This window comes from Thalassophryne amazonica, chromosome 6 (assembly GCF_902500255.1).
Source record: "Thalassophryne amazonica chromosome 6, fThaAma1.1, whole genome shotgun sequence".
Classification (NCBI taxonomy): domain Eukaryota; kingdom Metazoa; phylum Chordata; class Actinopteri; order Batrachoidiformes; family Batrachoididae; genus Thalassophryne; species Thalassophryne amazonica.
The window spans coordinates 59402794-59546366 of NC_047108.1; the positions used below are offsets into that span (position 1 = coordinate 59402794).

The following is a 143573-nucleotide window of genomic DNA, read 5'->3' on the forward strand; positions in this document are numbered from 1 at the left end:
AGGAGGGGGGGGCGGCGCATGTGGGACCATGCTGGCCCATGGCTTATTTGGTATGTTGTCTGGGCGGATCAAAGCGTTGCATCCAGCATTTTTCACCTTTTTACTTATTCCTGACCTGACCTTGTGTAAAAACACACTTGTGGTCTGCAGAGGTCAATATGAAAAAATAAAGTACTTATAATAGTTAGATAGTACACTAAGCATGTTGCCTCTGGAGATCCACAGGTTCTAGACTGGGTAGTGTTTAAAAATAGGTAGCTGACATTTTTCAAGAGTGATGATACATTGTGCAAAGTTTCTATAATGAGCTGAAATGGTGTGTGAGCCCAGAATATTTTTAGTATCTTAGACCTCAACAGTTTTTAGAAGAACTCAACCATTTTATTTCCTGTTAATTACATAATTTGTTTAATGTTAACTTACTGTTGTAATGTATTTATAAATTGTTTAGGTTCTTGTTATCATATACACACAGTTGTTATCAGTGGCAGTGAAATGAAGTTTATAGGATTTACAGAAAGTGCAATAATTCTTTAAGCAAAATTAGACGCTTCCTATAGCTTCCAATGAGAGTCTGGATTCTGGTTGAAGGTATTTTGGACCATTTGTCTTTACACATCTCCTGTTCAGTCAGGTTTGTAGGTCTCTAAGCATGGACAGCCCGCATAAAATCACACCACAGGTTTACATTAACGTTTAGATCTGGAAACTGAGATGGCCATTCCAGAACATTGTACTTGTTCCTCTAGATGAATGCCTTGGTAGATTTTGAGCAGTGTTTAGGGTTGTTGTTGAAAGATCTAACTTCGACGCAATGTCGACTTTGTCACTGATTCATGAACATTGTTCTCAAGAATCTGCTAATATTGACTGGGATCCATGTGATCCTCAACTTTACCAAGATTCCCAGTACCTGCACTGGGCACACAGCCCCACAGCATGATGGAACCACTTCAAAATTTTACTGTAGGTAGCAAGAGTTTTTCTTGGAATGCTGTGTTCTTTTTCAGCCATGCATACTGCCCCTTTTTATGTCCAAATGACTGTTTTAGTTTCATCAGTCCACAGCACCTTATTCCAAAATGAAGCTGGTTTGTCCAAATGTGCTTTAGCATACCTCAAGTGACTCTGTGGCGTGTATGCAGAAAAGGCCTGCTCTGCATTACTCTCTCTCTCTCATCCTTGTGCAAACTGAGCTGTATAGTTGAATGATGCACAGAGACACTATCTGCAGCAAGATCATGTTGTAGGTCTTTGGAGCAGATCTGTGGGTTGACTATGAGTGTTCTCACCATCCTTCGCTTCGGCTTATCTGAGGTATTTATTGGCCTGCCACTTGAGTCCTTAACTCGGGTCTTCCATTTCCTCACTATGTTCCTCACAGTGGAAATTGACAGCTGAAATCTCTGAGATAGCTTTTTGTATCTTTCTCCTAAAAAATGATGTTGAACAATCTTTTTCAGGTCATTCGAGAGTTGCTTAGAGGCTCCCATGTTGCCACTCAGAAGAGATGCAAATGCCCACCTTAAGTACTCTTTCTTGTGATTGGATTCACCTGTGTAAGAAGGTCAAGGGTCAGTGAGCTTACCAAACAATAAAATGACACGGGTGCCCAAATTTATGCACCTGCCTAATTTTGCTTAAATAATTATTGCACACTTTCTGTAAATACGAGAAACTCCATTTTACTTCTCAAATATCAGTGTGTTCGTCTGCAATATGATATATTTAACTGAAATTTCTGATCCAGACAACCAATGATTTATAACGGAAAATCATGAAACTTATCAGGGGTGCGCAAACATTTGCATACAACTGTATATCTTTTCCAAAAATATTAGTCCTGTCAACTTTACATTTTCACAGCATTCATCCTTGACCCAAAATACATAAGCATACCAAACAGCAAATGTCAGCTCTCCTCACTTTCTTTGATTGAAGCCATACACACGCACACACTCATACATGCACACAGAGGTAGCTTGGCTATTATAATATAGAAGTATGCATTTACCACACTGCATGACCCTGATGGTATTTCTCCTGTTGGAACTTTTGAGCTGTATTCTGTGCTGAGGCTGAGGGATCTCACCATGAATCCTGTCCTACCTTTGCTGTTAAACGTGCTTCATGTAGTCTGAGCATCTCTTGAAAATGTGCCAGATTTTGTTTGGAACATCTTTGTGTCACAGTGTACCCTGTTAGCAAACACAGTACTAATCAGTAGTTGGACGTACCTACCAGGGCCCTGCACCCAGGGTGCTGGATGACCCCCTGCCTGTGACGTAAATGCTTGCGTGGTCATCTCAAAAGTTGCACTTCTTTGTGCTTTGATTTCTTGTTTTCTGTTTCTTTAGCTTTGTAAAACTTGATAAAATCCTTGTAACTGGATGAATGGCCTAAGCAGTGGGTCACTCCTCAGAGTCTGGTCTGCTTGAGGTTTCATCTTCAATAACATCAGAGGGAGTTTTTTCTTACCACTGTCCCCTGTGTGCTTGCTCTAGGAGTTGGTAAGGTTAGACCTTGAGGCCGCTTTGTTGTGATTTGGTGCAATATAAATGTAATAAATTGAAAATGACATTGGAATTTCCTGATTTGATGTTGCGACATGCAGATAATCTCACTTGCCTGCCACATTCTCACAGTATTGATCAAACATTACGGTAATCCCACAATTGTTATATTGATGCTGCCACATAACTTAGTCCATAAAGAAATGCCTGCTGTTCAGACCTCAAAACGTATTGGTGCTTGCGAGCTTATGGCTTTTTTTCTGTTGGGCGGAGGGGGGGAGGACCTTTTGTGTAACTTGTGTATATGCGTGCATGCATGCAAGACTGAAGAACCTTTGCGTTTCATGTTTTCCTAAGTGGTTAGCATATTTCTATACAGTATGGTGAATGACAGCATATTGCACATATTGTGCATAGGAGAGGTTATGCTGTTTAGACGGATATAAATGAATCATGCTCAGAAAAACACATTGATCTGTGGTATGTCCCAGATAATGAATTGTATTGTGCACAAACAAAAATGATTTGAACGCCCTCTATAGTGGGGGAGAGCTGGAAGCTGATGGAGGATCATCAATTTCCCTGGTGGAAGTCACTGAGGTAGTCGAACAACTCCGCAGTGGCACAGCCCCGGGGGTTGATGTGATTTCTCTGAGCCCACAAGTGACTTCCACTCCTGTCTCCAGGCCGAAATGCCGGACTTTAGTGATAGGGGATTCTATCACCCGCAAAGTCAGGTTACAGACACCGGCTGACGTTAAATGTAGTCCTGGGGCCAGAGCTCCCAACATTGCCTCCCATCTTAGGGTGCTGACGCTGCAGAAGGGAAGACAGACTAAGGAACATGACATGAGATTTACTCACATAGTTATTCACGTCGGCACCAATGATGTCAGGATGAAGCACTCGGAGGTCACAAAAATGGACATAGAGAGGACTTGTGACCTTGCCAGAAAGATGTGTCGGCATCAATTAATAGTCTCTGGACCCCTCCCCTCCTGGGGTATTGATGAGGTTTTTAGCAGGCTGACATTGTTAAATAGTTGGCTGGTGCAATTTTGTAGATGGCAAGGCTTTAGTTTTATTGATAACTGGCCTTCGTTCTGGTGCCACCATGGCTTGCTGATGCTGGACGGCCTTCACCCTACTGGAGAAGGCGCCGCCATCTTGTCTGTGAACATGGATAGAGCTCTACAGGGAGGGTAACATTAGGAATTTACAGCAGGCCACGGAGCAGGTGATTAGAGACCCTGCAGGGCTTATGACAAATGTGGATGTGGAATCCATTCACTTAGCAGAGAAATTAGTGCAGAAAATCCACTATGGTGATAGTGCAGTTTAACTGCCAAGGAGGGAAATTCAACAAGTTGAGACTGTGGCCTGCTTCCGTAGACATGTCCATAAAAATCATAGAGGGTTATGCTTTGCAAACTTAATGCCCATTACTACACTGGATGATGTTGAAATTGAGGATGGCCCAGTGGTTGTTCCAGCAATATCAAAGATTTTGTGTCTGCTACCTACAATGCGCGTGGAATGTCTCAAATCTAAACCTACTTCTAGGCATCTTATATATGCTACTCTGGAACCACCCCTAAACCCAAACAGTTCAACTGTCAACCCCACTGAGGTCCTTAGTCTGGGTCTCATTAACATAAGATCACTATCCTCAAAATCATTGTTGATACCTACAGCTGTCCTCCGCTTAAATGAGGCCTGCCCACCAGCATGTACATTTAGTCACGCCCCTCATGATGCGAAGCAAGTTGGGGGTGTTGCAGCTTATTAGCTGTTGGGGGTCATAAATATAACTAGTTTGAGCATCTCATTCTCTGCTCTGCTCAGAATATTATGCACTGCCAAGGTCAGAAGAATAAAAATCAGCTGTATTACTTTGTCACTGTATATAGGCCTCCTGGCCCATATTCTGAATTGTTAGATGAATTTGGTCCATTCATCTCTAACTTGTCAACTAGTGCAGATAACATTCTGATCATTGGTGACTTTAACATTCATATAAATAAGCCTTCTGATCCCCTCTGCAAATCATTGATGGAAATTGTGTATGCATTAGGATTTCGGCAATGCATTCGGGACTCGATGCACATTAGTGGAAATACCCTGGATTTGGTTCTTGCACATGGTATTGCTGTCACGAATATTGACATCATGACTCTTACATCAGTGGTCTCTGATCACTCATTACGTTTACAGTTTCGCTGCCGTGTTTAGTGGAACAGCAACCTTATATATCACTATGGCGATGCATCAACTCCTCAACTAAGACTGAACTCAAAGCTAGACTGCCTGATGTCTTAGCTTCACATTTGGCAAATACCCAATCAGTAGACGGACTTGTGGATAGTTTAAACTCTGTGCTCAAAACTACACTCAGTATGATTGCGCCACCTGTGTTAAAACCGCGCTCCCCCAAAACACAGTCACCTTGGTTCAATGATTACCTGCATGACCTCAAGCATAAGGCTAGAGGTGTAGAATGGAAATGGCGTAGTTCAAAATTAGAAGTATTCCACCTTGTGTGGCATGATGCTATCTTAGACTATAAGCATACATTACTGGCTACAAAGCGGACCTATTACTCTGATTTGATCAACAAAAACAAGCATAACTCAAAGTTCTTGTTTGACACGGTGGCAACACTTATTCATGGACAACCACCTGTAGGTCGCTCTCCTTTTACAACACAAGATTTCCTGGATTAGTTTGAGAAGAAAATAAGACATTAGGTTAAACATATCCCAGCATGCCTTAACCCAGCCACTACACCCTGCTATTGAGGTGGGTGCCATTACTGAAGTATTACCTAGATTTACAGAATTTGAGAGTACCTCTCTAGGCATGCTGACGAAACTCGTAACGTCAACAAAAAGCACAACCTGTTTATTTGATCCTATACCAACAAAACTGTTTAAGGACCTGTGGCCTACTCTTGGGCCGACTGTGCTGGAAATGATTAATCATTCTTTAACTTCTGGATCTGTTCCTAAATGTTTCAAAACTGCAGTGATTAAACTATTACTTAAGAAACCTAATCTTGACCCTAGTGTATTGAAAAACTATAGGCCAATATCAAATCTATCATTTTGCTCTAAATTTCTGGAAAAAGTGGTGTCACGACAGCTTGTGGACTATCTTACTGAGAATAATCTCTTTGAGCCACTGCAGTCTGCTTTTAGGAAATATCATTCCATAGAGACGGCTCTCACTAAAGTGGTGAATGATCTTCTGCTTGCAGTGGATTTGGACACCACTACGGTACTGGTGCTGTTAGATCTCAGTGCTGCATTTGATACCGTGGATCATATTCTACTTGATAGGCTGGAAAATCACTTTGGGATTACTGGGAGTGCCCTTGCATGGTTGACGTCCTACTTGACCAGTCGTTCTGTGTTTTGTACAGTAACACTACTTCTAACCTTAGTGACATGAAATTTGGGGTTTCACAGGGGTCCATCTTAGGCCCCCTACATTTCTGCCTTTATATAGCACCCCTTGGGCACATATTGCGGCATTTTGGGATTACCTTTCACTGCTATGCTGATGATACTCAGTTATGACCTGACATTGTGACCTTGACCTTTGACCATGAACCTCAGAAATTAATGGAATCATCCATCTGTGTGTGACAACCCATTTACTAACTAATCTATCAAGTATTGATACTTACGTACTTGTCTTTTGTAGATAATCTCAAATATATCTCAAAGCAGGTAGAAAAAAATGTAAGACAAAAATATGCTGAATAAGTTCAAGGTGCTGTAACATTAGCATTTATTTGGCTTGTTGGATATGAATTCTCAATATCTAAAATACGTGCACAGCAATTAAACAGAATATGAATATGGAGTTATTTAACAATTGTTTTGCAACTAGATTTAATTGTATCACACCACACTATGCAGAGTATGCTATGAGTGAGTACATTACATGTTTGATTTGAATGTTTATGGAGCCGTAAATCTCTTAGACCCGTAGGTGCAACTGGAAAAGTGTGTGTGTGTGTGTGTGTGTGTGGGGGGGGGGGGGGGGGGGGGGGGGTGTTCATTTATATGAAAGGCTAAACATTTATATAAATGACTGTTTACCCCCACCATGCTGGCACACACCTGCTATCATCGCCGCCACCACCACCAATCTCCTCCTGCTCCTGTACCACCTCCATGGCAGTGGGAGCCTCACTGTCACTTTCACTGTCTGACTCTGACACCACCCGCTGGTGCTGAGAGGGATCCACAGGCGCCCCTGCCACACCAGCCCCTGCAGGAAACATCTCTGAATTTTTTCTGCTCTTAGCAGCATCAATTGTGAGAGCTTTTTTCCCTTTTCCCTGTTTTTCTACCACACCGTTCCATTTTTTTTTCTCCATTTTGTGACTAGCTTTGTTTTTCGTGTTCTGTTGTGTTGTCCCCCCCCCATCACGATTGCTCATTGTTAAAGATGATTGCATGAGAGGGGTCTACAACATGCATGGGTGGGACTCCAGGGCCACAATTGGGCCAGGTTCTTTTGACAGACAAGCCACTGGGCCTATGCTGTGTCTGCAGGCTGCAGCTGAGCTCTGTGGGCTGATTCATGTCTCTCTTCCTGGACCGGGAGAGTTATCATGGCAAAGCGCAGCAAAAAAAACCCAAACAAACAAATAAATAAATAAACAGAAAACAGACACTCCAATAGCCCATTATTGATCGGCCCACCAGGAAAAATCCCCGTACTCCCAATGGCCAGTCCACCCTTCTTTGACAACTGTGTGCGCTGGTGTCAGTTAGCAGGCTGATATGTTTTTCTTTGAAGTGTGTATTAAGGCATTTCATAACATCCTTCTGCACATAACAAGATGACAAATTAATCATAATCATAAAGAGGAAAAGTCCAACACTTCCTCACGTATCGTAATATGATCATCTCCCTGACAATTGCTGCTTCCCCAAATATGCATCAGCTGTCTGTATGAGTGTATACTTACTTGTGGGAGCATCGCACGTCTCCCACGTTGTTCCACTCATGACTCACATGACTGTCCTGTGACACTGACAGCTGTCAGCGTTTATAATCTCTTAAATACTTGTCATTTCCCATTAGCTTCTAGCACTGAAAAAAAAGAAGTGGATGGTTTTACTTTTAGTTTGGTGGTGGTGGGGGGGGTGCTTAACTAGACACATTTATATTACAGAAGCTAAACAAAGTTGCTTTATATAATGATTTGATCTGCATGTTGATTTGACACAGGTTTTAGGCCAGATACACTTCCTGACACAACTTCAATTACATGGAGAAATGTGGCAGGTGTGGGGTTTGAACCGGGAACCTTCCGCACTGAAACCAAACACACTAATCACAGCATCCTTGAAATGGTGATACAAGCACCAAAGTCGGCACAAATACTCCTTAGACATTACTCTGTTTTGAACAAACAGAGTAGCCACTTGAATTTTCAATAGGTGGCCAGGTAGGGGTCAGTTGAAGAATTACACAGGGGTCAAAACTTAAAAATGTTCCAATCATATTGAAAACTGTACCACATTATTTGTCTGAACATAAATATTCAAAAAAGGTATAGTTTGGACTATTTATGACTGAATGTTAAGGAGTTATGGGGTAAAAACAGCAAGAATGGTGATATAGGTCAGTTTCAGTTTATACAGGGGTCACAAGTTAAAGTTGCTCCAAATATTGTAAAATGTGATGCAAATTATTGGTTGAGTTAATAGGGGTTTTAAAAGGAATAGTTTGCACCATGTGTTATGCTTAGTTGTCACGTTACAGGGTAACATATGCCATAGAATCCAATGGACGTCAACCTTGCTTGACCTTTACCTTGCAGACAAAGCAATCAGCACACTCAAAAAGATTCCATTGATTAATTCTGTTAGTTTAACCAATAATTTGCACCACTTTTTACCAAAATTACAGCAACTTTAACTTCTGACCCCTGTACAAACTGAAATTAACCCTTGTCACCATTCTGTTTTTACCCCATAACTCCATAATATTCAGTCACAGACAGTCCAAACTATACCTTTCTGGAATCTTTGTGATCAGACACATAATGTGATATAGCTTTCAATATGATTGGAATATTTTTAAATTTTGACCCCTGTGCAATTCTTCAATTGACCCCTACCTGGCTCCCTATTGAAAATTCAAGTGGCTACTCGGTTTGGTCCAAATAGTAATGTCTAAGGAGCATTTGTGCTGAATTTGCTGCTTGTATCACTATGTGAATGATTGTTTCAGTAAGCTGCTGCACTATCACTTCCTAATTCATATAAATGGGATGGACGAAATGTGATGTACACCTGTTAGTATTCAGCCAGTGTTCAAAGTGTGCAGCCAACATGCTGATCTGGAATCAGTTTGGTAGGATTTAGGTTTGCATGATTTTTTTTTTCCCAGTAAAATTTTTATTTTTGATCTTATTCAGGTCATTTGCTTGCAGCAGACAGTAACAAATAAGTACGATAGATTGGCGTCCTGTCCAGAGGGTACCCCGCCTCCCAGCTCCCCCGATACCTTTAATCGGTATGTGCGGGTATTGAAGATGAATGAATGAACCCTACAAAAGTAGTGTTCATTCCACGGAAACACCATACACCTGGCAACTCTGGTCTCACCTGCAAAGACAAAGCTGTTAAAAAATGCAGCACGGTGGAGTTTGGTGACCTCTATCGGTTGCTGTGAAAATTACAGGACGCGCATCAGGACTGGTAACGGCGTGTAGTTTAATTTGTAAAGTAAAACTGCTACACACAATTGTTTTCATCGTTTTACTGAATTCCCGACAATGCCTAGCAATTCCTTTATTGTTATTTGGCTTGGGCAGTAACGGTATTGTTGTGTAATGTTGACTAGCCGCTAGTTAGCCAGTAGTTTGTAGCACAGAGGCTATGTAATGTCTTGTCCGGGAAGGTTAACTAGCATCCAGCGGCTGTCGGTACCATTCCTTCGACCACTGGCATCTTCTCCCCACAGCCATCTGATGGAAGGGTGAGAGGAAAGATGCTGACATTCCTCCACATCCTTTTAATAGGTAAGCTAAAGCTGCTAATGCGATTAGCGAGCTAGCTCGGTGCTAATTAGTTCATTGGTTAGCTGAACCGCTAGTTAGCGTCATTATAGTCATCCTTCGTGAAATAAATCATCTAGACTTGAGACTTGGTGTCTGTCTACCAAAGCTCGTTTTTTAATGAGTTTGAATCTGTTATTTCCGTTTGTAGCTGTTTTTTATTCTACAGGCTTGATTTTTGGTCTGTGGGATGGAGCTGCTGCTTCTGGTAAGTCTGTGTTTTATTCTGGAAAACTTTGTGTATTAGGTCAACAGTCATTCATTCACCTGTTGGCTGTATGCGTTGTGTCTGTTCCGCAGATGGCCTCAGGGTCAGACTAGTGGATGGTGAGAACAATTGTTCTGGCAGAGTTGAAGTCCTCCGCCATAACCAGTGGGGATCGGTTTGCGACCATGGCTGGGACTTCCGAGAGGCTTATGTGGTGTGTCTGGAATTGGGCTGTGGCTTAGCTGAATCTGCCCTTCATGGTGCGGTGTTTGGTGCAGGCAAGGGAAAGATCTGGTTGCGGCATGTCCAGTGCTCAGGGCATGAGTCCAGTCTGATGCGCTGTGCTAATGTCCTCTATAGTGACCTCCACTGCACCCATCAGAATGATGCAGGCGTGAAATGCTCAGGTGAGTCTGTTCTGCTGAGATGCTTCATCAAACAAGGAGACATGCTGTATGTCTGAGCTGCAGGAACAAATAAGGGTCAAGATGTAGACAAGATACCTTAATTTACAATAGTTGAGATGTTTAATCGTACAATTGAGTTATTTTCATTGAATCATCATCATTTTGATGTGCTGTGTTTTGAAACTAGTTGGAGATGCTGATCTAAAATTTTAGATGAGTCCATGAGGCCATTAGCTGAACCTTTTCAGAAAAGTCATGAAGGGAAATCTGGGAGTCCCTGGTTGATTTTTCATATAGAGTGACAGGTCTGGGGTAGAGTTGTGAAAAAAAATTGATAATAAAATTTGTATTAGATTCTCATTTGCAGGGCAGCACAGTGGCTTAGTGGATGGCACTGTTGCCTCACAGCAAGAAGGTCATGGGATCGCTTCCCATCTGGGGCCTTTCTGTGTGGAGTTTGCATGTTCTCCCCGTGTTTGTGTGGGTTTCCTCCTGGTGCTTCGGCTTTCTCCCACATCCAAAGACATGCATATTAGGTGAATTGGTATCTTTAAATTGATTGTAGGTGCACAGGCAAGTGAGAATGTTTGTTTATATGTGGCCTTGCAGTAGCTGGTGTCCTATCCAGGGTGTACCCTGCCTCACACCATGTGACTGCTGGCATAGGCTCCAGCCCCCCTGTATCCCTTAATTGGCATTAGCAGGTATGGAAAATGGATGGTTGGATTCTAATCTGCAACAGTATATCAATACCAACAGTGCCGTCTTCACCTCCTCCTTATGTGTGACGAGATTGCACTGTTTTGTTCATCGTTTGGTGTTGAAGTCTCGACTCCAGGATCTTACAATGTCATACACATGCTGTGTTCAAGACTAATCAGAAATCCCAAATTGTAAACTTCCAAAAACTGTGTTCACTTGATGAACGCTGAAAGCAATCTGGATGTACACAGTAGCATAATTGGGTTTTGCCATTTTTTGCAAGGAACATTAAGAACTTAAGTTGTTTTAGGGGATTATTTGTTCTTTTGCAGTATCTCAGACATCCTAAAAATAGCATTTTTTTTTTTTTGCACTGTGTATGTAAAATATACTACAAAATGTCAAAATCCTAGCCTGAGGTTATGCGCTGGTGCAACTACAACCCCTGGCAAAAATTATGGAATCACCGGCCTTGGAGGATGTTCATTCAGTTGTTTAATTTTGTAGAAAAAAAGCAGATCACAGACATGACACAAAACTAAAGTAATTTCAAATGGCAACTTTCTGGCTTTAAGAAACACTATAAGAAATCAGGAAAAAAAATTGTGGCAGTCAGTAACGGTTACTTTTTTAGACCAAGCAGAGGGAAAAAAAATATGGAATCACTCAATTCTGAGGAAAAAATTATGGAATCATGAAAAACAAAAGAACGCTCCAACACATCACTAGTATTTTGTTGCACCACCTCTGGCTTTTATAACAGCTTGCAGTCTCTGAGGCATGGACTTAATGAGTGACAAACAGTACTTTTCATCAATCTGGCTCCAACTTTCTCTGATTGCTGTTGCCAGATCAGCTTTGCAGGTTGGAGCCTGGTCATGGACCATTTTCTTCAACTTCCACCAAAGATTTTCAATTGGATTGAGATCCGGAGTATTTGCAGGCCATGACATTGACCCTATGTGTCTTTTTGCAAGGAATGTTTTCACAGTTTTTGCTCTATGGCAAGATGCATTATCGTCTTGAAAAATGATTTCATCATCCCCAAACATCCTTTCAATTGATGGGATAAGAAAAGTGTCCAAAATATCAACGTAAACTTGTGCATTTATTGATGATGTAATGACAGCCATCTCCCCAGTGCTTTTACCTGACATGCATCCCCATATCATCAATGACTGTGGAATTTTACATGTTCTCTTCAGGCAGTCATCTTTATAAATCTCATTGGAAAGGCACCAAACAAAAGTTCCAGCATCATCACCTTGCCCAATGCAGATTCAACATTCATCACTGAATATGACTTTCATTCAGTCATCAACAGTCCACGATTGCTTTTCCTTAGCCCATTGTAACCTTGTTTTTTTCTGTTTAGGTGTTAATGATGGCTTTCGTTTAGCTTTTCTGTATGTAACTGTATGTACAGTTCGGTCACAGACGTTGACTCCAGTTTCCTCTCATTTGTTCCTCATTTGTTTTGTTGTGCATTTTCGATTTTTGAGACATATTGCTTTAAGTTTTCTGTCTTGACGCTTTGATGTCTTCCTTGGTCTACCAGTATGTTTGCCTTTAACAACCTTCCCATGTTTGTATTTGGTCCAGAATTTAGACACAGCTGACTTTGAACAACCAACATCTTTTGCAACATTGCGTGATGATTTACCCTCTTTTAAGAGTTTGATAATCCTCTCCTTTGTTTCAATTGACATCTCTCGTGTTGGAGCCATGATTCATGTCAGTCCACTTGGTGCAACAGCTCTCCAAGGTGTGATCACTCCTTTTTAGATGCAGACTAACGAGCAGATCTGATTTGATGCAGGTGTTAGTTTTTGGGATGAAAATTTACAGGGTGATTCCATAATTTATTCCTCAGAATTGAGTGAGTCCATATTTTTTTTTCCCTCTGCTTGGTCTAAAAAATTAACCGTTACTGACTGCCACAATTTTTTTCCTGATTTCTTATAGTGTATCTTAAAGCCAGAAAGTTGCCATTTGAAATGACTTTAGTTTTGTGTCATGTCTGTGGTCTGCTTTTTTTCTACAAAATTAAACAACTGAATGAACATCCTCCGAGGCCGGTGATTCCATAATTATTGCCAGGGGTTGTACTACACTATGGAACAACTCTGGGTTTTGGATGTCATCCACCCAGATAGGCAACAGGTCCATCCTCACAAATAAAAAAAAATAGCTCTCTCAAGCAAATGATATGTGGACATCTGCTTGGCCTTTTCCATTTGCTGCGGTCTTCAACACTGGGGATCCCTTCTGAGAACACCTGTGTGTTTGATCCCGTCCACATGGCGATAATTGCTTATGTGGCAAAGAGTACCTTACAGTACCCCAGGATGTTATGAAGAAACGGCATACCAAAGACATCCAGATGCTTTCTTTGGTCTCTGCTTAATATCAAAGTCTCAGTACAATTTAACATGCTGTTGGAGATGTGACATTACTGTGTGTACTGTATGGCTGTGTCTAGGTACAGTATATCAAACAGTATTTTATGAATACTTGTCATGTATATTATATATCAAAAAAAGCATATGCAATTAACATTACAGCAGCATGTTGTTAACAGTGTTTTGGTTTGTTTCATGGCTGGCTGTGCTTGATGGCAGTTAAGTTGGTAAATTTGCTGCATGCATGCATGCACAAGTATTAAAAAAAAGATGTAATTCACAGGTATCCACCCAAAGCAACTGCAAAGAATGATTTCTTTCTCTTCATCCATCTCACCTTGAACAAACCATGGTGCTAGTGAGTGAACACTCCCAGTTGAAGAGGCAGTGCCAGCTGTGCTTCATAGCTGTGTGTTCATTACAGAACTGGACACACCTTTTTAAAAGACCTCATAAGTTAACAAAAAAAATGATCACAGTGAATATTTGGATGCATAATTGGAACTATATAGAATAATGTGACAGTTAAACTGGGGAAATGTTTTCCTTTCATGGGGGTGCCATGTGGAAGAGGCAGTGTTAATTCTCGGGATTCCAGTCAAGCAGGAAGGGTTGATTTGGCTTTATTTTGGCGTAGTTGTTCCAATTGTCATGTTCAGTCAGCAATTTTGATGTGTGTGTCAATATGAGGTGTAACCTGCCTTTTAAAATGTTATATCAGAAATTAATGAAACTTAAATGATCAGAAGTTATGAGTCATTAAAATGAGTTAGGCTGTCTGCGATTTTATGCAGACTGATTGTCAATCTTATGCCTCCAGAGCCTAAGTACTGCATGTTTTTTCTGTTTCTGTCACTGTCCACAGTTAAGCAAAGTCATCTGTGTTCAAACAGTCAAGAAGTGACTGAACAACAGACCTGATGTAGCTAATTAACGTGTGTGTGTGTGTGTGTGTGTGTGTGTGTGTGTGTAAATCAAGGAATGATGGAAAATGGACAGTGTATGGGGTCCTCAGCAGCATGATTAAGAACTTTTAAGGCCTGCCTGTTAGGAAAAAAGTGTTTATTTTCTGCAACATTGCAAGTTCTTTCGGGTTCTCCCTTTTTCGTCTGGGGTCGCCACAGCAGATCGTTATGGTTTTATGCCGGATATCCTTCCTGACTCAACTCCACATTATATGGAGAATGGGCAGGGGTGACCTCGAACCAGAAACCCTTTGTCCAGAAAACAAGTGTAACAAGAGATTGACCACCATCACTTGTTTCCTTTCTGCATGGTGACTTAGTTTTTGAGAAATGTCTACTTGACACATATTTACCATAGTGTTTGTATTTCTTAATGATTGATGTAATTAAAGTCCAAGACATATTCAGTGACTTGGAAATATAAATGTAGCCTTCTCCTTACTTGTCTCAAGAAAACTGGCTCTAAAAGTGATGTAATGTTGATGATGATGTTAGCAAAAAAAATTTCCGTCTGGATTAATAAAATAGATTTTTGTCTTTCTCACTCAGCTTGCGAAGCTGAGTGAGAAATCAAAATGTCTGCGATTGTCCTTGATCAAGGCTTTAAATGACTTTCTGCACTCAACCATCAGAAACGTATCTGTATGTGAGTAAAATACTGACCCTAGTTTGGAGACATTCACTTATCTCAGCAGTGACATTCAGATCTCTGGGTAGGTTCTCTGCCTTTGAGATCGGACGATTATTATTATTTGTGTGACCAATTAACATACACAGTATGTGGCAGTACATAACAACTAAAGCACAGAGTACATCACTTAATCATGATCACAATAAAAACAAGAAAGAAATATGTTCGAGAAGGAGCAGGAAGAAGCAGAAATGCTTATTGAATCCTACATTTTCTTGTGTTTTAAATTCTCGGAAGGACAGATGCCTGGGAAGAGCTTACGGAGTTTGAGAAGTGTTTGGCGATGTAGATATCTGCGCAAGAGAATGAATATTCAAGTCGTTATGATTCTGGAGTTTCCAGTCTTACTGTATGGTTATGAGTTGGACACTAAACAATGACAAAGCAGTGCCAAAGGAGCTTGTGAAGAGAATCCTTGGGTATTGCTGTAATGACTTTGTCAGTGAACAGTTACGGAGAGAGACTCAGATGAGGAGTATCACGTACATTGTGAGAGAACGTTAGCTGTGACATTTTGACCATGTGATGCTATTCCCACGGAGTGATCCAGCACATAGGCTCATGTGGCTGGAGATGACGAAGGAGATGCCCACATTTCACCTGCCGCGCACGTGTGTATCAGATCATGTTTGCGTTGTCTTGATAATTGTTTTTTTTTTGCCTCTCCCCCCTTTCCAGGTACCCTTTTAATGCCCACCCTCTCCCTGCTGTCACCTCACACTGTGTTCTCTCCTGGTGAGGCTGTTCGCTTTGGCTGCAGCGTTCTGCTGGGTCATCACATCAGTGAATTCCACCTCTACAAGCACGGAGTGTCCACACCCCTTGTGACCCAGAGGATGGATCAGAGCCAGACCCAAGTGGTGCTGACGCTGTCCGACATCGAGACTTTCCACCAAGGCAGCTACAGTTGTCGGTACAGGGTCAAGGGCAGCTCACCTTCTCAGGTGCTCAGCTCACCACCCAGCAATTCTGTCAACATCACTGTGGGTGAGTGACAGCTTCATAACATTTCTGATCTCAGAAACGGTGGCGTTTTTGCTATCTTTTCCTGTCTGTGGTGGTATGCTTTTGATTGACTGGTAAATTTTTAAATAGGTTTTCAGCACCAGTTTGAGAGGGTTCATTGCAATTTGGATGCCATCACTTATCCTTAATTTTCCTAATTCATTTGTATATTTTGAATATTAGGACAAACTGTGGGCATCACTGTGGAATGTGGCAACTTACGTGTGCAAGGTTTATTCACCATGTCTGCGTGGGTACACGCACAATCAAAACATTCACGTTACATTCATCTCCTGTCAAGAGTTTGTGCCAGTGTTGGGGCTGTAGTCACTGTAAGAAAACGTGCACTGTGAAATTCAGAATGCATCAAAGTGCAAGAGTAAAGCAGGTGCTAAGCTCAAATTGGGATCTGGCCATGGAGTGGATATATAATTTTCTTCAATACATTTCCTTCTACTTGATCCTTGAGCTTCTTCTTTTGACGCTGTTCATGCTGTAGAAAAATTCTTGTTTGTTTTGGCAAGAAAACATCAGCGCCTGTAAATGACAGAAAATGGCTTGAATGGGAGAAAGACTCACAGTTGCAGAAGATACTAAAAGTCCCTGCACACGTTATGGTTCCTTTCAGAGTGCATGCTGCAATGCCCTTCTAGTGGGACTCCCAGCATGCACAGTAAAAACCTTACAGATGATCCAGAACACTGCACCTCATCTGGTATTCAATCAACCCAAAAGGTCATATTACCCCCCTGTGCTCATTAACCTCCACTGGCTCCCTGTAGCATTTCAAATCAAATTCAGATCACTAATACTTGCTTAAATAGTGACCAGTGGGTCATCATACAAGACCTCAATCATATGGGTTTACAGTATACTCTGTCTCACCTGCAAAGTTGTTCACGAGAATGCTATCTTGACTTTGTCATCCGTACACACAGTGATCTCAGTCCGTCCTCCATCATAATTTCATGATGATAGAACAAGTTACCAGTTGCCATCACAGTAGGGACATCTTCAAGAGGTTCTTGAAGACCCATCTCTTCCAAGAGCACCTCCTCTCCTAACCTGCTAACACCCTAACATACCCAACTCTCTTACTTCACTGCCCACTTCTGCACTTATCTTGCTCTTTGATTAGATGCAGCATTTAGCACTTCCTCTGTCTTTCTTGGTTGTTGTGTTCCACACTTGTTAGGTTGCATTTGATATATGCTTCTGCTAAAGCTAGTATCTCACTGTGTTGCAACTGTTGGTGATAAATTACGAACAGCATTCGCAAGGGATTTTCCAAAATATCTCTAATGTTCTCGTGGGTTCTCAATTTTCGCACGTGAGTCGCATGACCTTGCTGTTGTGTCATTGGAGTTTTTAATTTTCAGAAAATTTGCTCTACAAATTTTCTGTCAGTAGTCAGAGTCGTCACAGGTGTCTCAAACACTCTCGAACCCTTCTCAATTTTTAGTTTCTGTGAGTTAGAGAAGTGCGCGAAATGTGAGACATTATGAGGAGTTGGTGACCTATGAAACTAAATTGTGACTGACTGGAGACAAAAATGATAATCTGCCATCTGCCAGACAGGCGGGAACTGTCCCAGGACAGTTGCCGCCTGGTCAGTGTGATTCCAAGTGAAAATTGACACTAATTTACGTATTTTCTCTAAAATTTGTTTCGCCAGCAGTCACAGCCCAGTGAGATACTAACTTAAAAGAGTAAGTGTAAATTGTTCTGAGATGTTCTTCATCGTGCTCCATCAGCTCCAGGGCTTAGTGTCAAACTGTTGCACAGCTAGTTGTGGTTCGTGAGTGTTTTGAATGCAATGACTTTCTTCACCTTATGGTTTATCTGGTAAACATTTCCTGTTGTGTTATTACCACTCTTGGCAAATGAAGATTCTGGAGGTACATAAGAAAAAAGCTGTTTTATTGAATTAAAAAGAAAATTTACTTTTTTAAATTTAATGTTCAGAAGTCCCACTAAGCTGTCTCTATTCCTGTCTTGACTGATCACAGTGGAACTCTTGACTCCCCAACACTGGTACAACACATCCACTGAGGCCCCGGCAGGTTCCGTCATCAGAGGCCACAGTTTTAACATCACTTGCTCGACCTCGCAGCAGTATCCTGGAGCCTCCTTCCAGCTACGCCTGATCCGCTCTAACGGCACAGTGCGCCAGTCTTTGCCTGCTGTGACCCCAACCGTCACATTTGTTTTCCCCAGTGCCCAGAGCTCCAACGAGGGATATTACTACTGTTTGTATCGGGTCCACCTGGGTGGACGCACGTTTGTCTCCAGAGAGAGCCAGCCCCTGCCGCTATCCATCAGAGGTAAAAGATGAGTAATGTGTCATTGGCATGTGCCAACAGCTGGACTCACTATGTACCCAGTGGCAATGGTGGGCACAGGTAACTGAAAAGTTAGCTTCAATAATCGCTAATCTGTGATTCAGCGAATCACAAATTGGGGGGGGGGGGGGGGGACTCATTTTCCAGAATGCCTTTTGGCACGCGTCGATTAATGCTCAAACCTCCAGAATTAGTGCATTACTTTAAAAGATATGTGCGGTATTTTCACTTGGTAAAAATGACAGAGTTGCCGTTAATGTTGATAAACTGTCCTGAATTCATTTTGTTTATAAATGAAACATTGCATTTGATGGCTTCTGCCACGTCTGTGTTGTTCTATTTCATTCCTCCTGACCGCCAGAGGGCGCTGCTTTAGCACCTGGATAACTACGTGTGCGCAGCACAGAGGTCGAGAATATATACCAACAAAGTCACGCCATTGAATGTGACCTGGGTGACGTCACTGGTTGTCTTTATATACCAGACGCACCCAGCGCTCGCTTCTTTTCTACATTCTCGCATTCTTAGAGGTTGAGAACGCATTTAGCTGCGATTGCCGCTCTCGCTTGTAGCCTCGCAACCCACCTTCGGTTGGAGCTACGTGCACTGCACATGTCCTCCAGAGGCTGCAAGACACGGCTTCACCGTTTTTTGTATTCTTTGACGCCTGTCATGAGTACACCTTCCTAAACGCCGGGTGCGCGCCTTTGCCGCTGCCCTGTTGGGTATTTTCCTCTGTGCACATTAGCTGTGTTGTTTCAATGAAAGCTGGCTATTTGTTTAGTTGTGTCACTAACACCGTTAACTACGTGGTAGTGTGTGTATCAGAACCAGTATAGTGTACTGTGTTGGGCTTGCCGTGAGTGTTTTCCACTCCTTGAAGTACTTCGTCTGCACTGCCGCCATTTGCTAAGTTTAACAGCTCTGCTAGCAGCTAGTGTTGTCGTCGTTGTTCTAAGTGACTTAGCACTTGGGCTGTGAGTTTTTTTCGGCTGTGTGCATCGTGTTATTACTGTGACTGTGAGTGTTTCACGCTCCGGGCCTTGTATTAGCTTTTACACTGTGAGTGTTTCACACTCTGTGCCTCGTGCCGAGTCTGCAGCTGGAGTGCTTCACGCTCCGTGCCTCGTGTCAAGTCGACGGCTGTGAGTGCTTCACGCTCCGTGCCTCGTGTTACTATTTACACTGCGTGTGATTCACGCTTTGTCTTTCCATTTGTAGCCATCAGGTCTTGCGTTAGCCATCTGCACGCAGTCCACAATGTTGACAGGGCCTTTGTTGCATGGCTGTAGTACCTGTTTGGCTTCCTTGAGCCCAGATGATGGACATATGTTTTGCCCCTCGTGTCTTGGAATCGGACACCTGAGGGAAGCCCTGACTGGCGATGCCTGCCTTAATTGTGCCAGCATGCCACTGGCAGAGAGATCTGCTAGACTTGCGGCATTGGAAAGTGGAATATCTAGTGCGACTTTGGCGTCCAGCCCCAGGAAGGAACCAAAGCGCCATAAACGCCCACATGCAGGAGCCCCTTCTGCTAAGAAGGTTACTCATGACCATGCTTTGGCTGAAAAGGTCGAAACGTTGACTTCTGAGTTTGCTCAGATTAAGTCCTTGCTTCTGAATCTACAGCCTAGGGATGCAGTGACAGTTCCTGTTGTTCCTAATGAGGCTGATCAGACCAATGTAGTTACTCAGCAGGAGGAAGATGTCGTGTCTATTGCTGCAACTGATTCCTTGTACACTGTGTGGAGGATGAGGATGAGAGGGGTCTTTCTCCAAGCCATTCATTAGTGGGCTCTCATACCTCTGAGGCAGAGTCCATGCTGCAAACCGGACCTGGACTATCCTTTGTCAAGCAAGCTGTTCAGTTGGCTTTATCCAGGCTTGGGGTCGACAATCCCCCTGCAGAAACCACCGCTTCAAGTGCCTTTTTCAAAGTCACTCAGAAGCCTGAGTTCAACGTTCCAGTTTCACAACCATATATCGAGGAGCTCCACCGATGCTGGGCGGACCCCAAATCATTGACCCATCTATCACAGGACTGCAAAGCCCTTAGCTCTATGTGTGATTCAGCGCAGTATGGTCTGAACCGTATGCCCGCCGTTGACAGCATTATTGCGAACCTGGTTGTGGCTCCAGCTGATGCTGCTCGGCCGGATGCCCACTGCCCACGTCCTCAGTATAGGGTCACTGATGACCTCCTCACCAAAAGCTATGACATAGCTGCTCGCATCGGTCGCCTAGGCAACTCACTGTCCCATTTAGCCCTTGCCCTCTCAAAGTCTTTGAGGGAGGCAGAGGTTGATGATGCTACGCAAAGTCTTAGTGATGCCTCACTCCAAACCTTTGCTTATATGTCCAGAGAGCTTGACAGACTGTCAACCCTTACCATCACTAGACGTCAAGTGTGGCTTGCGCAGTCCCCCCTGTCCGAATCCTGCAGAGGCACACTCCGTTCGCTGCCGGTTCTTCTAGGCCAAGTATTTGGACCTACAGCCCAACAAACTTTGGAGCTTGCTGTTGAGGCTAGTAAATCTCGGCAACAGTTTGTTGACCTACACCAGTCTTCCAGACCTCAGCCAGTCAGATGTGCTACAGCTTTTCACTCTGCATCCAGGCTTCCGCCGACTCCCAGAGCTGCATGTGCTTTTGCAGTTGAGGGCCAGCTCTCCCAGCAGCCTGTCTTTCGTGAGCCTACGGGCAGACCCCCGAGAACTGAACGGTTTCACAGAGCTTCCAGTAATTGCGCCCAGAGGTCCTCAGGGATGCGAGGCAGAGGTGGTCGGGTCTGACTGCCAATGTTTGGCCCCAGCCGTTTTTCACGAAATCAACTCAGCCACTGGGAGGCTCAAGTTCAAGACCCATGGGTCATTTCAACCTTGTTCGAAGGTTACAGAATTCAGTTCAGATGTCGTCCTCCAAAGTTCAATGGGGTGAGAATGACTGTTGTTTCTGACTCGGTGCAGTCTGCTGCCCTACAACGGGAGATTTTGGAACTCCTGGAGAAGGGGGCCATAGAGCTAGTTCACAGTTCAGACCAGCTCAGGGGGTTCTATTCAATTTACTTCCTTGTTCCAAAGAAGGATGGCGGCTTTCGTCCTATCCTCGATCTCCAGCGTCTGAATCGTTATATCAAAGTGCTGCAGTTTCACATGCTCCACACAGTAGACATCCTTCAAACTATCACACCAGGAGACTGGTTCACAAGTGTCGACTTAAAAGATACCTATTTCCATGTGCCAGTGGCGCCTCATCACAGGCAGTTTCTCCGCTTTGCTTTCGAAGGTCAGGCATACCAGTTCATGGTGCTTCCTTTCGGCCTCTCTCTCGCCCCTCGTACATTTACCAGATGTATGGCTGCAGCAGTAGCCCCACTGCAAGCTCTTGGATTAAGAATCCTACCCTACTTAGACGATTGGCTTGTCTGCGCTCCGACTCAGGAGCAGGCGCACAACGACACAGCTCTTCTACTGAACCATGTCTCTCATTTCGGACTCACAGTGAACTTTGCAACGAGTTCTCTTGTTCCCAGTCAACAAACGACCTTCATCGGCATTGCCATCAGCTCTCTGACTATGACTATGACCATCCCCGCAGAGAGTGGACGATGTAATTCATCTCGTCTCACACATTCAACGGGCTGTGACGCTGCCTTTTGGTTTGCTGCTCCGGTTGATGGGCAAATTGACTGCAGTGTCGCTAGTGGTACCTTTGGGACTTCTGTTCTTACGTCCCCTACAGATTTGGATCAACAACCTGGGCCTCAACTCAAAGTTGCATCAGCACAGGCTTGTACGACGCTCCAACCAGTGCCATGTGCATCTCAAACCCTGGGGGAACGTGGACTTCATCTGCAAGGGTGTCCCTCTAGGCTCTGTTCCTTCTCGCTGAGAGGTGGTTGTTACAGATGCATCACTCAAAGGTTGGGGGGCCGTGTGGAATCACAGGATGGTGAGGGGTGTCTGGAGTCCTCAGGAGAGACTCCAACACATAACCGTGCTGGAGCTTCGCGCTGTGCGACTGGCTCTCAAGTGTTTCCTCCCGGCCCTGAGAGGAAGACATGTTCTTGTCCGGTCGGACAACACGTCAACAGTCTATCACATAAACCATCAGGGGGGCACCAGGTCCAATCACTCATTGGCAGAAACTCGGAAGCTTCTCTTATGGGCGTTGCCTCGCCTTCAAAGTGTCAGAGCAGTTCATCTGCCCGGTGTACAGAACAGCGCAGCGGATTTACTCTCCAGACAGAAACCACCACCGGGAGAGTGGAGACTGAACCCGATTGTGGTCCAAATGATCTGGCAGAAATATGGTGCAGCAGAAGTGGACCTTTTCGTTTCAAGCACCTTGACACATTGCCCACGATGGTACTCCCTCTTGGAACCAGACAGCTCGCTGGGGCAGGATGCATTGGCTCACCCGTGGCCGGATTGCCTCCTTTATGCCTTCCCTCCTCTCCCGCTGCTGATGTTGACACTGCACAGGATAGATCAGAGCAGCCACAGGGTGCTGCTGGTTGCTCCATTCTGGCATGGGAGGATTTGGTTTCCCATGATTTACAAACTCCTCGAGGGAGAACCTTGGGCTCTCCCGGAGAGGAAGGATTTGTTGTCACAGCTACAGGGGAGGATTTGGCACCCTCACCCAGAACGCCTTCAACTGTATGTGTGACCATTGAGGGGCCAGACTCTTTAAGTTCTTGTGACCTGGCTGTTGTTCAGACTATCCTTAATTCACGTGCTGCTTCTACCAGGGCTTTGTATGACAACAGATGGAAGCTGTTTGCGCGGTGGTGTGAGAAAAAAAGTTAGACCCGGAGCATTGCTCTGTGCCTATTCTCCTCAAATATTTACAAGAACTGCTGGATAAAGGACTTTCTGTCGCTACCTTGAAGGTTTATGTTGCTGCAATCTCTGCCCGGCACGTCTGCGTTGATGGCCGGTCAGTGGGTTCATTCCTCTTAGTGTGTCCTTTTTTGAAAGGTGCTCTGCGTTTGCGGCCTCCAAGGCTTGCACGCGTACCTTCATGGGACCTTCCTCTAGTCCTGAAGGGTTTAAGCTTATCCCCTTTCGAACCAGTTGAAAGTGCTGATCTTAAATGGGTGTCAGTGAAGACTGCCTTTCTACTTGCACTGTCTTCGGCTAAGCGGGTGGGAGAGCGCCATGCCCTGTCAGTCACTGGGGACTGTTTGCAATGGAATTCTGACGGATCTGGGGTTACGCTGTGGCCTAATCCGTCCTTTTTACGCAAGAGAATTTCCGCTTTTCATGTTAACCAGCCAGTTTCCTTGGCTGTGTATGCCCCGCATTCTGATCCAGGATTATCTGTTTCAGGTTCCCTGTGTCCTGTCCGAATGTTGAAGCAGTACATTAGTGCATCTGCCGGGATCCGGAAAACGGATGCCCTGTTTGTGTTACGGTGATCACAAGAGGCTGTGCTGTCTCAAAGCAGCGACTCTCGCATTGGGTTGTGGATGCCATTTTACAAGTATACAGGTCCAGAGGTCTTCAGCCTCCTAAGGTTACGTGCCATTCCACCAGAGGGGTGTCCACCTCCTGGGCTGCACTGAGAGGTGTCCCTTTGAGTGATATTTGTGCTGCTGCTACGTGGGCTTCGTCCTGTACCTTCGCCCACTATTACAGACTGAATGTGGCTGCTCCTCCTGTGGTGACTTCGGCGGTGTTGTCTGCCTCCACTCCCCACTGCTGATGCGAGGTGAGTGTGACTCTTCGTGACCTTGTTGGTATTAAGTCATCCAGGTGCTAAAGCACCGCCCTCTGGCGGTCAGGAGGAATGAAATAGAATGAGAGTTACAAATGTAACTACGGTTCTATGAATTCCAGATGAAGCGAGCGCTGGGTGCGTCTGGTATATAAAGACAACCAGTGACGTCACCCAGGTCACATTCAATGGCGTGACTTTGTTGGTATATATTCTCTACCTCTGTGCTGCGCACATGTAGTTATCCAGGTGCTAAAGCACCGCCCTCTGGCGGTCGTCCGGAATTCATAGAACCGTAGTTACATTCGTAACTCTCGTTTTATGTGGAAAGTAAATAACATTGTTTTTTTTTTGCAGCAGCTGGCCCGCCCTCTTCTGCCGGGGGCGGGCTGAGCTCACAGTGGTCTGACTGTTGCAAAACACACAACAGACAGGAACTAACATGTATGATTCTAGGGTTTACAAAGTTTTTGACCGTTAACTTTTACTTACTATGCCAGCAAAAAACATTAGCGGATTGAAAGTTAGTGGAACTAAATTGGTCTGATGATGGTTTTTAGAGTTAGCTGAAAAGCTAATCCGCTAACGAAAACGTTAGCTTTGCTAATTTGTGGTTAGTGGTAGTAGAGAAGCTTGAATCTTCAACTGGACTGGGTTGCTTGACGCGAGGACATTTCGCTTCAAATCGCAGAAGCTTCCTCAGCTAAAATTTGTGCTCTGGTAGTCTGACTTCTGTCTTGACTCTTGTAGAGAAGAATAAACAGAAGCCAGAAAAGCTGGAGTTTTAAACCTAACCAGACCCCTCCTACCGAATGACAGGGCAGCTGTCCCTCCTAATGATGGGCGTCCATCCCATCATTAGGAGGGTGCTAACTAGAGCACAATAGGTGTTAATTAGAGCTATTGTTTAGTCACTAGCCTATAGCAGTCTGCCTCTCAGTAGGAGGGGTCTGGTTAGGTTTAAAACTCCAGCTTTTGTGGCTTCTGTTTATTCTTCTCTACAAGAGTCAAGACAGAAATCAGACTACCAGAGCAAGAATTTTAGCTGAGGAAGCTTCTGTGATTTGAAGCGAAACGTCCTCGCGTCAAGCAACCCAGTCCAGTTGAAGATTCAAGCTTCTCTACTATGGAAACCACCTGGACAACTGAGAGCCTACACAGAAACTTTGTGGTTAGTGGTTTTGTGCACACCACTAGCCACTGGTGACAGCGAGCTCTGCAGTGTGCAGCTTTTTTTTGTGTGTGTGTGTGTGCGCAGTTGTACAGTACCAAACATTTGGACACAAACTCCCATTCAGATGAACTTTTGGCTGGTACTGTCCATATCATCAAAGGTTGTTGCTGTTGCTTCTTTTTCAGATCCAGATCCAATACTGAGTCCAATGGTGATCAGCTGGCTTGTTTCGAGCCTGACATTTCTTGTGGCCATTTTCATTATTTTTGTTGTGGCCAAGGTCCTGTGTAACAGGGCACAGAAACCTTCTGTACTGGAGAGAGAGACCAGGACCTGTAAGTGATTCAGCTGATTGTCATTACTCTGTCTGACCTTTGAGTATTATGTTGATGAAATAAGGCTCATCAGCTTCTGTCTGCAGGTGTGGACAACACTTATGTTGCCTTATCGATTAACAAGACGTGATGAGGCCTGAAGTCAGTATAAAAGTTTGACACAGCAATTATTCCTTTGGTCGTCTGGCTTCTTTAATGCACAGCTGTTTTTATTTTTCTCCTTCAAGGTGTAATGTGCAGACAGTGATGGCTCCCTGGGTTCAGATGGGTGGGACATGTCAGTCACCCACCATGCTTATGGAAACGGCTGGAACCAGTTCTGTACAGTATGGATGAGGCTTTTTATAGCTGGACTCTGAAACCGGTTTAATGATGCAGTGTAAAAATCTGCTCTTTATTCCAGATTTCAGGCAAGTGAAACACTGGATGTGATTGGCTTTTGGAACATTTTCTTATGATCAAATTGTAAGCAATAGCTAAGGACAAGTCAGTAAGAGTTTGCTGGTCCGTCTTTTTTTTTTTTTTGCTGATGTTGGACTTTCATATTCACTCAGGCTTAATTACTGCCATGACCACAGATGTATAACTGAAAACTGGTTCCAAAACCTGTATAAGAGTAGATATTCATTGTGTAGTGTTTTTATAGACTGACAGGCTCCACTAAGCTCATGTACCTGCTTCCACACATCAGCGGTCCTTAAAGGATTAAAAGATGTTTGTCACCATACTATGCATCTTATGTCATTTTCAGTGTCTGTATACAACTGTACTTATTTTGTAAATAGGAAGTATTATTGATTAAATTTCTGTTGTTAAATGTGTTCTGTGTCAGAGGTTTGACAATGTACATTTAGAGAAAGGTGAACCTCCATATTCTTGGTGTACTGAAAATGTCACTGTTCTAGTTGTGAAATAATTCACACCGACACACAGACATGACTAAGTACAACGTTTCCAATCTACAAGGTATTGTTTATTTTTATGGTACCAATTTTCAAAAAATGGACAACATGGACAGCTTACAGGAACAACCTGGTACTGTAGAGTTGTCAGCTATGTAGTACTCTTGGCCATGTGGTCGATACTGCATTATCAAACAGCAATATGAAAAAAAAACTTTGGTACAAGTGAGACCTCTCATATCATGTTTGTTGATTATATTACAACTCCAATGAATAGTGTATTTTTCTACTTCACTCACAATAAGCACTCGGGTCCTCAATGTAAATATGGACCCCCCCCCCAAAAGGCACTTGTATTTTAGCTGATGACTGAATACATTAAAATATTACTTTGTTTATATTTTTGTCTTAATATTAATAAAGTACATTATTGTAGGAACACTTTAAAAGCGAACAATTACAATATGTAGAACATACTATATTTAGCATTATCAAATGTCTTTGCCTAAATTCATAAACAATCCCCAACATTCATGCCATTAAAAGGTGCTGCTGGTATGAGATGAAATAAAATGAAAGTCATTGATTTCAAGATTCACCCCCGACCCAGCCCGATCTGTCATTGGCAGGAAAAACATGAAGCTGGATGCAATTGGCACAAAGCATATGTAAAAATAAAATACTCAAGCTAGCTCAGGAAATACAGTTTTTTGTAGACGTTTGGGCACCCCTGACAATTTTCATGATTTTCCTTTATAAATAATTATTAGTCTGGATCAGAAATTTCAGTTAAATATATCATATAGCAGACAAACACTTATATTTGAGAAGTGCAATGAAGTTTCTAGTTTTTACAGAAAGTCTGCAATAATTTAAACAAAATTAGGCAGGTACATACATTTGGGCACCCATGTCATTTTACTGATTTGAGTACATTTAGCACTAATTATTGGAACACAAAATTGGTTTGGTAAGCTCATTGACCCTTGACCTCCTTACACAGGTGAATCCAATCATGAGAAAGGGTATTTAAGGTGGCCATTTGCAAATGTTTCCCCTCTTTGCATCCCTTCTAATGAGTGGCAACATGGGAGCCTCTAAACAACTCTCAAATGACCTGAAAACAAAGATTGTTCAACATCATGGTTTAGGGAAAGGATACAAAAAGCTATATTAGAGATTTCAGCTGTCAGTTTCCACTGTGAGGAACATAGGAAATAGAAGACCCAAGTTAAGGCCTTAAGTGGCAGGCCAAGAAATAATGTCAGATAAGCTGAAGTGAAGGATGGTGAGAACAGTCATAGTCAACCCACAGACCTACTTCAAAAACCTACAACATGATCTTGCTGCAGATGGTGTCTCTGTGCATCGTTCAACTATACAGATGCTGTAATGCAGAGGAAGCCTTTTCTGCGTACACGCCACAAACAGTCACTTGAGGTATGCTAAAGCACATTTGGACAAGCCAGCTTCATTTTGGAATAAGGTGCTGTGAACTGATGAGACTAAAATTGAGTTACTTGGACATAACAAGGGGTGGTATGCATTGCTGAAAAAGAACACAGCATTACACGAAAAACACTTGCTACGTACAGTAAAATTCGGAGGTGGTTCCATCATGCTGTGGGGCTGTGTGGCCAATGCAGGTACTGGGAATCTTGTTAAAGTTGAGGGGCACATGGATTCTAGTCAATATCAGCAGATTTTTGAGAACAATGTTGATGAATCAGTGACATTCAGCAAGACAAGTTTCTCAACACTGCTCAAAATCTACTAAGGCATTCATCCAGAGGAACAAGTACAATGTTCTGGAATGGCCATCTCAGTCCCCAGACCTGAATATTATTGAAAATCTGGTGTGATTTTAAGCAGGCTGTCCATGCTCCGAAATCAAAAAACCTGAGATGTTTTGTAAAGAAGAATGGTCCAAAATACCTTCAACCAGAATCCAGACTCTCAATGGAAGCTGTAGGAAGTGTTTAGAGGCTGTTGTTTCTGCAACAGGAGGATCTACTAAATATTGATCAATTTTTTTCTGTTGGGGTGCCCAAATTTATGCACCTGCCTAATTTTGTTAAAAGAATTATTGCACACATTCTGTAAATCCTATAAACTTCATTTCACTTCTCAAATATCACTGTTTGTCTGCTATATGATATATTTAACTGAAACTGCTGATCCAAACAACCAAAAAGGAAAATCATGGAAATCATCAGGGGTGCCCAAACTTTTACATACAACTGTACTTGTTTTAACTGGATTATTAATGTGTTGTCACAGGATGGATAATGACACATTTTTATTCAGCATAATGAAGTGGATAAAATGCAACTGTGTAAAGTACAAAGTTTGGCAAAGTCCAAAATAAGAGTAGTAAAAAAGTAATCCCTTGATTGGGGAAAAAAAAAAAAAACCCCTGCATGTGTAAATATTACTCAATTTTTTGAAAGGGGTCAGTTACTGTTGTCTCCATGTTGGAAAAAACAAAATAGAAGAAAAATGCCACAACCAGGAAGAAGACAACGAACTGAATCCATAGTGGGATGAGGCGAGATGACTTTTTCTCTCCTGGAAGGTTTTCAGCAGATTTGGCTGTTTGCTTCAAAGAAATGTTTCTGTAAGTGGATGGTGTGTACGTGTAAGGTCTAGAAAAAAAATAGAAGAAAAGATGCCACAACAGATAAGCGATTATAACCTGCTCGATCAGCAATCCCACATACAGTGCATCTAGAAAGTATTAACAACACTTCACTTTTTCCACATTTTATGTTGCAGCCTTATTCCAAAATCAGAGTAAATACATTTTCCCCCTGTAAATTGTACTCACAACACCCCATAATGACAGCATGATTTTTTTTTTAAATTTATTATAAAAGTAAGAAATCACATGTACAGATGTATTCACACCCTTTGCTATCAATTACAGCCTGAAGTCTGAATATGATACAACCCCTGGCAAAAATTATGGAATCACCAGCCTCGGAGGATGTTCATTCAGTTGTTTAATTTTGTAGAAAAAAAAGCAGATCACAGACATGACACAAAACTAAAGTCATTTCAAATGACAACTTTCTGGCTTTAAGAAACACTATAAGAAATCAAGAAAAAAAGATTGTGACAGTCAGTAACGGTTACTTTTTTAGACCAAGCAGAGGAAAAAAATATGGACTCACTCAATTCTGAGGAATAAATTATGGAATCACCCTGTAAATTTTCATCCCCCAAATTAACACCTGCATCAAATCAGATCTGCTCGTTGACACTGACCCTATGCCATGACATTACACTATGTGTCTTTTTGCAAGGAATGTTTTCACAGTTTTTGCACTATGGCAAGATGCATTATCATCTTGAAAAATGATTTAATCATCCCCAAACATCCTTTCAATTGTCCAAAATATCAACGTAAACTTGTGCATTTATTGATGATGTAATGACAGCCATCTCCCCAGTGCCTTTACCTGACATGCAGCCCCATATCATCAATGACTGTGGAAATTTACATGTTCTCTTCAGGCAGTCATCTTTATAAATCTCATTGGAACGGCACCAAACAAAAGTTCCAGCATCATCACCTTGCCCAATGCAGATTTGAGATTCATCACTGAATATGACTTTCATCCAGTCATCCACAGTCCACTATTGCTTTCCCTTAGCCCATTGTAACCTTGTTTTTTTCTGTTTAGGTGTTAATGATGGCTTTCGTTTAGCTTTTCTGTATGTAAATCCCATTTCCTTTAGGCAGTTTCTTACAGTTCGGTCACAGACCTTGACTCCAGTTTCCTCCCATTCGTTCCTCATTTGTTTTGTTGTGCATTTTTCGATTTTTGAGACATATTGCTTTAAGTTTTCTGTCTTGACGCTTTGATGTCTTCCTTGGTCTACCAGTATGTTTGCCTTTAACAACCTTCCCATGTTGTTTGTATTTGGTCCAGAGTTTAGACACAGCTGACTGTGAACAACCAACATCTTTTGCAACATTGCGTGATGATTTACCCTCTTTTAAGAGTTTGATAATCCTCTCCTTTGTTTCAATTGACATCTCTCGTGTTGGAGCCATGATTCATGTCAGTCCACTTGGTGCAACAGCTCTCCAAGGTGTGATCACTCCTTTTTAGATGCAGACTAACGAGCAGATCTGATATGATGCAGGTGTTAGTTTTGGGGATGAAAATTTACAGGGTGATTCCATAATTTTTTCCTCAGAATTGAGTGATTCCATATTTTTTTCCTCTGCTTGGTCTAAAAAAGTAACCGTTACTGACTGCCACAATCTTTTTTTTCTTGATTTCTTATAGTGTTTCTTAAAGCCAGAAAGTTGCCATTTGAAATGACTTTAGTTTTGTGTCATGTCTGTGATCTGCTTTTTTTCTACAAAATTAAACAACTGAATGAACATCCTCCGAGGCCGGTGATTCCATAATTTTTGCCAGGGGTTGTACATGATGCCACAAGCTTGGTGCACCCATCTTTGGGCAGTTTTGCTTATTCTTCTTTGCAGCACCTCTCAAGCTCCATCAGGTTGGATGGGGCGCGTCGGTGCACAGCCATTTTCAGATCTCTCCAGAGATGTTCAATCAAATTCAGGTCTGGACTATGGCTGGACATTCACAGAGTTGTCCTGAAGCCACTCCTCTGATATCTGTGTGCTTAGGGTCATTGTCCTGCAGAAAGATGAACTGTCGCCCCAGTCTGAGGTCAAGAGCACTCTGGAGCAGGTTTTCATCCAGGATATCTCTGTACATTGCTGCATTCATCTTTCCCTCAATCCTGACTAATCTCCCAGTTCCTGCTGCTGAAAAACATCCCCACAGCATGATGCTGCCACCATCATGCTTCACTGTAGGGATGGTGCCTGGTTTCCTCCAGACATGACACCTGACATTCACACCAAAGAGTTCAATCTTTGTCTCATCAGACCAGAGAATTTTGTTTCTCATAGTCTGAGAGTCCTACAGGTGCCTTTTGGGAAACTCCAGGCGGGCTGCCATGTGCCTTTTATTCAGGAGTGGCTTCTGTCTGGCCATTATACCATACAGGCCTGACTGGTGGATTTCTGCAGAGATGGTTACCCTTCTGGAAGTTTCTTCTCTCCACAGAGGAATGCTGGAGCTCGGACAGAGTGACCATCGGGTTCTTGATCACCTTACTGACTGAGGGCCTTCTCCCCTGATCACACAGAGTCCTGGTGGATCTGAACTTTTTCCATTTACGGATAATGGAGGCCACTGTCTTCACTGGGACCTTCAAAGCAGCAGAAATCTTTCTGTACATTTCACCAGATTTGCGCCTTGAGACAATCCTGTCTCAGAGGTCTACAGACAATTCCTTTGACTTCATACTTGGTTTGTGCTCTGACATGCACTGTCAACTGTGGGACCTTATATGTAGACAGGTGTGTGCCTTTCCAAATCATGTCCAATCAAGTGAATTTACTCCAGGTGGACTCCAAGTAAGATGTAGAAAAACGATGATCAGTGGAAACAGGATGCGCCTGAGCTAAATTTTGAGCTTCATGGCAAAGGCTGTGAATAATTGAGTACATGTGATATCTTGTTTTTCATTCATTTTTAATTCACTTTGTCATTATGGGGTATTGTGTGTAGACGTTTGAGGAAAAAATGAATTTCAGCCATTTTGGAATAAGGCTGTAACATAAAATGTGGAAAAAGTGAAGCACTGTGAGTACTTTCTGGATGCTTCTTGTGATCAAGATGTTTTTTCTTGAATATGCAAGAACTGACACAACAACCACAACACAAGCAGGAAGTAAAACTAAAATAATTGAGCAAGAGTTGAACCTGTGAAATGATTAGCTGAATACATCTGATTAATTCACTTACTCATCAAAATCTCTCTCTCTGTACAAAGCCGCTGGCCGTGAGGAGCTGGAATACAATTTCCTGTAAAAAATAACAATAAATTTAACGTCCTTCCCCTCACGTCTCACCAACTGGAAAACATCACAATGACATAAGAAGCAGCTTCTTAATGTATGAAAGATCTGAGTCAGGTATGGTGTGTGAAGTGTGTGGATGCTTCATCTTGTTATCAAAATATTTACTGTTTTCTTGAATAAGCATAGATCACGAAGGGTGTACTGTGCGCCTTGTGCCATTGTTGCATTAAATAGGACAGCGCAGTCTCGTTTGAGCCCCTGCATGATTTGACCACATCTGGGGACAGCCTGTACAGACACAAACACCATCACGTCTAACAGATAAAAGGTGTACTGTTTTGTTTTCAGCTGCAATCACCAAAGTAGTCGTGAAAAGTGCAGGTTTTTTTCAGTTCCCAGTGGAGAAGGGAAGACGAGGCAAATGGGAGAGGTCATGTCAGTACAGTAGTGTTCAGAATAATAGTAGTGCTATGTGACTAAAAAGATTAATCCAGGTTTTGAGTATATTTCTTATTGTTACATGGGAAACAAGGTACCAGTAGATTCAGTAGATTCTCACAAATCCAACAAGACCAAGCATTCATGATATGCACACCCTTAAGGCTATGAAACTGGGCCATTAGTAAAAAAAAGTAGAAAAGGGGGTGTTCACAATAATAGTAGTGTGGCATTCAGTCAGTGAGTTCGTCAATTTTGTGGAACAAACAGGTGTGAATCAGGTGTCCCCTATGTAAGGATGAAGCCAGCACCTGTTGAACATGCTTTTCTCTTTGAAAGCCTGATGAAAATGGGACGTTCAAGACATTGTTCAGAACAACAGCGTAGTTTGATTAAAAAGTTGATTGGAGAGGGGAAAACTTATACGCAGGTGCAAAAAATTATAGGCTGTTCATCTACAATGATCTCCAATGCTTTAAAATGGCCAAAAAAAAAAAAAAAAAAAAAACAGACGCGTGGAAGAAAATGGAAAACAACCATCAAAATGGATAGACGAATAACCAGAATTGCAAAGGCTCACCCATTGATCAGCTCCAGGATGATCAAAGACAGTCTGGAGTTACCTGTAAGTGCTGTGACAGTTAGAAGACACCTGTGTGAATCTAATTTATTTGCAAGAATCCCCCACAAAGTCCCTCTGTTAAATAAAAGACATATTACAATTTGCCAAAGAACACATCAACTGGCCTAAAGAGAAATGGAGGAATATTTTGTGGACTGATGAGAGTAAAACTGTTCTTTTTGGGTCCAAGGGCCGCGGACAGTTTGTGAGACGACCCCCAAACTCTGAATTCAAGCCACAGTTCACAGTGAAGACAGTGAAGCATGGTGGTGCAAGCATCATGATATGGACATGTTTCTCCTACTATGGTGTTGGGCCTATATATCGCATACCAGGTATCATGGATCAGTTTGGATATGTCAAAATATTTGAAGAGGACATGCCCTTGAAATGGGTGTTTTAACAAGACAATGACCCCAAGCACACTAGTAAACCAGCAAAATCTTGGTTCCAAACCAACAAAATTAATGCCTCGTAGATGTAAAGAAATCATGAAAAACTGTGGTTATACAACTAAATACTAGTTTAGTGATTTACAGGATTGTTAAAAAAGCAGTTTGAACATAATAGTTTTGAGTTTGTAGCGTCAACAGCAGATGCTACTATTATTGTGAACACCCCCTTTTCTACTTTCTTTTACTAATAGCCCAATCTCATAGCCTTAAGAGTGTGCATATCATGAATGCTTGGTCTTGTTGGATTTGTGAGAATCTACTGATACCTTATTTCCCATGTAACAATAAGAAATATACTCAAAACCTGGATTAATCTTTTTAGTCACATAGCACTACTATTATTCTGAACACTACTGTATAAAAGGAAGATCTGAGTCAGGTATGGTGTGTGAAGTGTGTGGATGCTTCATCTTGTTATCAAAATATTTACTGTTTTCTTGAATAAGCATAGATCATGAAGGGTGTACTGTGCGCCTTGTGCCACTGTTGCATTAAACAGGGCAGCGCAGTCTCGTTTGAGCCCCTGCATGATTTGACCACATCTGGGGACAGCCTGTACAGACACAAACACCATCATGTCTAACAGATAAAAAGGTGTACTGTTTTGTTTTCAGCTGCAATCACCAAAGTAGTCGTGAAAAGTGCAGGTTTTTTCGGTTCCCAGTGGAGAAGGGAAGACGAGGCAAATGGGAGAGGTCGTGTCGGTAAGTGTTAGCCTACACAGCTAACCAGAGTGGCTGCATTCTCTCGCCTGCAAAACCACCTCGACATGTTTGAGCTCTGGGCCATAAAAAAAAAAAAAAATGCAACACATGTCCACTTTACACCACATCGTCACTGTTTCTTTGCATTTTCACTCAGGGACCGTGCCATGTTTCTGTTAGAGACAGATGAAGGCTGTCCCCGGATGTCGAAAAATTATATTGTATGCGTCATATTTTAACTCTATAGTTCCCAAATAAGACTGCGGTGCCCAATTGAAAAATGTTCCATCAGTTTCACATCTTTTGCACCATAAGTGCTACATATCTCATAACCAGTATTTCCTCACAGTATCTGACTATTGCTGCAAATCTCTGACTGCAAACTTTCAAAGTGACATCACTGCCACGCGACTACTCCCTGTGTACACTGACATGTAAGACATGGAAGAGATGAGAAAAACAACATGAAAACTCATTATTCTTTGCTTTTCAAGATGTGTTGGGGGTAGGGGTGCACCGATCCACAATTGTTCATTTCTGATCTGATCCTGATACCTGAATTTGGATATCTGCCGATACTGATACTTTTCCAATCTGATACCAGAGCTCTGTTTGCTTTAATATTATTATCATTATTGTCGATTTTATATGAGGGTTTTCTTAAAAAGGAGGCCTGAAAGTTCAGCTACAATTTGCCAGAAGGTGTATTTAAGATGAAAGCCCAGATTTGATGTTTTGGTGAAAGAATTAAGCACTTTTATTTTTAAAGACTTTTATAGCCTTATTTTTATAGACTTAAAGAGAAAAGATGGCACTCTCTCTCTTTGTCTGTCTGTCCTTCCTTCTCAATTTGCAATTTCAGTGGAGCTTTACTGATATGGGAGACGTATGTTTACATTGTCAAAGTAAGTGTTAGAGAGTAAAAATTAAAAATTAAGTCCTCTGTCTCTGTCTGTCTGTCTCTGTCTGTCTCTCTCCCTTGCTCGCTTTCTCTCTCCCTCTGTCTCTTTCTTTCTCTCTCGCTGTTTTCGTGCTGCGCAAACTTAAAACTTTTTGTTAACACAAAGCCTTTCAACTGTAAAATAAATGTATCATCAGTGACGCTCACGCGCAGGATTTTAATGGAGACTTTTTTCCCTTTCAGCGAACAGAATCTCTTTTGCTTCTCCTCCTCGGCTGCATACTGAGCTGGTATTTCACAGCCTCGGGACAGTGAAGTGGCAAATGTTTTAGCACACATTTTCAGCAACAATACAGTTAATTTTTTGGAAAATCCATGCTCAATGAACACACAATTTGAACCCGAGAGCAGGGCGGAAATTTGCCGCTACTCGCAGCTAGAACACTGGGGAAAAGAGCTCTCTCAAACAGCTTTGCTCCAGAAAACCTCCCCTTCCCCTCCTCAGTAAACCAGCAGAGAGCAAACAATGGCAGTTGAGAAGATTCACAGTGGCTCTTCTCCGATATCAGAAAATGTTGCGGGTTGTATTTTCTGATACGTGAAATATGTCAGTATCGGAAGCTGATCCTGATACTGGATCGCTCACAAAATTAATCATTTTTAAGTGGGTATTTAATAAACTTTAATAAAAAATAATTTAAGTTGGCCATTTAACCAACTTTCATCAAAAAAAGAGAGTGGAATGATGCTCGACAAGGAGCGTTCCAGTGTGTGGATAGGGTATATAAATAAAGACTAAATACGTTTTGTGTTAAAATTGTAAATTTGTTGCCACAATAATAGGCAGATGTTCCACTGGACATTAAATTGTCTCATACGTCTGATTAATTCCCTTACTCATCAAAATCTCTCTCTCTGTACAAAGCCGCTGGCTGTGAAGAGCTGGAATACAATTTCCTGTACAGAATAACAGTAAAATAGACTTAAAGTCTTTCCCCCACTCCTTGCCAACTGGAAAACTTCACAATGACTTTGACCGTTGACCTTGAAAATTGAATCAGTTCTTGCCTATCAAGATATGAATCCTGTTTAAAAAAAAAAAAAAAAAAAATCATCATGGGCGGACTTTGTTACAAACCAGAAAACAGGGATTCATATTTTTAAAGAGTGATATGGGCTAACAGCCCCTCAGTGCCTGAAGTCAGGGGATATTAGCTCCATGTCATGGGTCCTTCACAAACATCAGTGGGCCTGTGTGAAGCGGAATAAATTAAATGTAATTTATGATTGTTACCTGAGGCCAACATATGGCCATCGGGTATTGCGAAAACCTGGCGTCTGTCTGTCTGTCTACAGCATAAATCCAGTTCTATTACTGCCACAGTCTTCAAATTCACAGGGAACATTCTTGGGACACAGACCTTGGACAAGTTCAAAGATGGCTAACCTTGACATATTTTAATAAGTCTTTTAAGAGGTTAAAAATTCACATTCTCTTTGAATCTATTCTGCTTTATTTTTGAGTGGTGGGGGATGAGAGCCAATCAGAGTAGAGCTGCACCATGATGTCAGTGGCTGGTCTCTTCAAAACTGCTTTGCTTTGTGTTTATATGCATGTCTCTCTTATATTATGTAAAAGCTAGAGAGAAATAAACATTTCTAAAACTGAAAACGCTGTTTTCTGGAACCTAATAAAACTTATTTCGTGGACGTTAGCATGGTGATGTCATAGGCTGGTAGCTAGTTGCAAAACTCTGTTTCGTTTGTGTGTAAATATATCCTCTTTGTCATATATTATGTAAAGGATAGTGAGAAATAAACACTTCTAAGACTGAAAACACTTTTTGTAACCTGATAACACATTTTGCGGTGTTAGTGTGCATGCAAAATGTGCACGCAAAATTAAACTCCTTAGAAAGCTAACTTTCTAAGGAGTTAAATTTGTCTCATGAATACCAGCAAATGCACAGAGGGTGATCTACAAATATTCCTTGATTTGCATAGCTTCCACTTTGGTCAAACGCTCATGTACACACACACACACACACATACACACATGAAAAGCCGCCTGCAGACGCTGTTAAAACGTAAATATTGTTTTTGATTGACTGATTAATAGACAGGCTTTATTGAACATATACAAATTGTATTGATTACTCCTATCACCTTTCTCCACCCACTCTATCCTGCCTGCACTCTCTTCTTCACCTCTCTACCACGCTCTCCATTACTTTGGACAGTTGACCACAAGTATTTAAATTCATCTACTTTCACCACTTCTACTCCTTGTAACCGCACTATTCCACTGGGCTCCCTCTCATTCACACACATGTACTCAGTCTTGTGCCTGCTGACTTTCATTCCCCTGCTCTCCAGAGGATATCGCCACATTTCCAGGCTAGTTCTCTTACTCTCACTGAAGATCACAATGTCATCTGCAAACATCATAGTCCATGGAGACTGTTGTCTGATCTCATCAGTAAACCTGTCCATCACCACTACAAACAAGAAAGGACTCAGTGCTGATCCTTTGTGTAATCTCACCTCCACCTTGAATCATTCCTACTGCACTTCTCACCACTGTCACACTATTATTGTACATGTCCTGCACTACCCTCACATTCTTCTCTGCCACTCCAGACTTCCTCATGCAACAACAACTCTTCTCTTGGCACCCTGTCATAAGCGTTCTCTAAACCCACAAACACACAATGTAACTCCTTCTGGCCTTCTCTATACTTCTCCATCAGTATTTTCAGCAAACATTGCATCAATAGTGTTCTTTCTCAGCATGAAACCATACTGCTGCTCACAGATCTTCACCTGCTTTCTAAGCCAAGCTTCTACTACTCTTTCCCATAACTTCATGCTGTGGCTGATCAACTTTACACCTCTGTAATTACTGCAGCTCTGCACATCACCCTTATTAAAAATAGGAACCAGCACACTTCATCTCCACTCCTCAGACATCCTCTCACTTTCCATGATTTTATTTTATTAAACAATCTGATTAGAAACTCCACTGCCATCTCTCCAAGACATTTTCATGCCTCCACCAGAATGTCATTTGGTCCAACTGCCTTTCCACTCTTCAGCCTTTTAATAGCTGCCCTCACTTCATCATTACTTATCCCTTGCACTTCCTGATTTACTCTTGCCACATCATGCAGCCTTTTCTCTCTCTCATTTTCTTCATTCTTCAGCTCCTCAAAATATTACCTTGACCTTCTCAACACACTCTCCTCCATTGTCAGCCAGGGGTCAAAATACATTTTTTAACCTACTTGCACTGGTGCTAGTAACAAAAAAATTACTTGCACAACAAAAAAGTTACTTGCACAACCAAAAGTCAGTCTTATATCAACCTTAAAACTCCTCCTCTGATGTGTCAGATTCTTCCTCTCTGGGGAAAGTTTGAGGGGAGAGCAGCAGCAGCAGCAGCTTTTTTTCCACGTGTGTGTGTGAATGAATCCTCCGTGAAGATTATTTTATTTATTAACTACACAGATGTATAATAAAACAAATGGTGACTGGTTTATAACACAGTGATGACAGGGTTTGAAGGGAGAGAGAGCGAGGAACTACGGAGCCCTAGAAGTGTCATCGCAAAATGTTTTGCATGTGGAGAGAATGTGCGCATGTTTTATTATATTGTGCGCTCATTTTGTTATATTGTGCGCTCAATTTGTTATACTGTGCGCACGTTTTATTATATTGTGCACTCATTTTGTTATATTGTGCGCATGTTTTAGGCATTGTTTGAGTAAAACAAGGGCACGATCTACTTGAACGTGGCCACAATTTGTAAAACGTGCATTCAATTATTCAATATTGTCTTGAAACACAAATGTTGTGTTGTGTGGGCCGCCAGAAGAGGAGGTACTGCTGGCCCACCACCAGAGGGCGCCCTGCCTGAAGTGCGGGCTTCAGGCACGAGAGGGCGCTGCCGCCTCCAGGAACAAGCCGTGGTGACAGCTGTCACCCATCAACCATAATAGGTAATATTCTCAGCCTTTTTGGTATTTTCTAAATCTTTCTATTGTGAGTGTTTGCAGGAGTACCGGTCCTTAGTTTGTGGAGGCTGTGCAGGACGGCACTCTTTTTCCTCTGAGGGATCGCTGCAGCACCTATTGAGTGAGAGGTGGAGGTGGAATTCCCACCAGGATTGTTACTGGGTGTACACACACCCACACTTGACTGTCTTTGTTTTCTGCCAGCAGTACCAGATCCGACACGCCGAGATGGTGGCCACCTGGGGACTTTGGGACTTGGCGGCTCCAGTATTCCTTGGGTTCGGTGGCAGTGGAAATCGTGTGGTTCCGGTTCATCTCCAGACGGGCGTCTCTTATCATCGAGCCTGCCCACACGACACCTTTATTAATTGACTTGTGTACATTCTGTAATCTGCTGTGTTTGGTTGTGACATTCACAACAGTAAAGTGTTCTAATTTAACTCCTTCCATTGTCCGTTCATTTGCGCCCCCTGTTGTGGGTCCGTGTCACTACACTTTCCCAACAGGATATCTCGGCCAGCGTCATGGACTCCGAGGGGCGTCACCCGGCTGTTGAACGACCAATGGAAGAGCAGGGAGCGCAGGCGTCTGCAGGAGGCGTGATTGGTGAGCTACAGCACATTCTCGCAGCCTTTACGGCTCGGATGGATCAAAAGCAAAACATCCTCCTGAACCGCAGGGTGGAGGCTCTCTCCGCGCAAATGGCGGCGAACGCTCAGGGCGCTGCTGCAGCTCCTCCTCCTGCCGACCCTGTGCAGGATATGAATGTTCCAGTGGTGGTTCAACAACCCCTCCCACCATCCCCTGAAGCATACATAAGCCCTCCAGAGCCGTACGGAGGTTGTGTGGAGACGTGCGCGGACTTTCTCATGCAGTGTTCGCTTGTCTTCGCACAACGTCCCGTCATGTACGCATCAGACGCTAGCAAAATAGCTTATGTGATTACTCTGCTTCGGGGAGAGGCACGCGCTTGGGCTACGGCGCTTTGGGAGCAAAATTCATGGCTCCTTCACACGTACACTGGGTTTGTGAGGGAGTTCAGAACAGTGTTTGATCACCCTAACAGGGGAGAGACTGCTTCAACTGTGCTGCTGTCTATGAGACAGGGACGCCGGAGCGCAGCCGCTTATACAGTCGACTTCCGCATCGCGACTGCGAGGTCCGGCTGGAATAACGCTGCGCTCCGCGCCGCCTTCGTAAACGGACTGTCGTCGGTCCTGAAGGAGCACCTGGTGGCCAAGGATGAACCGCGGGAATTAGATGGGCTTATCGATCTTGTTATACGGTTGGACAATCGGTTGGAGGAACGCCGTCGGGAACGAGACGAAGGGCGTGGCCGGGCGTGCGCCGTCTCTCTTCCTTCCGGGTCCGAGAAAGGTCCGCCCTTCCCACGCTCCCTGGCCTCTACGTCCCGTGGGGCGACAGCTCCCCCTGCTGACGAAGCTATGGACACGAGCAGGGCCACATTCAGACCACCAAATAGACAGAGGAGGCTTCCCCGTGGGGCGTGTTTTGTTTGTGGCTCAATGGAGCATCAATTGAGCAATTGCCCCGAATGGTTAAACACCAACGCCCGCCCCTAGAAACTGGGCTTAGGGTGGGCCAAGAAATTCACGTGGGACACACACACATTTCCACACGGCTCCCATTTACAATCCTTAGTGGGGATTTAACCCTTCAGGCCCCAGCACTGGTAGACACAGGGTCAGAAGGGAATCTGCTAGACAGCAGATGGGCCAGGGAGGTAGGGCTCCCTCTGGTGGCTCTTCCTTCACCATTGCAGGTGCGAGCACTAGATGGCACCCTACTCCCTTTAATCACACACAGGACACTACCAGTAACTCTGGTAGTGTCAGGGAATCATAGGGAGGAGATTGAGTTTTTTGTGACTCCTTCTACCTCCCGTGTGATTCTGGGGTTCCCCTGGATGCTAAAACACAATCCCCGGATTGATTGGCCGTCCGGGGTGGTGGTACAGTGGAGCGAGACCTGCCATCGGGTGTGTTTGGGATCCTCGGTTCCTCCCGGTTCCCAGGCTAAGGAGCAGGTCAAAGTTCCCCCCAATCTGTCGGCGGTGCCGGTTGAGTACCACGATCTTGCTGACGTTTTTAGCAAGGATCGGGCACTCACCCTTCCCCCGCACCGTCCGTACGATTGTGCCATCGATTTGTTGCCAGGCGTGGAGTTCCCGTCCAGCAGGCTGTACAACCTCTCCCGACCTGAGCGCGAATAGATGGAGACCTACATCCGGGACTCCTTAGCTGCCGGGCTGATCCGTAACTCCACCTCTCCGATGGAAGCAGGTTTCTTTTTTGTGGGCAAAAAAGATGGCGGTCTTCGTCCATGCATTGATTACCGGGGGCTGAACGAGATCACGGTTCGCAACCGATACCCGTTGCCTTTGTTGGATTCGGTGTTCACCCCCCTGCATGGAGCCAAAATCTTCACAAAGTTGGATCTTAGGAACGCATACCACCTAGTTCGGATCCGGAAGGGAGACGAATGGAAGACGGCATTCAACACCCCGTTAGGTCATTTTGAGCACCTGGTCATGCCGTTCGGCCTCACTAACGCCCCCGCGACGTTCCAAGCTTTGGTTAATGACGTCTTGCGGGACTTCCTGCACCGATTCGTCTTCGTATATCTGGACGATATATCATCTCCTCCAACTCCGTCGCCCCGGATCCGGCCAAGGTCGCAGCGGTGAGAGACTGGCCCCAACCTACGAGCCGTAGGAAGCTGCAACAGTTCCTCGGCTTCGCAAATTTTTACAGGAGGTTCATTAAGGGGTATAGTCAGGTAGTTAGCCCCGACAGCCCTGACCTCACCAAAAGTTCCCTTCACCTGGTCGGATCGGTGCGATGCCGCGTTCAGGGAGTTGAAACAGCGCTTCTCGACTGCACCTGTCTTGGTGCAGCCCGATCCTAGTCGCCAGTTTGTGGTTGAAGTGGATAGGAGCCGTGCTATCCCAGAGCGGAGAGACCGATAAGGTTCTTCACCCGTGTGCCTATTTTTCCCGCAGGTTGACCCCAGCAGAGCGGAACTATGACGTGGGCAATCGAGAGCTCCTTGCGGTGAAAGAGGCTCTTGAGGAGTGGATACACCTGCTGGAGGGAGCGTCAGTGCCTTTCACGGTTTTTACTGACCACCGGAACCTGGAGTATATCAGGACCGCCAAGCGACTGAACCCCAGGAAAGTCCGCTGGTCACTGTTTTTCGGTCGTTTTGACTTCCGGATCACCTACCGCCCCGGGACCAAAAACCAGAGATCGGATGCCCTGTCCCGGGTGCACGAACGGGAAGTCAAGACCGAGCTGTCGGATCCACCGGAACCCATCCTACCGGAGTCCACTATCGTGGCTACCCTAACCTGGGACGTGGAGAAGACCGTCCGGGAGGCCCTGGCACGGAGCCCGGATCCCGGAACTGGACCGAAGAACAGACTATACGTCCCACCAGAGGCCAGGGCTGCCGTCCTGGACTTCTGTCACGGGTCCAAGCTCTCCTGCCATCCAGGGGTGCGTAGGACCGTGGCAGTGGTCCGGCAGCGCTTCTGGTGGGTGTCCCTGGAGACTGATGTCCGGGCTTACATCCAGGCCTGCACCACCTGCGCCAGGGGCAAGGCGAACCATCAGAAGGCACAGGGACTCCTACAGCCACTTCCTGTGCCTCATCGCCCCTGGTCCCACATCGGTCTGGATTTTGTCACGGGCCTCCCGCCGTCCCGGGGACACACCACCATTCTCACGATAGTGGACCGATTCTCCAAGGCGGCCCACTTCGTGGCCCTCCCGAAGCTCCCGTCGGCCCAGGAGACGGCGGATCTCCTGGTCCACCATGTCGTCCGGCTGCATGGGATACCTACAGACATCGTTTCAGATCGCGGTCCCCAGTTCTCCTCGCAGGTATGGAGAAGTTTCTGCCGGGAACTGGTGGCCACCGTAAGCCTCTCGTCTGGGTATCACCCTCAAACTAACGGACAGGCCGAACGGGCCAACCAAGAGTTGGAACAAGCCCTTCGGTGTATTACCTCCGCACACCCGACGGCTTGGAGTGAACATCTGGCCTGGATCGAGTACGCTCATAACAGCCAAGTGTCCTCTGCCACCGGCCTCTCCCCGTTTGAGGTGTGTCTGGGGTACCAACCCCCTTTGTTTCCTTTGGTGGAGGGAGAGGTCGGTGTGCCCTCGGTCCAGGCCCACCTGTGGAGATGCCGTCGGGTGTGGCGCACCGCCTGTTCGGCCTTGTTGAGGGCCCGGACGAGGGCGAAAGCCCATGCAGACCGTCGACGGTCCCCGGCCCCCGCATACCAGCCCGGGCAGGAGGTATGGCTTTCCATCAAGGACATACCACTCCAGGTCGAGTCCCCCAAGTTAAAAGACCGATTCACTGGACCATTCACCATCCTTAAGGTCCTCAGTCCTCCCGGCCTCACTGCGGATCCATCCGGTCTTCCATGTCTCCAGGATTAAACCGCATCACACCTCACCCCTCTGTGCACCCGGTCCGGCGCCGCCTCCTGCCCGTATTATCGACGGGGAGCCGGCTTGGACAGTACGCCGGCTCTTGGACGTCCTTCGCATGGGCCGGGGCTATCAGTATTTGGTGGACTGGGAGGGGTATGGACCCGAAGAACGCTCCTGGGTGAAGAGGAGCTTCATCCTGGACCCGGCCCTCCTGGCCGATTTCTACCGTCGCCACCCGAACAAGCCTGGTCGGGCGCCAGGAGGCGCCCATTGAGGGGGGGGTCCTGTTGTGTGGGCCGCCAGAAGAGGAGGTACTGCTGGCCCACCACCAGAGGGCGCCCTGCCTGAAGTGCGGGCTTCAGGCACGAGAGGGCGCTGCTGCCGCCAGGAACAAGCCGTAGTGACAGCTGTCACCCATCAACCATGACAGCTGTCAGTGATCATCTACTCCACATCTGGAATAAAAGCAGGAAGACACCTCCACCACATTGCCGAGATATCATCTTCATCAAGAGGTAATATTCTCAGCCTTTTTGGTATTTTCTAAATCTTTCTATTGTGAGTGTTTGCAGGAGTACCGGTCCTTAGTTTGTGGAGGCTGTGCAGGACGGCACTCTTTTTCCTCTGAGGGATCGCTGCAGCACGTATTGAGTGAGAGGTGGAGGTGGAATTCCCACCAGGATTGTTACTGGGTGTACACACACCCACACTTGACTGTCTTTGTTTTCTGCCAGCAGTACCAGATCCGACACGCCAAGACGGTGGCCACCTGGGGACTTCGGGACTTGGCGGCTCCAGTATTCCTCGGGTTCGGTGGCGGTGGAAATCGTGTGGTTCCGGTTCGTCTCCAGACGGGCGTCTCTTATCATCGAGCCTGCCCACACGACACCTTTATTAACTGACTTGTGTACATTCTGTAATCTGCTGTGTTTGGTTGTGACATTCACAACAGTAAAGTGTTCTAATTTAACTCCTTCCATTGTCCGTTCATTTACGCCCCCTGTTGTGGGTCCGTGTCACTACACTTTCCCAACATGTTGACTATTAGTCAACAAACCAGCAGACAGTGTAATACATTTCCCCATTAGAAATGGATCTGGTCAGGGTACATCATGGTTTGGGTGCACAAGGACATACAGAGAACTCCAGCTGCCCAGCATGGCATGAAAAAGGATGCTGAGGGAGAAGCATCTCCCCATTGTAAGGATGACTATTTAGGTCATATTATGGAGTTAATTTTAAACGAAAGGAAAACGTGCACACGTTTTATTAATCGGCGGGCTCAATAAAAGGAAAACGTGCATACGTTTTATTAATTCATGGGCTCAATTAAAGGAAATCGTGTGCACAAATGATCATGGCCAGAAAAAATATCACTTTAAGTTAGGAACCGCAGCGGCAGCCAGTTTTTTTTTCCACGTGCACGCGCAAACTAATCATCCATGAAGATGATTTTTTTTAACTACACAGATGTATAATAAAACAAATGGTGACTGGTTTATAACACAATGATGACAGAGTTTGAGAGCAGAGAGAGAGGAACCGCAGCCAGTTTTTTTTTTTCTTTGTTTACATGTGTACGCGCGAACACAACAAATAGAGCACAGCAACTCTCTCCGTGTGCGGGAGTCATAAAATGCAGTGAAGACAAAGACAACACACTGGAAATTGTTTTTTCCTTATTTATTCCTTAATTGGTTCATTCTACTGGTGCTTATAGTTGATAAAACTTGGATAAAGTTACTTGTGCCAGTGGAGTATAAAATTACATGCACCGCTCGAATAATACGTGCACAAACTAGCACATGCACATACTATTTCGAGCCCTGTCAGCACATTGCCATCTGCATCTTTTACCACCCTAGCCTGCTGCACATCCTTTCCAGCTCTATACCTTTGTTTGGCCAATTGGTATAAGTCCTTTTCTCCTTCCTTCCTACTGTTCTTCTGCAGCTTCTTGTGCAACTCACTAAATGCCTTTTTCTTAGCTTTTGCCACTTCTCTTTTCTCCTTACACTGCATTTCCTTGTACTCCTGTCTACTGTCTTCATTTCTCTGACCACCCCATTTCTTTTTTGCCAACCTCTTTCTCCTTATGCTTTTCTGGACATATTAGTTCCACCACCAAGACTCCTTATCTTCCTTCCGTTGTCCAGATGTAGGGATGGGTACTGATAAGATTTTATTGATATCATTATTGATTCCGCTTACTGATCCAATTCCTTATCGATTCCCTTATCAATACCTCTTGTGAATTTTCTGTGTACTAAAAGTAGGCTTTACAGTTTTTCTATGTCAACAACATTTTAATGAGTCTTAAAGTAAATAAATATGAAATTGGTCACTGGATCCTTGATCTCCGGACATAAATAAACTCTACATGGTGGATCCTTGATCTCTGGACATAAATAGAAATAAACAAAATCTGTGTTTTTCTGTCACAGCATTTCCTTTCAGACATTAATGGCATAAATGTCACTGCATAGCTTCTGAACTGAGCTCAGCCGGCTGTGCTGCACATCAGCATCAGTGTAATTCATAAAGAATGCAGGATGTCTCATTTTGGGAGGAAAAATGTTTTGGTCGATTTAGTTTATCATTTGTATTACAACGTTTGGAAAGAGGTGTCATTAGATTTAAAACGGCAATTCGCTTTGAAGTTATTAATTCCGGCCGGACTCTAACTTGACTCGGCAGAGAGCGGTGTAGCATTTGGAGCTGTGCGAACAGAATGGAGGACGATTCTTATTTCTTTCCTGCAACAAGATGAGTCCCAGTTAGTGACTTTAATCCACACAAAAGTGACTCATGATTGACATCTTTAAATGGCTTTGAGAGGGGTTAAGAAGCAGGCTTGCCACTTCTGAAAAGCAGCGAAGCAGAGAACCAACAAAGCAGCGAGTCGGAGCACTGCTTCGTTGGTTCAAGCTTCAAAGCGGAGCCGTTACAGAAGCAGTTGATTACACACTTGCTGCAGGGTCTGCAATCAACGTAGAGAAATGGTCATTTTCCCGATAAACACTCTAAAAACAACGGCCGCTCTGAAGGATTGATAAGGGAATCATTAAGCAAAAAGGCTATTGATGTCGGTGAATGGAATCATTTCTTAACAATTCTCAAAAAGAATCAGCACCCGATACCCATCCCTATCCAGATGTCATGCCCAGTACCTTCCTAGCTGTCTCCCTCACATCTGCAGTACTTTCCCAGTTGCCTAAAATTGCTTCTCCTCCATCTAGTGCCTCTCTCACCTGCTCACTGAATTTCACACAACAGTTTTCCTCCAACAGCTTCCACCATCTGCTCCTTTGTTGAGCTCTCACTCTCTTCTTCTTTACCTCTAATGTCATTCTACAAACCACCATCCTATACTGTCTCGCTACTCTCTCTCCTGCCAGTACCTTACAGTTTCCAATTTCTTTGAGCTTGCATCTCCTACACAGAATGTAGTCCACCTGGGTGCACCTTCCTCCACTCTTATATGTCACTTGTGTGCTCCTACCTTTTCTTGAAGTAGGTGTTTACTACAGCCATTTCAATCCTTTTTGCAAAATCAACTACCATCTGCCCTTCCACTTTACTGTCCTTAATACCATATCTACCCATTACTTCCTCATCACCTCTGTTCTCATTGTCAACATGCCCACTGACTTCAGACAACTTTATTGATCCCAAAAAAGGGCAATTACGTTTACGCTCCAATTACCTCAGACAAGATACAGCAATAAATCCACAATTATTACTTGTTTACCGTAATAATGGCACACATCAAAATTAAAGACAACACATATACATTTGACATTATTTATGTGCACTGAACTTGAAGCAGTCTGTCATCCGAATTGAGGCAAAGTGGGTGAAGGCTGCAGCAGGAGGGGCCCGCGCCGCCCAGCGTGGGGGTTGAAGGCTGCAACAGTAAAAACTGCGCTACCTTTGAGGTGGCAAGGAGGAAGCCAGGGTGAGGGGAGTGGAGAGACCGGGGGGGGGGGGGGGGTTAACAGGGATGGAGGGAGGGAGACATGTGTCGTGTGCAGATGAGTTAAATTTCTGTCAAGTTCTGTCCGTGTATGTGTAAAGTCTGACAGTTTCTGTCTGTGTGCGTGTAAAGTCTGAAGTTGCAACAGCAGGCGGGGGGTGGGGGGTTGATGAGAAGGGGGAGCCGAATTCCTTCACCAAGACCATAGATCCTTCTGTGGGAAGAGCAGGGAATTTGGCCTTCAGGAGCTGATAAGGCTGCCATGTTGATGTTTGGCGGAGAGATACAGAGTTCTATTTACTGCACCTCTGACCGTCAAGAGTCCAAATTTATGAAGAATATTCTATGGTCCTCAGCAGTAAATTCCTTTGCAATGCAGTGATTTGCTCCGAGATTGGATCCATTTTGCATTTGAGTTCAAGAGTTCACGCAGTCTGAAATTACACAGCATTGCCCAACTCATTAATTATGACGGACTGATGAGGGGACAAAATTCTGGAAGCAGCCGTCTTGCTAATATTCTCGTGGGTCAGGGCAGCGCACAAACCAATCAGCACCAAACCTCCCACCATAAAAGCGAATACAAATGAATCCTCAACGTCTTCCACAGAGAGTGGAGCCACATGTCACACTCCATTCTCTCAGGGGTCGAGAACATAGCCTGCTGGGTAGGTTCCATCAGGGCACGCAGGGTCCCCAAACCCTGATCTCCTTGTCGAAAACAAATGGTATCAATGGCGTTGAGAGACCAGCTGATCAATTCCATAGTTAATCCAAATCATAATTTGAAGAATTCACAGTCTAGTGAAGCTAGGACTTTGAAGGTCGGAGCAGAGATAGAGAGCAGAAAGGAGGAGAGGAGAGGGGAGGAATGCGACCGTCCTTGCCGGAGTCCCAAGCTGAAATGAAGTCCGCTCCTATCACCACTCTTTCATGCTTGGGCACACTCTCCACCGCCTCATCTAACTTACTTCAGAAATCTTCTTTCTCCTTCATCCTGCAACCTACCTGTGGGGCATATGCACTGATGATATTAATCATCACCCCTTCAATTTCCAACTTCGCACTCATCACCCTGTCAGACACTTGCTTAACCTCCAAAACACTCTTAACATACTCTTCCTTTAAAATGACCCCAACACCATTTCTCTTCTTATCCTCACCATGATACAACAACTTGAACCCACCGTCTATGCTTCTGCTCTCATTTCCCTTCCACTTGGTCTGTTGCATACACAATATGTCTACCTTTCTCCTCTGCATCATATCAGCCACCCACCTCTTTCCCTTCACCAGCCATCCTGCCAACATTCAAAGTCCCGACTCTTACTTCCAACCTTCTAGTTTTCCTCTTCGCCCACTGTCTCTGGACATGTTTTCCTCCTCCTCTTCTTCTTCGCTCAGCAGTAGCCCAATTTCCGCTGCCACCCTGTTAGGTAACAGCACTGGAGGTGGTCACTGTTATCCCGGGCCTCAACCAATCCAGTATGGAAACTCTATTTGTTATCGGCATGTTTAATTTTGGCAGTATTTACACCAGATGCCCTACCTGATGCAACCCTTTATCCGGGCTTGGGTATGGCACTCAGAATGTACTGGCTGCACACCTGAGTTCCCTGGCTGAATTGATGATGCCTCAAATAAATAAATAAATAAATAAATAAATAAAATAAAAAAAACCTTCAATCATCAGTCCCTATGGATCAAAGATGGTTGCTGAAACTCTTCCAGTCAATGCCAGTTCAAACAGAATTTATTAGACAGTTTAATGAAACCTGTCCAATTCAGAGAACATCCAGACACTTCCTACCAATAACATTTCAATAAACATAGCCAAGCCAGCCAGACTGCCAAGGATCAGAGGTCATGCAATATTCAAATTTGTGATGGAACCACAGTGCCACCTCCTGGAAGGGCACTGCCCTCTCAGTACAACATACTTTTTTAACAAATAAAAAAGAGAAAATTCTAACTTCTTTTCTTGTTATTATGTTTAACCGAAAATGAAATTTATACTCCAATTTAGTCTTTTATATGTTTCTTTCATGTGATGTTATGAGTCTTCCTTTTACATGTACTTTTGGTGCATATTTAAATGTTATCTGTTGATTCTTAATGAATCGTCATGGTGTAAATAGTGTTTTTGTGAATCACTTCCTTTTTGTAGGATGGGTTTTGAAGATGACTTTCAGTCAGCTTATATTTGTTAGCCAAAGAAGAAAGAAGGTATTTGTCATTTATTGTATGTGATGTGTTTTTCAAATTTGCTGCTGGGAGAAACCTGATGCCAAGTGGACGGAGCTTGCAACCATGCCCATAGCATTCTTTAAAAAAACTGAAACAAAGAAGCTCAATCTCTTAAACTTTTTTCCCTGTACTCTTCAGCTCTTCTCTGAACTTCATCTCCTCCAATTTCTTTTTCAGCTTGCTTCTCTCGACCTAACAGTCTTAACTCGTGGCTTTTTGGCCCTACCATGGCCCTACCATTAATTAATGCTTCAATCTTAAATATGATCAATCTATCATTGTTAGTTGGCTATGTACCACAGGCTTTTAAGGTGGCAGTAATTAAACCATTACTTAAAAAGCCATCACTTGACCCAGCTATCTTAGCTAATTATAGACCAATCTCCAACCTTCCTTTTCTCTCAAAAATTCTTGAAAGGGTAGTTGTAAAACAGCTAACTGATCATCTGCAGAGGAATGGTGTATTTGACGAGTTTCAGTCAGGTTTCAGAATTCATCATAGTACAGAAACAGCATTAGTGAAGGTTACAAATGATCTTCTTATGGCCTCAGGCAGTGGACTCAACACTGTGCTCGTCCTGTTAGACCTCAGTGCAGCTTTTGATACTGTTGACCATAAAATTTTATTACAGAGATTACAGCATGCCATAGGTATTAAAGGCACTGTGCTGCAGTGGTTTGAATCATATTTATCTAATAGATTACAATTTGTTCATGTAAATGGGGAGTCTTCTTCACGGACTAAGGTTAATTATGGAGTTCCATAAGGTTCTGTGCTAGAACCGATTTTATTCACTTTATACATGCTTCCCTTAGGCAGTATTATTAGAAAGCATTGCTTAAATTTTCATTGTTACGCAGATGATACCCAGCTTTATCTATCCATGAAGCCAGAGGACACACACCAATTAGTTAAACTGCGGGAATGTCTTTCAGACTTAAAGACATGGTTGACCTCTAATTTCCTGCTTTTAAATTCAGATAAAACTGAAGTTATTGTACTTGGCCCCACAAATCTTAGAAACATAGTGTCTAACCAGATCCTTACTCTGGATGGCATTACCCTGACCTCCAGTAATACCGTGAGAAATCTTGGAATCATTTTTGATCAGGATATGTCCTTCAATGCGCATATTAAGCAAATATGTAGAACTGCTTTTTTGCATTTACGCAATATCTCTAAAATCAGAAAGGTCTTGTCTCAGAGTGATGCTGAAAAACTAATTCATGCATTTATTTCCTCTAGGCTGGACTATTGTAATTCATTATTATCAGGTTGTCCTAAAAGTTCCCTAAAAAGCCTTCAGTTAATTCAAAATGCTGCAGCTAGAGTACTAACGGGGACTAGAAGGAGAGAGCATATTTCACCCATATTGGCCTCTCTTCATTGGCTCCCGGTTAATTCCAGAATAGAATTTAAAATTATTCTTCTTACCTATAAGGTTTTGAATAATCAGGTCCCATCTTATCTTAGGGACCTCATAGTACCATATCACCCCAATAGAGCGCTTCGCTCTCAGACTGCAGGCTTACTTGTAGTTCCTAGGGTTTGTAAGAGTAGAATGGGAGGCAGAGCCTTTAGCTTTCAGGCTCCTCTCCTGTGGAACCAGCTCCCAATTCGGATTAGGGAGACAGACACCCTGTCTACTTTTAAGATTAAGCTTAAAACTTTCCTTTTTGTAAGTAAGTAAGTAAGTAAGCTTTATTTATATAGCACTTTTCACAGACCAAGGTCACAAAGTGCTTCACACGATATAAATAGACAATAAAAACAACACATACAAATACAGCACAATAAAATAAATTGACACTAAAATGCCAGTTTAAAAAAATGTGTCTTTAGTTGCTGTCTAAAAACATCCACAGAATCCAGTGAGCGAAGAGAACAGGGAAGCTCATTCCAGAGGCGAGGTGCCACAGCTTTAAAAGATCTGTCCCCTCGAGTTTTAAAACAAGTTCGGGGAACCATCAGCAGATTCTGATTGGAAGATCTCAAACTCCTGCTGGAAACATAAGGCTGGATCAGGTCCTTAATGTATTCCGGTGCCTGCCCATGTAGAGCTCTAAAGGTTAGCACAAGGATTTTGTAATTTATCCTGTAAAAAACAGGGAGCCAATGTAAAGACTTGAGGACAGGAGTAATATGCATTCTCCTGTGGGCGCGGGTAAGAAGTCGTGCAGCAGAATTTTGCACTACCTGCAGGTGGGCCAGCTCTTTCTTACTGAGGCATGTAAAGAGACTGTTACAATAATCAAGTCGTGAAGAAACAAATGCATGCACAATCATCTCTAGCTCATTAAAAGCCACCATTTTGCGTAATTTGGAAATGTTTCGAATTTGAAAAAAACAGTTCTTAACGAGCTGCCTGGTGTGATGTTCCAAAGACATCCCTCCATCCAAAATGACACCCAGGTTACGCAGGCTGCCTTTAACAGCGCTGCTCAGATTACCAAGGTGATTCTTGATGACAGACATAGCACTATCTGGAGCTACAATCAATGTCTCAGTCTTATTAGAATTCAACAGGCTGTTTTCAGTAAGCCATTCTGTAATTTTAGTGAGACAACTAATGAGAGAACAAATTTTCTGTGCTTCAGTTGTCTTAAAAGAACAGTACAGCTGCAAGTCATCGGCATACAAATGGTAGGACACATCGCAGAACTGCTGGATCAGCTTACCAAGAGGAAGGATATACAGCAGGAACAAAATCGGACCCAGGACTGAGCCCTGCGGGACACCCCACAAAAGATCAGCAGATTCAGACATCACATTGTTCACAGAAACACTAAAAGTTCTACCAACCAAGTAAGAGCTAAACCACTCTAATACAGGACCTGACATGCCAACCGTATCCCGCAATCTATTAATCAAAATGCCATGGTCAACGGTATCGAATGCAGATGACAGATCCAATAAAACCAGCACAGAACATTTATCAGCGGCCATCATAATGTCACTAGCCACCTTCAACAGGGCAGTTTCAGTGGAATGAAACTCACGGTACCTGGACTGAAATGTGTCATAGATGTTGTTAGTCTGCAAAAATGATTTAAGTTGGACACAGACCACCTTTTCCAAGACTTTAGCCAAAAAGGGGGTCTTTGATATTGGCCTAAAGTTCTTCAGTTCCATAGAGTCCAATCCTGCTTTCTTTAGCCGTGGTTCCACAACAGCATGTTTAAAAGAACAAGGAAACACACCAGTCGACAAAGACATATTGAAAATTTTAACAATACAAGGCCCAATAGAGTCAAAAACATTCATAAACAATCTAAAAGGAACTACATCCAAAATACCAGAGGTTGGTTTCATTATGTTGATGACAGATAGAATGTCCTCAATTGTAACAAGCTTAAAAGAGGTCCAGCATTGAGTGGGAGGTCCCAAAGTTCTGCTTGCCTCTACTGGTGGTTGGCTCTCACTGCGGTATTGTATCACTTCCTGTTCCGGAGCACAGCGGTGTTTTTCTGTATCTGTTAGCTGTTTAATCTGCGCAGTTAGATTGATCTAGTTATCTAGATTACGATTTGTTTCCCAGTGTAATCTTTACGTGCCTTAACTAAAGCACTCCTTCTGCTGAATCACCTCTAAATTATTTACACATTATTCACTTTGCGTGTTTTTAGGAATCCGCTAGCTTAGCGTAGCTTCTAGCTCTTAGCCGATTTAGCAGGGCAGCTTCTCCTGTCTCTCCCACACTTTTCTGCTCTGGGTGTGAAATGTTTAGTTATTCCTCGGCCTCCTTTAGCAGTAACTGTACTTGTAATAAGTGTAGCTTATTCATAGCTTTGGAGGCCAGGCTGGGCGAATTGGAGACTCGGCTCCGCACCGTGGAAAATTCTACAGCTAGCCAGGCCCCTGTAGTCGGTGCGGACCAAGGTAGCTTAGCCGCCGTTAGTTACCCCCTGGCAGATCCCGAGCAGCCGGGAAAGCAGCCCGACTGGGTGACTATGAGGAGGAAGCGTAGTTCTAAACAGAAGCCCCGTGTACACCGCCAACCCGTTCACATTTCTAACCGTTTTTCCCCACTCGGCGACACACCCACCGAGGATCAAATTCTGGTTATTGGAGACTCTGTTTTGAGAAATGTGAAGTTAGCGACACCAGCAACCACAGTCAATTGTCTTCCGGGGGCCAGAGCAGGCGACATTGAAGGAAATTTGAAACTGCTGGCTAAGGCTAAGCGTAAATTTGGTAAGATTGTAATTCACGTCGGCAGTAATGACACCCGGTTACGCCAATCGGAGGTCACTAAAATTAACATTAAATCGGTGTGTAACTTTGCAAAAACAATGTCGGACTCTGTAGTTTTCTCTGGGCCCCTCCCCAATCGTTTAGCCGCATGTTCTCCTTGAATTGCTGGCTGTCTGAGTGGTGTCCAAAAAATGAGGTGGGCTTCATAGATAATTGGCAAAGCTTCTGGGGAAAACCTGGTCTTGTTAGGAGAGACGGCATCCATCCCACTTTGGATGGAGCAGCTCTCATTTCTAGAAATCTGGCCAATTTTCTTAAATCCTCCAAACCGTGACTATCCAGGGTTGGGACCAGGAAGCAGAGTTGTAGTCTTACACACCTCTCTGCAGCTACTCTCCCCCTGCCATCCCCTCATTACCCCATCCCCGTAGAGACGGTGTCTGCTCCCAGACCACCAATAACCAGCAAAAATCTATTTAAGCATAAAAATTCAAAAAGAAAAAATAATATAGCACCTTCAACTGCACTACAGACTAAAACAGTTAAATGTGGTCTATTAAACATTAGGTCTCTCTCTTCTAAGTCCCTGTTGGTAAATGATATAATAATTGATCAACATATTGATTTATTCTGCCTTACAGAAACCTGGTTACAGCAGGATGAATATGTTAGTTTAAATGAGTCAACACCCCCGAGTCACACTAACTGTCAGAATGCTCGTAGCACGGGCCGGGGCGGAGGATTAGCAGCAATCTTCCATTCCAGCTTATTAATTAATCAAAAACCCAGACAGAGCTTTAATTCATTTGAAAGCTTGACTCTTAGTCTTGTCCATCCAAATTGGAAGTCCCAAAAACAGTTTTATTTGTTATTGTCTATCGTCCACCTGGTCGTTACTGTGAGTTTCTCTGTGAATTTTCAGACCTTTTGTCTGACTTAGTGCTTAGCTCAGATAAGATAATTATAGTGGGCGATTTTAACATCCACACAGATGCTGAGAATGACAGCCTCAACACTGCATTTAATCTATTATTAGACTCTATTGGCTTTGCTCAAAAAGTAAATGAGTCCACTTTAATCATATCTTAGATCTTGTTCTGACTTATGGTATGGAAATAGAAGACTTAACAGTATTCCCTGAAAACTCCCTTCTGTCTGATCATTTCTTAATAACATTTACATGTACTCTGATGGACTACCCAGCAGTGGGGAATAAGTTTCATTACACTAGAAGTCTTTCAGAAAGCGCTGTAACTAGGTTTAAGGATATGATTCCTTCTTTATGTTCTCTAATGCCATATACCAACACAGTGCAGAGTAGCTACCTAAACTCTGTAAGTGAGATAGAGTATCTCGTCAATAGTTTTACATCCTCATTGAAGACAACTTTGGATGCTGTAGCTCCTCTGAAAAAGAGAGCTTTAAATCAGAAGTGCCTGACTCCGTGGTATAACTCACAAACTCGTAGCTTAAAGCAGATAACCCGTAAGTTGGAGAGGAAATGGTGTCTCACTAATTTAGAAGATCTTCACTTAGCCTGGAAAAAGAGTCTGTTGCTCTATAAAAAAGCCCTCCGTAAAGCTAGGACATCTTTCTACTCATCACTAATTGAAGAAAATAAGAACAACCCCAGGTTTCTTTTCAGCACTGTAGCCAGGCTGACAAAGAGTCAGAGCTCTATTGAGCTGAGTATTCCATTAACTTTAACTAGTAATGATTTCATGACTTTCTTTGCTAACAAAATTTTAACTATTAGAGAAAAAATTACTCATAACCATCCCAAAGACGTATCGTTATCTTTGGCTGCTTTCAGTGATGCCGGTATTTGGTTAGACTCTTTCTCTCTGATTGTTCTGTCTGAGTTATTTTCATTAGTTACTTCATCCAAACCATCAACATGTTTATTAGACCCCATTCCTACCAGGCTGCTCAAGGAAGCCCTACCATTATTTAATGCTTCGATCTTAAATATGATCAATCTATCTTTGTTAGTTGGCTATGTACCACAGGCTTTTAAGGTGGCAGTAATTAAACCATTACTTAAAAAGCCATCACTTGACCCAGCTATCTTAGCTAATTATAGGCCAATCTCCAACCTTCCTTTTCTCTCAAAAATTCTTGAAAGGGTAGTTGTAAAACAGCTAACTGATCATCTGAAGAGGAATGGTCTATTTGAAGAGTTTCAGTCAGGTTTTAGAATTCATCATAGTACAGAAACAGCATTAGTGAAGGTTACAAATGATCTTCTTATGGCTTCGGACAGTGGACTCATCTCTGTGCTTGTTCTGTTAGACCTCAGTGCTGCTTTTGATACTGTTGACCATAAAATTTTATTACAGAGATTAGAGCATGCCATAGGTATTAAAGGCACTGCGCTGCGGTGGTTTGAATCATATTTGTCTAATAGATTACAATTTGTTCATGTAAATGGGGAATCTTCTTCACAGACTAAAGTTAATTATGGAGTTCCACAAGGTTCTGTGCTAGGACCAATTTTATTCACTTTATACATGCTTCCCTTAGGCAGTATTATTAGACGGTATTGCTTAAATTTTCATTGTTACGCAGATGATACCCAGCTTTATCTATCCATGAAGCCAGAGGACACACACCAATTAGCTAAACTGCAGGACTGTCTTACAGACATAAAGACATGGATGACCTCTAATTTCCTGCTTTTAAACTCAGATAAAACTGAAGTTATTGTACTTGGCCCCACAAATCTTAGAAACATGGTGTCTAACCAGATCCTTACTCTGGATGGCATTACCCTGACCTCTAGTAATACTGTGAGAAATCTTGGAGTCATTTTTGATCAGGATATGTCATTCAAAGCGCATATTAAACAAATATGTAGGACTGCTTTTTTGCATTTACGCAATATCTCTAAAATCAGAAAGGTCTTGTCTCAGAGTGATGCTGAAAAACTAATTCATGCATTTATTTCCTCTAGGCTGGACTATTGTAATTCATTATTATCAGGTTGTCCTAAAAGTTCCCTAAAAAGCCTTCAGTTAATTCAAAATGCTGCAGCTAGAGTACTAACGGGGACTAGAAGGAGAGAGCATATCTCACCCATATTGGCCTCTCTTCATTGGCTTCCTGTTAATTCTAGAATAGAATTTAAAATTCTTCTTCTTACTTATAAGGTTTTGAATAATCAGGTCCCATCTTATCTTAGGGACCTCGTAGTACCATATCACCCCAATAGAGCGCTTCGCTCTCAGACTGCAGGCTTACTTGTAGTTCCTAGGGTTTGTAAGAGTAGAATGGGAGGCAGAGCCTTCAGCTTTCAGGCTCCTCTCCTGTGGAACCAGCTCCCAATTCAGATCAGGGAGACAGACACCCTCTGTGAAAAATAAATTGTTTCTGTTGTTGGAACCGCTTTCTGGTTATTTTTAGCGCTGGGTTCTGTCTGACGCAGGTCCGCTCCTCAACTCGCGTCGACACATAACACCCTCTCTACTTTTAAGATTAGGCTTAAAACTTTCCTTTTTGCTAAAGCTTATAGTTAGGGCTGGATCAGGTGACCCTGAACCATCCCTTAGTTATGCTGCTATAGACGTAGACTGCTGGGGGGGTTCCCATGATGCACTGTTTCTTTCTCTTTTTGCTCTGTATGCACCACTCTGCATTTAATCATTAGTGATCGATCTCTGCTCCCCTCCACAGCATGTCTTTTTCCTGGTTCTCTCCCTCAGCCCCAACCAGTCCCAGCAGAAGACTGCCCCTCCCTGAGCCTGGTTCTGCTGGAGGTTTCTTCCTGTTAAAAGGGAGTTTTTCCTTCCCACTGTAGCCAAGTGCTTGCTCACAGGGGGTCGTTTTGACCGTTGGGGTTTTACATAATTATTGTATGGCCTTGCCTTACAATATAAAGCGCCTTGGGGCAACTGTTTGTTGTGATTTGGCGCTATATAAAAAATTGATTGATTGAAATACCGGGAATCACAACAAGAGGGCAATGAGAGTGGCAAACTATCTTTTATGACTCTGACTTTGTCAATGAAGAAATTAAGGAACTCGTCACTACTTGTTTTAGGAAGAACAGGACTTACAGCAGCAGCAGGTGACACAATAGAGGTGATTGTGTCAAAGAGCACTTTGGGATTTCTCTTATTTGAGGCAATCAGCTGATAAAAATAGCTTTCCCTGGCCTCCTCTAACATCTTATTTAAGGAGGATATTAGATCTCTTAAATGTAGCCTGTGGACCTCCAATTTTGTTGATTTCCATAAACGTTCAATCTGGCGACATAATCTCCTTTGATTCATAATCACATCATTGATCCAAGGACAGAATCGGCCATGGGAAACCTTATTAGCTTTAAGTGGTGCTATCTGATCCAAAATAATAGCACAATGGCTGTTAAAACAGTGCATAAAGCCATCAATTTCAGTAAATTCACTAAAAAGTAAAGGGTCAAATTTATCACAGAACTGCATAGCGACTGCGTCTGTGATAATCCTCCTCTCCACCCTAGTAAGTACTGATCTAGGCTCAGGTGGGGCCATCAGATCAAAGAAAACACAGCAATGGTCACTCAGAAAAACATCCTCCACACACACACTGGCAATATGCAAGCCCAATGCAAAAACTAAATCCAAGGTGTGACCTTTAGTGTGGGTGGGGCCTGACACGTACTGCTTAAAATTAAAAGCCTCAACCATTGATATAAGTTCCCTAGCTGGGCTGGAAGTGTCATCATCAATGTGTAAATTAAAATCACCAATAATCAAAACCTTTTCCAGACAAATTATAGATGTTAAAAAAATCAATAAAATCCTTAAGAAAAGTCCCAGCATGACCTGGAAGGCGATAAATCAAAATGCAATAAAATTTATTCGAGGAACCAACTTCCATCATAAGCGCCTCAAAAGAGGGGGCGTGTTCTGCACTCGTGAGTCTGCATGTGTACCTGTCCCGGTACACCGCAGCCAGTCCTCCACCACGGCGACAGGGGCGGGGCTTCCCAACAGCCAAGCAACCCACAGGACAGAGCTCATTTAAATGAATGAACTCATTTTCCCTCTGCCACGTTTCTGTGAGGTAAAGAAAATCCAGGTTTTTCCTGACGAAAAGCTCATTAATAGAGAGCGCTTTATTTGCTATGGAGCGGGCATTCAGTAGTCCAATCCGACTCAGCGTTAACGAATCCGTCGAGCCGACGGGGCGCAGCGGGATTGCCTGCAGACATCTCCCACGATCACGTGACGCCCAGCTGTACCAGCAGGACCGACGTTGCTCCGTGGATGTACACACAGAGAGCCAAAATGAACCCGAAGTCCAGGCACATCCATCAGGAATCCAGGGACGTACAACCTGAACCTCGTTATGCAGATGGGTGGTGGGATGTGTAAACAGGGCAGCACAGCCAGCCATATCCTGCAGGAGGAGGACCGGGCGCAGCCATCTACACCTCCGATGTATATGGGCCGCCGCCCATACTTTACGCCTGACCCGAACCTGGACGCCTGCTCTGCAGCCTCTTCTTCTCCTCCTTTTAGGATTACCTGGACATCGCAACAACATCAGGTATTCCTGGGAGGAAGGAGGGCAGACGAACGAGGGAGGAAAAGTTTGTTTGTAGCGATCCCAGTCATTAAAGAGGCATTCCATTGACTCTTTAATTTTGAAAAGAGAGCTGCGGTCGTAAGTCCTTACAGCACAAACACAACCGCTGCCTGTCAAAGCTAATATAACAGCACACACGATCAGAACCAAAACAAAAATTTGACGCGGCAACAGATGAGCAGCAGCCAAAACAAACACAGGCGCGATCTTGTCTTCAAGATTACGTCGTTTTTGCTAAAGCTTATAGTTAGAGTTGGATCAGGTGACCCTGAACCATCCCTTAGTTATGCTGCTATAGACTTAGACTGCTGGGGGGTTCCCATGATGCACTGAGTGTTTCTTTCTCTTTTTGCTCTGTATGCACCACTCTGCATTTAATCATTAGTGACTGATCTCTGCTCTCTTCCACAGCATGTCTTTTTCCTGATTCTCTCCCTCAGCCCCAACCAGTCCCAGCAGAAGACTGCCCCTCCCTGAGTCTGGTTCTGCTGGAGGTTTCTTCCTGTTAAAAGGGAGTTTTTCCTTCCCACTGTCGCCAAGTGCTTGCTCATAGGGGGTCATTTTGACCATTGGGGCTTTTCTGTAATTACTGTATGGCTTTTGCCTTACAATATAAAGCGCCTTGGGGCAACTGTTTGTTGTGATTTGGCGCTATATAAATAAAATTGATTTGATTTGATTTTTGTTGCATAACTTTTGTTGTTTGAGGCATCCATTTTTACTAACTTTTAATGCATGAGTCAAGTTATCTACGCTATGAAGACAACTTCCGAGCTGAGTTTATCAAGTTAAGAGCGAATTTGCAAGTCTCCAAATTCTTCCTTTTCCGCTAATGCCAAAAGTTTTTTTTTTTGTTAACTTAAAATTTTCTCTACAATTTCCTTTGCAAAGTCTCGAAACTTTCTCTATTTTTTTTTACAAAGACTATGAATTGATTTCCCACAGGTTTTGGAAGCTCTCCATTAACTTGACACCTTGTAATACATGTATTTTTTTTTATTTTTTAGGTGCACTGGGTACCCTTTTTGTACTGTTATACCTTTATACTTATTTACAGAGAGCTCTGCACAATAATTCAAATATACCCAAACCTTGAGTGCAAGTACAAATGGTAAATAAAATCTCTATCTGTCCATCTATCTACAATTGTATCCGGAACCTATAACTTTCAGATCAGTGAGTGGTTAATATTGATTATAGCATGAATTTCCTACACTTCTAAGTAGGTGGTGTCCTACTCACACTTACTCTTCAAAATCTTTTCCTCTGTACCCAGCCACTGGCCATGAAGAACTTGAATCAAATTTCCTGTGAAGAATAACAGTAAAACAAAGATTTACAGTCTTCCCCCGCCCGACTCCTCGCCAAAAAAGTTGTGTAATTAGAACTTACTCAGTTCCAAATTCCCACTCGGTCTGCTCTGCTCTTGGCCTCCTGTAAAGTTCGCTGAAAAGATGAAACAGGTCATTCCTCAGACTGATCTGTATTCCAGACGTTTCACTTACGAAGACTGGAAATCAAGTAAGACAGTGAATGTTTGAATCTAAAAGTATAAAACTCACCTGTCTGCCGAAGACTCATTCCTGACCTGGAATATTGGAAAGAGAGAAGTAGCCCTGTTGTTAAAAAACATTTATATCTATTTTAGAGATTCTGTAGCTAAAGCAGAGGTTCACAACCTTTATGTTTAAAAACCCCATTTGTAGTCAAGCTATACATTGTGTGCACAATTATTACACAACTGAGAATCAAATAGAAAGCCCTTTGTTGTCACTGTACCTGAACAATAAAATTGTATAAGCTACATCTGTGCATAGTGCGAGCTAAAGGGTACTATACAATGAAAAGTAAACAAAAACAAAAATAAACATAAAACTCACATCATAAATCCATCCATCCATCCATCCATCCATCCATCCATCCATTTTCTTCCGCTTTATCCAGAGTCGGGTCGTGGGGGCAGCAGCTCAAGCAAAGTTGCCCAGACCTCCCGATCCACACACACCTCCCCCAGCTCCTCCGGGGGAACCCCAAGGCGTTCCCAAGCCAGCCGAGAGATGTAGTCCCTCCAGCGTGTCCTGGGTCTTCCCCGGGGCCTCCTCCCAATGGGACGTGCCCGGAACACCCCTCCAGCGAGGCGTCCAGGGGGCATCCAGAAAAGATGCCCAAGACACCTCAACTGACTCCTTTCAACGTGGAGGAGCAGCGGCTCGACTCTGAGCTCCTCCCAAGTGACACATCATAAACATAAGTACAATACATACATTCAGGAGACAGATGTTGGTACTGTACTTAGTATGATTTTATTCAGACTCGAACTAAAGCCCCCATCACACATAGCAAAAATGTGCAGGAACCAGCCCGACATGCCAAATATTGCCATAATCTGATGCAGTCGGGAGAAAAAGAGGTGTGGTCAGCAGTGTCAGAATGCATCCGGATGACCTCGTCCACACCTGAACGATGGCATCCAAAGCGCATGTAGACAACAGGTAGATGACACAGACTGCTGTCAGATGGCCATAAAAGGTGCTGCAGACTGCCCGATGTCTAACTGTCTGGATGGCAAACACAGGACTGGAGCGCTGTGTTCCTCAGGCGCACGTGTGTGCGTGGTGGATGTGCACTCCGCACACACGCGTGGGGCTGCAATTATCACTCAGCCGTGTGTTTGTGTGTATAAGGGATATGGAGATTAATCGATATGAATCGGTATCTAGATACAAACGTGCGCGATGCGAGTGCATCGATTCATTTGATGGGTTGAATCGCAGATGGATTGCTCGCTGCTTGCTTGCATCGATTTCTTTTCGATGCACCTTGAATGCATCACGGACGGAAGCCTGAAAGTACAGTTCTAACAAACATGGAGCCCCGCGACAACACTAGCAAGCTCTGGGAGGAAATTTTCGATGCACCGAGAACATTTAAATCAGGCGTTTGAAAATACTTTGGCTTTTTTTAAAAAGATGGAAAACTCGACAAGTCGCAGGTCATTTGTAAAGAATGCCGCGCTGTTAAACTGTACACTGGCAGTACGACAAATTTAGGGACTCACTTGAAGAGAAAGAACGGCGTCGATACGGCCGCCGCTGGTCTCCCTAACTCGGATTCCTCTGAGACAGATTGTAAACCGAGCTCCAGCAGCACTGGTGAGGAAAGTATCTTAAATTACTTTTGCCAAGGCGGTACTCTGGCAGCAACCTCTACCCGTGCTAAAGCCATAACTGACGCCATCTCCTACTTTATTTGTAAAGATATCCAGCCTTATAGTGTAGTAGAAAACGAGGGCTTCAGACAACTCCTCCACACAATAGAACCCAGGTACAAAATACCAGACAGGTCGATCTTTACTGAAAAACACATCCCTGCTCTATACAACAGAGTAAAAAGTGAGATTACTGAGTCACTGAGCACTGCCCAAAGAGTTGCACTCACAGTGGATGGCTGGACATCTTGTGCCACTGACTCATACATCACAGTGACAGCACACCATATTGATGAGGAGTGGGAAATGCAAAATGCTGTTCTACAGACCAGAGTGTTCCACAAGGTCCACACAGGAATAAATCTGGCAGAACTACTGCGTGATGTTTGCCACGAGTGGAATATTGGCGATAAGAATCCTGCGTTGGTCATGGACAATGCTCAAAATATGATACTGGCTGGAACAGGTGCAGAAATGAAGCCGCATGTGCGATGCATTGCACACACACTTAATCTGTCCTCGCAAAAAGCTCTGAAGGTGAGCACAGTGTCAAATCTCCTGATGAAAATAAGGAAGGTGGTCACGTTTCTTCACAAAAGCTCCAAAGCATGTGATGCTCTCTATGACCAGCAGACCAGCTTGAACTTGAAACGCCACAAACTAGTGCATGATGTTTCCACAAGATGGAATAGTTCCATGGAGATGTTGGAGCGTTTTTGGGAACAGCAGCCTGCTGTGGAATTGGCAGCAAGGAAAGTCAAGCCAACCCGGGGAGAAGGCCCACCTTGCCTCACAGAGGATGAGATGACACTGATTCCAGAAACTGTTAAACTGATGACCCCCTTGAAATTGGCAACCAAGCTCCTCAGCGAGGAAAAAAAACCCCATTATCTCCATCATTGCCCCAATTTTGGCCAAACTGAGGGTGGATTTTCAGCCAGATGACAGTGATCCACCAGTCATTGTTGAGATGAAGGAGAAATTCAGACAGAACTTTGAATCCCGTTACACCTATATCCAAGACCTCCTCAACACTGCCTCAGCACTTGATCCCCACTTCAAAGACCTGGAATTCCTGGATGATGACAACACTATGAGAGACATGATATTCCTGGGGATAACTGCAGAACTGGAGAATATGGTAAGAAATAGAATATGTTCAGTATATTGTGATTAGTGTCTTTGTCTCACTCTATTTTTTTTTCACTTAACGCTTTTTGTTTTAGGTTATAGAAATCTGTTATATTTATTTATTTGACACAGATATCACACTCACATTGTAAAGTATTAACATAATACTAATAATAGTAATATTACTTAATATAATATTAATATAGCAATAATAACATCAGGCAGAGGAGGACACCACACTAACTGAGAGCCAAGCAGCTGAACCAGAAGGTGATGAGAGATGCCACAGAGAGGAGGAGGAAAATGAAGTGGAGGATGAGATGGAAGAAGAGGAGACAGGTTTGTTTTGCTTGGGAGTTGGGACTTATAGCATTAACTAGTGTGTTGATTTGAAAACGGGATGTGATATTTTTGTAGACACATTGTAACTTAACTATACTTTATAATAGTGTGTTGATTTGAAAATGGGTGTGATATTATTGTAGATATATTGTTACTCATGTCTCTTCTTTTGTCTTGTTTTGTCGTTTCTACCCTAGAAGGTGACCCAGGGTCTCCCAAGAAGAAATCAGCCTTGGACCAGATGTTTGGAGGTTTCCTCAGTCCTAGAGCACCGAAAAAGACTATGAGGGAGAGAGCTAAGGAGGAAATAGCAAAATACAGGGGGAGGGATAGTTTCGTTCTGAATGGCAATGTGTTGCAGTGGTGGAAAGAACAAATGGATCTTCCACTGCTTTCAAAATTGTCCAGGAGCTACTTGTCCATCCCTGCAACAAGTGTTCCCTCTGAACGAGTGTTCAGCACAGCAGGTGATATTGTGACAGCGGAGCGCAGTCTGCTTCTTCCTGAACATGTGGACCAACTAATATTCCTGAAAATAACCTGAAAAAAAGCCACATGAAATAAACCACCAAATTAGGTGTTAGCAGTGAGAATGGTATTTACAGATAAATATATTTTATTTGATTCTTTTGTTTGTCTTATGGACAGTGAGCATCAGACACTCAGTGAGAGTGGTCCGTTTACAGCAGCTATACTGCCAAATAATAGTTTGCATCTTTGCACAAGCAATTGTAAAAGACCTAATTGTGAAAGGTTATTATTATTTATATTTTTCATAAAAATCTTATTTCTATTTTTTTTAGTCTGCCTGCTGAAGAGTTCATATTAGTATCTGTCTGGCAGACAGGAATATGGACATTGCACTATTGAAAGTGTCACTTTAAGTTACTCATTGAGATTGATGTTGTCTTATTGTTTACTGTACTGTTTAAGTTCTGACAGTGTGATTAAAGAGGTTCCAAATATGAGGAATGGAAACCGATTCCTGTTACTTAATGTTGAATCTGGTAAATTTGTTGCTTATAAGGAGTAAAACAAGTCCTCTGCCTCTAGTAGAATCACAAGAACAATACCATAGTACCATACTGAATTGCAGTTTCTTATTTTCTATTTACATTTTTCATATAATTTTTTTGCATCATGTTGAATCGCATCGTACTGCACCAAATCGCATCGTATCGCATTGTGAGGAATTGAATTGCCACCAAATACAGGGATGAGATTGGCAAATTCGATTTTCAGAGGAAAATAAGCCAGGGTCCTGCAGACCCAAGGCGGAGCCCTGGCCAGGGGGTCCGGGGGACAAAGTCCCCCTGAAGCCAAAGCATTTTTGCTGTTTTAAAACATGTAAATTGCACTAAAATGATATTAAAAACTACTATAAATGCCAGGTGTTCATATCTATAATTCAAACTGTAAACCCTTACTAAGACCATCTACTGTACATGTGTATTTTTGTGACCAAAATATTTTTTCATAACTAGACTTGATTTTCAGCATTCTCCACTTTCAGCATGGCACACTTGTCAACAAACATACATGTAAGGGCAGGAGAAAGGAAAAGGCAGGAGAAACGCATATATAACCTTTGTGCTGATTGGTCATAAGCTTTGTAATAACCAATGAAAACGTGCGTAAGTAATAGCTTCGACTGCGCTTCGATACCGTCTCAGTTTTTATGATTTGTTGGAGGGAAAACTACCGAATATTGGAAGTTGAAACAGTTACCTCCCTTACACTACATGCCCCTTGTGCACCTACTTCATACTGGTCACTGATCAGCACAGCGTTACTTCCGCGTTCGGCTGATTGACGGACTGATCGAACTTGCTGCGTCGGCGATAACAAACAAAGACCACTCAATGTTCTGAACAGACAACAATTTTATTAAACAAAGGTACTCCTGGCATTAATTTTTTACCCCCCTAAAATTTTCTCAACGGATTTGGACGTTTCACAAAATCAACCCCTGGGACTGTCAAATCTGCAGAAATCCGCGGATCCGTGGAAAAATCTCATCCCTGCAAATACATATCAGATCGCATCGAATGGGGAATAGGGGTGAATCGTATCGCATCGTATCGCCATGTATCGCAAGATGTATCGTATCTCTGGTAGTGTATCGAGATGCGTATCGAATCATTGTCAGTGGTGAGATTCACATCCCTAGTGTGTATGTATGCCTAACACCGTATGAGTGTGCAGGGCACACGCGCTTAGTGCCACTTGACAGCATCGCTGAAAGTTTGCTGGCAGTGTGCCATGCTGTCCCCTGCGTCAGACAGAGGGCCTTTCCAGGGAACTTTAATTTTGTTTTTCTTTTTTGCTCACTTCAGGGGCACAACGCAACTCTGGACACCGCAATGGTGGGATTATCACATGGTATGTATTTTTTATTTTGGGTGAGAGGATTTTAATCACAGGCTGCGGTGTCGGCTCCACATCCACACCCGCGCTGTGAAACACTCCTGGGCCGTTGTTGGAGGTGAGATTCATGTTTATTAATGGTGTCATGGCCTGGCACAACAGTTCCATGTCATATCTCCTACAGAGTTAGAAGTTGATCATTTATTACAGCGTGAGATCTGTTCGGCTCCAAGCCTGATGCGTGCAATGGCACGTTACTGCGCAGCACAGAGAGGCAGCAGCTGCTCATGTTATATACAGTTATCATGGAGACAATATTCACATTATTTACGTCGCCCACGGTAAGGAATGGACAAATATCTGTGCTGTAAGGTCTATTGTGGATATAACAGCCTGTTCAGATTTGTGGTGGCGTACGCTACTGTGCTTTCAGTTAGAAAGCCGCTGTTTACATTCACTGCACATGATAATTCATAATTATTATCATGATGAAGCATGCCACATACATTTCAACAGCTCCTTTGCGCTCCGGGGGAAAGAGGTCTGGACATTATTATATCTGGCATGTGAAGGTCATACCGGCAGGCTTTGCCGTGCCAGATCCATCTTGCGGTTCCCTCGTATGCACTCAAATTGTTTCGGATCCTGTTCTGCCGCCATCAGAATATGTAAATTGCGGTCAGATGGTCTTCAGATTACACATGGACCGCCGTCGGATAGGTGTCCCATCTCACCGGCGCCCGGAGGGATTTGAACATGTGCATCACACTTGGGGCCACTGGCCGATTTTGACTAACTGTGTGGACTTCCACAGATGGCTGTCAGAACGTTTTGGAACTGAAATCCGTCTGTGACTCACACGAGAGGTCAGTTTCAGCAGAGTTCCAGTTCAGGTTACAGTGTAAACAAACCTCGTGAAGTATGGACAACAAAACAACATCGGGGCACAGCAGAAGTCCATCACAGGTGCTTCACCTCCTCTAGATAACCCTCTCAATTTGGGAGAACTTGTCATCATCATAACTGCCCGTGAACTCGCTCGATCAATGCCATCAACATCCTCGCTAGCCATTGTTTACATGTACTGTCAGGCGCTGGAACTCTGCTGGCGCTGTGGTGCATTCTGGGAAGCGCAGGGGGCCGCCCGGGGGATTATAGTAAATGTTAAAGTACTGAATGCATATTTTCCAACTACAAGCTACATCAACCCAAAAACTTATTGGATTTAAACATTCGCAGGTGAAGAAGATTTGACTTAAAAATAGCAAAATGCCTTTCAGAGAAATGCAACACTCATGAAATAAATATGCTATTGAGGTGTGACCATTGAACAATCACACATTCTGTCGCAAATAACCACCAGGGTCACAAGAAACGTGGAGAAAAAACATACTGTATCTGCGTGTCGAAATTCCCTGGGCATTTTGTGCAAAATTCTGCCTAAAAAGAGGCGGGCAGCTGCACAAATATTTGCTCTGTAAACTTGTTTTAATAAAAGAAAATAAACAAGTGAGTTGGGAAAATTTTAGATTTTCATTTATTTGCATAATAATTAGACATACATATATATATCCCCCCAGAAAGCCAAAACTCAGTTTTCTTTTGTTAAATATTCAAGTTTGAGGTTTATTAACAGTTTGGATTGTCTGAGAGCACTGCATTTATTCAACAATAAAATTAATACCCAGGAATACAACTTGGTGTAGCACAGTGGCTTAGTGGTTAGCACTGCTGCTTCACATCAAGAAGGCAACTGGATCGCTTCCCCCTGGTCCTTTCTGTGCGGAATTTGAATTCTCACAGTGTTTGCGTGGGTTCCCTCTGGGTGCTCCAGTTTATTCCCACTTCCAAAGACATGCAGGTTAGGTGATTTGGAAATTTTAAATTGACAGTATGTGTGGATGTATTTGTTTGTTTTTATGTGACCCTGTGACAGACTGGCATCCTGTCCAGGGTGTACCCCACCTCTTGCCCAATGACCAGCTCCCCCATGACCCTTAATTGGAATAAGCGGGTATAGAAAATGAATTCTGAACAAAACATGAGTAATGATTGTGCTCCAAGTGTATACATAAGCACACAACATAATTATGTCCCTGTGTAGTATTATTTTAAAATGGGCAGCCAGCTGGCATAATCGTTGGCACTGTTGCCTCACACTGAGAAATTGAAAATAATTATTTTTCCCTCAGTTGTTCTCTGTTTTAAATGGTTTCAATACTCTGTGAAATTTGTCATTACCTGTAAATTAACAGACCAACATTTATTTTAAGTGCCACGTTCATAATGAAAAATTCCATTTTTTCCCCTCTTTTACATAAAAATTATATAAGAATTTATGTTAAATGACAAATATGTATCTCAATATCTAAATGTTTGTGTTCATATTATCAATTTAACATTTTTTTAAAATTGTAATTTTAAGGTATATGAACTCTTCGTGCCATAGCTATACTGAAGGTGTGCCATCCTAATAATTGGGGGAGAGGAAAATAACTGTTTCTCCATGAAACCTTTAATGAAAATGTAATGCATGATTATTACTGTCCCTTCATTTGTACTTGCATATTTTGCTTAATTTTTTTTTTTTGGCAGCCTTTGTTGCCAGTTATTTACATTTTATTCAGCATCTTATTCTTACTGGGATGGCCATTTGTAGATAAAAAACACAAAAAAGCATAAATAAGATTTGATTCTTCCCTAAGGGCCCTGTCCCACTGGCGTTTAGGAGGATTTGCGGATGGAATGCGCACAAAAGTGGCCCACATCCGCCAAACAACCGCAATAACCGTGTAACATTCCTGTATGAGTCGGCCGTCATCCGAACACGTCCGTGATCATCCGCAGAGGCACGCATGTCCGCAGCCAGGATTTTTGAGTAGCTCAAAAATCCTGCTGCGGATGAGATCCGCATCACTGCCTGAACACATACTGAACACATACACAGGACATACACAACCAACGCGCCGCATATCCCCTGTCATCCGCAACCGACGGGCTGGCGCGGCTTGGCAGCGGACCGGGACAGCGTGCAAAACAGATATGACGTGTGCCCAGCACGGCCACATCACGGTCGCAAATGGTATGTCGCACATGCAGACAGAGTGGGCACAGATGGAGCGAGTGCATCACGGCCGCTGTGCCCCTCATGGGGGCGCCTCCGCGATTGCCTTCGCTTCTGTTCCCTGTTATATCCGCTTTTCTTCCTCATGTATTCGCTGATCCACCCCGGGACATTTGTCATTTTCGCTCACCTTTGTTGCGGATGTTCAGCTTTTGTCTCCTCATTTCATGTGCAAATCCTCCTAAACGCCAGTGGGACAGGACCTAAAAGAGGGAGTGGGCCAAAGCACAAGCATGGCCAGTATCATGTACATAGGGATGCCAATTTCAATAGAATGTCTAATTTCATCACAAATAAAAATATGTCTCAAATAACTCACTTTATTATCAATCAATCAATCAATTTTTTTTTTATATAGCGCCAAATCACAACAAACAGTTGCCCCAAGGCGCTTTATATTGTAAGGCAAGGCCATACAATAATTATGTAAAACCCCAACGGTCAAAACGACCCCCTGTGAGCAAGCACTTGGCTACAGTGGGAAGGAAAAACTCCCTTTTAACAGGAAGAAACCTCCAGCAGAACCAGGCTCAGGGAGGGGCAGTCTTCTGCTGGGACTGGTTGGGGCTGAGGGAGAGAACCAGGAAAAAGACATGCTGTGGAGGGGAGCAGAGATCGATCACTAATGATTAAATGCAGAGTGGTGCATACAGAGCAAAAAGAAAAAGAAACAGTGCATCATGGGAACCCCCCAGCAGTCTACGTCTATAGCAGCATAACTAAGGGATGGTTCAGGGTCACCTGATCCAGCCCTAACTATAAGCTTTAGCAAAAAGGAAAGTTTTAAGCCTAATCTTAAAAGTAGAGAGGGTGTCTGTCTCCCTGATCTGAATTGGGAGCTGGTTCCACAGGAGAGGAGCCTGAAAGCTGAAGGCTCTGCCTCCCATTCTACTCTTACAAACCCTAGGAACTACAAGTAAGCCTGCAGTCTGAGAGCGAAGCGCTCTATTGGGGTAATATGGTACTACGAGGTCCCTAAGATAAGATGGGACCTGATTATTCAAAACCTTATAAGTAAGAAGAAGAATTTTAAATTCTATTCTAGAATTAACAGGAAGCCAATGAAGAGAGGCCAATATGGGTGAGATATGCTCTCTCCTTCTAGTCCCCGTCAGTACTCTAGCTGCAGCATTTTGAATTAACTGAAGGCTTTTTAGGGAACTTTTAGGACAACCCGATAACAATGAATTACAATAGTCCAGCCTAGAGGAAACAAATGCATGAATTAGTTTTTCAGCATCACTCTGAGACAAGACCTTTCTGATTTTAGAGATATTGCGTAAATGCAAAAAAGCAGTCCTACATATTTGTTTAATATGCACTTTGAATGACATATCCTGATCATATTATATGGCTACAACAGTACACACGCTCTGATTTTTTGATATTTTCACATATCATATCAGACTGTTACCATGACAATCAGTCCGGATGGCATATCAAATTTGTGACTTTGTTTACAATTTTCACGGCGTGAAATAAAATAAAACAAAAACCAAACAAAGAAATTATGAACAATGAAGAGGACAATTCTCCGGGAAAAATTTATTACACTGACGAGTTTGAATTGGAGGAATTAACAGTTCAAGTTCATTTATTCAAGACATGTCAGAAACCATATGAACAAAACATTATAAATGCACCCACATCTACATATCTTTAACACCAAAGAGATTTAAATATATCCATACATACCTACATATTTACATAAACACATACTCGTAAATTTTTTCCGATTTCTATTTTCATGTTTCCTTTTTTGTGAATATTTACAAATAAAATAAATAAAGGTAATCAATAGTAAATTAAATAAATAATTTTCCTAATGTTTATACCCTATCTATATACCCAAACTCTGCACATATAATATACCTACACACACACACACACACACGTGAATCCAAGTACACCCATTTCAACATGTCTGAAAAGGGGTAGGATGAAGTATACCTTATTTAATCCTACCCCTTCTCCAGTGTTCATTACCTTCGATAATTACCTATAAGTCATGTAAGGTTATATTACAGACAGCAGTTTTGTTTTTGTTTTGTTTTTTGTTTAAGACGGTCTAAACTATTCATCCAATTTTATTTGTGTAACATTATATTTATAGTGCTAAATATATTGTTAGTGTTCACCTCGTATCTACCTCCCTGTACTTGTTGAAAATAATCAGTCTGAGCTTTTTCTTGAACAGACTCATGCTTGGACACTGTTTCAGCTCATCACTAAGTTTATTCCAAACCTTCACACCACTAACTGTAATACACATTCTCTTCATATATGTTCAAACAATACTGGTTTTGAAGTTAAGGTTTCCCCTGTAATTATAAACACAGTAAAAACTTTCTGTAAGTTATCTGGTAGTGTGTATCTTTATACATTGACAGAGCTGTCTGCAATTCTACCAGATCTGGAAGTTTTAGGAGGCAGAAGTTTATGAATAAAGCATTAGTATGGTCATAGAAACCTGCCTTATGAACCATTCTGATGGCTCTTTTCTGCAGCATGCATAACGGTCGAAGTGAGGATTTGTAAGGGTTGCCCCAAACTTCCATGCAGTAATTCAGATATGGCAAAACAAGTGAACAATATAAAATATGTAGAACTTTGTAATTCAATAAATATTTTGCTTTGTTGAGGACTGAAATACTTCTAGATGTTTTAGCTTTAACATGTTTTATGTGAGGTTTTCAGCAGATCTTATGGTCGATCATCACACCCAGAAACCTTATTTCTGTAACTCTCTCCACACTGGCACCATCTATCATGATTCCTGAATCACCATTCCCCTTATGCTTTCCAAACAGTATAAACTTTGTTTTATCTAAATTTAATGATAATTTATTTGTATCAAACCACTTTTTTAATTTTGTCAACTCCGAGGTGATATCCTCCACGAGCTGCTGTAAATTATCATCTGTACAGAAAATATTTGTATCATCAGCAAACAAAACAACTTGCAGTAATTTTGAAAGATAACACACCATTTATATAAAGAATAAAAAGTTTAGGTCCCAACACTGACCCCTGGGGGACACCACTACCAATGTCCAAGCATGATGACTGAAAGTCACCCATCTTCACAAATTGTTGCCTGTTACTTAAATAGCTTCTCATCCAGTGTAGAACCACCCCCCTAATACCATAACGTTCCAATTTCTTGATGCTGATTAGACACCATGATTAGTGCACAAGTGTGCCTTAGACTGTCCACAATAAAAGGCCACTCTGAAAGATGCAGTTTTATCACACAGCACAATGCCACAGATGTCGCAAGATTTGAGGGAGCGTGCAATTGGCATGCTGACAGCAGGAATGTCAACCAGAGCTGTTGCTCGTGTATTGAATGTTCATTTCTCTACCATAAGCCGTCTCCAAAGGCGTTTCAGAGAATTTGGCACTACATCCAACCAGCCTCACAACCGCAGACCACGTGTAACCACACCAGCCCAGGACCTCCACATCCAGCATGTTCACCTCCAAGATCGTCTGAGACCAGCCACTCGGACAGCTGCTGGAACAATCGGTTTGCATAACCAAAGAATTTCTGCACAAACTGTCAGAAACCGTCTCAGGAAAGCTCATCTGCATGCTCGCCGTCCTCATCGGGGTCTCGACCTGACTCCAGTTCGTCGTCGTAACCGATTTGAGTGGGCAAATGCTCACATTCGCTGCCGTTTGGCACGTTGGTGAGGTGTTCTCTTCACGGATGATGCGAAGGAGATGTGTTGCACTGCATGAGGCAAATGGTGGTCACACCAGATACTGACTGGTATCCCCCCCAATAAAACAAAACTGCACCTTTCAGAGTGGCCTTTTATTGTGGGCAGTCTAAGGCACACCTGTGCACTAATCATGGTGTCTAATCAGGATCTTGGTATGGCACACCTGTGAGGTGGGATGGATTATCTCAGCAAAGGAGAAGTGCTCACTATCACAGATTTCGACTGGTTTGTGAACAATATTTGAGGGAAATGGTGATATTGTGTATGTGGAAAAAGTTTTAGATCTTTGAGTTCATCTCATACAAAATGGGAGCAAAACCAAAAGTGTTGCGTTTATATTTTTGTTGAGTATATTTTTATCTATGGAGCTGGTGGAACAACAAATGAGCTTGGACATGCAAAAAAAAAAAATACCAACAAGATGAAAACACAGCTCCGAACAGCCATATAATAAACAAATTATTAACCTCACTTATGCGGACTGTACGGGAATATCAGACCACTGTCTTTTTTGTACAGACCTCACTGTGCTCGGTCTGTGCTGTCAAGACCTCGGTCTGATATTTTCCCATACAGACCTCATGACTGGTTAATAATCCTTTATTATTGTGTTCATTTTTATCCTTTTCTCATTCATTAAACGTATTCCACGCCATTTAATTTCAGGTGAGTGTTTAACAAACTTTCTTCAAAAAAGGGGGTGAGCTGATGCTTGGTCCTGGGCCCTCCAACAGGGAAATACGATACATTTGTGGTTTGTGAAGTTGAAAGTTTACAAAATCGTTTATGGCATATTTCATGGTGAATCGTTTCTTTTTAAGTAAAACTACAAACCATATGTTCCTTTCTGTGACCTACAAATACCACTGTGACCTGACTGACAGCCAGATCTCTGCTGCACAAAATATTACCTTTAATTCTTAGCAGAAACTTCAGCCATCATTTTCAAATGAATGAAAAACTTGAGCTGTTTTTTTAAACAGCAAATGTTGTTTTTTCCTGCCCCAAACAAAATGTAATTTTCACAGTGACTTCTGCATCTCAGCAGCAGATTCAACACAGACACATGGTCACCACATACAAGCGTTAGCAACTTAATATTTCCTTACGCAATGTAAGCGAGTTCTAAAACATGGTGTTTTTTCAAGACGTGAATGATTAAATCCATCACGAATCACAGCGTTCAGCCGCTCTGTTCTCTCAGGCCGTCAGCAATGGTGTGAAATTATATTTAATAAAACCTTCAGCAGGCTAATGGTGCTAAAACAGCATTTCCATAATAACAACTCTGTAACTCCGTGGCCATGCAATAACATCGACATGGGCATGAGCCTTTTGAGGTTCTCCGTTGCGTTGGTGGATGTCGTAATGCACAAGGCAGGGACTTTCATTCCGCCTGCACCATTGCTGTTCCTGTCCCCCCCACCCTTTTCTGGACCAATTTGTCCCTCAATAATCTCCACTTCTTTATACAATAATCAACCTCCAAACCAACATTATGTGCAGTTTCTCTCCATGAACTGTAGGTCATTTGAGAGTCTTTGTAATTTTCAACTCTGTGTTGGAAAGTTGGTCAGATTTGCAGACTTTTCCGCCAAACATCCCTCTATTTGATCCATGATCAAAGTGTAATCCCTGTGCGCACTGTGAAAACTTTTAAATGTGACGGCAGAGGAAGATGTGAAACCGAAAGTGACCAATCAAAGCCCTTGCGGTCTCAGTCGTTTCCACGCGTAGTTTCAATTTTTGGGAGGTGTCAGGCTATGGAGAGGAGCTTGGAGAGCATTTTTATTGATGCAGAGTTCCCTGCGTCACGACAGAGATGGAGAAGCATAAATCAGGCTTAAGTACTCTGAGTTATGCTGTTGGACACACAGAGCACTCAGGCACCCTCACCAGACCAAAAACAAACCAGAACGACAGCAACAGTGAGAAAGACTGGACACAGATACTTACTGGGGTTCTGTGGACGTAGGTGACTTCCTCCTCTGAAATAAAAAGACAAACTTTACAATAAATGTCATCATAAACATACCTTATCGGCATGACTATGGTTTTGTTTTCGGCTTGTACATTCAGGATTCATGAATTATAACCGATTATTTCTGTAACAATACTGTCACGGTGATCTAATAGTTCCACTTGAGCCTCTGACTGATGCTTTTCCTGACTGGTTAACATACCCGGTTAGTTTTAACATTAATGGATTCATCAGTGACGTAAGGTCTGGGAGTATGTGCTGGGCTGGAGCTACATGTTGCCACATCCACCACACTGTGGAACCACACACAGGCAGACAACTACTCCAGGCCCACTCCTTAAAGTAACCACCCATTTGCCACTGAGATCATGTGTCGGCACATATTCAACATGAAATATATATAGTTGTGTATTGCAACATAGCCTCACAGACAGACTTTAGCTACACACTCATGTGGCCTGTTAAAACCTCGTGCTAAGCTACAGACAACAACCTCAGGACACTCCAATCATAGAAAGAAGCTAAACAAATTAAAGGAATTGAGGATGATGTGACCTTTGTCTATTCTCTGTACAGTGCACTCATGAATTTATGATGTGCAGTTGATGAAAATGTGTTTTGCAATGGTACATCAAGTGTATTGTGTTTAATGTTTACCACGGATCATCAGATTGATGATTAAAATTGAGAACATTATCCAAACTATTGTGAGGGCAAGGTCTTTTCTTGCATCTGCAGGGGGGGAGAAAGGAGGCAGATTTATACCATGTATGTGATGAAAAATTATTATTAACATGTAATCTAATGATATCTCATATTACATTTTTTTGGAGGGGTAAAGTGTAGCAGGTCATGTTGGAAAATGATTACAGATTACAATGTACTAAAAAAAAAAAAAAAAAAAAAAAAATGGTAATACTTTAAAAAAAATGCCAGAGTGTTGGTGGGGTGGGGCTAATTATTGTCATTTGTCTTTTGTATAAAATATGAAGTCCACAAATTTTGCAGTATTATGTTTTTTTTTCTTTATTTATTTCATTCATTTAAAAGAAAAAGACAGAAAAGCAGAAATGAAATTTACAAGACTTTGAATGAAAAGGAGCAGAGAGAACAAGTCTTATATTTTCTGCCCCTTTTTACAATACAATCTTTCAATTTTAAGTATCATTATTCAACATTATTAAACAGATTACATTTTTGACTTGTCACATACCACTGACTTATTTCATAATTTTAACCATTATTTAAAAGATTACATCCCTAACAGGTTACATTTTAAACTTAAAACATTCTAGACATCACTAACAGATCACACCCTAGGCTTTGTCATAGCCCACTGACTTATTTCATAGTTTCACACTTACTTAATACATCTAATTTAATACGTTTTTTTAAATAATTTGAGCGACCTTGATTCTTTGATTTCTTTGTTGAGGTTGCTCCATAATTTTACACCATTCACTGCAATACTCCATTCCTTTACTTTGGTTCTGAATCTTGTTTTTTAAAGACTTCTATTCCTTTCAAACTGTAACTACTTACTCTTTTTTCAAACATATTTTGAATGTTTATTGGTAAGGTATTTTTGTTAGCTTGATACATTGTTTGTAATATTTTCAAATCAACTAAATCATGAAATTTAAGTACCCTATACTTAATGAATAATGGATTAGATGGATCTCTAAAACGACTATTACTAATCATTTTTAAAGCTCTCTTCTGCAGAATAAATAATGGTTGTGTATAAGTTGTACATGTTGATCCCCAGATTTCTACACAATAAGTTAAATATGGGACAATCAATGAATTGTACAATGTTAATAAACCATAACTATTTAATGAAAATTTTACTTTATGCAAAACAGCAATGGCTTTCGCTATTTTTCCTTTTATGTAATTTATGTGTGACTTCCATGTAAGATCTTCATCCATCATGACTCCTAGAAATTTCATTTCTTTTACCCTTTGTATGTCCATTCCATCTATTTTTAATGACATCATTATTTCCCACTCTGTCATTAAATAATATGAAATTTGTCTTATTAAGATTTAGTGACAATCTGTTTATATCAAATATGTTTGACAAGACTGATCTATGTTTTACCTATTTGAAATTATCACTTGACTTGTCTTTGATACGTCAGGACACCAAGGACAGGACAAGGTCCCAGGACCCTTCCCCAAGGATCCCAGGGAATGGATGAGACCACAGATTGACCAAAATCTTACAATCACATAAACACAAAATGCCAAATTTTCTGCACACTACATCTTTACTTTTAGGCAGTTGTTACTGAAAAATAATGAAAATAAAAAGGACTGAAATTGTAGAAACTCTCCTATTATGTACATCATGTAAACAAAAAACACAATATGACTCTAATAATCAACATTGTTGTGTGGGCCGCTGAAGAGGAGGTACTGCTGGCCCACCACCACCAGAGGGCGCCCTGCCTGGAGTGCGGGCTACAGGCACCAGAGGGCGCTGCCGCCTTATGGGAGCAGCCTGGGTGACAGCTGTCACCCATCACCTGAGACAGCTGACGGCAATCATCAGTGGGGTATATCAGCAGGACGGCACCTCCACCTCATTGCCGAGATATCGTTTCTACCGGAGAGGTAACGTATCGAAGCTAACAGAGTGTATCTTCTTGGATTGTGCTAGTTTGTGGATTACTGTTCCAACGAGAGGTGGAGGTAACTTCCCTGCTGTTCGGAGTCCTGGGTGCAAACGCGCCCCCATCTAACTGTCCTTTGTTCCTCGCCAGCAGTACCAGGTCCGACACGCGGAGGCAGTGGCCACCTGGGAGTTCGGGACTTGGCGGCTCCAGTATTCCCGGGGTCCTGTGGCGGAGAAAGCCGTGTGGTTCCGGTCTTACCTTGGAGAGGCGTCTCCTATCTTCGAGCCTGCCCACACGACACTTTTGTGAATTGACTGTTGTTCATTTCCGTGATTGGTTGTATTCGTTGTGCACATTCACAACAGTAAAGCGTTGTTATTTTGACTTACTCCATTGTCCGTTCATTTGCGCCCCCTGTTGTGGGTCCGTGTTCCTTCACTTTCACAACAGGATATCTCGGCTAGCGTCATGGATCCCGAGGGGCGTCAACCGGCTGTTGAACGGCCAATGGAAGAACAAGGCGCACAGGCGTCCGCAGGAGGGGTAATCGGTGAGTTGCAGCGGATCCTCACCGCTTTCACGACTCAGTTGGATTTGATGACCGAGCAGAACGTCCTCCTGAACCGCAGGGTGGAGGCTCTCGCCGCGCAGGTGGAAGCGCGCCCTCCGGGCGCCGCTGCGGCTCTCCCTCCCGTAGAACCTGTGCGTACCAGCGACGTTCCACTGGTTGTCCAACGACCCCTCCCACCTTCCCCTGAAGCATACATAAGCCCCCCAGAGCCGTACGGAGGCTGTGTGGAGACGTGCGCGGATTTTCTTATGCAGTGTTCGCTCGTCTTCGCACAGCGTCCCGTCATGTACGCGACTGACGCTAGCAAAGTAGCTTATGTGATAAATCTGCTTCGTGGTGAGGCACGCGCTTGGGCTACAGCGCTCTGGGAGCAAAGTTCATGGCTCCTTCTGACATATGATGGGTTTGTGAGGGAGCTCAGAACGGTGTTCGATCACCCTAATAGAGGAGAGACCGCTTCAGCCGTGCTGCTGTCAATGAGACAGGGGCGCCGGAGCGCAGCTGCCTATGCAGTCGACTTCCGCATCGCGGCTGCGAGGTCCGGCTGGAATAGCGCTGCTCTCCGCGCCGCCTTCGTAAACGGACTGTCGTTGGTCCTCAAGGAGCACCTGATGGCTAAGGACGAACCGCGGGATTTAGATGGGCTTATCGATCTTGTTATACGATTAGACAATCGGTTAAATGAGCGCCGTCGGGAACGAGACGAAGGGCATGGCCAGGCACGCGTCGTCCCTCTCCCTTCCGGTTCCGACCGCGTTCCGCCCTCCTCACGCTCCACGGCCCCTGCGCTCCGTGCAGTTACAGCCCCCCCTGCTGACGAAGCTATGGACACGAGTAGGGCAACATTTAGGGCACCGGTCACACAAAGGAGGCTGGCCTGCGGGGCGTGTTTTGTTTGTGGCTCGATTGAGCATCAAGTAAGGGACTGCCCCGAGCGGTTAAACACCAACGCCCGCCCCTAGAAACTGGGCTAGGGGTGGGCCGAGACGTTCACGTGGGACACACCCACATCGCCACACGACTCCCAGTTACAATCCTTTATGAGGATTTAACCCTGAAGGCCCCAGCACTGGTGGACACGGGCTCAGAAGGGAATTTGCTAGACAGCAAATGGGCCAGGGAGATAGGGTTCCCTCTGGTGGCGCTTACCTCGCCTGTGCAGGTACGGGCGCTAGATGGCTCCCTACTCCCTCCAATCACTCACAAGACACCACCAGTAACTCTGGTGGTGTCGGGGAATCACCGGGAGGAAATCGAGTTTTTCGTGACTCCGGCCACCTCCCGTGTGATTTTAGGTTTTCCCTGGATGTTGAAACACAATCCCCGGATCAATTGGCCGTCCGGGGTAGTGGTTCAGTGGAGCGAGACCTGCCATCGGGTATGTTTAGGTTCCTTGGTTCCTCCCGGTTCCCAGGCCAGGGAGGAGGTCAGAGCCCCGCCCAATCTAGGGACGGTGCCGGTGCAGTACCATGACCTTGCGGAGGTGTTCAGCAAGGATCTGGCACTCACCCTTCCCCCGCACCGCCCGTATGATTGTGCCATTGATTTGGTTCCAGGCGTTGAGTTCCCGTCCAGTAGGCTGTACAACCTCTCACGACCTGAAAGCGAATCAATGGAGACCTACATCCGGGACTCTTTGGCTGCCGGGTTGATCCGGAATTCCACCTCCCCGATGGGTGCGGGTTTCTTTTTTGTGGGGAAAAAGGATGGCGGATTACGTCCATGCATCGATTACAGGGGGCTGAACGAAATCACGGTTCGTAACCGATACCCCTTACCCTTGTTGGATTCGGTGTTCACGCCCCTGCATGGAGCCAAGATATTCACCAAGCTTGATCTTAGGAATGCGTATCACCTGGTTCGGATCCGGAAGGGAGACGAGTGGAAGACGGCATTTAACACCCCGTTAGGTCATTTTGAGTACCTGGTCATGCCGTTCGGTCTTACAAATGCTCCCGTGACGTTCCAAGCATTGGTTAATGATGTCTTGCGGGACTTCCTGCACCGATTCGTCTTCGTATATTTAGACGACATACTCATCTTTTCTCCGGATCCTGAGACCCATGTCCGACATGTACGTCAGGTCCTGCAGCGATTATTGGAGAACCGGCTGTTTGTTAAGGGCGAGAAGTGTGAGTTTCACCGCACCTCTTTGTCCTTCCTGGGGTTCATCATCTCCCCCAACTCCGTCGCTCCTGATCCGGCCAAGGTTGCGGCGGTGAGAGACTGGCCCCAACCCACAAGCCGTAGGAAGCTGCAACAGTTCCTCGGCTTTGCGAATTTCTACAGGAGGTTCATTAAGGGCTACAGTCAGGTTGTTAGCCCCCTGACAGCCCTGACCTCACCAAAAGTCCCCTTCACCTGGTCGGATCGTTGCGATGCCGCGTTCAAGGAGTTGAAACGGCGCTTCTCGTCTGCACCCGTTCTGGTGCAGCCCGATCCTAGTCGCCAGTTAGTGGTTGAAGTGGACGCCTCGGACTCAGGGATAGGAGCTGTGCTGTCCCAGAGTGGGAAGACCGATAAGGTCCTTCATCCGTGTGCCTATTTTTCCCGCAGGTTGACCCCGGCTGAACGGAACTATGACGTCGGCAACCGAGAACTCCTTGCGGTGAAAGAGGCTCTTGAAGAGTGGAGACACCTGTTGGAGGGAACGTCCGTGCCATTCACGGTTTTCACTGACCACCGGAACCTGGAATATATCAGGACCGCCAAGCGGCTGAATCCCAGGCAAGCCCGCTGGTCACTGTTCTTCGGCCGTTTTGACTTCCGCATCACCTACCGGCCCGGGACCAAGAACCAGAAATCGGATGCCTTGTCCCGGGTACACGAAGACGAGGTCAAAGCGGAGTTGTCGGATCCACCGGAACCCATCATCCCGGAGTCCACTATCGTGGCCACCCTCACCTGGGATGTAGAGAGAACCGTCCGGGAGGCCCTGGCACGAAGCCCGGACCCCGGGACTGGACCAAAGAACAGACTTTACGTCCCACCAGAGGCAAGGGCTGCAGTCCTGGACTTCTGTCACGGTTCTAAGCTCTCCTGTCATCCAGGGGTGCGAAGAACCGTGGCAGTTGTCCGGCAGCGCTTCTGGTGGGCGTCCCTGGAGGCCGACGTCCGGGACTATATCCAGGCCTGTACCACCTGCGCCAGGGGCAAGGCCGACCATCGCAAGGCTCCGGGACTGCTACAGCCGCTGCCCGTGCCTCATCGCCCCTGGTCCCACATCGGCCTGGATTTTGTCACGGGCCTCCCGCCGTCCCAGGGAAACACCGTCATCCTCACGATAGTGGACCGATTCTCCAAGGCGGCCCACTTCGTGGCCCTCCCGAAGCTCCCAACGGCCCAGGAGACAGCGGACCTCCTGGTCCACCACGTCGTCCGCCTGCATGGGATACCATCAGACATCGTCTCCGATCGCGGTCCCCAGTTCTCCTCGCATGTCTGGAGGAGCTTTTGCCGGGAACTGGGGGCCACGGTCAGTCTCTCATCCGGGTATCACCCCCAGACCAACGGGCAAGCAGAGCGGGCCAATCAAGAAATGGAGCAAACACTGCGTTGTGTGACAGCCGCGCACCCGGCGGCCTGGAGTACTCATCTGGCCTGGATCGAGTACGCCCACAACAGTCAAGTGTCATCAGCCACCGGCCTCTCCCCCTTTGAGGTGTGTTTGGGGTATCAGCCCCCATTGTTCCCGGTGGTTGAGGGAGAGGTCGGTGTGCCCTCGGTCCAGGCCCACCTGCGGAAGTGCCGTCGGGTGTGGCGTGCCGCCCGTTCTGCTTTGTTGAAGGCCCGGATGAGGGCGAATTTAATACAACTATTTGGTGTTTCGCAGTTGTGAATCTTGTTACATTTGGTGGGCCGTGACTCACATGAGAGGTCAGTTTCAGCAGCGTTCCGGTGTCAGGAGCTCAGCACTCACAGTGTAAGCACATTTCATGAAGTATGGACAATAAGACAACATCGGGGCACAGCAAAAGTCCATCACAGGTGCTACACCTCCTCTAAATAACCCTCTCAACTTGGGAGAGCGTATAATCATCATAATCGCCTGTGAACTGACTAAATTAATGCCATCTACATCCTCCCTTTGCCATTGTTTACATGCACTGTGAGACAGCGGAACACCCTGCTCAGCGTACCGCTCTTGTTGGAGCAACATCTCTGCTATTCTGGCATTGTAGGATAGCTCACCCACATATTGAGTTTGCATTACAGTGTCCAGTTGTTTGCAAAATGGCACTGAATTTGCCGACATGAGAAGATGCTGCTTGATGAGTGTGAGTATTGGTTTACGATCATTTAGGCATAAAAACACACAAGATACACAAGTTCTTGTGCCAAATATCACAATTATCTCGGAACTACTTTTTGCGCAGGAATTCATCAAGTACGGCGGCCACGGGAGTGTACTAACACAGAATATACAAAAACTGTATAGACGTTCGGCCAAAACGAGCGCATCCACTTTTAGCTTGCCATAAACTAAGCTTGTGACGCTCGTGAGAGTATCACAGTGGCACCCTGCTCAGAGTGCCGCTCTCATTGAACCCACATCTCTGCTATTTTAGCATTGTGGGATAGCTCACCTACAGATTGAGCTCGCTGGACTACTTTCGCGAAACTGCTCAGCGTGCCGCTCTCGTTGGAGCGACAACACAGAGAATGTGTCCTTTCCCAGATAGATCTCTTTTAGTGCAGCTTCTTGTTCTGACTTTAACACGAAGTTAACACCCAAGTCTTTCATCGCCAACTGTAAATGGTAATCAAAACATTCCAATCGTATCTTTCTGAACTCTTCCGCATCAAACTCCATCGTGTCAATGTTTACAATGCTCATAAACTTTTACGTTTCTTAAATATTTATTATGGCCACTCTTAAAACTTCAGTTCTCCTTATAATTTTATCACTGGTAAATTTTAGAATTGATTTAGATGAGATATACTCATTATCTCACAGGAATATATCACAATTATCTGGGAACTACTTTTTGCGCAGGAATTCATCAAGCACATTGGCCGCGGGCGCGTACTAACACAGACTCCCCAGAAACTGTGGAAAGTTTTTCGGCCATAACGAGAGAGTTCACTTTTAGCTTGTCATAAGCTAAGCTAGTGGCGCTCGCGAGAGTGTGTGAAAGTGGAACTTTGCTGGCACCGCAGTGCATTCTGGGAAGCGCAGGCAGCCACCAGGTGCATTATGGGAAATGCTGAAACACCGAATTAAGTATTTCATTTTAAAATATTATGTAAAACATTGGACACCTTGTTTTTATTCAGGACCACAAGGAAAAGTTCCTACCGGCGTGAAGTTAGACAGTAGACAGTGGGCAAAAAATGTTTTTAAAATGGAAATAAACGTGTCCTGTTGAACTCTACCTTTAAAAAATCCCAAATAAAACAATGATTTGGTTTGGATGCTAAAACCAAAAATACAACGACAGAATATGGAAAGTGTAAACAGATATATACTCATTTATTAGGCTTGTGCTTTGAATCTGTCAACTCCTTACACCTCACTCTAGTCACAACTTTAGTTAAAAAAGTGCTGCAAAAACAATTATGAAAAGAACTGACAGTTACACATCAAAAAACAACAATGAGAAATAAAATGACAAAAACAATTTAAAAATTAAAAAAATAGTCAAGATAACAAGTGACTACTGTACAAATAATATTTCAAAAATTCAAAATTTCTGTGCTGAATAACTGTCCACATTTAAGCAGTAATAGCTTTTACATGGGCAAGTGCATTTTGGCGCCACCTGCCCAGATATGTCAAGTGCCCTTGCCCCATGCCCACCAACCACCATTTCACCCCCTCCCACCGCTCAATTTCACTGTATTTAATGATATGACGAACTACTGTCTGGAAAACGAATCACTGTCCAGATACTGAATAACTGTCCACATTTAAGCAGTAATAGCTTTTACATGGGCAAGTGCATTTTGGCGCCACATGCCCAGATGTCAAGTGCCCTTGCCCCAGGCCCACCAACCTCCATTTCACCCCCTCTCACCCCTCAATTTCACTGTATTTAATGGTATGACAAACTACTGTCTGGAATTTGAATCACTGTCCAGATACTGAATAACTGTCCACATTTAAGCAGTAATAGCTTTTACATGGGCAAGTGCATTTTGGCACCACCTGCCCAGATATGTCAAGTGCCCTTGCCCCATCCACCCCAACCCTCATTTCACCCCCTCCCACCCCTCAATTTCACTGTATTTAATGATAAGACAACTACTGTCTGGAAATTGAATCATTGTCCAAATACTGAATAACTGTCCAAGCTTAACCTCCATTCACAGTTGCCCATGTAAAAGCAGAAAATCAGAATTTTTGAAATATTATACTATACACAGTAGTCACTTGTCATCATGACTATTTTTTTATTTTTTAAATTTTTGTCATTCTTTTATTTCTAGTTGTTTTTTGATGTGTAACTGTCAGTTCTTTTCATAATTGTTTTTGCAGCACTTTTTTAACTAAAGTTGTGACTAGAGTGAGGTGTAAGGAGTTGACAGATTTAATTCAAAGCACAAGCCTAATAAATAAGTATATGTCTGTTTACGCTTTCCATATTCTGTCGTTGTATTTTTGGTTTTAGCATCAAAACCAAATCATTGTTTTATTTTGGATTTTTTAAAAGGTAGAATTCAACAGGGCCCATAATACAACCAGAACTGCTTCATCGCGAATTACTGTCTGAATAATGAACTACTGTCTAACTTCAGGACAAAGTTCCTTATTTTATTTTATTGTCCGAGATCTATAGCAACTCCATTCCAGACCTTGAGACAAATACTTTTGACAGTAGGAATTGTTGTTTTTAGTCTGACCGTGTAGATTTTGCGTAGTCTGAATCCTGGAGGGTAATTACACAGAAATAAATTAGTAATAAATATAAATGAACTGTACCTTCTTCTCGGTAGTAAGTTCGGTCAGGCGAAGGTCTTTGTGGTTTCCCTTTGGCCATGGCCTCTTTCAGCTTCTTCTCATACAGACCTCTGGTGGAGTCTGGCCAATAAACGTTCACGTAACAGCAGTAACAAAATATTATTGAAGACACAATACAGTAAGGAGACAGACACCGTGAGGAGGCCACAGACCAGCCGCGAACTCACCAACTACAGGTCCGTGTTTTATCCCGTATTCATCGAGCAGCTCGGCGAGCTCATCCGCAGACTTGCTGCGCAATGAACTCATCGTCGCTTTTTGGCTCTTCTTGCGTCTGTGTACTTTCGAGAAAATTGCACTTTCAGCTGCTAAAAGCAACTGCTGTAGTGTCCGAAAATCACTCCCGCGTTACGTCAGTGAACGAAGCTGTGTCAAACTCGGAAATGATTCACAAATCACTGAACCACAAAACATAGACTCGGTCGCGGATACCGCCATGAACCACTAACTGAGGAGGAGGCGGTGTGACGCAGGAAGTGACGTAGGAGATGGAAGCGAGGAGACCACAGAAACAATATAAAAAGCAAAAACGGTGATTAAAGCGAGGCAAAGAGGAGGTAAAACAGCAGTTTGTTTCTCCCGGCTTCATCAACCCGGTGAAGGTAACTAAAGCCGAACACGACAAAGTAGGAACCATGAACTAGTGATAGAGAAACCCAACCACTGAATCAATATGAAGCAATTGTGTTGAAATGGTTCAGTGTTTCGAAGCATTTGATACAATTAAACATGGCGACATCTGCTGGCCAGTCTTCAACATAGCACTTGGGTGGAACAATAAAGGGCAAGATCTGAAACAGAAAGCCACTGTTATGTATGTTTAATAATAACGGTTCTATGTGCATCTTTTCGTTTAAAGACATTAATAATATACTTGTGTTAGCAGGGCCAAGTGGTTAGTGCTGTAGCGTAATTTAAGAATAATAATTAGCAGTTGTTAACTTGTTAACTTTGCTGCACACGTCAGCAACATAAGATGTAGCAAGTTTAAATATTGAATAATTATTAAGATCCGAAATTTTAAGGGGTCTCACCCGCGAGTACCTAAATCACAGTTTTAGGTAATTTATAATTATTTGGCCACACACGGCTGCACCATAAATATGAAGTGATTTTAAATCATTATTCTTTGGAATTAATGGTATTTCACGTACGTGCCAAAATAATTAACAATTTTAAGACTTAACAATTATTCAGAATGATATTTAATTAACTTGAAGTTATCAGGGCACCACCAATGTTTTAAGCCATAGGAACTTTAATTTAAACATTAATCAATAATCAGTCTCAGATCTACAACCCCTGGCAAAAATTATGGAATCACCGGCCTCGGAGGATGTTCATTCAGTTTAATTTTGTAGAAAAAAAGCAGATCACAGACATGACACAAAACTAAAGTCATTTCAAATGGCAACTTTCTGGCTTTAAGAAACACTATAAGAAATCAGGAAAAAAAATTGTGGCAGTCAGTCAGTAACGGTTACTTTTTTAGACCAAGCAGAGGGAAAAAAATATGGAATCACTCAATTCTGAGGAAAAAATTATGGAATCATGAAAAACAAAAGAATGCTCCAACACATCACTAGTATTTTGTTGCACCACCTCTGGCTTTTATAACAGCTTGCAGTCTCTGAGGCATGGACTTAATGAGTGACAAACAGTACTCTTCATCAATCTGGCTCCAACTTTCTCTGATTGCTGTTGCCAGATCAGCTTTGCAGGTTGGAGCCTTGTCATGGACCATTTTCTTCAACTTCCACCAAAGATTTTCAATTGGATTAAGATCCGGGCTATTTGCAGGCCATGACATTGACCCTATGTGTCTTTTTGCAAGGAATGCTTTCACAGTTTTTGCTCTATGGCAAGATGCATCCTTTCAATTGATGGGATAAGAAAAGTGTCCAAAATATCAATGTAAACTTGTGCATTTATTGATGATGTAATGACAGCCATCTCCCCAGTGCCTTTACCTGACATGCAGCCCCATATCATCAATGACTGTGGAAATGTACATGTTCTCTTCAGGCAGTCATCTTTATAAGTCTCATTGGAACGGCACCAAACAAAAGTTCCAGCATCATCACCTTGCCCAATGCAGATTCGAGATTCATCACTGAATATGACTTTCATCCAGTCATCCACAGTCCATAATTGCTTTTCTTTAGCCCAGTGTAACCTTGTTTTTTTCTGTTTAGGTGTTAATGATGGCTTTCGTTTAGCTTTTCTGTATGTAAATCCCATTTCCTTTAGGCAGTTTCTTACAGTTCGGTCACAGACGTTGACTCCAGTTTCCTCCCATTCGTTCCTCATTTGTTTTGTTGTGCATTTTCGATTTTTGAGACATATTGCTTTAAGTTTTCTGTCTTGACGCTTTGATGTCTTCCTTGGTCTACCAGTATGTTTGCCTTTAACAACCTTCCCATGTTGTTTGTATTTGGTCCAGAGTTTAGACACAGCTGACTGTGAACAACCAACATCTTTTGCAACATTGCGTGATGATTTACCCTCTTTTAAGAGTTTGATAATCCTCTCCTTTGTTTCAATTGACATCTCTCGTGTTGGAGCCATGATTCATGTCGGTCCGCTTGGTGCAAAAGCTCTCCAAGGTGTGATCACTCCTTTTTAGATGCAGACTAATGAGCACATCTGATTTGATGCAGGTGTTAGTTTTGGGGATGAAAATTTACAGGGTGATTCCATAATTTATTCCCCAGAATTGAGTGAGTCCATATTTTTTCCCTCTGCTTGGTCTAAAAAGTAACTGTTACTGACTGCCACAATTATTTTTCCTGATTTCTTATAGTGTTTCTTAAAGCCAGACAGTTGCCATTTGAAATGACTTTAGTTTTGTGTCATGTCTGTGATCTGCTTTTTTTCTACAAAATTAAACAACTGAATGAACATCCTCCGAGGCCGGTGATTCCATAATTATTGCCAGGGGTTGTAAGTAAGTCCCTTCGGCTGCTCCCTTGTTTGTACTCGGGGTCGCCACAGCAAAACCAAGGTGGATCTGCATGTTGAATTGGCACAGGTTTTACGCCGGATGCCCTTCCTGACGCAACTCCACATTACATGGAGAAATGTGGCAGGGGTGGGATTTGAACCTGGAGCCTTCTGAACTGAAACCAAGCGCATTAACCACTTGGCCACCACCCCCTATTAATCAGTCTCAGATCTAAAAGTCGTAATTTCTACAATATGATTGACCAACACTGGTTCCACCTGAACACAGTAAAACCACTGCAGGGATATTTACGTACATTTACTTACAATTATACAAGAAAAAATTAACATGTTAATAGCATTTTGAGGATATGAACAATGATTAAATAGTTATATTGTGGACACATTTTGTTACTCATGAGATGTTGAAAGAAAGCAGTGAAATAAGTTTAAGGAATTAAGTAAATGATCTGATTTGAATTTAGTGATGAATTTTGGATCGCCAATTCTTATTATTCAGAAAATTCTCAGACAAATCTGTATGAAGCCACCTTGTACCACTTAACAAAGCCCAGTTGAACCTGATGGGTCACTTAACTAGTTCTTTGAAGCTGTTTAACGATCCAATTGACTTTGGTCATTGATGGGCTGGTTCTGGCCTGAGCTTGTCTGGTTCTGTGGTTGAACTGCTGGTTTTCCCCAGTGATACCAGATGTGGTTTTGGCTTGGTTTACTGGCAGGACAGACTGATGGTTCTGTGGGTCAGTATTGGTTCTGGTTGACCCAAGAATGAAGGTTTAGGTGTTTGATAAAAATGGTGCTCTGGTGTCCTCAAAAACTTGTGGGGCCAGATTAAAAGCCAGCAGTACCTCCTCTTCAGCGGCCCACACAACAGGACCCCCCCCTCAACGGGCGCCTCCTGGCGCACGGCCGGGCTTGTCCGGATGGCGACGGTAGAAGTCGGCCAGGAGGGCCGGGTCCAGGATGAAGCCCTTCTTCACCCAGGAGCGCTCCTCGGGACCGTACCCCTCCCAGTCCACCAGATATTGAAAACCCCGGCCCATCCGACGGACATCAAGGAGCCGGCGTACAGTCCAAGCCGGTTCCCCGTCGATGATCCGGGCAGGAGGCGGCGCCGGACCCGGGGTGCAGAGGGGTGAGGTGTGAAGGGGCTTGATCCGGGAAACATGAAAAACTGGATGGATCCGCAGTGAGGCCGGAAGCTGGAGCCTCACTGCGGCGGGGTTGATGACCTTGAGGATCTTGTAAGGTCCGATGTACCGTTCTTGAAGTTTCGGTGAGTCTACCTGCAGAGGAATGTCCTTGGTGGACAACCAGACCTCCTGCCCAGGACGATACTTGGGGGCCGGGGCCCGCCGCCGGTCTGCATGTTTCTTCGCCCTCGTCCGGGCCTTCAACAAGGCAGAGCGGGCGGCACGCCATACCCGACGGCACTTCCGTAGGTGGGCCTGGACCGAGGGCACACCGACCTCTCCCTCAACCACCGGAAACAAGGGGGGCTGATACCCCAAGCACACCTCAAACGGGGAGAGGCCGGTGGCTGATGACACTTGGCTGTTGTGGGCGTACTCGATCCAGGCCAGGTGGGTACTCCAGGCCGTCGGGTGCGCGGCTGTCACACAGCGAAGGGTCTGCTCCAGTTCCTGATTCGCCCGCTCTGCCTGCCCGTTGGTCTGGGGGTGGTACCCAGACGAGAGGCTAACCGTGGCCCCCAGTTCCCGGCAAAAGCTCCTCCAGACGTGCGAGGTGAACTGGGGACCGCGATCGGAGACGATGTTTGATGGTATGCCATGCAGACGGACGACGTGGTGGACCAGGAGGTCTGCTGTCTCCTGGGCCGTTGGGAGCTTCGGGAGGGCCACGAAGTGGGCCGCCTTGGAGAAACGGTCCACTATCGTGAAGACGACGGTGTGTCCCTGGGACGGCGGGAGACCCGTGACAAAATCCAGGCCGATGTGGGACCAGGGGCGATGAGGCACGGGCAGTGGCTGTAGCTGCCCTGAGGTCTTTCTGTGGTCGGCCTTGCCCCTGGCGCAGGTGGTACAGGCCTGGACGTAGTCCCGGACGTCGGCCTCCAGGGATGCCCACCAGAAGCGTTGCCGGACGACTGTCACGGTCCTTCGCACCCCAGGGTGACAGGAGAGTTTAGAACCGTGACAGAAGTCCAGGACTGCAGCCCTAGCCTCTGGTGGGACGTATAGTCTGTCCTTTGGTCCGTTTCCGGGGTCCAGGTCACGGGTCAGGGCCTCCCGGACGGTCTTCTCCACGTCCCAGGTGAGGGCGGCCACGATAGCGGACTCCGGGATGATGGGATCCGGGGGATCCGACGGTTCCGTTTTGACTTCGTCTTCATGCACCCGGGACAATGCATCCGATCTTTGATTCTTGGTCCCGGGACGGTAGGTAATCCGGAAGTCAAAACAGCCAAAGAACAGTGACCAGCGGGCTTGCCTGGGGTTCAGCCGCTTGGCGGTCCTGATGTACTCCAGGTTCCGATGGTCAGTGAAAACCGTGAATGGCACGGCTGTTCCCTCCAACAGATGTCTCCACTCTTCGAGGGCCTCTTTCACAGCAAGGAGTTCCCGATTGCCGACGTCATAGTTCCGTTCAGCGGGGGTCAACCTGCGGGAAAAATAGGCACACGGGTGAAGGACCTTATCGGTCTTCCCGCTCTGGGAGAGCACCGCTCCTATCCCTGAGTCCGAGGCATCCACTTCAACCACTAACTGGCGGCTAGGATCGGGCTGCACCAGAACTGGTGCAGACGAAAAGCGCCGTTTCAACTCCTTGAACGCGGCTTTGCACCGATCCGACCAGGTGAAGGGGACTTTTGGTGAGGTCAGGGCTGTCAGGGGGCTAACTACCTGACTGTAGCCCTTAATGAACCTCCTGTAGAAATGAGCAAAGCCGAGGAACTGTTGCAGCTTCCTACGGCTTGTGGGTTGGGGCCAATCTCTCACCGCCGCAACCTTGGCCGGATCAGGGGCGACGGAGTTAGAGGAGATGATAATCCCCAGGAAGGACAAAGAAGTGCGGTGGAATTCACACTTCTCGCCCTTCACAAACAGGCGGTTCTCCAACAACCGCTGCAGGACCTGACGGACATGCCGGACATGAGTCTCAGGATCCGGGGAAAAGATGAGTATATCGTCTAGATACACGAAGACGAACCGGTGCAGGAAGTCCCGCAAGACATCGTTTACCAACGCTTGGAAAGTCGCGGGAGCATTAGTGAGACCGAACGGCATGACCAGGTACTCAAAATGACCTAGGGGGGTGTTAAATGCCGTCTTCCATTCGTCTCCCTTCCGGATCCGAACCAAATGATACGCATTCCTAAGATCCAGCTTGGTGAAGATTTTGGCTCCATGCAAGGGGGTGAACACTGAATCCAACAAGGGCAACGGGTATCGGTTGCGAACCGTGATTTCGTTCAACCCCATGTAATCAATGCATGGACGAAGCCCGCCATCTTTTTTACCCACAAAAAAGAAACCTGCACCCATCGGAGAGGTGGAATTCCGGATCAACCCGGCAGCTAATGAGTCCCGGATGTAGGTCTCCATTGATTCACGCTCCGGCCGTGAGAGGTTGTACAGCCTACTGGACGGGAACTCACTGCCTGGAACCAAATCAATGGCACAATCATACGGGCGGTGGGGAGGAAGCGTGAGAGCCAGATCCTTGCTGAACACGTCAGCAAGGTCATGGTACTCCGCCGGCACCGCCTTCAGATTGGGCGGGACTCGGACCTCCTCCTTAGCTTGGGAGCCGGGAGGAACCGAGGAACCTAGACACTCCCGATGGCAGGTTTCGCTCCACTGAACCACTACCCCGGACGGCCAATCGATCCGGGGATTGTGCTTTAGCATCCAGGGAAAACCCAAAACCACACGGGAGGTGGCCTGAGTCACAAAGAACTCGATCACCTCCCGGTGGTTACCTGACACCACCAGAGTTACTGGAGGTGTCTTATGCGTGATTGGTGGGAGTAGGGAGCCATCTAGCGCCCGAACCTGCACAGGCGAGGTAAGAGCCACCAGAGGGAGCCCTATCTCCCTGGCCCATCTACTGTCAAGCAGATTCCCCTCAGAGCCCGTGTCCACCAGTGCTGGGGCCTTCAGGGTTGAATCCTCAAACAGGATTGTGACTGGGAGTCGTGTAGCAATGTGGGTGTGTCCCACGTGAATGTTTTGGCCCACCCCTGGCCCAGTCTCTAGGGGCGGGCGTTTGGCGTTTGACCGCTCGGGGCAGTCTCTCACATGGTGCTCTATTGAACCACAAACAAGACACGCTCCGTGGGTCCATCTCCTCTGTGCATCTGGTGCCCTAAATGTTGCCCTACTCGTGTCCCTAGCTTCGTCAGTAGGGGGAGCTGTGACCCCACGGAGCGCAGGGGCTGTGGAGCGTGGGGAAGGCGGAGCTCGATCGGAACCGGAAGGGAGAGGGACGACGCGTGCCTGGCCACGCCCTTCGCCTCGTTCCTGACGGCGTTCTTCTAACCGGTTGTCAAGTCGTATGACCAGATCGATGAGCCCGTCTAAGTCCCGTGGTTCGTCCTTCGCCACCAGGTGCTCTTTTAGGACCAATGACAGTCCGTTTACAAAGGCGGCGCGGAGGGCAGTGCTATTCCAGCCGGATCTCGCCGCCGCGATGCGGAAGGCGACTGCATAGGCAGCTGCGCTCCGACGCCCCTGTCTCATTGACAGTAGCGCGGTTGAAGCGGACTCTCCTCTGTTGGGATGGTTGAACACCGTTCTGAGCTCCCGTACAAACCCAACGTATGTATGAAGGAGCCGTGAGTTCTGCTCCCAGAGCGCTGTAGCCCAAGCGCGTGCCTCCCCGCGAAGCAGATTTATTACATAAGCTACTTTGCTAGCATCAGTCGCGTACATCACGGGACGCTGTGCGAAGACGAGCGAACACTGCATCAGAAAATCCGCGCATGTCTCCACACAGCCTCCGTACGGTTCTGGAGGGCTTATGTATGCTTCTGGGGACGGAGGAAGGGACCGTTGAACGACCAGTGGAACGTCACTTTCACGCGCAGGGTCCTCGGGAGGGAGAGCCGCAGCGGCGCCCGGAGGGCGCGCCTCCACTTGTGCGGCGAGAGCCTCCACCCTGCGGTTTAGGAGAACGTGCTGCTCGGTCATTAAATCGATCCGAGAGGTGAAAGCGGTGAGGATCCGCTGCAACTCACCGATTACCCCTCCCGAAGCCGCCGACGCGCCTTGGTCTTCCATTGGCCGTTCAACAGCCGGTTGACGCCCCTCGGGGTCCATGACGCTGGCCAAGATATCCTGTTGTGAAAGTGTAGGTACACGGACCCACAACAGGGGGCGCAATGAACGGACAATGGAGGAAGGTGAATAACAAGGTTTACTATTGTGAAACGAGCACAATGAATACAACAATCACAATTTGGGGTCGAATCCGCTGGTGTCGTGTGGGCAGGCTCGAAGGTAGGAGACGTCCGTCTCAGTCGAACCGAAACCACCCAGATCTCCTCTGCCACCGAACCCTGGAAATACTGGAACCGCCAAGTCCCGAAGTCCCAGGTGGCCACTGCCTCCGCTCGTCGGATCCGGTACTGCTGGCGGGAGAGAGCAACAACACAGGTGTGGATGCGACAGCACCCAGTAACGGAGAGGGGAGAAGCCGCCTCCACCTCTAGTCACAATATGGCAGGCAGGTGAGTACTTATCCAAGCAATTTAGCTTTCAGTAATCAGCAGTCCTGAAAAGGTTTAACAAGTCTTTTAATCAGAATATAAATGCAGAGTACGTTACCTCAGTCTAAAGGCGATATCTCGGCACTGAGGTGGAGACGCCGTCCTCCTGATATACCTCTGTGCTGAGTGGAACAGCTGTGTCCAGTGATGGGTGACAGCTGTCACCCAGGCTGCTCCCATAAGGCGGCAGCGCCCTCTGGTGCCTGGAGCCCGCACTCCAGGCAGGGCGCCCTCTGGTGGTGGTGGGCCAGCAGTACCTCCTCTTCAGCGGCCCACACAACACCAAATTTACCTTTTGGTACAAATAAAGTAACCTTGAACCTTGATGGGACCTCTTCAGCCATGAAGAAAAACATAGAAGGTAAAAGGACTTACGAGTTTGCAAGCGGATCAGAGAAAGCACAAAAGAGAAAACAAGAGAGTGAACAAGAGTAAAAGAGGATGACTTTGTTCTTGGCTTTTTAAAGTGGATTCTACGTCACTAAGTTACGCCCATTTGGTGTGTAGTTCAGTGGTGGACACTGTCTAATTCGATAACCGATAATTATCAAAGCTAATGTTTTTGTTAGCGGATTAGCTTTTCAGATAAGGTTTAAAACCATCATCGGACCAATTATTTTCAGATAAATTTAGTTCCGATAACTTTCAGTCCACTAACCTTTTTTTTTTGCTGGTAAAGCGAGCAAAGTTTAACAGTCAAAAATGTTTGTAAACCCTAAAATCAAACATTTTAATCCCTGTCATGTGTAGATCAGTTGTTTATGGCATGGAAATATAGACTGGAATGGACGTGCGCGCCTCAATCTTTTAGTGTCTCTCAGGACAGGAAGGCGCATTACTAAGGGTGGAGATGTGCCGATCATAAATAATAAACTGACCGCTTTTTTTGCACTCGCGTCAATGGATTTTTTATAAATGAAGCCTTGTAAATTGTATTCCAGCTGATTAAAAGCTTTAACGAACCCATACATGCCTGGATAAAAAATCCTTTTGTATTAAAATATAAATCTGAAGTATGCCTTGCGATTGTGGTCATTTATCTTGCTGCTTTTTCCACTCTAATATTATTGCTAGTCTTTTAATGACAACAACATATATATGATTTTTACTAACATTTTATTACAAGTCGATATAAAGCCATTCAGAATTTATGACTTTTGACCCTCAGTCAGGGTAAAAAGTACCTCCTCCATCTCCTCCAACCACACTGTTAAAATTTAAATGCTCCCTGTGACCACCATGTACATATCATATTAAACAACAACTGCAAGTATATATGTAGACATAAATATATTTAACCCCTTAACGCCTATTGTCACATATATGCTACAATATTTGACTCAAATATGCAACATACCAAATTGACCAGTATGCCTGTTGTCGCAAATTTGCAACATACCATTATTATTATTATAACATTGTAACATAAATTATTACCAAAATACCAAAATTACTATTTATTTTTTGTGCAAAAGTGAAAGTAATAATCTCAACATTATTTACCATTTACTTAAAGGCAAAAACACACACAAAACATTTTTTTATATACAGCTATATAAATTCAGGCGTTAAAGGGGTTAAACATTTTTGTTTCCATATCTGTATGCATGTGAACGCAGCTTAATGAAAAGAACTTAGTCTCAGTATATCGATATTAAATTGTGACATAACGACTTTAAAATAGACATTTGTTTTCATAATTACATTAAGGCTCTTGTACAGTTCATTTTAGTATTCGAGAATTTGTTTTTGTAGTTGGTGCAGTTGATGGTGAAGCACTGGCTGCCTTTTTTCTTCTCATTTCGCTTCTGTTTAACTAGCTCAAGGTGCTCTCTCCACCCTTAGTAATGGTCGCCGTGCGGCACGCCGCTAGTCACGTGACGTCCATTCCAGTCTCTATTTCCATGGTTTATGGCATGGAAATATAGACTGGAGTGGATGTGCGCGCCTCAATCTATCCGGTTGTTAAGTGTGACATAACGCATCATGTGATTTTCAACTTCCTGCTCCAAACATAAAAGGCGCGCTGTCATTAACATTGAGAACTGCACTGAGACGATCTGATCAGGCTGCACTTACACTGTTGCACATGAACAACAGCATTAACATCGCAACATAAAACTCTTTGTATATTGTGCCTAAAAGTCTCCTGGATATATTAACTGGGTTTTTAGACGTTGTTACTGCGTTTGTTTTATGTAAAAATGTCAGACGTTCAGGTTGTTTCTCTGTTATTTTCAATGGGAGTTGCTGCGAGCTGCGATCGCTTCCTGTTCATGTCGTTGGGGGAGAAAGTGAAGCTTGCACTTTAACGTCCTGTTTATTGTAATAAATATTTTTTTATTAACAAACAGACATGTATATTTTACCTGTGCATAATAAAATATGCAAAATAAAAGAAAAAAAATGTTATTAAGTGTTCTGACCATAGAGCCAGACGAATGCGGTTAACGGAGGTGGAGGCGGAGAAGGGAGGGACGGAGATTTGCCCACAATGTAAACACAAACTAAACTTAAACTGTAAATCCTTAAAAGGATCATACAGATGTAACTTTGCTTGTAAACTTGGAGGTCTTTGGACCCGGAAACAGATTTATCACGTGATGCGTTACGTCAGCGCTTAACAACCGGATTAGCTTTGCTCTGGACAGGAAGGCGCCATTACTAAGAGTGGAGATGTGCCGATCGTCAATATAAACTGACAGCTTTTTTTGCACTAGCGTCACTATTTCTTAACGGATTTTAATACATGTAGGTTTGTTTTAAATCCCTTTAATTGCTCTTTCTAATGACCCTATGCATGTGTGGGTGAAAAAAACTTTTATGTAAAATGCAGAAATTTGGGGAAATTATGACAAACTGTGCTGCTTTTCTCTCTCTGTTGTCACTATTTGTTAACTCTCTTTCTAATGAACCCATACATGTCTGAGTAGAAAAAAATGTTTTATGTAAAGTTTGGAAATTTGGGGATAATATTCCATTCTGTTCATTTACTGTGATGTTTTTTTTTTCCTGTCATCATAATTCTCGATGGATTTTTATAAATGAAGCCTTGTAAGTTGTATTCAAGCTGATTAAAAGCTCTAACGAACCCATACATGCCTGGATGAACAATCCTTATGTATTAAAATATAAATCTGAAGCATGCCTTGCCATTGTGGTCTTTTACCTTGCTGCTTTTTCCACTGTAATATTATTGCTAGTCTTTTAATGACAACAACATATATATGATTTTTACTAACATTTTATTACAAGTAGATATAAAGCCATTCAGAATTTATGACTTTTGACCCTCAGTCAGGGTAAAAAGTACCTCCTCCATCCCCTCCAACCACACTGTTAAAATTTAAATGCCGCCTGTGACCACCATGTACATATCATATTGCAAGTATATATATATTTAAACATTTTTGTTTCCATATTTGTATGCATGTGAATGCAGCTTAATGAAAAGAACTTATGGCGTTGAGTTATAGTCTCAGTATATTGATATTAAATTGTGACATAACGACTTTAAAATAGACATTTGTTTTACATAATTACATTAAGGCTATTGTACAGTTGATTTTAGTATTCGAGAATTTGTTTTTGTAGTTGGTGCAGTTGATGGTGAAGCACTGGCTGCCTTTTTTCCCCTCATTTCGCTTCTGTTTAACTGGCTCAAGGTGCTCTCTCCACCCTTAGTAATAGCCACCGAGCAGCACGCCGCTAGTCACGTAACGTCCATTCCAGTCTCTATTGCCATGGTTTATGGCAGACTGGCTGTCGCTTGTTGATGACGTCATCTTTAAGCGCAACAAGTGAAACTGGTTTATCAGAAGCTGACAGTATAATCTGATGTGGCCGCGTCCGAATAAAAGTTACCGGTTATCTGTAATAAAGATGATTTTTTTTGCAGTTTATCGGTTTAGCATCATAAACGATAGCTTTTCAGTTATTGGAATAATGGTTATCAAAGCTAACCTTTTGATTAGCTGTGCCCACCACTGGTGTAGTTTCACTCAAAGTCAGACTTCAGATGCAGAGTTTAAATATATTGACATACATTTTGTTCTTAGGTTCCTTTTAATCACACCAAAATGATTAGAGCTTTTGAATACCTTCTTACACAAACCATTGATTAAAAGAAAAACATTTCACCATGCCAAAGCATGAATAATTCTAGAATCACATTTAACATACACCAAGTTATAAAAGGAAACACAGCAGGTTAAATTGGATATATGCAAATGGACTTTTTGCTTAATTATGCACCCAAGAAAAACATTATAACTTTCATATGTGGCTAAAATAATGTTCTTTACAACACAAAGTGGTTGTGTTTTTCCCACTGCTAACCTGCAGGAAAAACTATGGTGAGATGAACCAAGTTTGTCTTGCAGATAACGTTTGACCCAGGAATACTTTGAAGAGAATTTTGGAAACATGTAGCCAATAAAATTGGTCCCAGGATTGGGGGATGTTAACTTCTCCTGGCCTGGAATATCTCTGGTTTTGATGCTTGGCTGTTATGGCCCAGTCACACAGCACTTAATGAAGGGCAACGAAGCCCAAACGAAACAAGAAATCTGGACTTTCGTTGGCATCGTTTAACCTTCGCGCAGCTTTGTTACTGCAGCTGGTGCTTTGTCAGCATTTTTAAACTGTAGAAAAATTTCAATTCGCCCGTATTTCTTTTTGACAGCTTCTTATTGTTTGCTTAGTTTTTGTAATGTTAGCGTTTCGTTGGACTTCATTCGACCAGCTAAATGGTTTCATACAGTGCAGAAGCCGGTTTGTGAGCGCTGCTGTGGTGGAGAGATGCAGTTCCTCCGTGGCGGTGCTGGTGTGTGGTGTGGGGCTTCTGCCACTGTGTGCGATGGGGTGAGTGCGGCTGCTGTCATGTCTGGCCAGCCAGGAAGAATTTGTCGGCCTCTTCTACCAGCGCAGGGTAGTCCGTGATCGTGGTGTTGGCTAGAGCCCGACCGATATGGATTTTTTGAGGCCGATGCCGATAACGATATTTGGATGAAAAAAATGCCGATAATTGATAAATCGGCTGATTTGCCGATAGCTGATAAATCAGCTGTTATATATTTTTTTAAATGAATAAAATGTTCTTTTTTTTTGGACTCTTAACAAAAAAGGTATGAGCTAAAAACTGAAGCTTTGTCCTCATATTGATTAATTTTATAACAGAGAAGAATTTTCAAGTTCAAAAAATGCAAAAATGCAATTGGAGCAGTTAGGGGGCTATTCAAACGGGCCAACTAGTAAGATATCACTCCTGAAAATGATCTTTGGCATATCACGTGAGGTAAATCTGCCCTACGATTGAATTTTGGAAAACCATGTGACGGGTAACCAATTTCGATTGGACACTCACATTGCACACGTCATCACACATCTTCTATGAGGAGTACCAAGATGGCTGACAGTGGATCAAAAGTCCGCAAAGTTAACTTTTCAGCAAAAAAAAAAAAGTAAGTTTCTATCTCATATCACTACAAAGTTATTTACAGTTTAGTAAAGCTTGGTCCCAGCTGTTGTATATGACGGCGTCAGCCCCAGAGGGTTAATGGCGAATGGCACTAATTCCCAGAACCCTTCCGGATGACCAGTGAATCTGAATGTTTCAACCTCTTAGCAGTAAATGAAAGTTTTTCATGCTAGAAATAAGGTCTACACAACGTGGGCTTAATAAAAAGCGTGACCGACGCAATGAAGCACATTTGACACATTACTACATAAACTGAGTTAATCAAACTGAGTTGAACTGAAACAGGGGAAATGTGGGGTGAATGTAATCGCAAAGTTTTTACAAACAACCTCCTTATAAACTTGTATGCTTTTGTCAGATGATCAGTGCAGTGTAACGGCAAACTACGGGGGCCGGTGATGAACACATTTAAGCAGGGGTGTAAGCAGCTCTCAGTTGAATGGAGTCAGAGCTCCATCTACTGGACAAACGGTGCAAGGACATTTTACATTGCCAACACAAACATTATTTCAGTAACTGTTCTGTTTATGAGAAATTATCGCGTTCTATCGGCAAAATTTCGGCCGATAGTGAGTACTTTGAAAAGGGCTTATATTGGCCGATAATATCGGTCGGGCTCTAGTGTTGGCCAGCGCTGATGCACCTGAGGAGTCCGTGTGAACGCCGCGCATTGACTCCCCATGTGCGGTTATTTCCACCAGCTGCAGTAGATCCACAACGTAAATTCTGCCTTCCAGAGCAGCTCTTATATAATCATCTGAATCATCTACTTGTTGCCACATGTACAGAAGGCCTGGATTGTCATTCCCACACACATATATTATTATATTTAATAAAAAATAATAAGCGCACGCAGGAGGCAATCGCTGCTGCTGCCGCTGCATTCATCTTCCGTCGGAAATTACAGGGCAAACTCAGCCTGATTGTTTGGATTTTTGCTTGGAGTCAGTGCATGGCGTTCACAGGGACTGATCAGTTTACTGCTCTGATGATATATTCAATCATCTTTACACTTATTTTTATTCCCCCTTTTGACGGTTTTCTGTTATAAATCAATATATATGGCTTAGTAATGTAATACAGTGATACAGCAACAACCACAGCACACCAGCATTTTTTGCAGCCTCTTTTGCACTCCTGCAATATTTTTAGCTCCTGCGCCTCCTGCGCCTTTCAGTACAGCCGTGAGAGAGTTGCTCTACAAAAGGTCCGGCCGGTGTCCTCTCAAGAACTGCAGCATTCTGTCCATGAACTCTGAAGGGCTTGCAGTGCTCCAGCCCGTACAGAGAGGAGAGCCTGCTGGCCCTTTCAGTCTGACAGTTCAAAAGTTTTGAGGAGGTCATCCTTGATTGCTGTGTATTTGTTCGCAGCGGGAGGCTACACGCGGCAGAACACATACATTAAAGGCAAACATACGTAGCTGCAAGCACATCTACAAATGCAACGATGCGAAAACGCTCAGTACACGTGCATTTCGGGTGTACAGACACCTATTAGAGTTTTGGTATTTGAGAGATTTGAGAAATTTTTAGCGTGTTTGGATTGTTTATTTTCTGGTGGAGTACGAGGTCTATTAGAAAAGAAACCGACCGTTTTATTTTTTTAAAAAACTATATGGGTTTGATTCATATGTTTTTACATCAGCCAAGCTTGAACCTTCGTGCGCATGCGTGAGTTTTTCCACGCCTGTCGGTGACCAGCCCCCTCGTCGGATTTTCATTGTCTGAGAAGTTGCTGAGAGACTGGCGCTGTGCTTCATCAAAATTTTTTCAGAAACTGTGAGGCACATCCGAGTGGATGCCATTCGAGAAATTAAGCTGGTTTTCGGTGAAAATTTTAACGGCTGATGAGAGATTTTGGATTGTTTCTATCGCTGTAAGGACTTCCCACGGAGCGGGACGTCGCGCAGCGCTCCGAGGCGACGTTGTCATCCCGTTTCAAGCTGAACACCTCCAAATTTAAGCCTCTATTGACCCAGGACGTCGTGAGAGAACAGAGAACTTTCAGAAGAGGTTGGAATCAGCAGTTAAAGATTTTTTTAATGAAAGATGTGCGGATGGATTGGCGCGTCGGCTTGCAGCCGGCACGGCGCACCCGCCACAGGAAAAACACCTCCGTGTTGATAACCATTTGTAAAATCCAGGCGGCTTTTGGTGGCTTTCAGTTGAGTGAGTATCTGAGAAATTGTTTAACAGCAGGGCATGTTCCAACTTGTCCTTAAGGCTTCCAACGGAGGTGTTTTTCCTGTGGCGGGCGCGCCGCGCCGGCGACAATAACACTCCTTATTCTCTACCAAGCCTGTAACATTTTCACCGAAAGCCAGATAAATTTTTCTAATGGTTTCCAGCTGCCAGTCTCTAACAGTTTCTGAAAAAATTCTGATGGAAAAAAAGCCCAAATCATTCCGCCATTTCCTGGCAATGAAACAACGACGAGGGGGCTGGACCACTCCTCACTCAAAGCCTGCTCACAGGCGAAGGACGCAACTGACAGGCGTGGAAAAACTCACGCATGTGCACGAGGGTTCAAGCTTGTCTGACGCAATCACACGTGATTCAAATCCATATGGTTTTTGAAAAAAATAATAAGGTCGGATACTTTTCTAATAGACCTCGTATTAGAGTGCACGTTCAGATTGGGCTGTTCTTGTGTGTATGCGTGTGCGTGCATGCCTGCGTTTTTCTTTCTTTTTTTAACTGTCTGAGCAGACAGACAGACAGCTTGACAGCACCTCTCGCTCGCTCTTGAACATTTTATAATATATAAAAGTAAAACTATAAATTGCTGTACAAGTACATGTGCCTCTCCATCAACTTTGACATTTTAGATCATTTTTCTTTTCTTGTGCATCATCCAGAGCTCTGTGTAGGTTTCGTTGATTTTTTTTTTCAATCATTGAAATGTTTTTGCTTTTCTTGCAAGTGTATTTATATTTTTCATGAGTGTACATTCTTTCCCAGTCATGGAAAGGCCAGTAAAATATGTTCATTACCCTGTGTATTGGCCAAGCGGTGAGCAGGATCGTGTTTTTACTGCTGTGACTGTGGACAAAAAAATTTAAAACGGCAGGACAAATTTACTTCAAACTTGGTGGGAATATCACCTGGATAGATATCTAGATGAGGTTAGATTTTGGAATAGTTTAGTCAGGGGTCAAGCGTGCGAGGATTATACAATTGGCCATCTGGGGGCGCTGTTCTCCACTTGCGTCTTTACAACTTGGCCCCCATAATAATATAACAGCCAACAAACAAACCCACAAAAAATATGTAAGTTAACATTTAAAAAGAAAAGAATTACTGTCAGCACTTATATAAAAATAATAAATAATAATAGTAACATTATAAAACATAGAACTAATAATGTAGAAAATGATTTCATCTTAAAGTACTTCTTACAAGCATCACTAAAATTGATCATACAAAAACAATAACCTAAATGGTAATAAATAAATAAACAGACTTTGCTAAAATTACTATCAGAATTCAGCAAGATTTTCTTTAATGTGCCTCATGTGTATCTATTGACTTTATTCTGTGCCTATGCAGTCCAGACTAGAATTTTCAAACAGAATTGATTTAATGTTCCATGTAAATCACCTCCACTTTCCACTGCATTACATCCATTTCACCAGGAGATGGCCTTAATGAGCCAAGATAATGCACAGTTGCTGAAAGGGTGAACCGGTTTTCATGCTAAGCTTTGGAAAAGGTTTCTGACCCTGTCTGGATTGCTGACCTTTGGTGAGAATCAGAATCTTCTTTAGCAGACTGTAGCTCTCACAGTACTTATGTGGTAAACATTAAGTAGGATATTGTGCAAAAGGCAATCTATATACAATAATGTACCACAATGATGTGTGAGGTGTATGTTTTTTAGTGTCTATGTGTAAGTCAGCTGCTCTGCATGTTTGTGCACCAGGTGTTACAGAAGTGTAGTTACAGAGTGATACAGTGCATCTGGAAAGTATTCACAGCACTTTACTTTTTCTACATTTTATATTAAAGCCTTATTCCAAAACCTAGTATATTCACCCCCTGCACCCCCCCCCCCAAAAAAAATTCTACTTACAACACCCCATAAAGACAACATGAAAAAAGTTTTGTTGTTAATTTTTTTTTCAATTAAAAAAGAAAAAAAAAAGAAATCACATGTGCATCAGTATTCACAACTTTTGCTCAGTACATTGTTGATGCACCTTTGGCAGCAGTTACAGCCTCAAGTCTTCTTGAATATGCTGCCACAAGCTTGGTACACCTATTTTTGGGCAGTTTTGCCTAGTCATCTTATAATCATAGTCATTATAATTATATTTGGACTAGTATGGTATTACATTATTATTGTGATGGCCAAGTGGTTAAAGCAGTGGGGTTGTGACCAAAGATCCTCATTTCAAATCCCCATCAGTCAATATAATCACTCAGAGCCCTTGAGCAAGGTTCTTAATCCCCAACTTGCCTCCGGTATGTTGTGAGTGCCTTGCATGGCAGTGCCGTGACATCGGTGTGTGTGTATATATGGGGGAAAGAGAGTCATCATTGTAAAGCGCTTTTACAGATAATGGCACACAACCTACGTTGAACTCTATATGTTACTTTTTTACAAATTAAATTTTCGGGGAAAAAAAATCACCTGTACCCTGACGAGCAAATTTTTGCAAATAGTGTCAGCACAGTAATGACAAAAAACAAACAAACAAACAAAACAATTAGATTGCTTGAGGATGTCACAATTTATTACAAAAGTGAATGAGGTTTAACATCACTTCTTTCTGCAATGATTCAGTGAAGCATAAAATATCTCATTTGGATCCCAGTTCAGTTTAATATGATTTGATTAAATGTAATATCCCCCCCCCCCCCCCAAAAAAAAAAAAAAAAAATCTGTTTTAATAAACTGAATAAGTTTGAACTTTTGAGATTGGACTGAATTGACATTTCACAAAATGACACAGTGCATTTGCTTCCCCCCCCCCCCCCGGGTTATAAAGACATAACATTTAAGCACAAATTAACAGTTCACCATAAACTACAGTCATACTGTTTAAAACACATTTGCAAGTAAACTACACTTTATAAACTACAACAAAATAAGCAATTCTACACAAATTGCTGCTGTTTCTATATACCAGTTTCTAATGCACAAGTATACTTTTACTTTACTTTTTTTTTTTTAGCCCTAAAAGAAGGAAATTGGGCCGAGCCAATCCACTTGGTCTTTGGCCATCCAGAACATCAGCAGCCCGAATAGGATCACCAGACCCATCCTCAGTATCAGCTTCAGTGTGTTTGCATGCTGTCAGTACAGTGACAGGAAACAGGTGTCATTCCAAACCTGAGTAACAAACTGAAAAGTGCTGCAGGGTCAACCTGGTCTCATGACAAGTCGTGATTCAGCAGCACGAAATACACATTAATGTATTGCTTTGTGATATTGTGATGAAAAGTGCCTCATTTTCATCACAGCAGCACGTATTCATTCTAATTCATTCCGTGATGGCTGCACGAAATTAAAAGTGAAGCGGGGGGGGGGGGGGGGGGGGTCGGAGTGGTTGTGGTTAGGGTGGGGGGAAAGAGTAAGATTAGGTTATGGTTAAGGATACAGTTGGGGGTAGGAGTAGGGTTAGGAATAGTGAGTTAAAAAAAAACCCGTCATGAAAATTTGACTCATTTCGTCACGGGAGCACGAAAAAAAAAATGTGAGACTGGGCTGGCAGGGCCCACTGAGTACACACCTTGTGTTTTTTGGTGCCGTGCACTGTCCAGCTCAGTTCCGGCTCCTTCTCTGCTACTGGAGTATTTGGTAGACCAAAAGCAGGTTTATTATTCAGAGTGTCGTCTGAGTCCCTCATGTCCTGGAAAAGGTGAAACAGTAAAATTAATGAGCGTGTATGTGTGTTCTTGCATGTTTCCTCATGGTTATTCTCACCTCGGAGGTGTCCACGGAGTTCGGGTCGTCCTCACTATCAGTGGAGCTGTTGAGTGAGTTTCTGTCACTGCTGAGAAAAAACACACAGTTCAAATTTAGTGCTGTTGATTGTGAATAAATAAGAAATAAGCAATAAATCAGGAGTTCGGCTTACCTGTCGGTGTCATATTGAATAACCCGAGATGATGTATCTGTTGAAAACTGAACTTTTACCTCCCTCCCTATAAAAATGGACACCATAGAAGTGTTAACGGTGGTACTTCTTATTAAACATTACAATCTTGTCTATACTCACCTTTTCGTTCATTCTCCCCGTCGCTGTCATTGTAAAACTTATAGAAAGCCTCAATTCTCTCCTGTTCTTGCTCCCAGTTTGTCTCATCTTCGCTCTCGTCGTCTCCCAGTTGTCCCACCTCCGTGAACCCAGAGGACACGGGATCAGTGTTGAAGAAGAAGCTGTCGTCCACAGATCCCTGGTTCGAAGGGCACAAGGTTTTGGTAGTTATTGAGTAGCTGTTTGCGCAGATGTTTTCTTTAGGATGCTGATTGACATCTGGAGACAACGTTTCATGGTTTTCCTCATCCACAAACAGCTGACCATAGAGAGGAGCCTTATTTGTTGATACATCGGTGTTCCAGCACATTTGGAAAACTGTCTGATCCCCTCTTGTGATGCCTAGGTCTTCACAGATGCTCCAATTGGCAAACTCGACTTTGTCTCTTTGAGACTCGGTGTCCTCCAATGGCTTGAATTGATCCTTTAGATCAAAAATACCTGAGAAGACTTCATCACTCTTCCTCCCTTGGGCATCATCCTCACTGGAGCTGCTTTCATCACACTCGCCTACCTCATGATCAATCACTCCTACAGATGGATCACCCCAAATGTGTTCAACAATCTGTCTTTGTCCTCTGTCTTGATCCAGATCCACAACTTCATCAGTGTCCACTTCTTTGCAGTGCAGATGCTTATCTGTATCTCTGCCCGTGTCTCCAGAACATCCTAGCCATGTAACATCTGTTACAATTTGTTCCGAGCAGCTATTTGGTTCACAAGGCAAAGTGTCCACCTGGTGAGGACTTTTTTCCACCTTTGTGCTTCTTTCTTCAACATACTCGCATGACGAAAAGTCTGACGGATAATCTGCAAAGCTCTCGCCTGCCTCCTGGTATTCATCCTTGGAGAAATCCTGAATGTTGTCTACGTGGTCTTCAGTATCAGCATCTAGCTCCTCCAGACTTTGCATGGATATTTCAGGAGAATCACAGAGGTCTCTAACCAACCTACCTGTGTCGATGTTTCCATCCTGTTGGCCAAAGTCCTGAGGGAGTGCTTTATCTTCTTTACCTTCATCTTTTTCCATTTTCACACCTTCATACACAGAGTTCTTTTGTATCTCAACTTCCTCTTCAATCCCATCATCTTTGGTAATCACCTTGACATCACCTTTAGAGACTTCCCCACAATACAAGGCCTCCTTATCACTCTCACTCTCCTCATTTCTTTTTTGAGGTTTATCAGTACCCTCGGTGGCTGGAAGTTGTCCTTCAGCAAAAATCTCGACCTCTGTATTAAACCGCCAGAACTCCTCACTACTGTGAACAGACATCAATAGACTCTGTTGTCCGGTGTCGGCTTCTTCTCCAGCAACACAATCTTCAAGTTCAGAATCTTCACTTGAGCTTGTGCAATGCACTTCTGGACTTTTGCCTTGTTGTTCCTCACTGTTGTTGGTGTCAGAAGGCTGTTCATCATCACTTCCAGCCATGTCTTTATCATTAGATTCCAGACTTGACAAACCTGGCATTTGAGCAGCTGGTTGTGAGTGCAATACCTCATCATCTTTTGATGGCATATGCAAGCTTTCTTTCATGTCTTCCTTGAAGGTTTCCTCAAAATTCAAGCTCTCAAAGTTGAAATCACTCTCAGGAAAAGCTGGCAGAGAATCTTCTGTAACATTTGCATTGGTAAATATTTAAATTGCAAGAAATAACTTCTAAATTTCTAATTGTTGTTTAAAAAATGGTCTCTTACCTGAAAAAGCACCACTAAATAAATCAGCAAAATTTTGTTCCATCTTTGTAACGCAAGCTAAAGTAATATTTTATAACACAAGTTAAAGGCAGAGAGGGATGACTGCATTGGCAAAGATAAAGTTTCCACTCAGAACGGAAGAGAGAATGAAGTCGTCTCGTCAGTCGCTGCTGCAAGTAGCTTCCTGTCAAACAGAAGGTGCATGAAGCAGAAATTAAACACAGCATATCTCCTCCAACAAAGTAACCAAATGTCCACATTATGCAAACCAACCATAAAACCCAAGCTCAATTAAAAGTTGGTTAAAAACAACAACAGCAACACATCTATAAATGCAAAATTCTCTGAGAAATGTTTTGTGTTGCTGCAAGAACGTACCTTCGTGAGCTCATGAAATGATGTCACCTTTGATGTGGGTTTGCTTTCAGACACATGAATACCAGCAAACACGCAGTTCCTTCATTTTGAGACAGCTGTTTATTGGTGTCATGGTAGTATTACAGTTATTTTAAAAACATAATTGGAATGAGGACCCTTTTGAGTAGATGAATGGATTTGTTGAGTAAAACTAAAATCTGTTTAAATTTCAGTTCAAGTTAAGAAATCCTGGTTCTGTGTAAAACCTGATGTTAGCTCAACTCAACAGTTTGAGTAGCTTAAAACAGTGAAGTGTAAATAAGTCAAATAATTCAAGCATGAATCAGTTTAAGAGTAAAATAAAACTGGTTGGATTGTAACATAACATAAATATATAAATGTACTATTTAGTAATCAGATTATTTTGTGTAACATAATTCAAGTGCATTTTATATGATTAGATCATCATTATCATTAGATATCACAAATTTAACATAAAATATCCCTTTTTTAAATCCCTCAACAGGGAAGTATGGGAGTAATGCAGCTATCTGGATTTAAAGCTAGGCTAGGTAAGTGTTCAGAAACAGTTTTTGTTATTTTGGGTGAAATGGTCCATCTATCCTAATAGTAGTCAATACATTATGTATTCAGATAAAGTAACAAAAAAAATCTGACATCTGTAACAGATGTAGGATTGCTAAAACCCCCGACCAGTATAAGCCCCGCGGTCCACTCCCAAAAACCAATCAGATGCCTTCATGTCTATTTCTTCCTGCTCCCATTACCAGGATCAACGCCCCCCTCTGTCCTTCCCTCCTCCGCGCGTGCACACTCATCTCATTTCATCGAAGAAGTTCACTTCGGTACAATGGCAGAGGGAATACAGCCGAAACTACCACTCCCACCGTTACGTTTAATGGCTCACCCCGACAGAAAGCCAAGGAAAAGAAAGCTGGAGACAGAAAATGCTGCGATGAGAAAGGCTCGGGATAAAGCAAGAGGTCAGATGAGAGTCAACATCGGTGCGGCATCTTCTCGGTGGAAACAACTGAGGCATCTGAAGGGCCTGAAAAGTGACGCAGAGGTTGCTGTCTTTCTGTTGGACAGGCAATTACTTTTGCTTCAGGAGAATTTGTTATTTTCATATAATATTTGCCAACTTGGTTACTTTTGTAGCTCGTATTAGGCCAAAAGCTAACGTTAGCTTCTCTGTATGTTATTTTTTGCCATGACAAAGATCCATCTACCTCGACGCTGTCAAAACACAAATTGATAAGACCCCTCCCCCACCTGTTTCAACTATTGTGTCTGAGTCTCTGTCTGACTAGTGAGCTCAACTTGCTACTGCTATGAATATGGCTTTGACCTACTTTGTCTTTGATGGGATGCATGTTCAAGTTTGTGGGGGCGTGGCTTTGGACGGAGCACTGACGGGGTAGGGGGAGGGGGTGGAACCTAGAGGAGGTGCTACTTTCAAATCTTCCTAGCTCTCTTGCTAGCTCTCCAGGACTACCAACTCCAGCTTTAAGAGTGTTTCAAGATTCTCGTGTGGCACACTTGTACAAGTCTATCACACTAAAAAAAAGTAAAAAAATATTTACTAAACTGTTCTTAATATAACTAATTAATTTAAGAAGGGAACTTATTCATGAATTCAATTCAACTTACGTATTTATACACCAAATCACAACAATGTCACTCCAAGGCACTTCACATGGGTAAGATCTAATCTTACCAAAAAAACTTTTGCCAATTCAACATGTAGATCCATCTTGACTCTGCTGTGGCGAACCCGAGTGCAAACAAGGAAGCAGCCGAAGGGACTTATTACATAACAACGGTGAGCAATGGACGTTGATATCACCAAAGTCCCTGGTAACCACACAAGCTCTGAACAAAGGAAATATCTCACCCTTGCCATTTGAAAAACATGATATCAACCAAATGTGCCAAATAATAAATGCAATTCTTCACAAAACGTTCTCATTTTAATTCCCTGCACTTTCAGTTAAAATCATTGTAGCAACTTTGCATAATTTATTTCCACCCTTGAAAAATGTCAGCTACCTGTTTTATAAGCACTACCCAATCTAGAGCCCATGGATCCCCACGGGCAACGCACTAATTCTAAATTTAACAGAGATAAATGAACAACGTGCAGACAAAAAGTCATTAGCATGCAAAATAATGTCCAGAACAGATCTGATTCTAAAAAGTTCCAATTTTACCTCCCCATTTCAAATGAAGTTGGGATGTTGTGTAAAATGACCACAAAGACAAGATATTTAATGTTCAAACTAATAAACTTTATTGTTTTTGTGCAAATATGTGCTCATTTTGAAATGGATGCCTGCGACACGTTTCAAAAAAGCTGGGACAGTGGTATGTTTACCACTGTGTTACATCACCTTTCCTTCTAACAACACTCAATAAGCGTTTTGGAACTGAGGACACTAATTGTTGAAGCTTTGTAGGTGGAATTCTTTCCCATTCTTGCTTGATGTACGACTTCAGTTGTTCAACAGTCTGGGGTCTCCGTTGTCATATTTTACGCTTCATAATGCACCACACATTTTCAGTGGCCGACAGGTCTGGACTGCAGGCAGGCCAGTCTAGTATCCGCACTCTTTTACTACGAAGCCACGCTGTTGTAACACGTGCAGAATGTGACTTGGCATTGTGTTGCTGAAATAAGCAGGGACGTCCCTGAAAAAGACGTTGCTTGGATGTGTTGCTCCAAAACCTGGATGTACCTTTCAGCATTGATGGTGCCATCACAGATGTGTAAGTTGCCCATGCCATGGGCACTAACACACCCACATACCATCACAGATGCTGGCTTTTGAACTTTGCCGTGGTAACAATCTGAATGGTCTTTTTCCTCTTTTGTCCCGAGGACACGACATCCATGATTTCCAAAAACAATTTGAAATGTGGACTCATCAGACCACAGCACACTTTTCCACTTTGCATCTGTCCATTTCAAATGAGCTCGGGCCCAGAGAAGGCGGCGACGTTTCTGGATGTTGTTGATGTATGGCTTTTGTTTTGCATGGTAGAGTTTTAACTTGCACTTGTAGATGTAGCGATGAACTGTGTTAACTGACAATGGTTTTCTGAAGTCTTCCTGAGCCCACGCAGTAAGATCCTTTACACAATGATGTTGGTTTTTAATGCAGTGCCGTCTGAGGAATCGAAGGTCACGGGCATTCAGTGTTGGTTTTCAGCCTTGCCGCTTACGTGTAGAAAGTTCTCCAGATTCTCTAAATCTTCTGATTATATTATGGGCTGTAGATTTACATTTCACACAACGTCCCAACTTCATTGGAATTGGGGTTGTAGGTCATAGTTAAAGTTTGTAGATCAGCATCCTTTTGGCAGGTTGTCATGGGTAGGTCTGCAGGTGAGCCTTCTACCAGGGGTCCAGCAGGTTGCCCCAAATTCTTGGTCGCAACAGCACCTCACATAGAGAGAAAGACAGCAGAGTCATTAACATTAATTAACCCAGTCTATTTTACCTTATTTTGCTAAATCAAGATAACTTTTAATGGTTGAATTACTTGAGTTAACTAAGCTTTAATGGTTTAAGATTAAGGCTTTCCTCAAAATGTTTGAGTTTAACTAACTTCTCAGGGTTTACAGTGTTTGTTGGCTTATAGCTCATGGTGGAATAGATAGCGGTGGTTAGCCTTCAGCTCAACTTCTACTGGAAAATGATCGCTCACCTCCAGAGCCTAAAATGAAATTTGAAAAAAAAGAAAAGAAAAACACTGCATTAATTTATATGTTGCAGATTGATGAAAGTGATGAGTGATGCAGTTTTGTTTACAGTTACCTCCTCCTCAGTGAGGCGGAAGTTCTCTTTAAAGTTGAATGGTTGAGCTGACCCTGGCACAACACTGGAAATAATCTCACGTCCGTGCACAATGATCCTGTTTCAAGACACAAAATACAGAAGTCATGTTGAAAATCACTTCTTCCTGTGGCCTGCTGTCAAAAACAGCAAAATCTTCTGCAAAGTGTGTCGTTCTTAAAAAGCATGCACAGAAAGTGTCCGTGTGGCTGCACAGTGGGGTCACAGACAGCAACAGACACTGGCCTGTCGTAAGCACAGCGTGTCTTCTCGCGGACGGTTGTGTCTTGATTGTCTCCAATTAACCAGCAGAATTTGGGGTCACTTCTTAAACGCACAGATCTCCAGCCCTTGATGGTGACATAGCTGCAGCCAGCGTTTAGGTCACCTAAAATAATCACATTCTGTGGAAATGAAAGGGAACAAAGGTACAAAAGGTCAAATTTGGTATTGTATGTGAAAGAGAAAAACCAACAAGATGAGTCTGTTTGTTCCCCTACTCCTTCCAGGTCCTTTGTCTAATTTCCAACAAATTTGGTATGTGGATGAAGGTCAAAGGTTAAAGGGTTTGTTATGGTAACGGTCAAGGTTATTGTCAAAAGTAAAAAATTGAGGTTGTCACTCCAATGTCCACTGAACCTGGCACAAATATGTTGGCGGGTTCTGAAATTGTCCAGGCAAGATCAGATTTACCAAAGGCTATAGTCATTCGGGCTATTGGTAATGTTAGATAATACGAGGTCTATTAGAAAAGTATCCGACCTTATTATTTTTTTAAAAAACCATATGGATTTGAATCACGTGTGATTGCGTCAGACAAGCTTGAACCCTTGTGCGCATGCGTGAGTGCGCATGCGTGAGTTTTTTCATGCCTGTCGGTTGCGTCATTCGCAACCACCCCTCTCGGCGGATTTTTATTGTGAATAAATGTCTGAACGATTTGGAGCTTTGCTGCATCGTTGCTTTGCGCCGAGCGGCTGCACCGCGACGTGCGGTGGAGCCGCTTCTCTTTCCATGATAAAAACTCCTGTAACAGTGAAATGTGCCATTCATTTTTAAACTGGACGCTGTCTTGATCCAGTATGTCATCTGACTAGCACAGGAATTGTGAAAAGACGTGGACATCAGCACTTTTTCGGCACATTAAGACAGACGTGCGGAGGAGTTCCGCGCGTCACGGTGCAGCTGCTCGGCGCAAAGCAACGCCGTGATGAAGCCTCACGGGGCATGTTCTGGCATGTCCAGCTCATGCACAATCACAATCGGATATTCACACGACTGGAAAGCAACCGGAATCCATCTGAAATCCACCTGAAAGTCATCCTGTGAGACCAACACTGAGGTGGTTTTGTCCCGCGTAATGAACGGCTCCGTGGCGTGTCCCTCCGCTTTTCTTTCCATGAGAAAAACTCCTGTAACGGTGGAATGTGCTGAAAAAGTGCTGATGTCCACATCTTCTGCCTTTTTGTGAAAGTCAGATGAGGTCCCGGATCAACAAAGCCTTCACGTTGGAAATGATCTGGTTGTTTCAGCGGGGTGTCAGCCTGTCGATGGGGGCTGGGAGCGCGCCGCACTCTCAGCAGTTGTGGGCAGTCCTTAAAGCGGCAGTAACACTCCTTAATCTGTTTAATCCCCATAAAATCGTCCCTGAAAGCCATATTAATTTTCCGAACAGTGTCCACCTGGAGGTCTCTCACAGTTTCTGGAAAAAATTGATGCAGCAAAGCTCCAAATCGTTCAGACATTTATTCGCAATAAAAATCTGCCGAGAGGGTGGACCACTGCTCACTCAAAGCCTGCTCACAGGCGAATGATGCAACCGACAGGCATGAAAAAACTCACGCATGCGCACGAGGGTTCAAGCTTGTCTGATGCAATCACACGTGATTCAAATCCATATGGTTTTTTAAAAAATAATAAGGTTGGATACTTTTCTAATAGACCTCGTATCTCTGCTAATTCCTTATTTTATGTTAGTTATCACGTGTTTGTCTGTGTTATCTGTTTGAAAGTTTTTGAAACGTGGTTTAAAATGTAAATGTATGAGTTAAGCTTCACTTCCATCACATGTGCAAGTTCCAGATCCCCCTGTTGGTGAGAGCCAGTAACATTAGAAATGTGAGACTAAACCACACCTATTGTAAAAACCCCATGGTATAAAAGTGTTGTACAAGCTACAGTTGTGAACTTCACAAGATGGACACTGTCTGTGATGGTCCAGGCCTGGTTTTTATCGTGACCTTTGATAAACCCAAAATGAGGAAAACAATGGTTTGGTTTTTGGAACGGGGCAATAAATTACAAAAAGAACCAGGGTAGAAATTACAGTAAAAATGCAAGATTTTCACTTCAATATGCACCAAACTTGACACACATATGGAGATTGGTTCTGGAACTGCCCAGCAAGGTCACATTTGCCAAAAGTCAATCATTTTAGTCAAGGTCATGTGTCTGTTTTGTTGGCCTACTCCTAAATGGTTCTTTTGCTGATTTCTACCAAATTTAGTATGTCAGTGAAGGTTAACCCTGAAATTGCCCATAAAGAATTGATTTTTTGAAAGGTCAAGGAATTTCTAATTTTTGATTTTGACAGAATGTGGCATACACTGAGGTGGATTCCAGATTCTAGAATTTCCCTGGAAAAGTCAGTCGGAAGTCAGTCATTTGGGTAAAAACGAGTCACTGAAGTAAAATGTCAGAGGTACTATGTGTCCATGAGCAGCATAACAGTGTGATAATTATGCGGTCGAGCCTACATCAGTCTTCCACTTCTGATAAATTCCTTTGAAGACGGTGTACAGTTCATCAATCTCTTTCATCGCAGTTTTGGGAGAGGTGTGTTGTCCAACAAGGACAAAGTCTTTCACCACTACAAGAATGAACATTTACGACAAATCTTTAGTCACACTATCAGTTCTTTGTCTTAAAAAGTACAACCCCCCCCCCCCCCCCCCCCCAATAAAACTTTTATCAGCTCATCTTACATGTGGTTGGGGAGTGAAAGCGGACAATAAAAGGCCCTCTGGTGAAAACCTCACTTTCATTTCTTCCTTCAGCTTCAGGTTTCTTATACTGATAATGCTCTTTGACCTTCAGATGGTTGTCTCTGGTTGAAAACGAGAGAGAAAAAGGAAAAAAAAAATAGAAATTACAAAGTTGAGCTGTACAGTTGTTGGAGAAAGTCAGCCACTCACGATGCCAATGCAGTCTCATGGCAGTTCGTGGCGGAATTATGAAAAGTACATTAATCTATGGGTTTGTGGTGGGGCTTGAAAATGGGGCACAAATTCATTTCATGACAGGGGCATGAAATGTGGGGTGACGGTGGGGGGAGGCGTGTGGGGAGGTTATAGTTAGGGTTTGGGGAGGGTACACACTTATGGTATAGTTATGGTTAGAGTTAGGAGAAGTGGAGGAGTATACGAGTAAATAGCAAAATAAAAAACCATGTCATGAAAATTGGGCACTTTTTGTGACGGGGGCACGAAGAAAACGTGAGACTGAGCTGCACGATGCACTTGTACCATACCAATGCAAAGCAGAAATGTGTTTCAGAAGAAGGTGGAACACAGTACACACATTACAGTGTGAACCACCGTCTGTGCAGTGAAGGACATACTAACACCACACAGAAAGGACTCGGTGGGAAGCAAAGGTGGGACCTTTCAGCTGGTAGGCAACAGCACCAACCACCAAGCCACCTTATCATCATTTCGCTACATTTTTTCCAGCTCCAAGCTATATAAACATAACTGCTTATTGGATTTATGCATTCTCACATCATATGCATTTACATCATAAGACAGGGTGTGGCGTAAAGAGATTAACACCTGATATGAAGGTGTACATAGTTATTCTGCAATTTCTTTACCTCAGGCAAATTGGGCCAAAAAACTAAAAACATAAACAAAAACAGATTGAACAAACACTGAAAAATCAAAAACTGTAAAATGCCTTTCAGAAGGATGCAAGTTGCAACACTCTTGAAACAGATAAGCTAATGAGGTGTGACCACTGAACCATCAAAGGCTTTACTGCAAATAATCAACAGGGTCACAAGAAATGTGGGGAGAAGAAAAGACGTAAGGTAACTGCAAAAAACTTGAGAAGAATTAAATGTGACGCTAACAGGAACACCTTATCCTCCATTACTACTAGAACTGTAACCTAGTATCCAGAAATACAAGGTGTTCAGTGCTCAATGACATGGCCAAGGTGAGGAAGGCTGAAACAGGAGGGGTACTGGTATGGGCTGCTGTTGTTAAGGATGGGCTAAATGAAGCAAAGCGTGGAACAGGAAAATGTCTGTGTGATGGATTGAATAATCAGCAATAGATCATCTCCATTTTATCACAGTTAAGGTTAAAATACTTACTTCCTGTTGTGGCAGTTCCGACATAGTATTTTTGTGTTTCTTCATGCCTTAGATCTAAAATACCATTCTAATTTCAACAGTATTACCTGTAGTTGTAGTTGCGAGAGGGAGGCAGCAGGGGGAGTGGAATGCTGTGAGCTACCTTACGGTGCACTTGACCGCTCCTCAGTCATTATTACATCGTTGGCCTGAGGAAAGTTTGTGTCTGTGCATCACTCACCCAATAATCCTCTTTTCAGGTATGTACCCCTCATAATAAGAGTTGTTATTTGCTTGAGTGTTAGTCAAACGTGTAGACAGACTAAGGAGAGTATCTATACTCAACAAAAATATAAACGCAACACTTTTGGTTTTGCTCCAATTTTGTATGAGATGAACTCAAAGATCTAAAACTTTTTCCACATACACAATATCACCATTTCCCTCAAATATTGTGCACAAACCAGTCTAAATCTGTGATAGTGAGCACTTCTCCTTTGCTGAGATAATCCATCCCACCTCACAGGTGTGCCATATCAGGATGCTGATTAGACACCATGATTAGTGCACAGGTGTGCCTTAGACTGCCCACAATAAAAGGCCACTCTGAAAGGTGCAGTTTTGTTTTATTGGGGGGGATACCAGTCAGTATCTGGTGTGACCACCATTTGCCTCATGCAGTGCAACACATCTCCTTCGCATCATCCGTGAAGAGAACACCTCTCCAACGTGCCAAACACCAGCGAATGTGAGCATTTGCCCACTCAAGTCAGTTACGACGACGAACTGGAGTCAGGTCGAGACCCCGATGAGGACGACGAGCATGCAGATGAGCTTCCCTGAGACGGTTTCTGACAGTTTGTGCAAAATTTCTTTGGTTATGCAAACCGATTGTTCCAGCAGCTGTCCGAGTGGCTGGTCTCGGACGATCTTGGAGGTGAACATGCTGGATGTGGAGGTCCTGGGCTGGTGTGGTTACACGTGGTCTGCGGTTGTGAGGCTGGTTGGATGTACTGCCAAATTCTCTGAAACGACTTTGGAGACGGCTTATGGTAGAGACATGAACATTCAATACATGAGCAACAGCTCTGGTTGACATTCCTGCTGTCAGCATGCCAATTGCACGCTCCCTCAAATCTTGCGACATCTGTGGCATTGTGCTGTGTGATAAAACTGCACCTTTCAGAGTGGCCTTTTATTGTGGACAGTCTAAGGCACACCTGTGCACTAATCATGGTGTCTAATCAGCATCTTGATATGGCACACCTGTGAGGTGGGATGGATTATCTCAGCAAAGGAGAAGTGCTCACTATCACAGATTTAGACTGGTTTGTGAAGAATATTTGAGAGAAATGGTGATATTGTGTATGTGGAAAAAGTTTTAGATCTTTGAGTTCATCTCATACAAAATGGGAGCAAAACCAAAAGTGTTGCGTTTATATTTTTGTTGAGTCACAGTATGTCTGCACATTGTGAAGTAATTAAGCTAATTACCTGACGACGATCAAAGGAGCAGTGACGTGAGCTAACCCATGGCGATGCTAGCTGCACTCTGCTGCTGTCTCTGCGGTGGTTCATAACCACGGGAAAAGGTACCGTTGTGTGTAATGTTGGCTTATCGTGTACGTTCTTAAATGCTGGACTACTGAATGTGCTGTTAGAGCATAATTTAAAGTTAGAGTATACAATTGAATAAGCTGAGTGTATTGTGTGGTTGTGTATTATGTTTAACTCCAATTGTTACTGAGGGTTATGATTTATTTACCTTGCGTTGTTTCACTGCTTGGCGCCCAGCATTCGCCTCAAAGATGACAGAATGATGACATGTTCCACTTCCACACCTAATTTAAACACTACTGAGGCCTTGTAGGCCCTTCTTAAATGTGAGATTTACAGTCAGGGAAAACACTACACTTCCTGGATCAGCATTTGGGAGGCTGTGGTTGAAAAGTTGATCATCAACAGATTGACAGACTCCATGGATGGAAGGCTGATGGCAGTTATACTGGTAACTGAATGTTTTGGAAAAGCCAAAAGTGTTTATTTCTTATTTTTGTGTTATTTGTCATACTTAATCTCGGAAATGAAAAGAAACAAGTGAGATGGCAAATTTTTAGTTTTTCGTTTAGTTGCACAATAATTGTGCACACTAATAGTTGACTAATAATTGTGCACATTGTATATTCCCCCGAGGAAGCCAGAACTCATGTTTTCTTTGTGAAACATTCAGGTTTGTTGAATGAGAACACTGTATTTGTTCAACAATAAAATTAATCCTCAGGAATGCACGTTGCCTAATAATTGTACACACAGTGAATATGCCTTTTTTTAATGTTCAGGCCTGAATGCGAGCTACCTGAAAATATAGACGTACTGTTCCTTGTAGGATTTCCTCCCGAGCCTGTCACTCTCCAGGTAAGAATATGTGTTGGATTTGTCAAATCTGTTGCCAAGAAAAAGTGTGTCACATTAAATTTCCATCGTATGTTCTTCTCTTGACTGAAGTTCACAGAAGCTTGTACCTGTTCAGATTCTTCACCAAAGCTTGTATTGCTGCTCCTTTAGCGTCTCTGACCTCCTGAATAAGACACAAGTCGCAACGAGACAGGATCTTGTGGACACACAAACAAAAGATCTCTCAGCTCTTGCTCAACGTGCACATTATACACACGCGTGGTGGAATACCTTTAGTAGAATTCCCATAACCTTCTTGTTGTTTGCTTTTGCTTCACCAAAGCTCTGCACATTGAATGCACAGATTTTCAGTGATAGAGCGAAGTTCAACAGACACATCGTCCCAACAAACAGCACAAGTGAAGACCTCATCTCACAGACGGCTATCTCTGTGTAAACAAACAATGTTTGACAAGATCCCCTTTCTCATATTGTGAAAGATGTTACAAAACCATTGCACTTCTTGTTTGTCAGTCTCTCACCTTCAGAGCTTTGATTCAAACTGACCTCAGCCCGGTGAAGATCCATCTCTTGAGTTAGCGATGGTCCGTTTGGGGAACATACAGGTAAATCGTGATGAAAGACAGGATGTGCTGTGTCAGTGCCCCCTGAGAATGGAGCTTTATCTGGAAAGGTTAAAACCAACTATTCCAATGAACAATAGCTCCACTGCTCTCACAGAGTCCAGCTTTCAGTGGGCTTCGAGTGCAGTTACACAATAGATGGTGCAATCTGTCACGACTAAACATTTCATGAACTTTTGCAGAGAATATTCTTTTTTCTTCTTCTTTTTTTTTTTTTCTTTTTTTGAAACATGAATCAAATGAGTGCCACCCACCTATTCCCCCCTTTGGAAAGGGTCTTACTCACAGAATATATTTGATATTCATGTGTTGAACTTTAAAATTAAATTTAGGCATGATTCACACTATAAGGTATTATGTATTTTTTTCAAACTAAATGCAAGTGTTCCACTTTTAAAGCTACAGTGTGTGATATTTGAATGAATGAATGTATTTATTCAGCACGCAGAATAACAACACAGACCAAACAAAAAGAACGATGTACAAATGAACCCGTGTGGCTGAAAGGTGAAGGCAGAAGCAAAGCTTGTAAATACCCTCCCCTTATACCATAAAAAATAAAGAATGTATACATATATAAATATATATATACTCATAACAGCAATACATAAGAAATGTGCACAAACAATACAACTCAGTGAGTGCACCAGAATTTCAAAACAACCAAACAAGCAACAATGAACAACCCAAGCACAACAACAAAATGGTAAACCTAATTCTTCAAACTATAATGGGCAATTATTTTTGTAAAGCCAACTAAGGTACCAAGTAATTTAATATCAGGACAATTATTCCAAATATTAACCCCTTTAATGTTTCTGTGTAGGCTCTCAGTTGTCCAGGTGGTTTCCATAGTAGAGAAGCTTGAATCTTCAACTGGACTGGGTTGCTTGACGCGAGGACGTTTCGCTTCAAATCACAGAAGCTTCCTCAGCTAAAATTCTTGGTCTGGTGGACAGACGTCAGACCACCAAAAAAGCTTTAAAAAACAGCAATAGAACGATTCTCCCATCACCCTGCTGGGAGAAGCTTTTTATCAGCTACTTTTCGGAGTGACGCCAACCGAGGGAGGACTGACGACTTGGTGGGATATCGATCGAACCGCGACAGTGGTCCGACCCGCACGGAGAAGCCAGCCTTCAGGCATCATTCCTGGGCAGAGCGAGGCAGGCAGCCGGGGTGATGGAGCAAACCTACTCAGTCCGAAATCTCCCACTTTTTGGATATATGGGAAGTCCCAGTTTGCCCAACAGAGTTTAGTTCTGCAGCTTTATCAAGGTGAGAATAATGTAAAAATAAAACGTGACGTTTACTGAACTGCTGTGAAGGTTTAATGATCGGCTAATGTTAGCGTAGCCTTTTAGCATAGTTGATCTGAGTGAACGCTTTAATTTCTAAATGGTTCAGTCTTTTTTATTTTTACCAAATAAAGCTACAGCTTTTTTCAGACACCACAAAAGCTCAACTTTAAATAACTTATTTTTTTCGGGCGTTTTTTTAACATCGTTTTTTCACTTTTTTCCTTTTTTATATATAAACTGTTTAGTGTTTCTTTATATTTAAAGAAATATTTTTATTTGTCCCAATCAGGAACATTTGCTGTGCAGACAACCAAACTTCTATTGATGAGCTGAACACCATGAAGTCACTGGAAAGAAAACATCTCTGCTTTTCAAAATAGGACAAAAGTGTCTTTAGCAACACCACCAGAGTTCAGAGCTGCAGAAGAGACCTTCATCTTGTCCCGATAATCCAGCAGAACATCACCTGCTTCTAAATAAAAGGCTCTTTCAACAGCAACTATTTTATTATTTTTAAAAAATCTGTTTGATAGTCTTCCTTACGAAGAAGCCATGGCTGCTGTCATGGCTTCAGCTCTCAATGGTTTGCAGGCCAAAGTTAAAGCAATAGCCCCCAGTGCAATGTTTGTGCATTGCTATGCACACAGACTGAATCTGGTTCTGTCTCAGGGGGCTAAATGCTTATCTGAGTGCAGAATATTTTTTGCATCACTCTCTGGGTTTGCCACATTTTTCTCAAAATCCACAAAGAGGATGTCTTTTCTTGAGTCTGCAGGCTGCTCAAGGTTGCCCAGAAATGCTCCTACTCGATGGAATTTCACATCACGGATAGTGAGCACTGTGGCAAACAATTATGATGCCCTCCTGCAAACTTTTGTATATAGACTGTTTTCCTCTTACTTCTTTTGCACTTCTTATTTATGACAAATTTTTGTGGTTTGCCATTTTTGCCTCTAAAGAGTGTTAACTTCTTCACTTGTTACTTCCTGTTACTTATGATACACAATAGTGTTTATTTCTTCTTATGTGTACAGTAATGGGTATAGAATTTACCTCTGTTGTTAGTTCATTTATTTATGATACATGATTGCGCTTTACCATTTTTGCCACTTTAATGTATAGGGGGTTTTTTGTACATTTTGTTGTCACTTCATGGTATTCTGTAATATACAGATTGTTTAACTTCTTTTGTTATTTATATGGTGCGACTTTAATGGAGGTTTAAGTCTTGTTCATTATGGTGAATGGTACTCTATGATAATGCAAAGTGCACTCTGTTGGTAAAACTGAATGATGTGCAATATTTTGACCATCGGGTGGTGCTGTAGTGCAGTTGTGCTTTCTTAAATACCTGTACTGTACATAGTTGTAATGTGAAGTCACTGAGTCTTTTGTTTTTTTATGTTCAAAAACTTTATTGAAGTAATTATTGTTTATCTTTGTGTTTGTTATTGCAGTAGACATTAAACCCGTAAATTTGTTCTTGAAAATAGCTGTTGTGAGTTAATTTGTGGGATTGTGGGTGTTCTGGACGAAGTTAGTGTTTTCATGGGTGGTGGGGTGGAGGTGGTGGCAACATTAGTGTGCGCGGGGGGGGGTGCACGCAGGGGGTTTCGCCCGGGGAGTAAATCACTCTAGGACCGCCACTGTCCGAGGTTCCTTATGTTAAACAAGAAATTATCTAATCTGAAATAACAGGTGGCTTTAATTTACAGATGAAAGGTTTCTAAAGAACCATTTATTGATTTATTTAGCTATTTTAATTACAAGTGTTCTAAACTTTTTTTAACAGTAATCAGAAATTCTGAGGTAACAAACAACAACAAAAAACATTTTGAAGGATTTTTCTTCAGAAAACTGCTCCATAAATGAGCAGTCCTGTGACACGTATGTTTTACACAGATCAGTGGTTTCTGTACCAATCCGTTTTGTAGAGATCAGTGGTTTCTGCACCAATCCGTTTTGTAGAGATCAGTGGTTTCTGCCACTTGTCTTCCATGTTTTGGCCCGATGCGTAGTTCCTATTGGACAACGCAAAGGTACGTCACAGCTCAGAGCATCAAAAGTTGGATTGGATCGAACTTTGACTGCGTCAGCCTGCTGACAACCGGCAATGCGCGCTTCCGTCAGAAGTGTCGGTTTAGCTCAGCTTTTGACGTGACGCTTCTGACGCATCTAAAAAGCAACGCGTCTCATTGAAAATAATGCTTTTTAGACCGATTTTTGATGCATCTGATGTACTCAGTGTGAAAAGCCCATTAAGTCAAAGTAAATATATACATAAATAATGTCAGTGTGACTTTGCTGCTCCACAGCCTGTCCAGTGGATTTTTATTTTATTTTAGCGCTGTTGTCGTGCGTTACCTGTGCTGCTCCACAGCCTGTCCAGTGGATTTTTATTTTATTTTAGCACTGTTGTCGTGTGTTACCTGTGCTGCTCCACAGCCTGTCCAGTGGATTTTTATTTTATTTTTTAGCACTGTTGTCGTGCGTTACCTGTGCTGCTCCACAGCCTGTTCAGTGGATTTTTATTTTATTTTTTAGCACTGTTGTCGTGTGTTACCTGTGCTGCTCTACAGCCTGTTCAGTGGATTTTTATTTTATTTTTTAGCACTGTTGTCGTGCGTTACCTGTGCTGCTCCACAGCCTGTCCAGTGGATTTTTATTTTATTTTTAGCACTGTTGTCGTGTGTTACCTGTGCTGCTCCACAGCCTGTTCAGTGGATTTTTACCTGTGCTGCTCCACAGCCTGTCCAGTGGATTTTGATTTTTATTTTAGTTTTTTTAGCACTGTTGTCGTGTGTTACCTGTGCTGCTCCACAGCCTGTCTAGTGGATTTTTATTTTATTTTTTACCACTGTTGTCGTGTGTTACCTGTGCTGCTCCACAGCCTGTCCAGTGGATTTTTATTTATTTTATTTTTTTAGCACTGTTGTCGTGCGTTACCTGTGCTGCTCCACAGCCTGTCCAGTGGATTTTTATTTTATTTTTTAGCACTGTTGTCGTGCGTTACCTGTGCTGCTCCACAGCCTGTCCAGTGGATTTTTATTTTATTTTTTACCACTGTTGTCGTGCGTTACCTGTGCTGCTCCACAGCCTGTCCAGTGGATTTTTATTTTATTTTTTACCACTGTTGTCGTGCGTTACCTGTGCTGGTCCACAGCCTGTCTAGTGGTTTTTTGTTTTGTTTTGGCACCGTTGTCGTGCGTTACCTGTGCTGCTCCACAGCCTGTCCAGTGGATTTTTATTTTTATTTTATTTTATTTTATTTTTTTTTTTAGCACTGTTGTCGTGCGTTACCTGTGCTGCTCCACAGCCTGTCCAGTGGATTTTTATTTTATTTTTTAGCACTGTTGTCGTGCGTTACCTGTGCTGCTCCACAGCCTGTCCAGTGGATTTTTATTTTATTTTTTACCACTGTTGTCGTGCGTTACCTGTGCTGCTCCACAGCCTGTCCAGTGGATTTTTATTTTATTTTTTACCACTGTTGTCGTGCGTTACCTGTGCTGCTCCACAGCCTGTCTAGTGGTTTTTTGTTTTGTTTTGGCACCGTTGTCGTGCGTTACCTGTGCTGCTCTACAGCCTGTCCAGTGGATTTTGATTTTGATTTTATTTTATTATTTTTTTTTTTTAGCACTGTTGTCGTGCGTTACCTGTGCTGCTCCACAGCCTGTCTAGTGGATTTTTATTTTGTTTTAGCACTGTTGTCGTGCGTTGCCTGTGCTGCTCCACAGCCTGTCCAGTGGATTTTTATTTTTATTTTATTTTTTAGCACTGTTGTCGTGCGTTACCTGTGCTGCTCCACAGCCTGTCTAGTGTCGGATTCCCTGTTTGGGAATCCGCTAGCTTAGCGTAGCTACTAGCTCTTAGCCGTTTTAGCATGGCGGCTTCTCCTGTCTCTCCCGTACTTTTCTGCTCTGGGTGTGAAATGTTTAGTTATTCCTCGGCCTCTTTTAGCAGTAACGGTACTTGTAGTAAGTGCAGCTTATTCGTAGCTTTGGAGGCCAGGCTGGGCGAATTGGAGGCTCGGCTCCGCACCGTGGAAAATTCTACAGCTAGCCAGGCCCCTGTAGTCGGTGCGGACCAAGGTAGCTTAGCCGCCGTTAGTTCCCCCCTGGCAGACCCCGTGCAGTCGGGAAGGCAGGCTGACTGGGTGACTGTGAGGAGGAAGCGTAGCCCTAAACAGAAGCCCCGTGTACACCGTCAACCCGTTCACATCTCTAACCGTTTTTCCCCACTCGACGATACACTCGCCGAGGATCAAACTCTGGTTATTGGCGACTCTGTTTTGAGAAATGTGAAGTTAGCGACACCAGCAACCATTGTCAATTGTCTTCCGGGGACCAGAGCAGGCGACATCGAAGGACATTTGAAATTGCTGGCTAAGGCTAAGCGTAAATTTGGTAAGATTGTAATTCACGTCGGCAGTAATGACACTCGGTTACGCCAATCGGAGGTCACTAAAATTAACATTGAATCGGTGTGTAACTTTGCAAAAACAATGTCGGACTCTGTAGTTTTCTCTGGGCCCCTCCCCAATCAGACCGGGAGTGACATGTTTAGCCGCATGTTCTCCTTGAATTGCTGGCTGTCTGAGTGGTGTCCAAAAAATGAGGTGGGCTTCATTGATAATTGGCAAAGCTTCTGGGGAAAACCTGGTCTTGTTAGGAGAGACGGCATCCATCCCACTTTAGAGGGAGCAGCTCTCATTTCTAGAAATCTGGCCAATTTTTTGGGATCCTCCAAACTGTGACTGTCTAGCGTTGGGACCAGGAGGCAGAGCTGTGGTCTTATACACCTCTCTGCAGCTTCTCTCCCCCTGCCATCCCCTTATTACCCCATCCCCGTAGAGACGGTGCCTGCTCCCAGACCACCAATAACTAGCAAAAATCTATTTAAGCATAAAAATTCAAAAAGAAAAAATAATATAGCACCTTCAATTGCACCACAGACTAAAACAGTTAAATGTGGTCTATTAAACATTAGGTCTCTTTCTTCTAAGTCCCTGTTGGTAAATGATATAATAATTGATCAACGTATTGATTTATTCTGCCTAACAGAAACTTGGTTACAGCAGGATGAATATGTTAGTTTAAATGAGTCAACACCCCCGAGTCACACTAACTGTCAGAATGCTCGTAGCACGGGCCGGGGCGGAGGATTAGCAGCAATCTTCCATTCCAGCTTATTAATTAATCAAAAACCTAGACAGAGCTTTAATTCATTTGAAAGCTTGTCTCTTAGTCTTGTCCATCCAAATTGGAAGTCCCAAAAACCAGTTTTATTTGTTATTATCTATCGTCCACCTGGTCGTTACTGTGAGTTTCTCTGTGAATTTTCAGACCTTTTGTCTGACTTAGTGCTTAGCTCAGATAAGATAATTATAGTGGGCGATTTTAACATCCACACAGATGCTGAGAATGACAGCCTCAACACTGCATTTAATCTATTATTAGACTCTATCGGCTTTGCTCAAAAAGTAAATGAGTCCACCCACCACTTTAATCATATTTTAGATCTTGTTCTGACTTATGGTATGGAAATAGAAGACTTAACAGTATTCCCTGAAAACTCCCTTTTGTCTGATCATTTTTTAATAACATTTACATTTACCCTGATGGACTACCCTGCAGTGGGGAATAAGTTTCATTACACTAGAAGTCTTTCAGAAAGCGCTGTAACTAGGTTTAAGGATATGATTCCTTCTTTATGTTCTCTAATGTCATATACCAACACAGAGCAGAGTAGCTACCTAAACTCTGTAAGGGAGTTAGAGTATCTTGTCAATAGTTTTACATCCTTATTGAAGACAACTTTGGATGCTGTAGCTCCTCTGAAAAAGAGAGCTTTAAATCAGAAGTGTCTGACTCCGTGGTATAACTCACAAACTCGTAGCTTAAAGCAGATAACCCGTAAGTTGGAGAGGAAATGGCGTCTCACTAATTTAGAAGATCTTCACTTAGCCTGGAAAAAGAGTTTGTTGCTCTATAAGAAAGCCCTTCGTGAAGCTAGGACATCTTTCTACTCATCACTAATTGAAGAAAATAAGAACAACCCCAGGTTTCTTTTCAGCACTGTAGCCAGGCTGACAAAGAGTCAGAGCTCTATTGAGCTGAGTATTCCATTAACTTTAACTAGTAATGACTTCATGACTTTCTTTGCTAACAAAATTTTGACTATTAGAGAAAAAATTACTCATAACCATCCCAAAGATGTATCGTTATCTTTGGCTGCTTTCAGTGATGCCGGTATTTGGTTAGACTCTTTCTCTCCGATTGTTCTGTCTGAGTTATTTTCATTAGTTACTTCATCCAAACCATCAACATGCTTATTAGACCCCATTCCTGCCAGGCTGCTCAAGGAAGTCCTACCATTATTTAATGCTTCAATCTTAAATATGATCAATCTATCTTTGTTAGTTGGTTATGTACCACAGGCCTTTAAGGTGGCAGTAATTAAACCATTACTTAAAAAGCCATCACTTGACCCAGCTATCTTAGCTAATTATAGGCCAATCTCCAACCTTCCTTTTCTCTCAAAGTTTCTTGAGAGGGTAGTTGTAAAACAGCTAACTGATCACCTGCAGAGGAATGGTCTATTTGAAGAGTTTCAGTCAGGTTTTAGAATTCATCATAGTACAGAAACAGCATTAGTGAAGGTTACAAATGATCTTCTTATGGCTTCGGACAGTGGACTTATCTCTGTGCTTGTTCTGTTGGACCTCAGTGCTGCTTTTGATACTGTTGACCATAAAATTTTATTACAGAGATTAGAGCATGTCATAGGTATTAAAGGCATTGCGCTGCGGTGGTTTGAATCATATTTGTCTAATAGATTACAGTTTGTTCATGTAAATGGGGAATCTTCTTCACAGACTAAAGTTAATTATGGAGTTCCACAAGGTTCTGTGCTAGGACCAATTTTATTCACTTTATACATGCTTCCCTTCGGCAATATTATTAGACGGTATTGCTTAAATTTTCATTGTTACGCAGATGATACCCAGCTTTATCTATCCATGAAGCCAGAGGATACACACCAATTAGCTAAACTGCAGGATTGTCTTACAGACATAAAGACATGGATGACCTCTAATTTCCTGCTTTTAAACTCAGATAAAACTGAAGTTATTGTACTTGGCCCCACAAATCTTAGAAACATGGTGTCTAACCAGATCGTTACTCTGGATGGCATTTCCCTGATCTCTGGTAATACTGTGAGAAATCTTGGAGTTATTTTTGATCAGGATATGTCATTCAAAGCGCATATTAAACAAATATGTAGGACTGCCTTTTTGCATTTACGCAATATCTCTAAAATCAGAAAGGTCTTGTCTCACTTGTCTCACTTTCCTTTTCGCTAAGGCTTATAGTTAGGGCTGGATCGGGTGACCCTGGACCATCCCTTGGTTATGTTGCTTTAGACGTAGACTGTGGGGGGGTTCCCATGATGCACTGTTTCTTTCTCTTTTTGCTCCGTATGCATCACTCTGCATTTAATCATTAGTGATCGATCTCTTTTTCCTGGTTCTTTCCCTCAGCCCCAACCAGTCTCAGCAGAAGACTGCCCCTCCCTGAGCCTGGTTCTGCTGGAGGTTTCTTCCTGTTAAAAGGGAGATTTTCCTTCCCACTGTGGCCAAGTGCTTGCTCATAGGGGGTCGTTTTGACCGTTGGGGTTTTTCATGATTGTTGTATGGCCTTGCCTTGCAATGTGGAGCGCCTTGGGGCAACTGTTTGTTGTGATTTGGCGCTATATAAGAAACAAGTTGATTGATTGATTGACTTTGGACATCTGTGAACAATGATCACATTGTTTGGAAAACCCTAGGCATCAGTCATTCACATGACACCGGGTCATTTTCTCTGAAGTTGCAAGTCTGGTTTTCTGCTATGAGACTCCTGAAGGGGGAGAGAGAGACCCCATTCGTCTCATTTAACATTACATGTTCTGCTAAACTGTAAAATGAAGTTAAAAAGGTTACATAGTTCTCCTTTAAAAATACCATTTCCATTTTATTCATGGATACCTGTGCATTTTCCAATGTGTTTCCCTCAAAATCTCCATTGTAAATTCCCACTTTGTTCATTAAAAAAGGACTTTCTAGGATATTCACTGAATCTGTTACGGTCTGGATGCAGGTTGAGGAGTGGTCCAGTGTCTGACTGAACCCAGTGCTAAATAACCAGAGGCAGTTCCAAAAGAAACAAATTTATTTTTCTTCCCACTGTGCTATACACAAATACAAAATAAAAGAGTCTGGTGGGGTGAAGAGGCGGCGCGCTCTCCCAGCGCCTCAACGGATCGGAGCCCGAACGTTCTGGACTCAGGAGTTCCGCCGACACCCCCCAGGTGGCTTTTCCCAAGACTGTACTCTGTGAAGGAGGAACAGAGGTAAGGTTATTCAGTACTTTTATCAAGAAAAACTATTTAGAGGCACACTTATCAGCAACACGTTCAGGACTGATTTCAAGCTTGATTCAAAAGAACACTGCTCACAGCTTGTGGGGGATTATCAATCCGCACGCCACAGCCGCGAGGAGCAAACAAGACGATTCTCTTCAATACTTAATTTTAGCTGCGCAACAACGCCACGTTATATTCACAGATAAGCTTATAAGGATAATCACCTCTGATGTGTGCTGACAGCGCTTGCCTCTCACCCTCGTCCTCCTTCACAGACGCAATGTCAGATTCTGGAGCGGCCCTCAGCGTCCTCAAACGGTCATCACATGGTCGTATTCTCCGGCACTTAAGCCCACATCACTGCTGGCGTAAATGCAGTTCTTCATCTCTTCATTGGTACCAGCTGAGAGTCCTCAGAACTGCACGTGAATGTCACAGGTGTCATAGATCGTCCTGATTAGAGAATCGCACGTGAGTGCAACAGGTGCAGCAGATCACCGTGACAGAGGTGAGAGACTCTTCTGCAGCACATTCTCCCCAGAGATCAGCCCCAAACCACCTGGGAAGGAAAACAAACACAAAAACAGCAAAACAGTGTCCAGCCAAGCCCCCCAACACACAACAGTACCCCCCTGTCAACGGGAAGCCTCCCGGCGACCGCACAGACCTGACCCGAAAACCGCCCCTCTCATCGGGGTCCAAAACAGGAGGCAGGCAGTGATGACGCTCCCAGAGTCCACAGCAGGCAACAGGGCCAGGAGATGCGGATGGAAGGCCGGCTGGCAACAAAACAAACACACCCCAAAAGAACCCCAAAAGAGTCCCAACACAACCCAACATAAAAACAAAAACACAGAAAAAGCCCCCAGCATCCCCCCCAGAGAACACCACTAACACACCCCAGGGAAGCACACCGGGTAAAAACACAAAAGAAAAACATAACACCCACCCCAACACCTCCCCAGGGGACCGTCCCATCAAACCCCAGGGAGAAATGAAAAACATACAACCCCAAAAACCCCAACAAAAACCCCCCAACACATTAGAACACAGGTCAAAAGAAAAAAACAAACAACTCCCTCCCCCAACATGTGGAGCCCGACTTCCCCCAGGGGACATCGTCGTCAACCCCAGGAGCAACAACCACGGCAGGAGCCATCCAGGAATCCCCAGGCATACACGGGAGCCTTAACGTCCCCCAGAGGACCGTCCCATCAAACCCCAGGAGACACCCCCACAACCCAGGAACCCCACCCCAGCCTAACACGGCCGGTCGGCCCCACAGCCAATCTCCCCCCCAGAGGACCGTCCCATCAAACCCCGGGGGGAAACAGGAGGAAACAAACCCCAAACCCCCAGGGATTCCCAAGAACCAACCCCAGGAGCAAATAAAAACAACGGGAAGCCCCGTTGACCTCCCCAGCACCCCGAAAGACCCCGGAACACCCCCAGAGTCTATCGGCAGACACATCGTGGCAATCGGCTCAGGACTACTGAGCCGGGGAAGACAACAGGAAAAACGCAACCCAGCTCCACCCCCAAGGGCAGGGGAAAACCGGCAAGATGGCCGGTGTCGACCCCCCAACTATACTCCAGCCTACCGGGAGGGGTGGGCAGCGGAAAAGGCGTACGGCACTGATCGGCCCCACCGCTCCGACTGGAGTATATCCCCACTGCCCTATACCTCAGTGACGCCAATGGCGAACGGTCAGAGGCTCACTGAGGCTGGAGTGGAACTGGGAATTAACTAAATCCAAGAAAAAAGCCCTGGACCCCCCCCCCCCCCCCCAAAGTGCAGAGGTCCTCATGGGAATGCCCAGTAACCAACCTGCACCACCCCACAACACTAAAGACGAACAGTCAGAAGTGTGTGAGGTTGGGGTTAGAGGACAGGGAAATAAAAAACAAAACAAAACGACCCACTCCACTAACTAAATCTGAACAACTATAAATAATAAAAACTCACGCTTACCTGAGTCCAAGCGAACTCCGATCAGCCAACCCGTTCACTCCACCAGAACTGCCTTAAGTGCTGTGCAAATAAACAGTTTACAAAAACCACCCATTTATATCCCACTTAATTTCCAAAAACACCTGGAGCCATGTTACTGTCCTATCTCCTGACGCTCGTTTGACCGGAGCAATATGGCTGTTCAACCCTTCTGAGTTGAATTGGCTCGTCCACTAGAGGAGCTAGAGGTCCCGTCGGAGGAGTCTCAGTGGAGCGAAGAAGAGGCGGTCCGGACTTATGTCGGGGAGCGCCTCGAGACACAAAACCCCGCTCGGACGCTTGCTCTCTCTTCCGTCCACGCTCCTTAATCCGATCGTCTTTACGAACAACCAAGGATATAAACTCTTTTACATCATTCGGTTCGTCCCGGACGACTAGCTCGTCTTTCAGGGAAAGATTCAACTCGTCTACGAACACCCCCCTCAAAGCAGCTGCACTCCAACCGGATTGTGCGGAAAAGACTCGAAAATCTACAGAATAATCAGCTGCGCTTTGTCGCCCCTGTCGGAGGACCAGCAATTGCTGAACCGCGGCATCTGTCTGCTTAATTTGAATCGGTAGGTGCTGTACTTGCTCCCAATTCATCTCCAGGTGTTTCTGGAATTTTTTCTGAAAAGGAACTGCTTCTGCCGCTGGGTCCATACTGGTTTGGCCGGAGAATTCTGTTATGGTCTGGACGCAGGTTGAGGAGCTGTCCAGCGTCTGACTGAACCCAGCGCTAAATAACCAGAAGCAGTTCCAAAAGAAACAAATTTATTTTTCTTCCCACTGTGCTATACACAAATACAAAATAAATGAGTCTGGTGGGGTGAAGAGGCAGCGCGCTCTCCCAGCGCCTCAACGGATCGGAGCCCGAACGTTCTGGACTCGGGAGTTCCGCCGACACCCCCCAGGTGGCTTTTCCCAAGACTGTACTCTGTGAAGGAGGAACAGAGGTAAGGTTATTCAGTACTTTTATCAAGAAAAACTATTTAGAGGCACACTTATCAGCAACACGTTCAGGACTGATTTCAGGCTTGATTCAAAAGAACAGCTGCTCACAGCTTGTGGAGGATTATCAATCCGCACGCCACAGCCGCGAGGAGCAAACAAGACGATTCTCTTCAATACTTAATTTTAGCTGCGCAACAACGCCACGTTATATTCACAGATAAGCTTATAAAGATAATCACCTCTGACGTGTGCTGACAGCGGTTGCCTCTCACCCTCGTCCTCCTTCACAGACGCAATGTCAGATTCTGGAGTGGCCCTCAGCGTCCTCAAACGGTCGTCACACGGTCGTATTCTCCGGCACTTAAGCCCAGATCACTGCTGGCTTAAATGCAGTTCTTAATCTCTTCATTGGTACCAGCTGAGAGTCCTCAGAACTGCACATGAATGTCACAGGTGTCATAGATCGTCCTGATTAGAGAATCGCATGTGAGTGCAACAGGTGCAGCAGATCACCGTGACAGAGGTGAGAGACTCTTCTGCAGCACATTCTCCCCAGAGATCAGCCCCAAACCACCTGGGAAGGAAAACAAACACAAAAACCGCAAAACAGTGTCCAGCCAAGCCGCCCAACACATAACAGAATCCTGTCTTTTGTGGTCTAATACTATATTTAAAAATGAAAAACCAGCTGTTGTTGACATAACCACACAACCACATTTTTGATGTGAGTAAAATACTGGCAGTTGTGCTTTTCAACATTTAAAGCTTGAAGCTTGGAATTCACATAGACCACAGACTTATTTTTATTTATTTATTTATGGCTGATTTGTTCACATGGGAATATGAAAACAGCTGTACAATTTTGGAATATGTGTCAGCCTGATCCCATCAGTTCTCAGAAGCTAAGCAGTAAGGGGCCTGGTTAGTACTTGGATGGGAGACCTCTTCGGAACACCAGGGGCTGTGTGTTTCTCCAGGTAAAACTGGAATTGCATTAGGAAGGACATCCGGTGTAAAACTTGTGGCAAATACCAATGCGGATCTGGCTGTGTCCGCTGTGGTGACCCCGAGCATAAGGAGGCAGCTGAAACAACAACAACAAATTACAGTGAGGAAAGTAAGTATTTGAACACCCTGCAATTTTGCAAGTTCTCCAACTTAGAAATCATGGAGGGGTCTGAAATTTTCATCTTAGGTGCATGTCCACTGTGAAAAACATAATCTAAAAAAAAAAAAAAAAATCCGGAAATCACAATGTATGATTTTTTTTTTTTTTTTATAATTTATTTGTATGTTACTGTTGCAAATAAGTATTTGATCCCCTACCAACCAGCAAGAATTCTGGCTCAAACAGACCTGTTAATTTTTCTTTAAGAAGCCCTCTTATTCTGCACTTTTTACCTGTATTAATTGCACCTGTTTGAACTTGTTACCTGTATAAAAGACACCTGTTCACACACTCAATCAGTCACACTCCAACCTGTCCACCATAGCCAAGACCAAAGAGCTGTCTAAGGACACCAGGGACAAAACTGTAGACCTGCACAAGGCTAGGATGGACTACAGGACAACAGGCAAGCAGCTTGGTAGAAGATAACAATTGTTATGATTATTTATTAGAAAGTGGAAGAAACACAAGATGACTGTCAATCTCCCTCAGTCTGGGATTCCATGCAAGATCTCACTTTGTGGGGTAAGGATGATTCTGAGAAAGCTCAGAACTATACAGGAGGACCTGGTCAATGACCTGAAGAGAGCTGGGACCACAGTCACAAAGATTACATTAGTAACACATGATGCTGTCATGGTTTAAAATCCTGCAGGGCAGCAAGGTCCCCCTGTTCAAGCCAGCACATGTCCAGGCCCGTTTGAAGTTCACCAGTGACCATCTGGATGATCCAGAGGAGGCATAGGAGAAGGTCATGTGATCAGATGAGACCAGAAGAGAGCTTTTTGGAATCAACTCCACTTACCATGTTTAGAGGATGAGAACAACCCCAAGAAAACCATCCCAATCATGAAACATGGGGGTGGAAACATCATACTCTGGGGGTGCTTTTCTGCAAAGGGGACAGGACGACTGCACCGTATTGAAGGGAGGATGGATGGGGTCATGTATTGCGAGATTTTGGCAAACAACCTCCTTCCCTCAGTAAGACCATTGAAGATGGGTCATGGCTGGGTCTTCCAGCATGACAATGACCCCAAACACACAGCCAGGGCAATTAAGGAGGGGCTCCGTAAGAAACATTTCAAGGTCCTGGAGTGGCCTGGGCAGTCTCCAGACCTGAACTCAATAGAAGATCATTGGAGGGAGCTGAAACTCCAAACCTGGAAGATTTGGAGAAGATCTGTATGGAGGAGTGGACCAAAAACCCTGTTGCAGTGTGTGCAAACCTGGTGAAAAACTACAGGAAACATTTGACCTCTGTAATTGCAAACAAAGGCTACTGTACCAAATATTGACATTGATTTTCACAGGTGTTCAAATACTTATTTGCAGCAGTAACATACAAATAAATTGTTAAAAAATCATACATTGTGATTTCCGGATTTTTTTTTTAAATTATGTCTCTCACAATTTCATCAATTCTCGTAATTGATTTTTTTTTTTTTTTTTATGTCTCTCACACTCCCCCTCTAGCTGCCACCTTATCGTGGTGGGGGAGTTTGCATACCCGGATGATCCTAGGAGCTATGTTGTCGGGGGCTTTGTGCTCCCTGTAGGGTCTCCCAAGCCAAACAGGTCCTAGGTGATGGGTCAGACTAATGGCAGTTCAGAACCTCCATGACCAGTAAAAAATCAAGGACCGAGACGTCGCCCAGTATGGCGGAGCCGGGGCCCCACCCTGGAGGCAGGCCTGCGGTTGGGGCTCGCGCGCGAGTGCGTGGTGGTCGGGCCTTAACCCATGGGGCCCGGCCGGGCTCAACCCGAAAGAGCAACGTGGGCCCGCCCTCCTGTGGGTTCACCACCTGCAGAGGGGGCCATGGAGGTTGGGTACAGAGAGGATTGGGTGGCGGTCGAGGGCGGGTGGCCCGACGGCCCGGTCCATGCTCACAGCCCGTGGCTGTTGGGACGTGGAATGTCACCTCGCTAGGGGGAAGGAGCCTGAGCTTGTGCGGGAGGTTGAGAGATACCGACTAGAGATAGTCGGGCTCACCTCCACGCACAGCTCAGGCTCTGGTACCCAACTCCTGGAGAGGGGCTGGACGCTTCATTTTTCTGGCGTTGCCCACGGGAAGAGGCGGAGAGCTGGGGTCGCATTGCTTATTGCTCCCCAGCTCAGTCGCAGTGTGTTGGAGTTCACTCCGGTGAATGAGAGAGTCGCGTCCCTACACCTTCGGGTCGGGGACAGGTCTCTCACTGTTGTCCTGGCCTACGGGCCGAGCGGCAGTGCAGAGTACCCGACTTTCCTGGAGTCCCTGGGAGGGGTACTAGATAGCGCTCCGACTGGGGACTCCATTGTTCTCCTGGGGGATTTCAATGCCCACGTGGGCGGCAACAGTGAGACCTGGAGGGGGGTGATCGGGAAGCACAGCCTCCCCGATCTGAACCCGAGTGGTGTTCAGTTGTTGGACTTCTGTGCTAGTCACAGTTTGTCCATCACAAACACCATGTTCGAGCACAAGGGTGTCCATAAGTGCACGTGGCACCAGGACAGCCTGAGCCGGAGGTCGATGATCGACTTTGTAGTAGTATCATCTGACCTTCGGCCACATGTCTCGGACACTCGAGTGAAGAGAGGGGCAGAGCTGTCGACCGATCACCACCTGGTGGTGAGTTGGATCCGCTGGGAGGGGAGGAAGCCGGTCAGACCTGGCAGGCCCAGGTCTGCTGGGGACGACTGGCGGAACCCTCTGTCAGCGAGGTCTTCAACTCCCGCCTCCGGGAGAGCTTCTTCCAGATCCCATGGGAGCTTGGAGACATGGAGTCCGAGTGGACCATGTTCTCCACCTCCATTGTCGATGCAGCCGCTCGTAGCTGTGGTCGCAAGGTCTCTGGTGCCTGTCGCGGCGACAGTCCCCGAATACCAGAAGTAAGGGATGCCGTCAAGCTGAAGGAGTCCTACTTATCTTTGTTGGTAGGTGGGACGCCAGAGGCAGCTGACAGGTACCGGCAGGCCAAGCGTGCCGCAGCCCGTGCGGTCGCAGAGGCAAAAACTCTGGTCTGGGAAGAGTTCGGGGAGGCTATGGAGGAGGACTATTGATCGGCCTCGAAGAGATTCTGGCAAACTGTCCGACGCCTCAGGAGGTGGAAGTAGCTCTCCACCAGCACTGTTTACGGTGCGGGTGGGGAGCTGTTGACCCTGACTGGGGATGTTGTCGGGCGGTGGAAGGAGTACTTCGAGGATAGTACAGAAGCTTGAATCTTCGACTGGACTGGGTTGCTTGACGCGAGGACGTTTCGCTTCAAATCGCAGAAGCTTCCTCAGCTAAAATTCTTGCTCTGGTAGTCTGACTTCTGTCTTGACTCTTGTAGAGAAGAATAAACAGAAGCCAACAAAAGCTGGAGTTTTTTAAACCTAACCAGACCCCTCCTACCGAGAGGCCGACTGCTATAGGCTAGTGACTAAACAATAGCTCTCATTAGCACCTATTGTGCTCTAGTTAGCACCCTCCTAATGACAGGGCAACTGTCCCTCCTAATGATGGGACGGAAGCCTCTCCTGATGGCTCCCTTGATGACTCTCCTGATGACGTGAATGACTCATTACCATGAACAAAAGACTGAAACTGCTTTGACCTGAGTACCCCATTGTAAACAGTGGACAAAGCGTGTCTCAGACCCCCTCCCCGGTTAAGGCTGGGTTTCAACTGTTTCACAAAGAATGCTTCCTTGACACCTCTCTCAAACCATTTCTTCTCTCTGGCTAAGATTTTAACTTCCTTGTCCTCAAACGTGTGGTTAGAACACTATGTAGAACACTACATAGGTGAGACCTTTACACAAAAGACTATATCAGCACCGCAGAGAGGGCGCAAATGGACCTCAGTCTACAGTTCATCTCCACCTGAAAGACACTAACCACACCTCCTCAATCCCATTGTCACGTCTTCCGAAGAGGAAGCAGAGACTGGGGACTCAGAGGTGGACTCATCCATTACCCAGGCCGAAGTCACCGAGGTGGTTAGAAAGCTCCTCGGTGGCAAGGCTCCTGGGGTGGATGAAATCCGTCCTGAGTACCTTAAGTCTCTGGATGTTGTTGGACGGTCTTGGCTGACACGCCTCTGCAGCATCGTGTGGCAATCGGGGACAGTGCCTCTGAATTGGCAGACTGGGGTGGTGGTCCCTCTGTTTAAGAAGGGGGACCGGAGGGTGTGTTCCAACTATAGGGGGATCACACTCCTCAGCCTCCCCGGTAAGGTCTATTCGAGTACTGGAGAGGAGAATTCGACCGATGGTCGAATCTCGGATTCAGGAGGAGCAGTGTGGTTTTTGTCCTGGTCGCGGCACACTGGACCAGCTCTACACGCTCCATCGGGTGCTCGAGGGTTCATGGGAGTTCGCCCAACCAGTCCACATGTGTTTTGTGGATCTGGAGAAGGCGTTCGACCGTGTCCCTCGGGGCACCCTGTGGGGAGTGCTCCGGGAGTATGGGGTCTGAGGTCCTTTGCTAAGAGCTATCCGGTCCCTGTACGACCGCAGCAGGAGCTTGGTTTGCATTGCCGGTAGTAAGTCAAAACTGTTTCCAGTGCACGTTGGCCTCTGCCAGGGCTGCCTTTTGTCACCGGTTTTGTTCATTATTTTTATGGACAGGGTGTAGAGGGGGTCTGGTTTGGGAACCACAGAATCTCATCTCTGCTGTTTGCGGACGATGTGGTTCTGTTGGCTTCGTCAAATCAGGACCTTCAGCATGCACTGGGGCGGTTTGCAGCCGAGTGTGAAGCGTCCGGGATGAAAATCAGCACCTCCAAATCCAAGGCCATGGTTCTCGACCGGAAAAAGGTGCTTTGCCCTCTTCAGGTCGGTGGAGTGTCCTTGCCTCAAGTGGAAGAGTTTAAGTATCTCGGGGTCTTGTTCACGAGTGAGGGACAGATGGAGCGTGAGATCGATAGACGGATCGGTGCAGCATCTGCAGTGATGCAGTCGCTGTATCGGACCGTCGTGGTGAAGAGAGAGCTGAGTAGGGTGGCAAAGCTCTCGATTTACCGATCGATCTACGTTCCGATCCTCACCTATGGTCATGAGATTTGGCTCATGACCGAAAGAATGAGATCGCAAGTTCAAGCGGCCGAGATGAGTTTCCTCTGCAGGGTGGCTGGGCGCTCCCTTAGAGATAGGGTGAGGAGCTCGGTCACTCGGGAGGAGCTCGGAGTCGAGCCACTGCTCCTCCATGTCAAAAGGAGTCAGTTGAGGTGGCTCGGGCATCTTTTCCGGATGCCCCCTGGACGCCTCGCTGGAGAGGTGTTCCGGGCACGTCCCATTGGGAGGAGGCCCCAGGGAAGACCCAGGACACGCTGGAGGGACTACATCTCTCGGCTGGCTTGGGAACGCCTTGGGGTTACCCCGGAGGAGCTGGGGGAGGTGTGTGTGGAATGGAGTTCTGGGCGGCTTTGCTTGAGCTGCTGCCCCGCGACCCTACTCCGGATAAAGCGGAAGAATATGGATGGATGGATGGATGTCTCTCACAGTGGACATGCACCTAAGATGAAAATTTCAGACCTCTCCATGATTTCTAATTGGGGGAACTTGCAAAATCGCAGGGTGTTCAAATACTTATTTTCCTCACTGTATAATAATCAGTACTCTGTTCAGGAAAGAGGGCGGTCCCTAGAGTGTCTTGGTGAAAGTTGGTCATCCTCAGATTCAGACTTATCACAGATACACAGATACTCAGTTCATATTAGATGAAAATGTCATAAATTTTGTTCAAGTTCTTCAAGTTATCTTGAGCACATTAAACAATGTTCTGAGTAAAGTGGGAGGTCCTCATATGATCTCTGTGAAACCCAATCATGTTCACATTTGAACTCATCTGAGATACACTCACTTGGGATTCTGGGATGTCCATGTCAAATTTGGTGAAAATCCAATAAATGTTTTTCAAGTTATCATGGGCAAAAGTAAGTGTTATTGTTGCACGAATGCACTGACTGGGCCTCATGTATCAACGTTGCGTACGGCGATATTTGAGCGTATATGGGGTGTACGCCAAAATGGCTGCGCTACTTGACATTTATCAACGTGGTCGTTGGCGTACGCTGCGCTGAAAATATACACCAGGTCGAGAGGTGGTGTAAATTATACACCAAAATGAACCAGCGCTGGAATCCACATAAAAATTAAGATGATCAACATGATAAACAGTGCCATTATACAAATCAATGCATATGTTACATAAATAACACTTTCCTGATTATACTACATAATAATCAATACAAATCGAGCACGATCCGTGGCCACAGCTCTGACTGCAAAGAAAGCGCTGCTCGCCTTTTTCTCCAGACTTCGAGCCTGGAGCCAGAGCAGCGCTGAGCTTATCTTTATGTGGTGTGATTGTTTTAGACTATGAAATTGATAATAACAACTGTAGTTTCGTCATTCCCTTAATTCGCCCGTGCTGCAACCAGGTTTTGTCGTCTCCATTCGGTTGTCACAATAAAATAAATACAGAAATACATTTAAAAAATAAAGAAATCTGACAGATTAGGCGTGTCTTATTAATTGAACGAGCAAATATCCACGTCAAGAATTATTGACATGTGAAAAGAGAATACAGTTGTCCCTTGCTATAACGCCGTTCACCTGTCGTGGCCTCGGAGACTCGCGGAGTATTTAGTCCAATTTTGCATGCCTTTTTTTTTTTTTTTACAGTGTTCTGTGTTCTGCGTATCTGTTCATAAGAATCTTGTTGCCCAGAAGAGAAAAGAGCGCCAACAACGACTCATAACTGTGTTTGTCACTCGGAAACAGACACCTGCAGCCAGGTGTGAGTGGGAAAAGGCGCAGCGCCAGGATGCAGAGGCCTGATCTGTGAAATACTGCTGAGTCACTATTAATAATTTCTTATGTGTCCGACCTCGTTCGTTGATCATTAAAAAAAATTTGTTAGTGCTAAATGCCATCATAATTATTTATAGGAAAACGTTCTATTTTTATTTCTCAAACAAATGTTTGGGCCTGAAAACAGTTTGGTATTATTTTCCTACTAAGGTTTGAACTTTGAGAGTGTTTACACATGAGAGAAAAGTGAGAAAATGTTCATGCCTGATTGAGAAAGTGTATAAACTGTGTAGTGAGGGGTTTTACAGCTTTGAAATGTCTATAATAATTGTAAAAAATAACGCTGACTACGTCGCGATTTCGCGTATTACGGGCTATTTTTTAGAACGTAACTCCAGCGATTAATGAGGGACCACTGTAACACTTTATTGATTATATACTACAAAACAATTGATACGACGGCCGCTTTTGACGCTCTATTGGCACGCGTCGTGATTGGTGGAGTTCTTTTTCATTGCCGTCTTCCCGGCTTCCATGTCGTAAAATGAGGGTGTGTCTGAAGTGGAGTCTGAATATTTATGGGTGTGTTTATTATAATTACGATCGTTTCCACCCGCCGCATTTATCAAGATCACGTCAGGCGTACACCAGAAATGGGCAGGTGCGCACTGCTTGATACATGTCACGGCGACTTTGGTGTATTTCAAGTTTACGCCGTAAATTTACGCCACAAGTGCGCAACATTGATACATGAGGCCCACTGAGTGCATTTCTACATCCCCTTCCTGACCTTACAGCCAGTGGGGGATAAAAAAAAGATATTACCTTCATAAAAGTACAGTAACAGAATCACTTGATACATGTGAAACTACACCGTTTCTGGATGTAGAACCTGGATGGAGCAGGGGTATCTGTGTGAAAGTATTGATTTTGTTGTCTAAGCCAAAGTTTTTTCACCTCAGTGTATATATATATATATATATTTTTTTTTTTTTTTCCCCAGTAAAATTCACTTCAGAATTTTCATATATCCTTAAAAGTCCTCACTTACCAGTTAAATGCAGTCTTCTCAACATTAGTGTCTCATCAGCAAACTTGAAATGGTCATATTGCTTTTATTGTGATGCAAAAATAAAATTTTCTTTCACGTCTTAAAAGTTCACACTCATACACAAGGAAGTAATCTACTCTCTTTACACTGTTGCAGTTGAGCACCACATGTGACTGATGTGTTTTGTTTCCTTCTTAACGGTGCGGTCAGAGACTGGTACTGATACTACGTTTCACAGCCTTTAATTGCATATCTGAGGGACTGTACATTCAAGAATATCCTCAGTGACGTAACATTGAAAGAAACTCATGAGGACACAATTAGACTCTTCTGAGGTCCCCTGATGGGTTGAAACGAAACTTAAAAAAAAAACTGCTGGGTAAAGGTGGTGTGTGATCGCCATTTGAGACAATCGTGCTCCATTTCACCTTGCTCACCATCATTGTTTTGGTGAATGGTCTTCTGATATTCCACTTACATGTTGGCGTATGTACTGTAGTAGGCAGATGTTAGAGCAGATTGTTTTCAGTGAGAGGAAGACAAAAAATTCCACCATGTCTGCCTGAGAGCAGCATTACACTGTGAATGGTGTGTGCCATCTAAAATGTCAAAATTTCTACTTTTTCAGCTTGCTATAGTGACAGTGTTACAAGTTGCAATGCCAATTCAATAATGTCTGTTAGAAAACACTGTTTCATGCAGGGGATAACACCCCCATCACACCTTGACAATTCAGCCAGCGTATGCCGAGGACATTAAAAATGCTGGCATATGCTGGCGTACATCTAATAAGTTATGGGTAAGTTTTGTATGAGTTAAGAGCACTTTGAAGCACGCTGATATACTTTGTAATATGGCAAGTACGTTGAGAAATTTTGGGCATGCACAATATTTTTGCCATATACCAGTGTATGTCTCATATGTCCCATGTACGCGTCCCAGAAGTTGTACGTAAGTTATGCTATTGTTGACACACGTTTCTTTTAAGTTACTCAGAAGTCGAAATACGTCCATTGATTGGCTCAAAGCTGCAATCGTGTGAACAGTTGAAACTGTTTCAAATATTAAAACCATTCACGCACTGAGTAAATATAAAGTCTGAATCTTACCTGTTCATTTCAGTCAGGTTCATTATAACAGCCTGAAAAAACTTATCCACATAACGCGTCCTTGATTTTGGAAAACAATGCGTGAAAATACTTTAGTTCCTTGTCGTGGTTGAAAAAATGAAGCATTTTAAAAGCAGTCCCTCTGTCTGCTCTCGGTACCTTTCTCAGCCTGAACCAGAGAACGCCGGCACTTTGTTCCACAACAAGACAGTTAACTTATTTTAGAACTTGAAAGATTCACAGCGTCTCATTCATTCATGTCAGCATTTATCACAGGCATCAGTCAATTCTTCAGCAGTCTGGACTTGATGTAATTAAATCCCATGATCCACCAAAACAAAAATTTAATTAAATTTAAAAAGTTGAATTACTCTGTTTTGTCTCTGTGTGGAGAAGAGAAGCCACACGACAGTGTGCGCATGCTTGATGACGTGCTCGTCAAATTTTATGTGTTCCACCTGCCAAACAAAAGGGTTCTGCTGGTGGCAGAAACGCAAACCAAGCCAGACTTAACTGTTCTAACCCACACCATACCGTGCAGTACTGACCCAAACCACTCGGTGGAAACGGGGCTGTCAGCATGCACTGGCTAAATCGTCAAGGTGTAACAGGGCCCTTCGCTTCATTCCAATCATGCATGCAGTTGGTGAGCTCTGAAACAGGAGTGGTCATGTGTTCTTTGTTTTCACACACACATATGTGTGTGTGTATATATATATATGTATATATATATATATACACGTGGGTTGTCAATAAAGTAACGGTCCTTTTTATTTTTTTCAAAAACTATATGGATTTCATTCATATGTTTTTACGTCAGACATGCTTGAACCCTCGTGCGCATGCGTGAGTTTTTCCACGCCTGTCGGTGACGTCATTCGCCTGTGAGCACGCCTTGTGGGAGGAGTCGTCCAGCCCCTCGTCGGAATTCCTTTGTCTGAGAAGTTGCTGGGAGACTGGCGCTTTGTTTGATCAAAATTTTTTCTAAACCTGTGAGACACATCGAAGTGGACACGGTTCGAAAAATTAAGCTGGTTTTCAGTGAAAATTTTAACGGCTGATGAGAGATTTTGAGGTGATTCTGTCGCTTTAAGGACTTCCCACGG

General features: G+C 43.7%; 4 protein-coding genes across 13 annotated transcripts; 1 reads left to right on the forward strand and 3 right to left on the reverse strand.

Moving 5' to 3' along the window:
* Positions 1 to 9194: 9194 nt before the first annotated feature.
* On the forward strand, positions 9195 to 26370 carry si:ch211-150o23.3. 3 transcript variants are annotated; one of them, XM_034172218.1, is made up of 8 exons: positions 9195 to 9561; positions 9749 to 9805; positions 9898 to 10212; positions 15651 to 15959; positions 17987 to 18301; positions 25400 to 25549; positions 25636 to 25690; positions 25777 to 26370. In XM_034172218.1, the coding sequence occupies exons 1-7, from the start codon at positions 9531 to 9533 to the stop codon at positions 25677 to 25679; spliced, it is 1221 nt and encodes a 406-aa protein (XP_034028109.1). In that variant the 5' UTR covers positions 9195 to 9530; the 3' UTR covers positions 25680 to 25690; positions 25777 to 26370. The 3 variants fall into 3 exon arrangements, with proteins under 3 accessions (XP_034028109.1, XP_034028108.1, XP_034028110.1); XM_034172217.1 differs by having other exon boundaries at positions 9196 to 9561; positions 25636 to 26370; XM_034172219.1 differs by having other exon boundaries at positions 9198 to 9561; positions 9767 to 9805; positions 25636 to 26370.
* Positions 26371 to 28576: 2206 nt separating this feature from the next.
* On the reverse strand, positions 28577 to 86355 carry LOC117512232 (emerin-like). 6 transcript variants are annotated; one of them, XM_034172220.1, is made up of 9 exons: positions 86140 to 86355; positions 85934 to 86032; positions 75795 to 75826; positions 61501 to 61526; positions 61331 to 61384; positions 61187 to 61246; positions 36368 to 36427; positions 32295 to 32354; positions 28577 to 29096 (listed from the first exon to the last, which is right to left on the reverse strand). In XM_034172220.1, exons 1-9 carry the CDS (start codon positions 86219 to 86221, stop codon positions 28883 to 28885), a joined length of 687 nt encoding a protein of 228 aa, XP_034028111.1. In that variant the 5' UTR covers positions 86222 to 86355; the 3' UTR covers positions 28577 to 28882. The 6 variants fall into 6 exon arrangements, with proteins under 6 accessions (XP_034028111.1, XP_034028114.1, XP_034028116.1 ...); XM_034172223.1 differs by lacking the exon at positions 32295 to 32354 and having other exon boundaries at positions 86140 to 86354; XM_034172222.1 differs by lacking the exon at positions 61187 to 61246 and having other exon boundaries at positions 28578 to 29096; positions 86140 to 86353.
* Positions 86356 to 105073: 18718 nt separating this feature from the next.
* Positions 105074 to 108692, reverse strand: si:dkey-183p4.10 (dentin sialophosphoprotein). Of its 3 annotated transcripts, none has more exons than XM_034172228.1 (7): positions 108488 to 108692; positions 108110 to 108293; positions 106370 to 108022; positions 106229 to 106295; positions 106075 to 106144; positions 105881 to 106015; positions 105074 to 105441 (listed from the first exon to the last, which is right to left on the reverse strand). In XM_034172228.1, the coding sequence occupies exons 2-7, from the start codon at positions 108150 to 108152 to the stop codon at positions 105325 to 105327; spliced, it is 2085 nt and encodes a 694-aa protein (XP_034028119.1). In that variant the 5' UTR covers positions 108153 to 108293; positions 108488 to 108692; the 3' UTR covers positions 105074 to 105324. The 3 variants fall into 3 exon arrangements, with proteins under 3 accessions (XP_034028119.1, XP_034028120.1, XP_034028117.1); XM_034172229.1 differs by having other exon boundaries at positions 105881 to 106000; positions 106370 to 108025; XM_034172226.1 differs by having other exon boundaries at positions 106370 to 108025.
* Positions 108693 to 111826: 3134 nt separating this feature from the next.
* dnase1l1l (deoxyribonuclease I-like 1-like) lies at positions 111827 to 119515 on the reverse strand. Its single transcript, XM_034172230.1, has 8 exons — positions 119362 to 119515; positions 119199 to 119287; positions 119033 to 119119; positions 115307 to 115428; positions 115079 to 115191; positions 112569 to 112726; positions 112305 to 112401; positions 111827 to 112203 (listed from the first exon to the last, which is right to left on the reverse strand). The coding sequence occupies exons 1-8, from the start codon at positions 119500 to 119502 to the stop codon at positions 112123 to 112125; spliced, it is 888 nt and encodes a 295-aa protein (XP_034028121.1). The 5' UTR covers positions 119503 to 119515; the 3' UTR covers positions 111827 to 112122.
* Positions 119516 to 143573: the final 24058 nt, after the last annotated feature.

Coding starts and splice junctions, on each gene's coding strand:
- dnase1l1l (XM_034172230.1), bottom strand. CDS start 119,502: ATGAGGTCTTCACTTGTGCTGTTTGTTGGGACGATGTGTCTGTTGAAC. Junction 115,192..115,306: donor CTTTCACTCCCCAACCACAT/GTAAGATGAGCT, acceptor TCATTCTTGTAG/TGGTGAAAGACTTTGTCCTT. Junction 112,204..112,304: donor TCCGCCTCACTGAGGAGGAG/GTAACTGTAAAC, acceptor ATTTCATTTTAG/GCTCTGGAGGTGAGCGATCA.
- LOC117512232 (XM_034172220.1), bottom strand. CDS start 86,221: ATGAGTTCATTGCGCAGCAAGTCTGCGGATGAGCTCGCCGAGCTGCTC. Junction 61,527..75,794: donor CCTACGTCCACAGAACCCCA/GTAAGTATCTGT, acceptor CCAATATTCCAG/GTCAGGAATGAGTCTTCGGC. Junction 29,097..32,294: donor AGAGAGAGAGATTTTGATGA/GTAAGTGAATTA, acceptor TTTTTTTTCTAG/ACCTTACACGTACACACCAT.
- si:dkey-183p4.10 (XM_034172226.1), bottom strand. CDS start 108,152: ATGGAACAAAATTTTGCTGATTTATTTAGTGGTGCTTTTTCAG. Junction 108,026..108,109: donor ATTTAGTGGTGCTTTTTCAG/GTAAGAGACCAT, acceptor CAAATGTTACAG/AAGATTCTCTGCCAGCTTTT. Junction 105,442..105,880: donor ACGGCACCAAAAAACACAAG/GTGTGTACTCAG, acceptor CTGTACTGACAG/CATGCAAACACACTGAAGCT.
- si:ch211-150o23.3 (XM_034172218.1), top strand. CDS start 9,531: ATGCTGACATTCCTCCACATCCTTTTAATAG. Junction 9,806..9,897: donor GGATGGAGCTGCTGCTTCTG/GTAAGTCTGTGT, acceptor TCTGTTCCGCAG/ATGGCCTCAGGGTCAGACTA. Junction 10,213..15,650: donor TGCAGGCGTGAAATGCTCAG/GTGAGTCTGTTC, acceptor CCCCCTTTCCAG/GTACCCTTTTAATGCCCACC.